Genomic DNA, 128,799 nt, shown 5'->3' on the forward strand with positions numbered 1-128,799 from the left:
AAAGAGGGGAGGATTTCCAGCCCCCCGCTCCCTCCCCTTTTAGTCGCCTACTACGACACGCAGGGAATACGTGGCAAGTATTCTCCTCACTCACTCATTCTTTTTGTATGTCCAAACCATTTCAGCACACCCTCTTCAGTTTTCTTAACCACACTCTTGTTATTGCCACACTTTTACCTTTTATTACGTACGATATTAAACCACCTCACACCACATAATGGTAGCCACCTGTACATGTCTTCTGTACACTCATTTCTTGCCTTCCACCACACACTACTACTTTGATAGCTACCAGTTAATGTCCTCAGTGTACTCAAGATTGACTACCTCACATTGATGGTTGCCTTGTTTCTTCTCGCAAACCTAGAACAGTAGATCTACCATCTCACACTTATGGTTGCCTTGTTTCTTCTCTTAAGATTAGAACATAAAGTAGAGAGTCAGCATGCTACAAAAGAAGGAAGTGGGAACTGAGAACATCTGAAAGCTAAAGGTTGTCACAATAGTTTATGTTTGTTTAAAACGATACTTTATTGTTTTTTATTTCATAGAGTGTTTGTTTGTAGTAAACTACCAACACTGGAGGACTTTCTAGGATCCCTTAGGATGGGATATCATCTACCACTTATGGTTGGCAGTGTGGATGATGGAATATTCTTTCTCTTTCAGACAACATTCTGACCTTGTAAACTTTTGCTGGATTCTCATTGGTCAACACACAAAATACAAATTTAGTATGTCCTCAGCCTTAGTATTTCCTCAAGGGGTCAACTTATAATTTTTCATTTACTTCTGTAAGACATTTACAATGATGGTAGTGGATATAAATATAAAGTATTTTTTGATTGTTTTATTACAAGATGAAAAGCATTTTGATGTAAAGATAATGTAGAGTTACCATTATGATGTATGTTCACATTTGACGAAAATGTTGGTTGGGGCACTGCCTACTTAGTCATATTGCATGTGAGTCTTCCTCTCAGAGTACATGTGGAGCTGAGCAGGTCTGGTGCATGTGGAGCTGATCATGTCAACTACATGTGGAGCTGACTAAGTCAGGTGCATGTGGAGCTGACCATATCAGGTGTATGTTGAGCTGACCAAGTCAGGTGCATAGGAAGGTGACCAGGTCAGTTGCATGAAGATCTGACCAGGTCAGATACATGTGAAATGGACCAGGTCAGATACAAGTGTAGCTCACCTGTCAAACATAACCAGGTCAGATACAAGTGTAGCTCACCAGTCTAACATGACCTGGTCAGATACAAGTGTAGCTCACCTGTCAAACATAACCAGGTCAGATACAAGTGTGGCTTACCTGTCAAACCTAACCAGGTCAGATACAAGTGTAGCTCACCAGTTTAACATGACCTGGTCAGATACAAGTGTAGCTCACCAGTCTAGTACATGTGGAGCTCACGAATTCAGAGTAAAGTGGTCAAGACGCATGGGAGTTGATAGGCACAATACACCTGGTGATGTAATGATTGTCTGTTCTAGTGTTAGTCAACAAGATGTACTCTCTCACTCTGGCCAGAAGTGGATGTTTGGTCCTCCTGGTCAGCATGAGTCAGGTTCTCCTGATTCTGGTCGTTGTCATCGATAAGATCAAACCCACATCCCCATGCCTGGTGCAGGAGGCCGCTCAGCTGGGCGTTGCTCAGTGGACATTTAGAAAAGTTCTTGTCACACGTGGTGGTGTCTCGGGTCCTGCTACCAATGTCTGTGGCGTAGATGAAGGGAGCGTTGTAAGACGTTAGCGTTTCGTTCCCACGGGCAAACATGTCCACCAGTATGTCCTCCTCCAGAGTGCGGGTTCCTTCCTCCATGGTCTGTAGGTGACAGAGCATTTTGAGGATGCAGCCATTAGGGTCGAGCTCACCCACTGCAGACAACAGCAAATTCTCTCCGTCAACAGGAGCGCTGTGGACAGCCCGCCCATAACGCTTCCGTATCCGGAAACGGTAACCACGACCGTGATATCTTCCGTAACCGCGACGCCTGCTAGCACTGAATAGGAAGGCGCCCTTCAGGGCAGCCAAACCCCCAAGGGCCAGAGCACCAGCCAGGAGCAAGGTAGCCTCAACAGCTGCCACCCATGATATCACCAGCAACGCCAATACCACACTGGAACTGCGCATCTGTGGAGGAAATTTTCATTTTAGAAAGTAATAAATGAGGGAGAAAGTCTGTCAGACTGTGCTATTACTCGTACCAGGTCAGTATAACATCCCACTTAGGGTCAGGATGTGTGAATACAATTGTTAATGATGGATTACCTATTGTCATTACCGTGAGTCTCATGAGAAGATATTTTCCTGCAGTGAATTAATTTTACATCCCAGGATCTTTGAAATAAGACACAGGCTATGGCCAGCATTATGACCCACAGCCATACCCTTGATCTTTCTCTTACACATCTTAGGCCACTATGGACTAGCTTTCGCTCACACTAGGTCCCCTGTGAGGTGTCTGCCACCCACCCTGGACCATGCATGAGCTGCCTGACATCTATCTTGGACCCCACACACATTGCATGCCACCCGTCCTGGACCCTCCACGATGTCTACTACCCTGAGCTGTTTCCCACCTTACCCCGCACAAGCTGCTGGCCATCCTGGGCCCTGCATGAGCTGTGTACCTCAGACCCACAGGAACTGTGTGCCACCCTGAGCCCTACATGAGTTTTCTGCCACTCTGCACTCCAAACCTGCTGTCTGCAAGCCAGGACCCTACACAAGATATCTGCCATCCTGTGTCCCACATGATATTGTCCGCCACACTGGGTTGCACACAAGTTGTCTACGGAAGGAAGTATGATGAAACACCTTGTTAGGGGGAAGGGGATGATTGCATGATGGAGAACCTTGTTACATGAATATCTAACATTAACTTATTCTTGTTTAAAGTGGATGAGGAGGAAAGTAGAGGGAAAGTGTTGAGGATAGATGAATAGGAAGATAGAGGTGGCAGGAGCAGAGTTGGGGAAAGGTAGAGGGAGAGTATTAGGGATAAGGGTAGATGGAGAGTATAAGGGTTAGGTATAAGGTAGAAGGAGAATGTTAGGGTAGAGCCTTACCTTGGTGGATGATGATGTAGTTGTGCTGTAGCGACGTACTAACCGCTGAGGTCCGGTACACCTCCTTATATACCCGTCATGTCTGCGTTGTCACACTGAGGTAAGTTGGGGAAGGTTAACCACGCCTGAGTACTGATGGTATCCATCCCTCACGTTGGTGACGTTCCCACCATACTTCACCATCCACCACACACACACAAACACGGACCTTGCACCACATATACCAGTTGCTAGAAGAAGCAATAGATTAATACGAATGTCTGGCAATGTTGTCAAGGTCATGAGGGTAGTAAAGAATGGTAAGCATTGCATCCACCTAGATGGGGAACTACAAAGACTTGGAAGTTTGGCTCATAGACACCAGTTGCACAGAAATCAACCAAAGTAAATATAACGAGATAAGGTAGAACATAGTGAGGAACGGCTTCGATATGATCTGGCTGGAATTACGTTGGAAGAATCTATGTCTGGGAAGGAGAAGGATTTAGGGGTCGACAATGTACATAAACTGTCAGTAGAGTTCTACTTCTGAGAACTATGATGAGACAAATTGTCTGCTGCCAAAAATTAGAAACACTTTTGCGCTGAAGGGTAAAGAAATGCCCAGCAAACTAATGATTCAACGTACTTTGGCAAGACTGGAATACGCTAATCAGGTTTGGTCACGACTCTTACAGAAGCACAATAGAACTGACAGAGAAGAAAGCCAAAGCCGGTATCAGGATTAACAATACTGACTCACAATGAGATACTGAAGACCATAAATTTGAAACAGAGAAGAACAGAAATTAACTTGATCATAATCTTGGAAGTTTCTAAACCAGTTGGATGATATCGACTGGGAAAAGTTCTTCGAAAAAATGCAAAAAAACAACCATAAACCAGAGCAAGAATGTGTTACATAGGACGTAGAGAGATTTTGTAGTGTTATAAAGAGTAGTAGAAGAATTGAGAGGAATAAGTAGTGAATGTTGACCGAACACAAATGGTTGAAATGTTGTACGATATCAGAGAAGGTCTAGAGATGGGACCCGTATGTGTACCACTCCCTTCACATACAATGCGTATTCCACACTAAGAAGGACTCCCTCCCTACGTGCAGAGGGTTCCTTCCCTCCACACATTCCACAACTAAAGAGGACACCCTTCCTCCATACATCCCACCACGAGAGGGTTCCCTCTTTCCTCCATACAGAGACCTCCCTCCCTTCACACAGTCCACCGTGCAGAGACCTCCCTCCCTCCACACAGTCCACCGTACAGAGACCTCCCTCCCTTCACACAGTCCACCGTACAGAGACCTCCCTCCCTCCACACAGTCCACCGTACAGAGACCTCCCTCCCTTCACACAGTCCACCATGCGGGGGCTCCCTTCCTCCCTCCTTCCACAGGATGCGTCTGGCTCGTCTGTACCTTGCAGCCTCACCATTACTCAGCTTATCACATTTGTATCTTCCACTGCCAACCTCACAGTCTTCTGTCCACATTAGCATGTAGCTTTCTTGTTATTGCCTACATCATTGTCTGGATACTTAATGATTGCCAGGAATCGTGGGCATGTAAATACCTGGCAAGTTACCCTCTTTGTCACAGCCACTTATATCGTCGTTGACTTTCCATAGCCTACCTTAACCCCTTACTCGTCCTACTGCTGGATCCATCATTCTCAGTCACCTGCACTCGAATTCGAACCCGGGTCCGGAGGTTCGTTGACAACTACATCAGGGGTTCATCTGCAGGGTTACCGCTCACCGGGTCTTGCTTGATGTGTGAGACTGCCCTCCTCTGCTACCTGTGGTTCATAATGATTATTGATTCTTGGTTCATTTAGGATTCATTTCAACCATTTGTCAAGTTTTGTTTGTCATGTTTCTGTGGTTGATCTATGCATGTCTCATCTCGGCTGACGGTGCTACCGGTTGGCCTGTCACATATCTTTGCCTGATTTGATTTCGATATGAAGAGTGAACAACTTTGTGTCCTCCCTGTTGAGAGGTTTTCAGATCTAACACATTTTCCAGAGAGAGAGAGAGAGAGAGAAGAGAGAGAGAGAGAGAGAGAGAGAGAGAGAGAGAGAGAGAGAGAGAGAGAGAGAGAGAGAGAGAGTATAAGATAAAAACCCTAGGGTAATATTAGCACACCCGCCGTTTTGACACTATAAGAGTGTGTAGGTACCACAGTTCTCTGTACAAGACTCACCACACAAAGATAACTCATGTACGGTGCGCTACATATGTCATGGGTCATTTTTGTCCATTCGTCAATATGAAGCATTTCAGCCATTTATTGACAGTTGGGGCCCTACACACATCAACATGTTGGTCACCGATAATCTTATCAAAGCTTCGGTTACCAAGCGAGGACGAAAGTATCAGATTTATCAACATTTTGCTACGAAATAATACATTCTTATTCCAGCTGTGTGGTCTTGGCTTGGTGTCCTGTTGCTGGAGACGAAGCGTAAAGCGCGTAGGGGTTCATGCTATTGCAAGATAGGGTCAACACTTGCAATCTCGAGGCAGGGTCAACACTGCAGGAACATGAAGAGAACATGACGCCATCCTGGGAGATATCACTCGTTAGAGGTCACTAGTGGTGTGTTATGACACCAGACCAGCTTGAGCGTCACCTGTTATGACACCAGACCAGCTTGAGCGTCACCTGTTATGACACCAGACCAGCTTGAGCGTCACCTGTTGTGACACCAGACCAGCTTGAGCGTCACCTGTTGTGACACCAGACCAGCTTGAGCGTCACCTGTTATGACACCAGACCAGCTTGAGCGTCACCTGTTGTGACACCTGACCAGCTTGAGCGTCACCTGTTGTGACACAAGTGATCAGTACTCACAGCATTGTACCTGTGTGACCCACCACAAGGTACACACCGCCCAGGTGCCAGGTGCTGGAGTTATATAACCTCAGGTTATGATCTAACACATAACAAGGCAGGTGTAATTATACTTTCCTGGTAAACATAAATGATGGTTGATCCATGTGAGTGTGGTGGTGGTGGGCATCGGGCCACGACCACACTGGTGAATAGGATGACATGCACTACGAGTCTGTATGGGACCTGTCCGGCTGGCTGGTAACACTGCACTGCCACCCAGTCCCCAAGGCTCACCACCGGCCCCAAGGACAAGGACGACCACCCTCTCCAGGGACAAGGACGACCACCCTCTCCAGGGATAAGGACGACCACCCTCTCCAGGGATAAGGACGACCACCCTCTCCAGGGATAAGGACGACCACCCTCTCCAGGGATAAGGACGACCACCCTCTCCAGGGATAAGGACGACCACCCTCTCCAGGGACAAGGACGACCACCCTCTCCAGGGATAAGGACGACCACCCTCTCCAGGGACAAGGACGACCACCCTCTCCAGGGATAAGGACGACCACCCTCTCCAGGGATAAGGACACCAGCGTCCACAGGGATAAGGACACCAGTGTCCACAGGGGCAAGGACACCAGTGTCCACAGGGGCAAGGACACCAGTGTCCACAGGGGCAAGAACACCAGTGTCCACAGGGGCAAGGACACCAGTGTCCACAGGGGCAAGGACACCAGTGTCCACAGGGGCAAGGACACCAGTGTCCACAGGGGCAAGAACACCAGTGTCCACAGGGGCAAGGACACCAGTGTCCACAGGGGCAAGGACACCAGTGTCCACAGGGGCAAGGACACCAGTGTCCACAGGGGCAAGGACACCAGTGTCCACGAAGGAAAGGGGGACATCAAAAATGTCCCACGTCTTGAGCTACAAGGACAACCTTCTCTTCGGCCGGCTTCTGCCAATGCAAATGTAGGCATTGGGGCAAAGATGTTATACGTGTGAGATGAAGAGTGTAGAGTAAATGATGACACAACAAAATACACGAGAAGGTTAGAGAACACAAGAATACAAATTATAAGACGACGTGGGCAGGTGTTTACAAGGCTGTATATCAAAGGTTGGTAATGAAGGTCAGAAAGTTGTTAGTATGCAGGATGGCCATCCATCACTACAACCTGGTTGTAGATGATGACCTTCTGTATCTTCCCAAGACAACGTGAGCAGTGTCTGTATGTGAAGTTTTGTGATTATATATGTTATGCGGAGTGAGATTCTTTCTTTATTACACACCTTCGTGTGTGTGTGTGTGTGTGTGATTACTTATTTGTTCAGTTCTGGGAGGGAGTTTTATACTCGTAGAATTCCTTATCGTGAACATTCTCTACTTCAACTTAAATTCATGTATGTTGTCTGTATGAATCATAACCTTATTCATTATGTTCCATTCATCTATCAGTTTTATATGATAAGAGTAATTCTTTACGTTCTTTTTAAGTCTTTTTTTTTTTTTTGCATATTTTTATGCTATGTCCTGTGGTTGCTCTATTTCTACATCTTTCACTCCATATCAGCCAACTGTTTTAAACTTTTGAAGTTTGTGATCAGGTCACCTTTCATTCTTCTTTTTTCCACGGGAAGGGGTGGGGAGGCAAATTTGAAGGCCCTTCCCTTTCCATGTGCCTCTGCTTTCTTAATTCTGATACCATCTGTGTTGCCCTTCTCTAGACCTTCTCTATTAGCACTTTGTGCTTCTTTAGGTGAAGTGACCACACTTGTGAAGCAATTCTGAAAGAGACAAGCTAATTTATAAACCACTTAAATTGCTGACATTATCAGAATTTAAAAGAAAACTGGTGAACAATGAAAGATAAAGAAATGGAATGAACGAATATATGAATAAGGTAGGAGACAGGCTCTGAACCTTCCCAAAGCAAAATAGAAGCCTGTTACTACCTTCTTTAATTATATATTGAATCAGGGCATGTGAAGCGTCTGGGGTAAACCATGGAAAGTTGTGTGGGGCCTGGATGTGGAAAGGGAGCTGTGGTTTCGGGCATTATTGCATGACAGCTAGAAACTGAGTGTGAACGAATGGGGCCTTTGTTGTCTTTTCCTAGCGCTACCTCGCACACATGAGGGGGGAGGGGGATGGTGTTCCATGTGTGGCGAGGTGGCGATGGAAATGAATAAAGGCAGACAGTGTGAATTGTGTGCATGGGTATATATGTATGTGTCTGTGTGTGTATATATATGTGTACATTGAGATGTATAGGTATGTATATTTGCGTGTGTGGACGTGTATGTATATACATGTGTATGGGGGTGGGTTGGGCCATTTCTTTCGTCTGTTTCCTTGCGCTACCTCGCAAACGCGGGAGACAGCGACAAAGCAAAATATATATATATATATATATATATATATATATATATATATATATATATATATATATATATATATATATATATATATATATATATATAAAACTCTAGTCATTATCAGTCTAAAGAGCTTTTAATGCATTTCATCATTTTCAGACAAACAAAAATGTTATTCTTTTCAAGCTCACATTTGTAATGCCCAGCTGTGTAAGTTCAAGCCCTGGCATACATCCTATGTGGCGAGATGCTGTAGCCAGTGGTATCATTGATATATTTCAACAATGAGACTAAAAATCACACTAAATCATAACTGTTAAGGGAAGTTAGGAGAGGTTTTCATTGGTTCTTTTGATTTCCGTAAGTGTTCGCCTACTTTTACATTACCTAAACCACATCCTCCCTGATCTTCATAGCCCTCCCCATTAACTCTTTTGTTGATATTGCAGTCATAGAAGACGGTAAAGATAAATAATTTTATCAACTGCAGATATATTTCTCTTCTCAATACAGTAAAACAACACTGCAAAATATTACAGCGCACTTAATACTCCACATCGTAAATCCCTCACCTTTAAATTTAATTATTGCAAAAAAAGGAGGAGGGTCCACAGGATCCAGGGAACAAAGCTTTGTGATTGGAATTTAAAATAAGATTCAAGTATTTGCTTAAGTATTGCGTTTATTACGACAAATCATTCATGTATTTGCTTAAGTATTGCGTTTATTACTACAAATCATTCATGTATTTGCTTAAGTATTGCGTTTATTACTACATATCACTTCCATCTGATATCAGAACGTCAACATAGTAAATATGAAGTTCAAGGCCACCTGATGCGTAACTTATTCAAGTGGAAGAAGAAGCATGCTTAAGCTCCATCGTCTTGCTGCATCACATGATTGCTCAGTGCCTATGTCATCAACGCATAATGTTAAACAACCTACTACGTGTTAGGGAATATAATGACGGTTATATCTTTCCCATCATACAATTGTTATTGCTGTTATAATCTTAACTATACCATAGTAAATATAGAAAATATTCATGCTGAGATTCCCATTGGTATATTTCTTCATTTCAACGTAAACAAAGGATCAGCTGAATATTTACTATTCGCGGATTAAAGTCCTTCTGTTTGTAAACAAACAGTACACGCCATCATGGGAAATCTTGGCAAAATAATAGTCACGTTGCTCGGCGTCGCCCATTATTCTCCAAAACTTGTCATTTAGATTTTAGAAAGGCAAATTTTGGTGGTTACACACTGAAACACTAATCATTTTTCAATCGTTAAGAGAACTGAATATAAAAAGTATATCAAGGTGAGATGATAGGCTGAAAATATTAACATAAACGGATTTTAAGAATTTTTCATAAATTTTCAAATTATGACAATTCATTACAAAAGTTGGTAAATTGTACTAATCCGAGAAAAGTCTCTGTGATGGAAAAATTACATAAACTTAGACGAAATTTGTGAACTTATCTAAAATCCATTGATTAATAACTCCATGATATTCACTATGTTGTCAAGCCTAACCATCTCTAAACAAACGTACTTGATGACGTGTATCACTCATACTTCAACTTTATACAGATCTTGTCATTTTGTAAGTCAATTTCTGTAAACTGTTTACAATAGGCCAAAAACTATAATATGTTTATCAAGTTTGGTCACAGCATCTGAAGAAGCACAAAGAGTCAATAGAGAAGGTTCAGAGGAGGTCAACAAAGATTGTACCAGAATTAAGAAAATTGAGTTACTGGGAAATGCTGGAGGGTATAGATATCACCGTCTTGGAGGAGTGAAGTGTGTGTGGTACAGTAACAGTAGATGTATAGATATTAAGATCTCATGTAAGTATGATCCACCTGGAGGATGCGATCCTCAGCTGTGTCATTGTCGTGAAGCAAGAAACAAAGACGTGAACGAACACTTTTCAGATATGAAAATAGATAGCAGATACAAGAATACTTAAAGGAAAAAGTAAAGCATATACAGACGAAGGAAAAAATAAAGGACAAGTATGTGCAGTAGTGAAACATAATGAAGGATAGAAGGAAAATTTTACTAACGAACAGGAAGACTGGCAGAGGAAGACACATGAATTAACTACAAACCTGAAACTTCTCAGTTCCTAAGAGGATTTTGTGTGTGTGTGTGTGTGTGTGTATGTGTGTGTGTGTGTGTGTGTGTGTGTGTGTGTGTGTGTCCTGCTGGACCGTGTTAGTGTACTGTACTCCTTCCATATGACAACGATAAGTCTGTCTATAACAGGAAACATTTTGTTTTCTATTTCATGATGAATTGCCTTTCGGTATGACGGTACTGTACCCTAGTACAGAAGGTGCTGGTATGATGGTACTGTACCCTAGTACAGAAGGTGCTGGTATGATGGTACTGTACCACAGTACAGATGGTGCTGGTATGATGGTACTGTACCACAGTACTTGATGCTACACAGACGCTGGACACCGTCATTCGATCAGGAAGTCTGGCAGCGTGAAGTGTTCCAGCCGGGCCTTCTGAACAGGTAGGTAGGCCTAGGTACACATTTAGTAGCGTCACGAGAATGTGTTCTTCATAGGGAGTTGAAGTCGTCAGTTGTTGTTTACAAGTATAAGTACAACAGTTGTACACTGGCGAGACGAAACCATACCTTAAGACGCGCATTCATGAACACCTTGTGCCGTCAGTATAAACGAACTGCCCAATTATCAAACTACCCATGAGAGTAATACGGAACCACCTTCGCGACAGTTACCAACCAATGTGGGCTGCGTCTTGCTGGCCAGTAGGTACTGAGACAGTGATGTGATAATACAGGAGTCTCTCCTATCCTACAACAACTAATTCTCTGTAAGTAACACTTTGGTAACGACAGTTACTGTGTTTACGATTACGTTTGTGACAGGGTGTATGTGCTGGGGTGAGGGGGTGTATGTGCTGGGGTGAGGGGGTGTATGTGCTGCGGTCAGGAGGTGTATGTGCTGGGGTGAGGGGGTGTATGTGCTGGGGTGAGGGGGTGTATGTGCTGGGGTGAGGGGGTGTATGTGCTGGGGGTGAGGGCGTGTGAGTGGATGGTATGGTTGGATCACGTCCAGTTTTCTGAGGAATGTTTTATGTATAACGTAGTACAGTCGTGGTTGGGACCACTGACTGCAGGTGGAGCACCTGATGATGATGATAATGATGATGATGATGATGATAATGATGATGATAATGATAATGATGATAATGATGATGATAATGATAATGATGATAATGATGATAATGATGATAATGATAATGATGATAATGATGGTGATAATGATAATGATGATAATGATGATGATAATAATAATGATGATAATGATGATAATGATAATGATGATGATGATAGAGTAATGTTTTTCCGTGGTGGTCATATGTCAGTAGGCAGAAGGGGTTCAGGGTCACCTGCCTTGTTGGGAGGTGATAACCGAGCCACTATCCTCCACCAGTTGGTCACACATACGTATGTGTGAACTTATAAAGTATATGGGTACGACCTATGTTTCCAGCACAGCGGCCAGAGACACCTGAAGGCTGCACTACACGCCGGAGCAGGGAAAGTTTTTCTCCTTTGAGTGAGGAAGAGTGCCACTGTGTGAGGCCCCTCGATAACTGAAGGCAGAATGATTAAGGTTATCCTACATCCTTCACAGCTGGACACACCCAGGCAGACTCCTCCCGCTTGAGACTCAACCCAGAGTAACGTGTTACTTTTGGTGAGATTGTCATCGGCTGTACAGTCTCGCCAGAGAACTTCTCACTCCAAAGGGGTCCATCAAACATTTCCCTGCACCTGGATGTAGCGCAGCCTTACGGTAACAAGAGCTCCTGGAAAATGGTTCACGGAGTAGATCCGGAACCTTGTCATGATCCTTGGTTCCACTCCGGTGCACTCGGCTTGCTTCATAAGTGCTGCGACAGTGTCATAAAGGGGTCTTCCAGGGTAGGAAGATAAGGTAAAGTAAAGCATTAATTCATTTATATCATGATTTATGTCTATAAGAATAAATATGGATGCATGTTTACAAACGGAAGACGAACGGAAAAGATTGGAGTGGGTGGGAAAATTGAATTTTGGATGACGGAGCAAGATGGATCGAGTTACAGGTTGATGTTTACGCTAACATGAAATGGAAGTGGCCAGATTAAGTCGGCAGCTGTCATGATATTTACATGAGACGCATTTATTACGTGGAGCACGGCCAGGTGTGCTGCAGGAGGATGCCAAGCTAGGGAGTGATGGTGGAGCAGGGCCAGGTGTGCTGCAGGAGGCTGCCAAGCTAGGGAGTGATGGTGGAGCAGGGCCAGGTGTGCTGCAGGAGGATGCCAAGCTAGGGAGTGATGGTGGAGCACGGCCAGGTGTGCTGCAGGAGGATGCCAAGCTAGGGAGTGATGTTGGGGCAGGGCCAGGTGTGCTGCAGGAGGCTGCTAAGTTCCTCCTGTCCCAGGGTACAACTGGAGAACACCTTGTCGCAAGCCGCCGTCGCCACCTGTTCTTGAGTCTTGCTAACATCAGCAGCAGTGTTGTCGAAGGTGGCGTGGTAGAAGGAGAGCGTGTCCGGGTTGTTGGAGAATAGCTGCAGGAGGACATTTTCCTCCAGAGTGCGAGCATGTGCCTGCTTGTTGTTCAGGTGACACAAGAGCTTGAGGACACAGCCATCAGTGTCCAGGCGGGAGGCAGCTGACACCAGCAACTTCTCCAGCTCCACCACCTCCTCACCCCACGTCTCCTGGGTGGTGGAGCGCTTGTGGTACCTCTGGGCAGGAGGGTCATACGTGGGTTCTGGTGGGTCATGGTAGTACTCTGGTGGGTACTCGTATAACTCTTTTTTCTCATTACCTTTTTTGATCAGTGCTACCGACAGTGCCACCTGCAACATAACACTGATATAAATCTTATGTTCCTACGATAAGGAGACTATGTGTAGTCCCACGGTAAGGAGACTATGTGTTGTCCTACGATAAGGAGACTATGTGTAGTCCTACGTTAAGGAGACTATGTGTTGTCCTACGATAAGGAGACTATGTGTAGTCCTACGATAAGGAGACTATGTGTAGTCCCACGGTAAGGAGACTATGTGTTGTCCTACGATAAGGAGACTATGTGTTGTCCTACGATAAGGAGACTATGTGTAGTCCCACGGTAAGGAGACTATGTGTTGTCCTACGATAAGGAGACTATGTGTTGTCCTACGATAAGGAGACTATGTGTTGTTCTACGATAAGGAGACTATGTGTAGTCCCACGGTAAGGAGATTATGTGATGGGACAGATAGTTGGTGGCTGAGGTACAAACTGGAGGTTGGTTAGGTATTTTTGTTTATCTAGATGGCCACCATACCAGTGGCTAAAAGTCAAGGCCAGGTTAGGTGTCTGGCAGAGGAGTGAAGATAAACAAACAATAAGAAGAGATTCATGTCTGCTCCAACATGTGGTTCTACATCCGACACATGAAGGTGGAAAGGTTATAAGCAAACAGAAAGGCGAAGAGAAAAGAAAGAACCTTCCACAATTTTGCTGTGCAAGGAAAATGGGAGATGTCATAATGGCCAATCCTCGTCTGACTTGTCGCCACAAACCTGTATTCCAGAATCCTGGACACATGTGGACACTACATCAGAGATGTGCCCTAAATGATACCCATTAAAGAGAGATAGGCAAGTATTATCACAGCGTCAGCGAGGTAGCGCAAGGAAACATGGCCCAACCCACCCACATACACATGCATAGACATAACGCCCATGCACGCAAGTATACGTACATATACATTTCAACGGATACATGCATATGCATACACAGACATATACATACATACACATGTACATATTCATACTTGCTGCCTTCATCCATTTTCGTCGCCACCCCGCCACATATGAATTAGCATTCCCCCCAGCGAGGTAGCGCCGGGAAAAGATAAAAAAAAGGCCACATTCGTTCACCCTCAGTCGACTCTGGCTGTCATTTGTAATGCACCGAATCCACAGCTCCCTTTCCACATCCAGGCCCCACAGAACTTTCCATGGTTTACCCCAGACGCTTCACATGCCCTAGTTCAATCCAATGACAGCACGTCGACCACGGTGTACCACATCGTTCCAATTCACTCTTTTCCTTGCATGTCTTTCACCCTCCTGCATGTTCAGGCCCCGAACGCTCAAAATCTTTTTCAATCCATCTTTCCACCTCCAATTTGGTCTCTCGCTTCTCCTTGTTCCCTCCACCTCTGACACATATATCCTACTCGCACACAAACGTTACACTCTTGATCCACCTGAACCGACCTTGACGATCCACCACAAGCCGGAAATGATGCCTCCTGGGACACCGCTTCCAGGCCCCACCAAGAAGCCTTCGCTTGCAGCCAGGACACCCAGGACCACACAGACGATGACTGCCAGACGCATCTGTGAAAGATGGATTGAAACAGTTCAAGTAACAGACCTCCAGCCCCAGAGATGCCATTACCACATGCAGTCTCCATCTCCTGATCCACTACAGACCCTGGGTGGGAAGTTGTTACCCTGATCATATCACCACCACAGATCTCTTATCGTTGACGCCCACCAATATTAAGGTCTTCTTCTGAGAGGACTACCTAACCCCAGGCCTCAGTCCGCTTCGTAGAGGGACGCGCCCCAGCCTGGCAGACTGGGTCCTGCCCTGCAGCAATACCACCAGGTCGGCGGAGATCAATGTAATGTTATGATGGCGATACAGGCCAACGGGGTGCTCCTCCTACCAGACCTACCCACCTTGCCACTAACACAGTAGCCCTGACCAGATCTGCCTACTAACACAGTAGCCCTGACCAGACCTGCCTACCAACACAGTAGCCCTGACCAGATCTGCCTACTAACACAGTAGCCCTGACCAGATCTGCCTACTAACACAGTAGCCCTGACCAGATCTGCCTACTAACACAGTAGCCCTGACCAGATCTGCCCACTTACACAGTAGCCCTGACCACATCTGCCTACTTACACAGTAGCCCTGACCAGATCTGCCTACTAACACAGTAGCCCTGACCAGATCTGCCCACTTACACAGTAGCCCTGACCACATCTGCCTACTAACACGAATTCAGTGTTTATGATCTGAAAATCAGAATCAGTGGGAGGAGAGAAGGCTGGCTTACCGCTGGTGGTGGTGGCTGTTGTGGTGTGGTGTGGTGTGGTGTGGTGAGGCAGGGTTGTGGTAGAAACAACTGTGTCGCCCCGTATATATGCCTGCCACTGACCCACATGCGATGATGGAGAAAGCTGTGCTATAGTTGCTCTGCATGATGAAGCTCCTCCCGTGCCACAGGCCAGGGTGGGTGCCGGGCCAAGGTGGGTGCCGGACCAGGGTGGGTGCTGGACCAGGGTGGGTGCTGGACCAGGGTGGGTGCCGGACCAGGGTGGGTGCTGGACCAGGGTGGGTGCTGGACCAGGGTGGGTGCCGGACCAGGGTGGAGGTCACCAGGGGAGTGCCCTAGGGTTGGGTTATCTCACCGTTGCACATCTTGATCTGAGTGGAAAACTTACTAGAAGTTATGGCGTCTTACCTGGATGTTTTGCCGAAGATGTACACGTCATGAGATGAAAGGAACTCGAACAGGATCACATCAATCCACAATGGGAACTCGACAGACTTCAAAGTTGCTACATAGTTGGTGAAATTCAACCCGAGGACTCGTAAAGTAATGAGGAAAGGACAGGGTTAAAACTGACATCAGTATGATTGTCATCCAGCAAGAAATAAGTTTCAGGATTTTGAGCATAAGAAGAACTTGAAAGTTGACGTCGGCTATATTCTGTTGTCAGAGTCCCACACTGGGAGAATAGCAAAGACGACAAGCTGTGTGCTGGTTGGCAGATATCGGAATATCCTTCAGTATATGGATAAGAAGTAATTTCGCAAACTGATCGTATCCTCCATGGAGCCAGAACTAGAATATGTTTCTAAATATTGGTCAACGCGCACCTAAAGAGGCAGAAGGAGCAAATTCAGAAGGTCCAGTGAAGGCCAACAATGATAGTACCAGAATTGCAAGGACAGGATAAGAGACTTAAAATTACCCATCATGGAAGACAAAAGATTGAAGAGTTTTAAAACCAAATTGATGATGGAAACATTGAACAGTTCTACGAAAGATACAAGGATGGAAAAAATAGGTCTAATTTGAAATGAAGCAAAGAAAAATACGTAATGTAGCACAGTTATATGATATGAGAATGTTCATGAGATTGGGCCACATGGGTGTAAGATTCCCTCCTCTTACATTACAAATAGCAAGTTACACAAACATACAACACAAGGTAGAAACATACAAAGGTTTCGGTCTACAGAATGGGTTGTGTAATGCTTTATTGGTCATTTTTAACCTATAATGAGACGTAAGGGATAGCGAGCAGGGCCAGGTGTGCTGCAGGAGGATGCCAAGCTAGGGAGTGATGGTGGAGCAGGGCCAGGTGTGCTGCAGGAGGATGCCAAGCTAGGGAGTGATGGTGGAGCACGGCCAGGTGTGCTGCAGGAGGATGCCAAGCTAGGGAGTGATGGTGGAGCAGGGCCAGGTGTGCTGCAGGAGGATGCCAAGCTAGGGAGTGATGGTGGGGCAGGGCCAGGTGTGCTGCAGGAGGATGCCAAGCTAGGGAGTGATGTTGGGGCAGGGCCAGGTGTGCTGCAGGAGGCTGCTAAGTTCCTCCTGTCCCAGGGTACAACTGGAGAACACCTTGTCGCAAGCCGCCGTCGCCACCTGTTCTTGAGTCTTGCTAACATCAGCAGCAGTGTTGTCGAAGGTGGCGTGGTAGAAGGAGAGCGTGTCCGGGTTGTTGGAGAATAGCTGCAGGAGGACATTTTCCTCCAGAGTGCGAGCATGTGCCTGCTTGTTGTTCAGGTGACACAAGAGCTTGAGGACACAGCCATCAGTGTCCAGGCGGGAGGCAGCTGACACCAGCAACTTCTCCAGCTCCACCACCTCCTCACCCCACGTCTCCTGGGTGGTGGAGCGCTTGTGGTACCTCTGGGCAGGAGGTCGGTAGCTGGGGCTGGGGTCAGAGGGCGGTGGTGGCGGCTGAGGTTGATGGGCGTGGGTAGAGGACCTGTGTGACACGTAAGAGGACTCAGGCGGTGGGTAATGTGACCCTGGTTCTTCGTCAGCTGGCGGAGGTTCGTGGTAAGGCGGCGCATATGATACGTGATACTCGTCTTTATATTCCTGTTCGTATTTCTTCTCTTTCTTATAATTCTTCTCCAGAGCCATGATGATGAGTGCAGCCTGCCAAGTTGACACGCAACTATTAAACTAGACCAGTACAAGACACGAGAAATGATGATACTGTTAATAATTGTATTCATGTTTCTTGTTTCAGTAAAATTTCTTTTCATGCAGAACTTGAGAGGATCTTTAGACGATTGTTGAGGTGGTTTTATAAACTTGTATATGTGATCAGTTATAATGTTTAGTGTCAACGTGAGAGGACACAGTCTGCTGTGTCTGCTCGACTTACATGAAAGGCAGCGAATCCAGCGGTAGCTAAAAGTGCCCTGGTGGTACCTGCCACCAGTGGCTGCTGTATGACGGCCTCCACAGTGTTGGCAACATCACCATTCAACACAAGGGCGTCGCAGGTGTTCAACAGACCCACCGCCACACTCACAGTCACCACCTCCGCCAGCATCTGTAACAGGCAAGGCACAGGACTGACATGTCGTGCATCATGACACCTCCCTGACACAGACGTCACGTTACACCAGGCATGCGCAGAGGCTCATGACGAGAGTATGGGGTCATGACGGGATAAAGGTCGATATGGCCTGCGTATGAGCCACCTGCGTATGAGCCACCTGCGTATCACTCAATTGCGTATGAGCCACCTGCGTACGTATCAATATTTACAACAGATCGTAAACATTTGAAATGGACGGTATCTCAGGAGTGGAGAGATTAGGGGCGCGATGCACTGTGACCTATATGGGTTCCTGGAGCGGGTTGTTACACACACACACACACACACACACACACACACACATGGCATTTTACCAAAGTAGTGGAAACAGACATATGTCCTGCCGTTCTACAAGCCAAACCTCCCAGACGAGTGTGGTGTGTATGGTTGTGGAGGAGATGATCAGTAAGCAGATGGACAACTTCCTACAGAGAAGAATTTACCTGAGCGAGAGATACCACAGGTTAAGGTAGAGCAGGTCATATGTAACAAACCATCTACAATTCTACGAGAGAATGAACCGTGTCTTAGACAAAAAATAAAAGAATGGCTGGACTAGCAGAAAGCATTTCCTACTCCCACATGATCATGAGGCTGGCTTAGAAACTAAAACCTCGAGCAACAATAAAGTGGAGACTCCTACGAATGATGGAAGATTATCTTGGAGGAAGAGAACAAATGACACACGTCGGAGAGGAGGAATCTTCTCCACATAGTTTGAGACCACAGTGGAGTACCGCAAGATTCTGTTCTGGAACCGATACTCCTCTATATTGATGTGAAGGACTTGCCTAAGTTTATAGATGATGCAAAAGTGAGGTAGTACCAATGGTGGGTGTGGAGGACAGGGTCAGGTAGTACCAATGGTGGGTGTGGAGGACAGGGTCAGGTAGTACCAATGGTGGGTGTGGAGGACAGGGTCAGGTAGTACCAATGGTGGGTGTGAAGGACAGGGTCAGGTAGTACCAATGGTGGGTGTGGAGGACAGGGTCAGGTAGTACCAGTGGTGTGTGTGGAGGACAGGGTCAGGTAGTACTAATGGTGGGTGTGGAGGACAGGGTCAGGTAGTACCAGTGGTGGGTGTGGAGGACAGGGTCAGGTAGTACCAATGGTGGGTGTGGAGGACAGGGTCAGGTTGTACCAGGCAAGACGTCTTACGTTAAAGGTACGAGCCAAGATGAACGTAACAACAATAACAAAACTTTCCTCGGTGACTGAAGAAAACATGATGACATATAGAACAGTGTTGCTATAGTGGTCGTACACATGCATATGTTATTATAGAATATATATCACTCTACTGCAGTAGTGGATGTATATACATTGATATAATATTACAAGCTGTGTGAGGGTGTATGACAGAAGTGTATTTACATTAATATAACATTACAAGCTGTATGAGGGAATATGACAGTAGTGTACATACATTAATATAACATTACAAGCTGTATGAGGGAGTATGACAGTAGTGTACATACATTAATATAACATTACAAGCTGTATGAGGGTGTATGACAGTAATGTGTACACATTAATATATTATTACAAGTTGTATGAGGGAGTATGACAGTACTGTACATACATTAATATAACATTACAAGTTGTATGAGGGAGTATGACAGTAGTGTACATACATTAATATAACATTACAAGTTGTATGAGGGAGTATGACAGTAGTGTACATACATTAATACAAAAGTGAGTTCATTAAATACTGTTAAGGTGATCTTACTGTGTAGGAGAAGCGTGGCGGTGGTGGAGGAGGTATGTGTGAGCCAAGTCTGCCCAGCTATATATATGTGACCAGGTGACCCACAATGGTGGCGGGGAAAGCTGGGTGACCAGGACCAGGCGGAATGTGTACGTGAAGCAGCCGACCCAGTCATGTATCCTGCCCGCCACACCACTCATGACGGCTGGGGATCCTGCCAGGATAACTCCACATTGCCTTAACCTTCCTGACGAGACGAGAGAGCCGTCATCATAAGCTCCATGTCCGCCATCTCCTGCAGGGTTATTACCCTCGGATCATGGTATCGGGGTCATGAGGGATCCCAGGCCGTGTTGTCGGGGTCACCAGGGTCGTCAGGGTGCGTGAGTCTTGGTGTCAAACACAGAAGAAGAAAACTTGAAGCGAGGTTGTCCAGCAGAGGTTGGCACTGTCCATCATTGCTTGGTAGCAGCCATGGCCACGGGGTCACCTTGCCCCGTCCTTGTATATGGGACATCTAACGTATGCAGGAGGGTTCGACCAGGCTCTCTCTCTCTCTCTCTCTCTCTCTCTCTCTCTCTCTCTCTCTCTCTCTCTCTCTCTCTCTCTCTCTCTCTCTCTCTCCCCTCCTCCACCCAGGGCCTGAACTGACTGACAAGGACACGACTGTTGGCTCTTCAGCCGGGACGACGAAGACGCTAACCTCAGGTGAAGTGTGGCAGAAAACTTTCCAGATCATAGTGATGATGATGATGATGATGATGATGATGATGATGAAGATGATGATGACAGTGATGAAGATGATGTGAGATATGACAATAATCTCAAGCAATATATACGCCCAGATTTTCCCCAACATTTACACCAGACGACCTGACAGGTGATGGTCATACACCACACAGGTCTGGGAGGATGACCACACGACCTGACAGGTGATGGTCATACACTACACAGGTCTGGGAGGATGACCAGACGACCTGACAGGTGATGGTCATACACCACAGGTCTGGGGTCCCACATCCACGTCTTATGGGCACATTATCTCTCATTCTCTCATGTTCCTCTCCTGTAGTGACTACCCTGTCCACCTGGCCAGCCACCTACAGTGTTCACCCTGTACACCTGGCCAGCCACCTACAGTGTTCACCCTGTACACCTGGCCAGCCACCTACAGTGTTCACCCTGTACACCTGGCCAGCCACCTACAGTGTTCACCCTGTACACCTGGCCAGCCACCTACAGTGTTCACCCTGTACACCTGGCCAGCCACCTACAGTGTTCACCCTGTACACCTGGCCAGCCACCTACAGTGTTCACCCTGTACACCTGGCCAGCCACCTACAGTGTTCACCCTGTACACCTGGCCAGCCACCTACAGTGTTCACCCTGTACACCTGGCCAGCCACCTACAGTGTTCACCCTGTACACCTGGCCAGCCACCTACAGTGTTCACCCTGTACACCTGGCCAGCCACCTACAGTGTTCACCCTGTACACCTGGCCAGCCACCTAGTGTTCACTCTGTATATCATTACTTTGTCCTTGTTTTCCCTTATGTTCTTTCTGATGAATTCCCTCCTGGTTTTCACATAACTTTATGTTATCCCTCATTCTATCTCATGTTTTCTCTCAGGCTCTACCTCATGTCGTCTCCCAGGCTTTCCTCATGTTCTTCCTCATGTTCTACCTTACTTCGTTCTTATGTTTTCTCAGATATTCCTTCAATGTTCCTCCTGATGTTCTCCTGATGTTCATGTTCACGTTCTCCCAATGCACTTCCTCGTGTTCTCCTCATGTTTGTTCTCATATTGCTCCTATAATTTCTTATTGTTCTTTATATTCTTCTCGTGTGTTTCCTCATTTTTTCCCATCCTCCTCAACTCTATGTTTCCCTCTTATTCTTTATTTTCTCCTCAAGTTCTTCTTGTCTATAATTTCTTCTTCATGTTCTCGTGTTCTTCTTCCTGTTCTTACCATATTTACTCTTTATGTTTTTCTTCATTTTTCCTCAAAGTTTCTTCATTTTCTCATGTTCTGTTCGTTATATTCCTTATCGTCTATACATTTTCTTTCCTTATGTTCTCGTGTTCTTCCTCCTGTTCTTCCCCTGATCTTCACAAAGTTATCCCTCATGGATCGTGATCACCTTATGTTCTTTTCATGTTTACCCATTCTTCTTCCTCATGTTATTCAGTGTTCTTCCTCTTGATATATACATGTGCTAATGTTCTTGTGTTCTCACTCAAGTTCTCCTGTTCTTTCAGACTTTTCCAATATTATCACAATCTCCCCATGTTCTACCACATATTCTCTCATGTTCTTCCTCGTGTATTCCCCATATCTATCCTCATGTTTTCCCATATTCTATCATTAATTCCTTAAATTCTTCATCAGTTCTTCCTCATATTCTCTTTGTGTTTTCCTCACTTTCTTCCTTATATTCTCTTTGTGTTTTCCTCATGTTCTTCCCATATTCTCTTTGTGTTTTCTTAATGTTCTTCCCATATTCTATATCTTCCTCATGTTCTTCCCATATTCTACATTTTCCTCATGTTCTTCCCATATTCTCTTAGTGTTTTCTTCATGTTCTTCCCATATTCTATATTTTCCTCATGTTCTTCCTATATTCTCTTCGTGTTTTCTTCATGCTCTTCATGCTCTTCCCATATTCTATATTTTCCTCATGTTCTTTCCATATTCTTTCTCATGTTTTCCGCATGATCTTCCCATGTTCTCACGTCATGCCCATGGTGAGGCTGGCACAGGGCAACAGTGCTGTTGACAGTGTACAGCTACTACGTGCTTCACAAATGATGTACAATGTGTACTCAGTGTGTATAGCTACTACGTGGTTCACACTGATGTACAGTATGTACTCAGTGTGTACAGCTACTACGTGGTTCACACGTGATGTACAGTATGTACTCAGTGTGTGTGTGTATGCGTCTGTAGCCATGGTTGTCCATGCCTCTGTTTTATGTAAGCTTGTGTGTGTGTGTGTGTGTGTGTGTGTGTGTGTGTGTGTGTGTCTGAATGAGAATGTGCTCCTCCAAGCATGTGTGTAAATGTGTGTATGTGTGTACCCGCATGTGTCTGTGTGTACGTGTATGTGTCTGTGTGTACGTGTTGTACTTTTGTTAGTGTTGGAAAGATTCACAATCAAGTGCATGATCAAGTATATTCCTATGAGTCCCCGGGGAAATGAAGCAAGACAAGTTCCCAAGTGCACTTTCGTGTAATAATCACATCATCAGGGGAGACACAAGAGAGAAATATAACAGTCAGTCAGTCTGGCACCCGACCTCCATTCAGGGAGTCACTTCTTTACCAAATGGCGTCCTAGCTACGTCTCTTCGTTGTATATCAACTGACTGTTATATTTCTCTCTTGTGTCTCCCCTGATAATGTGATTATGACACGAAAGTGCACCTGGGAACTTATTTTGTTTCATTTCCCCATAGACTCATAGGAATATTGTCATATACATATATGACTAGATAAGAGATAGACAGAATAGATACACGTATGAATAAATAAATTTTTATACACAGATAGACATAGACATACAGACAGAAAGTAAGAATACAAATTATAGAACGAAATGACTGATGCTTTGTTGATTATACTTTATGATGAGATGCAGGTCATGCGCCTGGAGTACATGACATCAACAGCTCTCTTGATATATTCATATGAGACGCATGAGTAAGCTACACTCCCAAGCTAGGGAGTGATGGTGGGGCAGGGCCAGGTGTGCTGCAGGAGGATGCCAAGCTAGGGAGTGATGGTGGGGCAGGGCCAGGTGTGCTGCAGGAGGATGCCAAGCTAGGGAGTGATGGTGGAGCAGGGCCAGGTGTGCTGCAGGAGGATGCCAAGCTAGGGAGTGATGGTGGGGCAGGGCCAGGTGTGCTGCAGGAGGATGCCAAGCTAGGGAGTGATGGTGGAGCAGGGCCAGGTGTGCTGCAGGAGGATGCCAAGCTAGGGAGTGATGGTGGGGCAGGGCCAGGTGTGCTGCAGGAGGATGCCAAGCTAGGGAGTGATGGTGGGGCAGGGCCAGGTGTGCTGCAGGAGGCTGCTAAGTTCCTCCTGTCCCAGGGTACAACTGGAGAACACCTTGTCGCAAGCCGCCGTCGCCACCTGTTCTTGAGTCTTGCTAACATCAGCAGCAGTGTTGTCGAAGGTGGCGTGGTAGAAGGAGAGCGTGTCCGGGTTGTTGGAGAATAGCTGCAGGAGGACATTTTCCTCCAGAGTGCGAGCATGTGCCTGCTTGTTGTTCAGGTGACACAAGAGCTTGAGGACACAGCCATCAGTGTCCAGGCGGGAGGCAGCTGACACCAGCAACTTCTCCAGCTCCACCACCTCCTCACCCCACGTCTCCTGGGTGGTGGAACGCTTGTGGTACCTCTGGGCAAAGGGTCGGTAGCTGGGGCTGGGGTCAGAGGGCGGTGGTGGAAATGCTCGCCGGGCGTGGGCGAAGGACCTGTAGGACACGTAAGAAGACTCAGGTTCTACGTTGGTCGCCTCGGGCTCGTAGTAATAATCTGGCTCAGGTTCCTTCTTATATCCTTTATACTTGAAACCGAAATCTTCATCCTTGAGGTACTTGACGATGAAGGCAGCCTAGAAGACAACAGAGAAGGTTGAGGTTGATATATAGACTGGCATGAGTGACGATAACTGAACAGGAAACCTTTGGCCTCTGGAGAATGTAATAATACATCATGAACGCTGTAAGTTCAGTGTTGTCACACGGATGGTTTGGTCACTTCGAACCTCCTGTTCTTGTGACTGTATCATGGAAGTGAGAGAGCGTGTGGACTCACCTGGAGGCTGAGCAGGGCGGCCACTGGCAGGGCCCCGAGGGGCCCGGGTATCACCAGGGGTATGTTAGCCCCGGGCACGAAACCCAGTGGTTGGCAGACGGTCAGAAGCCCCAGCACCACACCCGCAATCACCCAGACCCGCATCTGTAGGAGGAAAGGTTCACAGGTCAGAGGGTAGTATGAGGGCCCAGCACCAGCTGGGGATCATAAGGTGTTGTATGAGGGCCCAGCACCAGCTGAGGATCAGCAGGTGTAGTATGAGGGCCCAGCACCAGCTGGGGATCATTTCTCAATCTTGATTAAGACTGTAATTTCTCAGTTGTCCGCACTCCGTGTGTACAATGTAAACATGTGGTTACCTTCGCTGGATCCATTTCTAAACTCTGCCAAAGTAAACACCCCAGCTCTTTACCATGGTACAGTAAACACCCGCCAAACGCCATTAACTCAGTACAAACTGTTTTCGTTCATAACACCAGCTGGAACCTTGGCACCAGCTCCCAAGCATGGCACTTCCGGGCGACCACCTGGCTCTGCCCTCACCACATCTCCGCCACGGTTGTTGACACCACACCAACTGCCTCACATGGTTCATCTGCAAGACCCCACCACCACTCCGTCCACAGCACCAGCACCCACACCTCCGTCATGAGTAGTGTGTGTGTGTGTGTGGGAGGCGGTGCACCTGGACCGCTCCGTCCACCTGTCTCTTGTTACCAGGAAGTAAGAACTAGACCTGTGTGATCCCCTGCCCTACATACCACACACCCAGGTACGCCGGTGCTGTCCACCTTCACCCAGGCACCCGCGTCTCCCCACATCGTCACCACAAGGAACCATCGTTAGCCACGGAGACACCAACAGTTTTGCCATCAAGATGAACTTGTTATTGCCTTCCAGAAAGAGATATTCAACCTGAACACGATGATGATGATGATGTCCATCATTAACAGTGCCTTGCCCTGCTGACCTTATTGACCTCTATGACCTCCTGGTCACCAGCCTCGTCATATAACCTCAGTGTTGTCAGGACGAGTCCAAACCTAACCATAAACATTGTCATCTGTTGGAAATCTTTAGCTTAGGTTGGATTCCACCATGACAGCTTTACATCCCAGAGTTATCTGAGACGTCATGGGCAACCCAAGGCTGCGCTGCTCCCAGTAGGAGGGAGAGGTTTACATGAATTAATGATGACATGTATTATTGCAGTACATTAACGGAATATGGTATGTGGCCTTTGTTGTGGGTGATGATACATAACACAAGAACCATACATGTGCCGCCAACCTCCGCCCCTGCCTCTCTTGTTATGTATAGTACGACCACGACCACGACCCCTGCCACGACCACGACCCCTGCCACGACCACGACCACGACCCTTGCCACGACCACGACCACGACCCCTGCCACGACCACGACCACTGTCACGACCACGACCACGACCCCTGCCACGACCACGACCACGACCCTTGCCACGACCACGACCACGACCACGACCCCTGCCACGACCACGACCACTGCCACGACCACGACCACAACCCGCACCCACCGTCCCACGACCCACAGGGAGCGCCTCACGCCACAAGATAAATTTGATTATTTTTTTGATTGTTTAAGTTGTTTTGATCGTGTAAGTTATAACTTGTTCCGCAAATTATCGTATAATTTCTTCATGTAAATTATGATATAATTTGGTCATGTCAGTTGAAAAATGATAAGACTTGTGTGTGTGTGTGTGTGTGTGTGTGTGTGTGTGTGTGTGTGTGTCTTGACCTACGACAGGTAATGTCTTACCGAGACTTGATGTCCAGAACGTTGTTGTCAGGCAGGTGGGGAGGACAAGTGTTGTCACCAGCCAGGTGGTGAGGACAGCGTTGTCAGGCAGGTGGGGAGGACAAGTGTTGTCACCAGCCAGGTGGTGAGGACAGCGTTGTCAGCCAGGTGGTGAGGACAGTGTTGTCAGCCAGGTGGGGACGACAGTGTTGTCACCAGCCAGGTGGGGAGGACAAGTGTTGTCAGCGGCCAGGTTGGGAGGACAGTGTTGTCAGCAGCCAGGTGGGGAGGACAAGTGTTGTCAGCGGCCAGTTGGGAGGACAGTGTTGTCAGCAGCCAGGTGGGGAGGACAAGTGTTGTCAGCACCAGGTGGGGAGGACAAGTGTTGTCAGCAGCCAGGTGAGGGAGGACAGTGTTGTCAGCAGCCAGGTGAGGGAGGACAGTGTTGTCAGCACCAGGTGAGGGAGGACAGTGTTGTCAGCAGCCAGGTTCAGGGAGGTAGTGGAGGAGGGTGGGCTGCTGGTGCTGGGGTATATATAGGTGCAGTATAAGCCTGCTTCATCCCCGCCGGCAGAGAAAGCTGGACCATCATTATGTACACAACACCAGCTTCCCAACCCTCACACCTCACCCCTCACCCCTACCCTCACCCCTACCCTCACACCTCACCCCTCACCCCTACCCTCACACCTCACCCCTCACCCAACCCTCATCCTTCACCCTTCCTCACCTAACTCAACCCTCAACCTTTACTCCAACCAGTGAAGGAAGCCGGAAGGTCTATACTCCCATGCACACTTGTGTCCTTTCCTGCATGACCAACTATCCTCGTTCTGTTGCTCCGTCCTCTTCTCTAACTGCCCAATTAGAACATATAGAGAGGTGGGGGGGGGGATGCAAGCCACCCCTGTGAAAGCTGTGGAGGCGAGGGTCTATTGAGGTGACCTGGGAGCTGCCCAGGTGTCCACATGGCTCATCCTGACGCTGTGCTACATCATAGTGGTCACCACCTCACGTGCACGCCATCCTCCACACACCCCCAACTCTCCTGATGGAGACGTCATCAGTTAATGTGGCCACTACGAAGAGGGACATGAAGGTTGAAGGGGTAGTGGGGGAGCGACGTGTAGTGGGCCAGTAGGTGTGGTCATGCATGGCACCCCTGCCTTACTAGTAGCAACATTTGACTCACGAAGACGGAGAGCAACAACCTAGTAAGACTTGTGTTATTATAAGAACTTACAACCACATTCATCATGATGTCCACTTCCTACGTCCATGGTTACACCAAGCTCCTCCCTCCTCCTCATCCTTCCTCATCCTTCCTCATCCTTCCTACCCCACACATCCACGTCCGTCATCCATGAGAGACAGGACAGCGGTCACGCCTGCACAACCCTGCTTCTCTGTCCTCCACAGACGTTCTAAGGACAAAATAGAAAGTTGTCTGGCCAAAATAGAACGTTCTAAGGACGGATTAAATTTGGTGAAGATAAGATGGAGTGTCGTCCGTGTAGAAAGGAGTGCCATACGTACAGGTTGGTGTCAGATGGACAGAACAAGGCAAAATTCATGAGCAAGAGCAATGGTAAGATTTTGGCGACTCTGTTGCAATCTGGAGGATGGGATGATGAATGAGGAGGGCGGCGACTGTGTGGTTTTGGCGTTAACACAGTTGGCCATCTGGAGGTGCATGGATGACGCGTGATCCTTCATAAGTTTAGTTGGTTTTCATAAGATGTGGACAGACAACTGTGTGAGGCCAGTGGTGCATAGCCTCAGATCTGGTCATCCGTTTCTGTGGAACAACAAGCAATAAGAAGATTTTGAAACTAGATTATCTAATTCCACCAAAGCCTCCTTTTGAGAGTTCCAAATTTTGTGGAACCTTTTATCTTAGTGACAGATGCTTCTAGTAAAGGCCTTAGAGCTGTCCTCATGCAAAGTGTTCTAGTAATTTATTACCCACAACATAAGGGGCAGAACCGGTCTAAGGTTTACATTGATTATACAATCACCGAGGTAGAGGTCCTACCGCTCGTTTGGCCACCTAGATAATTTAGAGATATGATGTATGGATGTGCACATCGTGTTCTAAATGATCATGCTCTCGTCCTAGAATTATTTAGAGAAAACATGGAAGGAAGTGAACATACAGTCTCACCCCAGCAATGAGCACTGCATGATAACCCAACACAGAGTCAGACGCTGTGCCCAGGATGTGGAATCCTACCATTACCTGGTCATGATAACTTTGATGAACGTCAGTTTCATGAGTCAGTTTTCATGACCGACATCAGCCACCCAGTACACTAGACAATTGTACTTGTGAAGAACTTCAGTGTGCGAGATAAGGTATTGTACAGGAGCACAACTCAGAGAACAGGTGGAACACAACGTATAGATGGAAGTCTTGCAGTAAATGTTTCTTCAAGATATTGTTCCCTATGTATTGTAGACAGTACCTGACACTCCACAAACCGTTTTCATCTAGAAGAAAAACCTAAACAAACTAGAATACAGTGCTTGTGTCTTGGGATGGCTAAAGATAGGTTTCAGCACCTCTGACAATATTGGTGTATGATGTGTTGTTATGATCATGAGAGAAGTTAGTCTCCGGAAGGTTCTGTGTAGATTGACAAACACTGGAAACATACATCTCTGAGGTGAGAGAGAACAACATTTTCGGTTTTATGAGTTGGTTTAAATTGATAATAGATCAGTGGTCACTGTGGCGAAAAGCTTTTCAGAAGGCCATGATGTGTATACACACTGCTCGTAAGCTGTCTTCCAGCACAGCACATCTCGGTTATAACTATGTAAGCCTATGATGTCCAGAAATATTCATAACGTCAAATATATCATTAACTCAGCTCTGACCGTGTCGGCAGGAGATCCTCATTCCTGCATGTGATAGAAAACATTTTTGTACGTTTCCCGGCTACTGCAGTCGCTGGACATCTAGGTCATGCCAAGCAGTGCTTGCTGAAGGCCTGAGGTCATGACAGTATGTAAGAATCTATCTTGTTCATGACAGTATGTAAGAATCTATCTTGTTCATGACAGTATGTAAGAATCTATCTTGTTCATGACAGTATGTAAGAATCTATCTTGTTCATGACAGTATGTAAGAATCTATCTTGTTCATGACAGTATGTAAGGATCTATCTTGTTCATGACAGTATGTAAGAATCTATCTTGTTCACGACAGTATATAAGAATCTATCTTGTTCATGACAGTATGTAAGGATCTATCTTGTTCATGACAGTATATAAGAATCTATCTTGTTCATGACAGTATATAAGAAACTATCTTGTTCATGACAGTAGACAAGAATCTGTTCATTAAGGTCTAGTCCAGCAGTTTGTTCATTGTTACACCAAGTATATGTAGGCCACATCATACCATATGTGAGTAGTACCACACTGCTTCTGTTTACAAGTACACTCTCGTTACATAACTTCTGGCTTCAAAGAAGTCAACTTCTCTGCTACAGGAAGTAGTGCAGCCTTGAGCTGCAGAAGCCTTTAGAAAACTCCTGAAGACCACGATATTATTCATAATCATTCAACTTTTGACAGATGTTTTTTATATTAATCTGTTGTGGCAGCCATCCTGCCTAGGTTGCTGAGCTATGGTCTTGTACTCTTATTGTCTTAACTTCTATGTTGGTGTTGATGTCTTTACCATACAGCAGTGGCGAGGGACAGAGCCAGCTACATACACGTCAGTCATGTTGCTCGGCTTAATCTGGCGAAGTGTGAGGGAACGTCCACACAGTGACGTGATAGCTGGCTCATCCCTCACTGGGGAGTGGTGGAGGTAGAGGAAGGACGAGTGCTTGTGAAGGTTGCTTGTGTCAGATAATTGTTCGAGACTGATGTATTCAGGTTATCAAGAGAAGAAAGATATCCACGCCATTCTCACTGCTTCCTACACCCACCAGATGGGGAAACACTTGACAACGGTGGCTTTAACATCCTGGTTCCCGACGGCTGGTTGTATGGTCATAACCTTCAGTACAGTGTCATGATGCTCATGGTCCAATCCTCGTAATATGATCAGGTCATTTAGGTGTACAGTAACGTCAGGTTGAGTGATGAACACATAATATTATCTTCTTTTATTTGTTAGTAAACGTAAGGTCATCTACCCCGAACACTGGTGAACACTCTCTCCGGGGGTACAACATGACCACTGACCACTCTCTCCGGGGGTACAACATGACCACTGACCACTCTCTCCGGGGGTACAACCCTGGCCACTGACCACTCTCTCCGGGGGTACAACCCTGGCCACTGACCACTCTCTCCGGGGGTACAACCCTGGCCACTGAACACCTCCCTGCCGGAGTACAAGACCACTACACCAACAACTGTTAAGATTGTTTTGATTTCAGAGATTTGTTACAAACACACACACACACACACACACACACACACACACACACACACACACACACACACACACGGACCGTTGTAGTGTAGCGGTTAGCGTTACGCGTCCACGGTCCGCCCAAGGCCACACCCGCAAAGGTTCGAATCCTGGTTGCGGCAGACGGTCCACAGTTCACCCAGGAATTCATCCTCCCACTAGAGGGATGGTCGATAAGATGGGTCCCTGGCCCAAGGTGGGTGGGTGTGTGCATCCATGGTGCAAGGTAAAGAGACAGGTCAGCACGGGTGTACAATTCTTCCCATAACACGCAGAAGATAACCACACACACACATACATACAGGGAGAGATGACAGCATGTGTGTGTGTTTACACGTGTCATGAATAGATTATGAAATATTCTAGGACCCGAGAGAGAGAGAGAGAGAGAGAGAGAGAGAGAGAGAGAGAGAGAGAGAGAGAGAGAGAGAGAGAATTTGATGACCACATGACATACGACGTTAACGGTTGACCTGATGTTTACATGAGGGACATGCTTAATCTAGGGAGTGATGGTGGAGCAGGGCCAGGTGTGCTGCAGGAGGATGCCAAGCTAGGGAGTGATGGTGGAGCAGGGCCAGGTGTGCTGCAGGAGGATGCCAAGCTAGGGAGTGATGGTGGAGTAGGGCCAGGTGTGCTGCAGGAGGATGCCAAGCTAGGGAGTGATGGTGGGGCAGGGCCAGGTGTGCTGCAGGAGGATGCCAAGCTAGGGAGTGATGGTGGGGCAGGGCCAGGTGTGCTGCAGGAGGATGCCAAGCTAGGGAGTGATGTTGGGGCAGGGCCAGGTGTGCTGCAGGAGGATGCCAAGCTAGGGAGTGATGGTGGGGCAGGGCCAGGTGTGCTGCAGGAGGATGCCAAGCTAGGGAGTGATGTTGGGGCAGGGCCAGGTTTGCTGCAGGAGGCTGCTAAGTTCCTCCTGTCCCAGGGTACAACTGGAGAACACCTTGTCGCAAGCCGAAGTCGCCACCTGTTCTTGAGTCTTGCTAACATCAGCAGCAGTGTTGTCGAAGGTGGCGTGGTAGAAGGAGAGCGTGTCCGGGTTGTTGGAGAATAGCTGCAGGAGGACATTTTCCTCCAGAGTGCGAGCATGTGCCTGCTTGTTGTTCAGGTGACACAAGAGCTTGAGGACACAGCCATCAGTGTCCAGGCGGGAGGCAGCTGACACCAGCAACTTCTCCAGCTCCACCACCTCCTCACCCCACGTCTCCTGGGTGGTGGAACGCTTGTGGTACCTCTGAGCAGGAGGGCCATAGGGGGCCGACGGTGCTGTGTAGTGAGGTTCGTCTGCTATCTTATATCCCTTCTCCTTATAGGCCTCCTCCAGCAGAGTCTTGTAATTCACAGCAAATCCGAGATAGATGGCAACCTGAGGAACAGATGGCTTGTGTTAAGGTTTCTGATTACCAGAGAGACATCTGGTGACGGCAATCAAAGTTGCCACAATGGGTCAAGTTGTGCCTTACCTTGCCTGGGAATCTTGGTGGTATCTAAAATTATCAGTTACTCAGAGATTTATCCACCGTGAAACGTTCATCCAACACGACACATTTCTCCACTATCAGGAGGATTCAACACTTGACAGAAGGTTAGGAATCTCTTGATTCTCGAAGAGTGAAATGTTTAGAGGTTAATGCTATTTGTTTACGTGTCGATGGTAGTTGACCCCGCACCAAATGGAAGACGATTCGGGTCAGCAGCAAACTGGTACTCAGGTCAGAGGTAGATGACCCAGGCCAACAGCAGATGAAATACATTGAGCTCCCTATGTCGCCGTTGGCTTAAGCTTACCTTGATGAGGGTGAGACCAGTGGCCGCCACACCAGCGTTCACCAGACCAATAGCGTTGGGCACCACCGCCAGGGCTGCAGGAAGGAGGCCGAGGGGTAGGGCGTGGCAGACAGCCAGCAGCCCTAATGTTATGGTCAGTGCGAACTTGAGGTGCATCTGCAGGAAGACAAGTACTGAGTGACACTGAGTAAACACTGCCACTGTTCCTACGTGCCACGTACATACAAAGTTCATAATATATTACGAAAAAGATAAACGAGAAGTAAGATGAAATCGTAAGCATCATTACAGAGCTATGGGTGGAAATCTGCACAGAAATCTGGGTAGAGACAAGATTTTCAGCACCAACAGTGAGGTAGGTAACGTGTGCGTGCCAGCAATGTTATTCTGGACTGTTTACTTAAACTCAAAACCGTCACCAGTGGTCCACCTGCGTTACCATACACCACCGTAACACCGGTGTAAGAATACACAAGTTGTCTACCTATGGTACCATACACAACGCTCCACTCAGGTTTTACCAGGTGGTAAAGATCGTCTCTATAATGCAACACATGTGTTATATGATGGTGCCCATAATGCAACACATGTGTTATATGATGGTGCCCATAATGCAACACATATGTTATATGATGGTGCCCATAATGCAACACATATGTTATATGATGGTGCCCATAATGCAACACATGTGTTATATGATGGTGCCCATAATGCAACACATATGTTATATGATGGTGCCCATAATGCAACACATGTGTTATATGATGGTGCCCATAATTATGAACCACCACCGGACAATGTGACATTTTCACCATTATCATCAGACAACACAAGAAGGACGAGGATGATACACACTAGTGACATCCTGCACTACAAGCCACTAGTGACATCCTGCACTACAAGCCACTAGTGACATCCTGCACTACAAGCCACTAGTGACATCCTGCACTACAAGCCACTAGTGACATCCTGCACTACAAGCCACTAGTGACATCCTGCACTACAAGCCACTAGTGACATCCTGCACTACAAGCCACTAGTGACATCCTGCACCACAAGCCACTAGTGACATCCTGCACTACAAGCCACTAGTGACATCCTACACTACAAGCCACTAGTGACATCCTGCACTACAAGCCACTAGTGACATCCTGCACTACAAGCCACTAGTGACATCCTGCACTACAAGCCACTAGTGACATCCTGCACCACAAGCCACTAGTGACATCCTGCACTACAAGCCACTAGTGACATCCTGCACTACAAGCCACTAGTGACATCCTGCACCACAAGCCACTAGTGACATCCTGCACCACAAGCCACTAGTGACATCCTGCACCACAAGCCACTAGTGACATCCTGCACCACAAGCCACTAGTGACATCCTGCACTACAAGCCACTAGTGACATCCTGCACTACAAGCCACAGAGCAAGGGCTACCAGGCGCCGTGTGACTGGCCTACTTACCTTACCCGTCATGATCAGGGAGGATGGTTGACTGACTGGCCTGCCTTGCAAAATATACACATCATTACTTTTCATATGATTGGCTCACCTTTTTTTTTTTTTTTTTAAAAAAAAGTGTGCGTCTGTGTGTGTGTGTGTGTCTGTGTGTCTGTGTGTGAGGTAGGAAGGGCAGTGAGTGACTTTGGATGACCACTCTCCACGGCTGTATATATACCAGAGCCCCTCCTACCCCCCCCCCCCCCCCCCCACACTACCACGCCCCCTTACCCCCCCACGTAGTGATATGGCCACATGACCACTGCATCCTCTGGTGTTGATAACATGGCCTCACACATACTCGTCTGTGCCCGAAGCCTGCCTCAGGTTACTCTATCCACGGCCACAACACTGGCCAGGTGTTGCCTTCCACCAGTAACACCTTCCACGGCCGCAACACTGGCCAGGTGTTGCCTTCCACTAGTAACACCTTCCACGGCCGCAACACTGGCCAGGTTTGACCTCCAGTATGATGTGCTAGTGGGAGCCAACTATTGTTTGTGTTACATAGAACTTAAGGTAAACTTTAACAAGACATCTCTACGTTATTTCAATACATATAGCTATTCTGTCTTTTCCACTTTAAGAGTTATCATCTCCTTTGTATTGATATGAAATCTATTCATTATGTATTCATAGGGTCATGTCCTTAATTGTTGAAACTAATCAATCGCTATTGTGAAGACAAACTTCTGCAGCGACCATACGTCAGCCTTGCTTAGACGAAGTTAGGGATCCGGCCAGTGAAGCCATATTCACTACACCTTCATATTCACTGAGTTGAATCTTCACTACACCTTCATAATTACACCTCATTCTTCACCACACTCTCATCTTCACTACACCCTCACAATTACACCATAATCTTCATCACACCCTCGTAATTTCACCTTAATTCTCACTCTCGTCTTCACTACACCCTCATAATTACACCTCAATCTTCATTACACTCTCACCTTCACTAAACTCATAATCTCACCCAACCCCCGTCTTCACTACACCATCTTCACTACATCTATATTTTCATTACTACTTCATTATCTTCATTGTGCCTTCATCTTCACCTCCTCATAACCTTATGATCTTCATTACCGAAACCTGTCTATCTTCATAATATCCTTATCTGTACTGGAACCCGGGTCACAACCAGCCAGTTGGGGTAGTGGAGACAGTCCCGGGTCACAACTAGCCAGATGGGATAGTGGAGACAGTCCCGGGTCACAACTAGCCAGATGGGATAGTGGAGACAGTCCCGGGTCACAACCAGCCAGCAGGGATAGTGGAGACAGTCCCAGATTGGGACGTGGTCCTCGTCTTATGTAAATTCGACACAGAGAGCAACGTGTCCCCAGGGAACTTTCTCTCATTACAGTTGCTGGTCAGCGGCTGACGCACCAGGCATGAATAAGACCAGAAACTGCATGATCTCACCATCCGGAACTACAGGGATAAGATGGGGCCTCACTAGAGTTGCTGGGGGTGTCTGGGGCTGGCTGGGGCCTTACTAGAGTTGCTGGGGGTGTCTGGGGCTGGCTGGGGCCTTACTAGAGTTGCTGCGGGTGTCTGGGGCTGGCTGGGGCCTTACTAGAGTTGCTACGGGTGTCTGAGGCTGGCTGGGGCCTTACTAGAGTTGCTGCGGGTGTCTGGAGCTGGCTGGGGCCTTACTAGAGTTGCTACAGGTGTCTGGGGCTGGCTGGGGCCTTACTAGAGTTGCTGCGGGTGTCTGGAGCTGGCTGGGGCCTTACTAGAGTTGCTACGGGTGTCTGGGGCTGGCTGGGGCCTTACTAGAGTTGCTACGGGTGTCTGGGGCTGGCTGGGGCCTTACTAGAGTTGCTGCGGGTGTCTGGGGCTGGCTGGGGCCTCACTGGAGTTGCTGCGGGTGTCTGGGGCTGGCTGGGGCCTCACTAGAGTTGCTGTGGGTGTCTGGGGCTGGCTGGGTCCTTACTAGAGTTGCTACGGGTGTCTGAGGCTGGCTGGGGCCTTACTAGAGTTGCTGCGGGTGTCTGGAGCTGGCTGGGGCCTTACTAGAGTTGCTACAGGTGTCTGGGGCTGGCTGGGGCCTTACTAGAGTTGCTACGGGTGTCTGGGGCTGGCTGGGGCCTCACTAGAGTTGCTGCGGGTATCTGGGGCTGGCTGGGTCCTTACTAGAGTTGCTACGGGTGTCTGAGGCTGGCTGGGGCCTTACTAGAGTTGCTGCGGGTGTCTGGAGCTGGCTGGGGCCTTACTAGAGTTGCTACGGGTGTCTGGGGCTGGCTGGGGCCTCACTAGAGTTGCTGCGGGTATCTGGGGCTGGCTGGGTCCTTACTAGAGTTGCTACGGGTGTCTGAGGCTGGCTGGGGCCTTACTAGAGTTGCTGCGGGTGTCTAGGGCTGGCTGGGGCCTTACTAGAGTTGCTACGGGTGTCTGAGGCTGGCTGGGGCCTTACTAGAGTTGCTGCGGGTGTCTGGGGCTGGCTGGGGCCTTACTAGAGTTGCTACGGGTGTCTGGGGCTGGCTGGGGCCTTACTAGAGTTGCTGCGGGTGTCTGGGGCTGGCTGGGGCCTTACTAGAGTTGCTGCGGGTGTCTGGAGCTGGCTGGGGCCTTACTAGAGTTGCTACGGGTGTCTGGGGCTGGCTGGGGCCTTACTAGAGTTGCTACGGGTGTCTGAGGCTGGCTGGGGCCTTACTAGAGTTGCTACGGGTGTCTGGGGCTGGCTGGGGCCTCACTGGAGTTGCTGCGGGTGTCTGGGGCTGGCTGGGGCCTCACTAGAGTTGCTGTGGGTGTCTGGGGCTGGCTGGAGCCTTACTAGAGTTGCTACGGGTGTCTGGGGCTGGCTGGGGCCTCACTAGAGTTGCTACGGGTGTCTGGGGCTGGCTGGGGCCTTACTAGAGTTGCTACGGGTGTCTGGGGCTGGCTGGGGCCTTACTAGAGTTGCTGCGGGTGTCTGGGGCTGGCTGGGGCCTCACTGGAGGTGCTAAGTGAGACAGGGGTAGGCTGGGACATCACTGGAGGCGCTAGGTGAGACATGGGTAGGCTGGGGCCTCACTGGAGGCGCTAGGTGAGACAGGGGTAGGCTGGGACAGCACTGGAGGTGCTAGGTGAGACAGAGGTAGGCTGGGGCCGCATTCGAAGTGCTAGGTGAGACAGGGGTAGGCTGGGGCCGCATTCGAAGGGCTAGGTGAGACAGGGGTAGGCTGGGACAGCACTGGAGGCGCTAGGTGAGACAAGGGTAGGCTGGGACAGCATTGGAGGCGCTAGGTGAGACAGGGGTAGGCTGGGACAACATTGGAGGCGCTAGGTGAGACAGGGGTAGGCTGGGGCCTCACTGGAGGTTCTAAGTGAGACAAGGGTGGGCTGGGGCCGTACATAATCTGCTGCTAGGCAAGGTCGGGGATGGGAGGCTGGCAATGTTGCCCCCAAGACTCGCTGATGATGGAAGTGGACACCATCTATGAAGTGAAACTTCAGGTTTAAGACAAGTTCAGCGTAGAATGTTGATGACAGAATATGATTGGTTGGAGAAAGTGTGAACTACTTCCTGACCACGTGTGGGTCTGCTGTAGTTCTGTCGTTATCCAGGTCCAGACTCAGTTCTACAGCGGTGAGGACCTCACCTATAATCCTTTATCTTTATCATCGTTTTATTTCTTATTCTACAGTGTTACTATTGTCTCCATCCTCATGGCTGATGATAGCGCTGTTCCATTAGTGAAGCAGTGTGTCGCCTCCTCTGGACTCTCCTCTTGCTATATACACCATGTGGACACCATCAAAGAAGTGCTTTGTGTTGCTGTCGTCATGGCTTCATATATTGTTATCATGTCTCCTTTTACTTGACCAACTTCTGCTGTGGGTAAACTGACTGCTTCCCTCCTCCACTACAAGCTCAAAATGTTCCAGAAATGTTCCTGCATTATCATGGAGTAGGAGAGGGCACGTGGTCCCCCACAGGTTGTGGTAGGAGACAGGACACATGGTCCTCCACAGGTTGTGGTAGGAGACAGGACACATGGTCCTCCACAGGTTGTGGTAGGAGACAGGACACATGGTCCTCCACAGGTTGTGGTAGGAGACAGGACACGTGGTCCTCCACAAGTTGTGGTAGGAGACAGGACACGTGGTCCTCTACAGGTTGTGGTAGGAGACAGGACACATGGTCCTCCACAGGTTGTGGTAGGAGACAGGACACGTGGTCCTCCACAGGTTGTGGTAGGAGACAGGACACATGGTCCTCCTGAGTGTTAGTGCTTATGCTGCTGGTAACGAGAGGAGTGAGGAAGAGAGGTGAGTGTTTTAGGCGCTGAATCAGTGCGTGAGCAATCATGATGCAAGGATCAAGTATAAGTGGAGTGAGAACAGGTGATGTGGCAGATGATGGAATGATAACTGCTGATCATGGGGTAACCCGTGAGAATAAAGATGATACCCAACTTGTGGAGTTGAGCTCTGAAAAAGAACTGGTGACTGGGAATACCTGGTATCAACAATAACATAAGTGCATGTAATGTGAGGGAGGGTAGAGTCAACGGGAATTATTGGATTACTCACTCGCTACTAACCTTGCAACCGAAAAACTCTTGGATGTACTAAGAATGGAAGTTGGTGGGATGTCTGATCACTTTTGCTGTGGAAGCAAACGTGAATATATGTAGTGGAGAAGAAGAAATGACACGATGAGTAAAGTGGCGATCTTGGATAAGATTTGTGTGGGGAGATAGCAGGGGAGAGATTGTTTGGGGAGTGGGAACGACTGGAGGAGTGGACGAGGAATGGAAGGTTTATTTTGTGCAAGCAAGCATTGTCTACATGTGGGAGTGAAGTGTTTAGCCTCGGTAAGGTTGGATATGGCCATGTGAGGCAAGGTAGTGAGGGTGGAATGAGGAAACTAAGTTGCTTGTGAAAGAGAAAATGTAAGTGGAAGAGCAAAACCCGCAGGGATGACGCCCGAGTGACTGAGAAATATAAGAGAAAACAACAGAAGGTTAAGAGGAAGGTGAAGGGGCTTGAAAAGAAATGGGCAAAGTAGAGATGAGGTGAGAGAGTATCAGAAAACTTCAGGAAGAATATGATATTGTTTTGGTCGTCAGAGGTGAATGGTATGAGAAGACCAAGAGAATATATGAATGGAAGAATCAGTGAGGTGAGCAGACGAGGAAGTGATGCCAGGAAAACATGAAATGTTGTGAGTATTTTGAAGGACTGATGAACGACAGGCGGTGAATAATGTCGAGTTTGGGAAGTGGAGGCAAGCGGAGCTGGACTGAATAACAATTGATGATGACAGCGGTGTGCAAGATGACGTGTGGCAGAGCAGCTGCAGCAGATGGAACTGTCGCTGAATTTCTGAAGAAATTTTGTTATAGTTGTTGCTTGCGAGTGACAGCACTGGTAATAGATTCGAGTGAAAAACTGCAGAATTTGGCGACTGAGTTTGGGTACGTGTGTGAGAGAAGGAAGTTTAGAGTCAGTGTGAACAGAAGGAAGGCTTTACCAAGGTAGAGGGACAAGTTAGGTGAGGTGTGAGTGTGAATGGATGACATTTGGAAGAAGTGAACTGTTGTATGTACGTGGGCGTGGGTAAGGCACACCACCGCCCGCAACATGTTGAACAGAATGTGATAATAAGACAACTTTGGCGATACTTAATATTTCCAATGTGGGATCAGTCATAAACACACACACACACACACACACACACACACACACACACACACACACATACACACACACACACACACACACACACACACACACACACACACACACACACACACACACCACATCCGTTGCTTGGGTTTTATTTTTGCATTATGAACAAAAACCATGCGGAATTTCTGTAAAAAGACGACGAATGTGAAATTACCTGAGGGTTAGATTGTGAGTTTTGATGTCGCTTCTTGATCCTAAAAACTCCCAGTTGATATAACCATTTTTTTTTTTTTTTTAGTCATACATTTCCCAGTTTACTTATATCTGTGAAAACCATAACATTTAGTGAAGTATTAATAATGTTTACACAATAATGTCTTCATGACTTATGACACGTAAAGTTAGAACTATGATATGGTCCTAGGAAACATTAGTATGGTATGGTCCTAGGAAACATTAGTATGGTATGGTCCTAGGAAACATTAGTATGGTATGGTCCTAGGAAACATTAGTATGGTATGGTCCTAGGAAACATTAGTATGGTATGGTCCTAGGAAACATTAGTATGGTATGGTCCTAGGAAACATTAGTATGGTATGGTCCTAGGAAACATTAGTATGGTATGGTCCTAGGAAACATTAGTATGGTATGGTCCTAGGAAACATTAGTATGGTATGGTCCTAGGAAACATTAGTATGGTATGGTCCTAGGAAACATTAGTATGGTATGGTCCTAGGAAACATTAGTATGGTATGGTCCTAGGAAACATTAGTATGGTATGGTCCTAGGAAACATTAGTATGGTATGGTCCTAGGAAACATTAGTATGGTATGGTCCTAGGAAACACTAGTATGGTATGGTCCTAGGAAACACTAGTATGGTATGGTCCTAGGAAACACTAGTATGGTATGGTCCTAGGAAACACTAGTATGGTATGGTCCTAGGAAACACTAGTATGGTATAGGTCATACATTATGCCAGCTGATCTTTTTTCATTTAATTTATTACAAGAATACTATTACCTAAAATATTTTTCCCACGTCACATGTGGTTAAAGTATGGATGGAGACAACCTAATTTCTGTTTGATCCAACGACAAAAAATCAAAGTAATTTTACAGTTAACAAGCTTAAAAATTTCTGCTTTATGCAATGAATAGATTCATTTTTAGAAGCATTCTGATATATGGACGCTGATCAGCTCGCAAATGAATACTAAGGGAGGTATTCATTCCAAAAAAAAATTTGTAATTTCTATGTGGCGTAAACAGTAAAATTACCACAAATTTTGATGGACCATCTTTGGTGAACGTCTTGTGTTACTCTCTGAAATTCATGTTTGATGGAAGAATATCATTCTTCTCGTTCACAATAAGAAAATTCAAAAGGCCGAAGAAAAATAAAGTAGATATTGTATTTACATACACACACACACACATTCCATTGGAGACATCTTAACAAAAAACAAACAATATGATATGAAAACAACCTCGTGACACTGCATAGCTCGGTGAGAGGGGAATGGATCTGGCGGGATCCGAAGAAAAGACTTCTTAAGCGAAGGTGAATCTGTATGTTTGGAAATGAGATAAGTTCTGTTGTCTGCATGTTAAGTTGGAGATCATCATCAAGTTTTTAACTACAGCAACTTTTGTTTTATACGTTGGAGGCTCCAGTCATGCACAACAGTCCACATCAAGGCCGGGATGATGAAAAAGGGAAAAGAAGAGACAAGGAAAAGTATTTATGAATTTTTACGGTCCCGTGCATGACCCGTTGTGCTGCAGGAGGATGCCAAGCTAGGGAGTGATGGTGGAGCAGGGCCAGGTGTGCTGCAGGAGGATGCCAAGCTAGGGAGTGATGGTGGAGCAGGGCCAGGTGTGCTGCAGGAGGATGCCAAGCTAAGGAGTGATGGTGGAGCAGGGCCAGGTGTGCTGCAGGAGGATGCCAAGCTAGGGAGTGATGGTGGAGCAGGGCCAGGTGTGCTGCAGGAGGATGCCAAGCTAGGGAGTGATGGTGGAGCAGGGCCAGGTGTGCTGCAGGAGGATGCCAAGCTAGGGAGTGATGGTGGAGCAGGGCCAGGTGTGCTGCAGGAGGATGCCAAGCTAGGGAGTGATGGTGGAGCAGGGCCAGGTGTGCTGCAGGAGGATGCCAAGCTAGGGAGTGATGGTGGAGCAGGGCCAGGTGTGCTGCAGGAGGATGCCAAGCTAGGGAGTGATGGTGGGGCAGGGCCAGGTGTGCTGCAGGAGGATGCCAAGCTAGGGAGTGATGGTGGGGCAGGGCCAGGTGTGCTGCAGGAGGATGCCAAGCTAGGGAGTGATGGTGGGGCAGGGCCAGGTGTGCTGCAGAAGGATGCCAAGCTAGGGAGTGATGGTGGGGCAGGGCCAGGTGTGCTGCAGGAGGATGCCAAGCTAGGGAGTGATGGTGGAGCAGGGCCAGGTGTGCTGCAGGAGGATGCCAAGCTAGGGAGTGATGGTGGGGCAGGGCCAGGTGTGCTGCAGGAGGATGCCAAGCTAGGGAGTGATGGTGGGGCAGGGCCAGGTGTGCTGCAGGAGGATGCCAAGCTAGGGAGTGATGGTGGAGCAGGGCCAGGTGTGCTGCAGGAGGATGCCAAGCTAGGGAGTGATGTTGGGGCAGGGCCAGGTGTGCTGCAGGAGGCTGCTAAGTTCCTCCTGTCCCAGGGTACAACTGGAGAACACCTTGTCGCAAGCCGCCGTCGCCACCTGTTCTTGAGTCTTGCTAACATCAGCAGCAGTGTTGTCGAAGGTGGCGTGGTAGAAGGAGAGCGTGTCCGGGTTGTTGGAGAATAGCTGCAGGAGGACATTTTCCTCCAGAGTGCGAGCATGTGCCTGCTTGTTGTTCAGGTGACACAAGAGCTTGAGGACACAGCCATCAGTGTCCAGGCGGGAGGCAGCTGACACCAGCAACTTCTCCAGCTCCACCACCTCCTCACCCCACGTCTCCTGGGTGGTGGAGCGCTTATGGTAACCGTAAGCTGGGGCAGCATGTATGTACGTCGGCTCTTCACTTTTCAATAGTTTTTCCTTCACGAGGAGCGCTACACCCGCCGCGATCTGCAGGTAAACAATATAGGAAATGATAAATTCTTGCCCGAGACTTGAGACTCAGACACAAGGTATCACCTTGGGTGACCAACATATAGTAAAAACTTTGTACAAAAACAAGCTTACTGTTCTTACTAAACTCCGGAAAGTGTTGGCACAGTCATGACTCCTGGCCATAGATCGAGCCTTGATTTCTTATATCATGATTAAGTTTCTCTTGATGGATGGCATCAAAGTTTCTTTAACATACTCGAACAGCGCCAGGTGTTAGTTCAATGGCTTCCGTGATAACGTGTTGGAATGGGTTCACGGTAACATGCAGGTGCATGAGGAGTGGCTCTCGACCACATGATTTTCGTCTTATCTCCCTTATCACGTGTTTAGACTAAGAGTGCTCGACTGATCTTCAAAACCTCTGGCTGCTTTAGAATTTGAAAAAAAGTAGGAGCAGTGTCTCAAATACTAATTCAAAATGGAAACCGTGACCTCACTACAACACCATACGAGCAGCTTTCGACTGCTGAATTTAGCGTTCCCAAAAGTTGGTACAGCTGAGCCGATGCCTTTTATAGTATAATGTTCATGTGATCAGGTTAGTAACAGACTCCCAAGTAAACTCTGGAATTTCAGTATTTGCGAAACTTTCGAAAAATATTTTGTGATATTACGTGTTTCATTTTGAATCAGTTTTAGTGTGGGTCAACCTCAAGTTACTCAGGTCATGACATACAGTGTTACGCTGAGGTTAGGTCAAACCTTCAGGGAACAAAGACAGTAATGCTTCTTTGCTGTTTCTATATTTCCATATCAAACACATTTCTCTGAGCCTCCTTGATCTCTCTCAAAGACGCTCTTATATTCGAGGCAAGTTGTGTCGCCCTGTGTCGCCCTGTGACGACGTACAACATGTTGTTAATGATAGATCTGCCAAGTGTGATACAACACGTTGTTAATGTCAGCATACCAAGATTTACGAGATCATATTGACTTTATCCGTTTAGTAGATGTGTCTACTTTATGACAAGCTCAGATAATGAAACAACTTTGTTACATGTAATGTTATGATTATCTGTCACCTGGGTTGTGGTTACGTCTGTCACCTACCTGGTCACTTACTGATCACAGGACGAGCCTGGTCACCACTGTATGATCACAGTACGAGCCTGGTCACCACTGTATGATCACAGGACGAGCCTGGTCACCACTGTATGATCACAGGACGAGCCTGGTCACCACTGTATGCTAACAGTACGAGCCTGGTCACCACTGTATGCTCACAGGACGAGCCTGGTCACCACTGTATGCTCACAGGACGAGCCTGGTCACCACAGGTGTACAGATGACCACTTACCTTAAGGGTCGTTAGAGTGATGCCAGCCACCACGACGGGTAGTCCAGCTTTCAATATGGGCAGCACTAGGCCTGCTCCCTGGACGACTGGCGGCAGCGTTAGCGCCAGCAGACCCAGCCATCCCGTCAACAACATATACAAACGCATCTGTAACATGGGAACCAAATAGCTAGACAAACACCTGTGGAACACAGGAACGGTAGGTAGATAAACACCTGTAGTACACCAGTATTATAGCTAGACAAACACCTGTGGAGGACTTGAATGGCGGTGGAGAAAGTGTTTTTAAATGTTGGAGCAAAACCTGGAATGAGTACAGACACCACTTTAAACAGGAATCGTGAGAACATTAGCAGACAAATGGATCTCAGAGGGAAGTAGGATGATAGGAGAGATACTAGATGTTACCAGAGAGACCATCAATGTTAGTAAAGTGAACAGAAAAAGTGGAAGATTTATCACAGAGGGAAAGGTCGTGAGAGGGCCCGTTACTGCTCCTGTCTGAGTCCTCCCTCTCATTTGCAGTGGAGTCAAGCGAAAGCCGAAAGATTCATAGCACCCCATGATGTCAGGGAAAGAGGGCCACAGATTTGTTGGTCTGTGTTATGATTATATTTGAAAACAATTATGCAGACAGGAACTTGTATGAAGAAAACAATTATGCAGACAGAAACTTGTATGAAGAAAACAATGATGTAGGCAGAAATTTGTATGAAGAAAACAAGTGAGTTTGTGTAAGTGTCTGGCACCTGTAAGGAAAATATGGCAGGATTAGCCTGGTAGTCCCGTTATTTATTATGGGACAGAAAATGTTACCAGTATTGAATATTTTGACAATACTTAGTGCCACGGGGACACTTTTGGCTAGTTTTTACTGCTGTGTGTGTGTATGCACAACACACACACACACACACACACACACACACACACACACCTTAGCCTAAACCAGATAGCCATTCCATCGACCAACCCTTAGGGGAGGATGAACGGCTGGATGGACCGTGGAACGGCTACCGCGACCAGGATTCGAACCTAAGCGGGTTTGATCCCTGGCGGCCCATGCATGCGTGACAGTCAGTATGTCAGTGTTATCCTATCAATAATGAAACAAATATTTCTCCGTATTGGTTTTTGGGGTTTCTGATCAATTTCAAATGTTGTCTTAGAGAGTGATGTAAAGTTACAAGCTTTGAACACTCGTGATAATGTAAAGATGATTTTAGCAGTTGATAGCTATCTTCGTCATTCATGGGTCATATGTGTCTTATATAGATAATATACAAACATGTAGAAAAGTTATTTGTATCTTAAGATCGTAAGTGATGAATTATATGCATGATAGACAATGAACACATTTTTGTTTACGTAAATCTGTTTATTCACCATTAATTTTGTTTCCCACTAATATTTCGTTTTCTCTATCACCGTAGGATTTCTTTGACAGAAAACATTCATATTTTATGGTAAACAAAAGTTTTCTTTATTTAAGACTAAAACACGTGCTAAAGATGTTTAAGTTAGAATTATCCTACAAGAGTACCTCTATTTCCTTATAAAAAAAAATCAGAAAATTATCTTTGAGCACCTTCTAGTCCGGATGACCTCTCTATTACGTCCTGATGTGAAAAAAGATTACACTGAACCTTGTCTAAAAACACATCACCAACCAACGTTCGCCAGGTTAAGTCACCCTTACCGTGTGAAGCAGCAGGGGAGCCAGAAGTGTGTGCTCCTGCTCCTGACGGGACGTATATATATAGATATATGTACATACGTACGCAAATATATTCTCCCGTCCGCTCACCCGTCCGCTCACTGCTACATTAGAATGTACAGGACAACGTCTGCTGAATTCCAAAATGTTTAGAGAAAGGAATATAATCAGAAGAGCGCCTATGGCAAGCGAAGACCAGTCAAACATATCAAGAAGAATAAGATATCCTGCAACACATTTTGTGGCATTATATCCTCCTTGTTAATGGTTTTCTTCGTTATTAACAGTTTCTTTTCCTTCAATTTTATTTTCATAATCTATATTCTATCTCCAGATATACTATGAAATCTATCACAACCGTAGAGCTTCAGTTATCATCAGTCAGCTGTCCTGTGTGGCAATGTTAATCCACAATCTTCCTGTCTTATCAGAAACTGTGGGACAAGAAGCAAGACAGGAAGACTGATAAATCTACTTGTTAGTTATTGTACAAACTCTTGAGTAACAGACTTTCACATTATTTTCTAAGAAAGACACAGATCACAAGCACTGGTAAAGTGTGTGAAAGAAGAAAGCTGAGAGTAAATGTGAATAAGAGCAAGGATATTAGGTACAGTAGGGTTGAAGGACAAGTCAATTGGGAGGTATGTTTAAATAGAGAAAAACTGGAGGAAGTGAAGTGTTTTAGATATCTGGGAGTGGATTTCGCAGCGGATGGAACCATGGAAGCGGAAGTGAATCATAGGGTGAGGAAGGGGGCTAAAGTTCTGGGAGTGTTGAATAATGTGTGGAAGGCAAGAACATTATCTTGGAGAGCATAATTGAGTATGTTTGAAGCAATAGTGGGTCCAACAATGTTATATGGTTGCGAGGCGTGGGCTATGGATAGAGTTGTGCGCAGGAGGATGGATGTGCTGGAAATGAGATGTTTGAGGACAATGTGTGGTGTGAGGTGGTTTGATCGAGTAAGTAACGTAAGGGTAAGAGAGATGTGTGGAAATAAAAAGAGCGTGGTTGAGAGAGCAGAAGAGGGTGTTTTGAAATGGTTTGGGCACACGGAGAGAATGTGTGAGGAAAGATTGACCAAGAGGATATATGTGTCGGAGGTGGAGGGAACGAGGAGAAGAGGGAGACCAAATTGGAGGTGGAAAGATGGAGTGAAAAAGATTTTGTGTGATCGGGGCCTGAACATGCAGGAGGGTGAAAGGAGGGCAAGGAATAGAGTGAATTGGAGCGATGTGGTATACCGGGGTTGACGTGCTGTCAGTGGATTGAATCAAGGCATGTGAAGCGTCTGGGGTAAACCATGGAAAGCTGTGTAGGTATGTATATTTGCGTGTGTGGACGCGTGTATGTACATGTGTATGGGGGTGGGTTGGGCCATTTCTTTCGTCTGTTTCCTTGCGCTACCTCGCAAACGCGGGAGACAGCGACAAAGAAAAAAAAAAAAAAAAAAAATATATATATATATATATATATATATATATATATATATATATATATATATATATATATATATATATATATATATATCTTTTTTCTTTCAAACTATTTGCCATTTCCCGCGTTAGCGAGGTAGCATTAAGAACAGAGGACTGGGCCTTTGAGGGAATGTCCTCACCTGGCCCCCTTCTCTGTTCCTTCCTTTGGAAAATTAAAAAAAAAAAAAAGAGGGGGGAGGATTTCCAGCCCCACGCTTCCTCCCCTTTTAGTCGCCTTCTACGACACGCAGGGAATACGTGGGAAGTATTCTTTCTCCCCTGCGTGTCGTAGAAGGCGACTAAAAGGGAAGGGAGCGGGGGGCTGGAAATCCTCCCCTCTCGTTTTTTTTTTTTTTTTTTCCCAAAAGAAGGAACAGAGGAGAGGTCCAGGTGAGGATATTCCCTCAAAGGCACAGTCCTCTGTTCTTAACGCTACCTCGCTATCGCGGGAAATAGCGAATAGTATGAAAAAAAAAAAAAAAAAAAAAAAAAAAAAATATATATATATATATATATATATATATATATATATATATATATATATATATATATATATATATATATATATATATATATATGTCTGTGTATGTATACGTTGAAATGTATAGGCATGTATATGTGCGTGTGTGGGCGTTTATGTACATACATGTGCATGTGGGTGGGTTGGGCCATTCTTTCGTCTGTTTCCTTGCACCACAGTGTAAATATGAATTCTATCTGTCCTTTTACAATATTTGTGTTGCTTAAGTCTAACACAGAGATCATTACCAGTCTGCCCAATATAAACATATTGCAACTTTTACAGGGTATTCTGTAAACACAACTAACAGAATTTTCTGGCGAGTTTCTGATTAAGGTATTCTTAATGGTATTGTCATTGCTAAACAAAACTGCTGCCATAACCTAGGACACAAAGTATCCCTGTCAAGTTGTTCATGGGAAAGTTTCACCACAAATGAATGGTTTATGATCCGCGCCAGCTTCGTCATGGGTGTTTGACACGGTGTATGCATAGTTGTAAGGATGGGTGAGGTCCAAAACGTAGACGGGAAAGTGTGATCCTTGTTTGTTTGGGAGTGTGGTTTTTTATGAATACATGTATGCCTGATGGGCTAAAGTGGGATGTCGGTTGTTAAATCCGTGTCCAGTTGCTTCAGTGAGTATTATTGTTTTGTCAATAAATTAGTAGGGGACGGTCGGGTCTGTGAATAGACGTTGTTGCAGTGTGAGGCAGGGGAAAGGTTTTTATCATTTACTTGGGAGTTGGTTATGGCAGGGGTCTCGTGCTGTTACATGGGTCTGAATGGCGAGCATGTTGGGGTTAGACTGTACTGGGAGGCTCTTTTATTTCATTGTGTAGGTGTCGAATGTTTGTGGGCTCTGGGCATCTAGTGATTGATCTGAATACACTGATAGTTTGTGTGGCTTGCAACTTTGTTATATTCACTTTTGAGAGGAGGGAAGACCTCTTCATCTCTGTGCAGTCGTAAAGTTAGTCCAGCACGGTAGTAAGTGCGTAGTAAACTATGGTATTGTCAAGTTCTTTGCCTGGATAATGCTCTGGGTTGCTAGAATACAGAGTTTCTCTCATGCACTGAGACATCCAGACCTTCGCTATCAGTAATGCATGAGAACATTGGTGGCTGATCATTTCATTATGATAATGGTATTAGTTTTGCAAATCCTTGGATGCTGTTAATGTTGCAGTTGTCTCTTTGGTCAGCACAGCCCTTTTGGCTTGATGTACTCACTCCACGGATGGAGAGCAAGAAGGGGTTCGGGTGGAGAAGGTGGCAGAGTTCTCTCCGACTGACGTGTTCTCGGCCCGACACACCGTCACACCTTCTGATTACCCTTGTCATGAGGAGCCAGGCGGTTAACAGCAACTGTGGTCTTCCTTCCCTCCACTAGGATGGTACAAGGATGCTTCGGGTAACGTCACGAACCCTTGTGCTGCGCCTACCAGAGGTTGGAACGGCTATGAAAAGATCATTGAGCCATACGGGCTGGCAGTTCCTCCTCCACACCTACACATCCACTGTCATCAGCAGTAGGCGAGGGTAGCCAGGCGAGGACCTGCAGGACTACTGAGTGGTATGCCGGAGAGGAATATGAACGGGTGTTAGAAAGTATCTAGAACGGGAGAAGCTTGTAGATGGTGAGTTTTCTCTTGCTGCAGCATGATTGAGACGACGGAAGGTGGGTGGTGTGTGGAGGTTAGGGACAGTCCTCTCACGAATGATGTTTTAGAATGTGTTTTGGTGCTGTGAGGAGTTGTGGCATGTGTTGTGGTGTTGTGGAATGTTATGGTGCTGTGTGGGGTTGTGGAATGTGGTGTTACGTGGCAATATATAATGCTGTGCAGGGATTTGTGATGTATCAGTTAGTATAGTGGAGTGACGTGGTGCAGAGTGGTGTAGTGTGATACAGACGGATGCAGAGTGGTGGGGTCAACGACCCACAATAGAATGTTCCACTTGGTATGATGGTCCCGCCGCCATGCGTGTAATAAACATCCTAAACACGTCCTTCAGCCACTGTCTCCATCCGCCCCATCACCAGCCACACACATATGCCTTTGTCTCTTACTTGGATCTTATTTTGAATACAGCATCAGCCTCCACTTTCTCCCACACTCGAATCTTATCTTCAGTGCTTACACACCACTCTCAAGATGTGCGTGATGACCTGCACAAAACATCAGACCGCAAGAGTAGATGACCTGGACGACCCCTGACATCAGCTATTTAAAGCCTAGATGTGTGACAATGTTCCATAAAAATGCGTATTTAATCATTCTGAATTTCTCTGTTTCTTTCTCGTAGGCAGACAATACCTCGCTCACGTACCAAGACTGCAGTACTGGGCGTGCTCTGGTATCAGCTAGGGTGCTATCACAGAAGGTGAAGACACAATATAGATACCAGATAACCACGAAAGATAAGAGGAGTGTAAAACTTCCTTTGCCCTCAACTTACATACGGTGATCACACTGTCCAGGGGGTCAATACAGATATGCCTTGCCGTGCAGAAAGTCGTCTGGGTAAGTTGAAATAGTGGTAGAAAGACCCGTAGGGTTTTTTCTATACTTGCAAGAGAATTGTTAATATTTGAGATCTGTGAAGGTCTGAAGTCTCGCTGGAGAGAATTACATTCTTTTGAATGGTGACTACGAAGAAACGGCCGACTCAATGCGTTAATCACAACCATCTCACAACGCAAGCAGGATTAGAACCCACTCGACTCCCACCCCTCATAGTAACAGTAACCACTAAACTACGGAGAATTGCTCATTCCTATCGTTGTTTAAGCTGAAAGCTTGGACATCAGGACTGGTCATTCTTCCTCGTCGTACTTAACAAACCACAGGGATTCATCTTAACACTCACGCTGTAAGCAATGTCTCCAACGGGATCTGACATGGAAGAGATTCAAGCAAATATTCTACCTGTTGTTTTGTATTTAACTATTATTTCTTATTAGAAGTTCTGAACAATGTGATGATTTGAGTTTAACATCATCTTTCGGTATTTCAGAGAGGTTATATATATCTTTCCAGCTTTGTTCAAAAGTTCGAACGTTTCCAGCCTTTCACAAAACTGTCGTAGTGGTCCATTTTAATTACTGTCTCTGAGACGATTTCAGGGAGACCACAAATAGGACAACATCAGTCCAGCTGGGAGTGAACGCACCAGCCAGTAGCACACAATCAGTGCCAGCTGGGAATGAGTGCACAAACCAGTAGTACATAGCCAGTGTCAGGAAGGAGTGAACGCACCAGGCACTTGGACATGCTCACGACCATTTAGGGAAAGAACGCAGAGAAAGAACGCCAGGAACGAGTGAGCAAACAAGCTGGGAACACACAAACAACTGAGCACACCAAATTGTTCAGCTCAACTAAGAGTACTATTCACTACACGAGGAAATTTTAAATCTATTATCGATATAGTACATTGTCTTAACAATATGCGTTTCGCAATGGTTTTTGAATTATTTTCGACTGAAAATGATACATGAAAATGAAATGAAAAGAGAATTATTGATTGTCATAAGGGATTGCACAGAGACACTTTGGACTATAATTCTTCACAAAACTGTTGTTATTAAAAAAAAAAACAGGTTTACTAATGCATGTGGGGTGTCTGCTGAAAACCTATAGAAAGTATCGTTTATCAAGAATCATTTTATGTATTCTGCTTTGTTGTATGATACATGCGTGATCTCGTAATCTGCAATCTGCATTACATCACATTAAGTGATATGATACAAATAATTACTAAGGACAAAATATGATCAAGATCGTTTTAGTGTCATACAAATGTGACACATTGCCGTGAGGCTGCTGATATATATTCCTTGGTGAGGGTTTTGTATATTGACTCTCCGAGATGCACAAAAAATAATGGGTTCACTTAATTCATGTGTAGATACATACATCCTGAAACAATGATAGCTTAAAGTAACTTGCCATACTAGGTAATTAATCCAATCTCCTTTGATCATCTTGCAGTGATTAGGAAATTACTAATGTTTTAAATTTCAACAAGAGTAAATCTTTCGAGTTGTGTCTGAATTATCTATAAGTAGAGAGAAACTACTTCTCAACATCTGATGGATTTACATTTATGAAAGAACAATAAGAGTTATCAATCTTATTGTTCTTTGATCAATGTAAACCTATCAGAGCTAATGTAACTGATAGAATGCTAACTAAGGCTAGATGAAGAGAAGTTAGTTAGCTGGGAAGGAAATATCATCAGGAAAGACTGGGTTATAAGTAAGGATGAGAGAGAGAGAGAGAGAGAGAGAGAGAGAGAGAGAGAGAGAGAGAGAGAGAGAGAGAGAGAGAGAGAGAGAGAGAGAGAGCTGTAGTAACTAACTATTGGTTAGGAGGAAGAGTGTGTGTGTGAGAGAGGAATGAGAAGTCCTAGCTGATATAGCTAACGTAAAGCTAAAGTAGAGATCATAGCTGATGTAAGCAACACAAGCTAAGGTTTCGTTATGAGAGAGAGAGAGAGAGAGAGAGAGAGAGAGAGAGAGAGAGAGAGAGAGAGAGAGAGAGAGAGAGAGAGAGAGAGAGAGATGAGGCACAGTCAATGTAACTACCTAACTGCTTAGGTTTGCTTAAATGGAGAGTGAGGAGGGTTCACATGGCTGGCACTGCCCGGACCTCAGTAAATAACCAACACATGATATATTCATACAAACTGCCCAATCTTTATGGTCATTATATGGAATATTGTCTTAATTCATATCACTAACAATGCAGACTTGTCATTCCAATAGACACACACACACACAGACTCACACACACAGATATATATATATATATATATATATATATATATATATATATATATATATATATATATATATATATATATATATATATATATATATATATATATAATATATATATATATATATATATATATATATATATATATATATATATATATATATATATATATATATATATATATATATAAGAAATAAGGTTATGTTTATGAATGTAGTTTTCCATGTCAGAAGGACCTAAGTGTAGTGGCCGCCTTGTTGTTGACAAGGATTCTCGCCATCCTGTACTTCTCAGTCGTTTGAACGATTGTTTTTATATTTTGATGCAGCTAAATGCACAGAATAAATGAAGGAATGACTACAGTAAAACTGATCTTAGTGTTGATAATTAGTGATAATATGTGTTTATGGAAATAACGGGTTAAAATCAAAGGACGCTGAGGGGCGAATGACCGAGGAAGAAGACTACGGTGGAACTTATGAGACAAGATTGACCCAGTTGTCTAGCCTAGTTGTCCAAAGATGTAGGAGCCTGTGTCCCACATAAGATGGTCAAACGCAAAAGGACTCTCAGCACCAAAGAAAACACCGAGAACATCAACCATTCCAGGTAAAAGCAGCAAAAAGTTGATCAACTCTGCCCCGCCATCTTTGTTTAAGGTCGAGTTTGAAACTTAATTCTCGAGGCTATTTATTTACTAGTCAAGTATGTTTATTCATTTTGTAGATGGGATTCTGATATGATGGTGATCTTTGAATGATATCATAAGGTCCAGGAGTGGGTTGGTCTTGTATTTCGTTATTATTTAGGGTTATTTCCATAGATGGCTACATACAACATGGCTGACAACTTGTCCTAGAATGAAGACCTGTCATATGGTCTTATTACTCTTTATTATAGGGATAGTTTTGTTTTTCTTATGTATACATTGATAACCAAAGTAGGCAGCGGGGTAAAGGACTTCAAGATTATTTTAAGTTGTTATTAGGTGATATCCTTATATCAAGGACTCCGGTTAACAAAGGTATCAAGTTTTCTGAAATTATTAATATAAAGATCAAATAATACCTTGCAAGAAGGTCAGGAAAGACCCCAGGCAAATTTTGATGAAGGTCAGTATTAAGGACTCCTGTTACCTTGCAGGTAGGTTTGGCCATGGTAGATATTTAGTTAACCCTTTTATTTCATTCCTATTTAACTTCTTCATAAACTATGTTGTATTTAGAAAGGTTTGGCTGGTTATTATGGGGTAAGTTACAACTTTATCCAAGTATCAGAACATAGTTGTGTGTTGTTATGCAAGTGTACTGTGTAGCAAATAGGCTGAGTTGTGAAGTGTGATTCAAAGCAGTTTGGGTTATAATTACCAGGGAAAAATATGATGTGAATTTACATGAAACGCTTGTAAAAACTCAACTGAACCATTCAGAAGCTCACCTACCCTTCTTAGCAGTTGATAATTATCATAATGCTTGATATTTTAGTCAAAATATACCAAATTTCAAGGAACATGCCAGACTGAGTAGCCATTCATGTCATGCCCAACCTCCCAACATGCATGTGATTTGCAACATCATACCAGTTTACTATTGGAATATTTCTATTAAACATCTGTTCTAGAGGAAGGTAGGTATGGCTTTCATAGCTTCTGTTGATTTTTTTACCAACTTCTGTTGTAATTAACTTACATTTTTTGTGATAAACCTAAACCCTACATGGATTACAGAATGAAATCACTTAGTGATGAAGCTAGGTTAGGTTAGGTTGAATGAGCAGTTTACAATCATAGTTGTTACTCTTTTGGAAAGAGGTAATATGACACATTGATATTGATAATTTCAGCTATTCATAGTTGAGTTTATGGTTGCATTGAATATCGAATGATCTCTTGCAAGGCTAGTATATATATATATATATATATATATATATATATATATATATATATATATATATATATATATTTATTTATTTATTTATTTTGCTTTGTCGCTGTCTCCCACATTAACGAGGTAGGGCAAGGAAACAGACGAAAGAATGGCCCAACCCACCCACATACACATGTATATACATACACGTCCACACACGCAAATATACATACCTATACATCTCAATGTACACATATATATATATATACGCACACAGACATATACATATATACACATGTACACAATTCATACTGTCTGCCTTTATTTATTCCCATCGCCACCCCGCCACACATATATATATGTATATTATATTATTTATATATTTTGCTTTGTCGCTGTCTCCCGCGTTAGCGAGGTAGGGCAAGGAAACAGACAAAAGAATGGCCCAACCCACCCACATACACATGTATATACATGTCCACACCCACAAATATACATACCTATACATCTCAACGTATACATATATATACCCACACAGACATATACATATATACCCATGTGCATACCCATGTACAAGTCTGCCTTTATTCATTCCCATCGCCACCCCGCCACACATGGAATAACAACACCCTCCCCCCTCAGGTGTGCGGGGTAGCACTAGGAAAAGACAACAAAGGCCCCAGTCGTTCACACGCAGTCTCTAGCTGTCATGTAATAATGCCAGAAACCACAGCTCCCATTCCACATCCAGGCCCCACAGAACTTTCCATGGTTTACACCAGATGCTTCACATGCCCTGGTTCAATCCATTGACAGCACATCGACCCCGGTATACCACTTCGTTCCAATTCACTCTATTCCTTGCACGCCTTTCACCCTCCTGCATGTTCAGGCCACGATCACTCAAAATCTTTTTCACTCCATCTTTCCACCTCCAATTTGGTCTCCCACTTCTCCTCGTTCCCTCCACCTCTGACACATATATCCTCTTGGTCAATCTTTCCTCACTCATTCTCTCCATGTGACCAAACCATTTCAAAACACCCTCTTCTGCTTTCTGAACCACACTCTTTTTATTACCACACATCTCTCTTACCCTTTTATTACTTACTCGATCAAACCACCTCACACCACATATTGTCCTCAAACATCTCATTTCCAGCACATCCACCCTCCTGCGCACAAATCTATCCATAGCCCATGCCTCGCAACCATACAACATTGTTGGAACCACTATTCCTTCAAACATACCCATTTTTGCTTTCCGAGATAATGTTCTCGACTTCCACACATTCTTCAAGACTCCCAGAAGTGGGAGACCAAATTGGAGGTGGAAAGATGGAGTGAAAAAGATTTTGAGTGATCGGGGCCTGAACATGCAGGAGGGTGAAAGGCGGGCAAGGAATAGAGTGAATTGGATCGATGTGGTATACCGGGTATGTATATTTGCGTGTGTGGACGTGTATGTATATACATGTGCATGGGGGTGGGTTGGGCCATTTCTTTCGTCTGTTTCCTTGCGCTACCTCGCAAACGTGGGAGACAGCGACTAAGCAAAATGAATATATATATATATATATATATATATATATATATATATATATATATATATATATATATATATATATATATATATATTTTTTATTTTTCATACTATTCGCCATTTCCCACGTCAGCAAGGTAGCGTTAAGAACAGAGGACTGAGCCCTTGAGGGAATATCCTCACTTGGCCCCCTCCTCTGTTCCTTCATTAGGAAAACTAAAAACGAGAGGGGAGGATTTCCAGCCCCACGCTCCCTTCCCTTTTAGTCGCCTTCTACGACATGCAGGGAATACGTGGGAAGTATTCTTTCTCCCCTATCCCCAGGGATAATATTTTTATTCTATTTATTTATTTATTTTGCTTTGTCGCTATCTCCCGCGTTTGCGAGGTAGCGCAAGGAAACAGACGAAAGAAAATGGCCCAACCCACCCCTATACACAGTGTATATACATACACGTCCACACATGCAAATATACATACCTATACATCTCAATGTACACATATATATACACACACAGACACATACATATATACCCATGCACACAATTCACACTGTCTGCCTTTATTCATTCCCACCGCCACCTCGCCACACATGGAATACCATCCCCCTCCCCCCTCATGTGTGCGAGGTAGCACTAGGAAAAGACAACAAAGGCCCCATTCGTTCACGCTCAGTCTCTAGCTGTCATGCAATAATGCCCGAAACCACAGCTCCCTTTCCACATCCAGGCCCCACACAACTTTCCATGGTTTACCCCAGACGCTTCACATGCCCTGATTCAATCCACTGACAGCACGTCAACCCCGGTATACCACATCGATCCAATTCACTCTATTCCTTGCCCTCCTTTCACCCTCCTGCATGTTCAGGCCCCGATCACTAAAAATCTTTTTCACTCCATCTTTCCACCTCCAATTTGGTCTCCCACTTCTCCTCGTTCCCTCCACCTCCGACACATATATCCTCTTGGTCAATCTCTCCTCACTCATTCTCTCCATGTGCCCAAACCATTTCAAAACACCTTCTTCTGCTCTCCCAACCACGCTCTTTTTATTTCCACACATCTCTCTTACCCTTACATTACTTACTCGATCAAACCACCTCACACCACACATAGTCCTCAAACATCTCATTTCCAGCACATCCACCCTCCTGCGCACAACTCTATCCATAGCCCATGCCTCGCAGCCATACAACATTGTTGGAACCACTATTCCTTCAAACATACCCATTTTTGCTTTCCGAGATGATGTTCTCGACTTCCACACATTCTTCAAGGCTCCCAGGATTTTCATCCCCTCCCCCACCCTATGATTCACTTCCACTTCCATGGTTCCATCCGCTGCCAGATCCACTCCCAGATATCTAAAACACTTCAATTCCTCCAGTTTTTCTCCATTCAAACTTACCTCCCAATTGACTTGACCCTCAACCCTACTGTACCTAATAACCTTGCTCTTATTCACATTTACTCTTAACTTTCTTCTTTCACACACTTTACCAAACTCAGTCACCAGCTGCTGCAATTTCTCACATGAATCAGCCACCAGCGCTGTATCATCAGCGAACAACAACTGACTCACTTCCCAAGCTCTCTCATCCCCAACAGACTTCATACTTGCCCCTCTTTCCAAAACTCTTGCATTCACCTCCCTAACAACCCCTTCCATAAACAAATTAGACAACCATGGAGACATCACACACCCCTGCCACAATATATATATATATCCCTGGGGATAGGGGTGAAAGAATACTTCCCACGCATTCCTCACGTGTCGTAGAAGGTGACTAGAGGGGACGGGAGCGGGGGGCCAGAAATCCTCCCCTCCTTGTATTTTAACTTTCTAAAAAATGGGAAACAGAAGGAGTCACGCGAGGAGTGCTTATCCTCCTCGTAGACTCAGATTGGGGTGTCTAAATGTGTGTGGATGTAACCAAGATGTGAAAAAAGGAGAGATAGGTAGTATGTTTGAGGAAAGGAACCTGGATGTTTTGGCTCTGAGTGAAATGAAGCTCAAGGGTAAATGGGAAGAGTGGTTTGGGAATGTCTTGGGAGTAAAGTCAGGGGTTAGTGAGAGGACAAGAGCAAGGGAAGGAGTAGCAGTATTCCTGAAACAGGAGTTGTGGGAGTATGTGATAAAATGTAAGAAAGTAAATTCTCGATTGATATGGGTAAAACTGAAAGTTGATGGAAAGAGATGGGTGATTATTGGTGCAGATGCACCTGGGCATGAGAAGAAAGATCATGAGAGGCAAGTGTTTTGGGAGCAGCTGAATGAGTGTGTTAGTGGTTTTGATGCACAAGACCGGGTTATAGTGATGGGTGATTTGAATGCAAAGGTGAGTAATGTGGCAGTTGAGGGAATAATTGGTATACATGGAGTGTTCAGTGTTGTAAATGGAAAAGGTGAAGAGCTTGTAGATTTATGTGCTGAAAAAGGACTGGTGATCAGGAATACCTGGTTTAAAAAGCGAGATATACATAAGTATACGTATGTAAGTAGGAGAGATGGCCAGAGAGCGTTATTGGATTACGTGTTAATTGACAGGCGTGCGAAAGAGAGACTTTTGGATGTTAATGTGCTGAGAGGTGCAACTGGAGGGATGTCTGATCATTAACTTGTGGAGGCTAAGGTGAAGATTTGTATGGGTTTTCAGAAAAGAAAAGTGAATGTTGGGGTGAAGAGGGTGGTGAGAGTAAGTGAGCTTGGGAAGGAGACTTGTGTGAGGAAGTACCAGGAGAGACTGAGTACAGAATGGAAAAAGGTGAGAACAATGGAAGTAAGGGGAGTGGGAGAGGAATGGGATGTATTTAGGGAATCAGTGATGGATTGCGCAAAAGATGCTTGTGGCATGAGAAGCGTGGGAGGTGGGTTGATTAGAAAGGGTAGTGAGTGGTGGGATGAAGAAGTAAGATTATTAGTGAAAGAGAAGAGAGAGGCATTTGGACGATTTTTGCAGGGAAAAAATGCAATTGAGTGGGAGATGTATAAAAGAAAGAGACAGGAGGTCAAGAGAGAGGTGCAAGAGGTGAAAAAGAGGGCAAATGAGAGTTGGGGTGAGAGAGTATCATTAAATTTTAGGGAGAATAAAAAGATGTTCTGGAATGAGGTAAATAAAGTGTGTAAGACAAGGGAGCAAATGGGAACTTCAGTGAAGGGCACTAATGGGGAGGTGATAACAAGTAGTGGTGATGTGAGAAGGAGATGGAGTGAGTATTTTGAAGGTTTGTTGAATGTGTTTGATGATAGAGTGGCAGATATAGGGTGTTTTGGTCGAGGTGGTGTGCAAAGTGAGAGGGTTAGGGAAAATGATTTGGTGAACAGAGAAGAGGTAGTAAAAGCTTTGCGGAAGATGAAAGCCAGCAAGGCAGCAGGTTTGGATGGTATTGCAGTGGAATCTATTAAAAAAGGGGGTGACTGTATTGTTGACTGATTGGTAAGGTTATTTAATGTATGTATGACTCATGGTGAGGTGCCTAAGGATTGGCGGAATGCGTGCATAGTGCCATTGTACAAAGGCAAAGGGGATAAGAGTGAGTGCTCAAATTACAGAGGTATAAGTTTGTTGAGTATTCCTGGTAAATTATATGGGAGGGTATTGATTGAGAGGGTGAAGGCGTGTACAGAGCATCAGATTGGGGAAGAGCAGTGTGGTTTCAGAAGTGTTCGAGGATGTGTGGATCAGGTGTTTGCTTTGAAGAATGTATGTGAGAAATACTTAGAAAAGCAAATGGATTTGTATGTAGCATTTATGGATCTGGAGAAGGCATATGATAGAGTTGATAGAGATGCTCTGTGGAAGGTATTAAGAATATATGGTGTGGGAGGCAAGTTGTTAGAAGCAGTGAAAAGTTTTTATCGAGGATGTAAGGCATGTGTACGTGTAGGAAGAGAGGAAAGTGATTGGTTCTCAGTGAATGTAGGTTTGCGGCAGGGGTGTGTGATGTCTCCATGGTTGTTTAATTTGTTTATGGATGGGGTTGTTAGGGAGGTGAATGTAAGAGTTTTGGAAAGAGGGGCAAGTATGAAGTCTGTTGTGGATGAGAGAGCTTGGGAAGTGAGTCAGTTGTTGTTCGCTGATGATACAGCGCTGGTGGCTGATTCATGTGAGAAACTGCAGAAGCTGGTGACTGAGTTTGGTAAAGTGTGTGAAAGAAGAAAGTTAAGAGTAAATGTGAATAAGAGCAAGGTTATTAGGTACAGTAGGGTTGAGGGTCAAGTTAATTGGGAGGTAAGTTTGAATGGAGAAAAACTGGAGGAAGTAAAGTGTTTTAGATATCTGGGAGTGGATCTGGCAGCGGATGGAACCATGGAAGCGGAAGTGAATCATAGGGTGGGGGAGGGGGTGAAAATCCTAGGAGCCTTGAAGAATGTTTGGAAGTTGAGAACATTATCTCGGAAAGCAAAAATGGGTATGTTTGAAGGAATAGTGGTTCCAACAATGTTGTATGGTTGCGAGGCGTGGGCTATGGGTAGAGTTGTGTGCAGGAGGATGGATGTGCTGGAAATGAGATGTTTGTGGACAATGTGTGGTGTGAGGTGGTTTGATCGAGTAAGTAATGTAAGGGTAAGAGAGATGTGTGGAAATAAAAAGAGTGTGGTTGAGAGAGCAGAAGAGGGTGTTTTGAAATGGTTTGGGCACATGGAGAGAATGAGTGAGGAAAGATTGACCAAAAGGATATATGTGTCGGAGGTGGAGGGAACAAGGAGAAGTGGGAGACCAGATTGGAGGTGGAAAGATGGAGTGAAAAAGATTTTTAGTGATCGGGGCCTGAACATGCAGGAGGGTGAAAGGCGGGCAAGGAATAGAGTGAATTGGATCGATGTGGTATACCGGGGTTGACGTGCTGTCAGTGGATTGAATCAGGGCATGTGAAGCGTCTGGGGTAAACCATGGAAAGCTGTGTAGGTATGTATATTTGCATGTGTGGACGTATGTATATACATGTGTATGGGGGTGGGTTGGGCCATTTCTTTCGTCTGTTTCCTTGCGCTACCTTGCAAACGCGGGAGACAGCGACAAAGCAAAATATATATATATATATATATATATATATATATATATATATATATATATATATATATATATATTATATTATGTTTTTTGGAGATTGAGTGCAGAATGAAAAAAGGGGAGAGCAAATGACATAAGAGGAGTGGGGAGGAATGGGATGGATTTAGGGAAGCAGTGATGGCTTGCACAAAAAATGCCTGTGGCATGAGAAAGATGGGAGGTGGGCAAATTAGGAAGGATAGTGAGTGGTGGGATGAAGACGTAAGATTGTTAGTGAAAGAGAAGAGAGAGGCGTTTGGATGATTTTTGCAGGGAAGTAGTGCAAATGTTTGGGAGATGTATAAAAGAAAGAGGCAGGAGGTCAACAGAGAGGTGCAAGAGGTGAAAAAGAGGGCAAATGAGAGTTGGGGTGAGGTAGTATCATTAAATTGTAGGTAGAATAATAAATGTTTAGGATGGAGGTAAATAAAGTGCATAAGACAAGAGAACAAATGGGAACATCAGTGAAGGGGGCTGATGAGGAGGTTATAACAAGTAGTGGTGAAGCGAGGAGATGGAGTAAGTGTTTTGAAGGTTTGTTGAATGTGTTTGATGATATAGTGGCAGATATATGGTTTTTTGGTCGAGGTGGTGTGCGAAGTGAGAGGGTCACGGAGAATGGCTTGGTAAAGAGAGAAGTAGTAGTGAAAGCTTTGCGGAAAATGAAAGCTGGCAAGGCGGCGGGTTTGAACGGTATTGCAGCGGAATTTATTGTAAAAGCGGGTGACTGTGTTGTTGACTGGTTGGTAAGGATGTTTAATGTATATATGGTTCATGGTGAAGTGCCTGAGGATTGGCAGAGTGCATGCATAGTGCCATTGTACAAAAGCAAAGGGGAGAAAGGTGAGTGTTCAAATTACAGAGGTATACGTTTGTTGAGTATTCCTAGGAAATTAAATGGCAGGGGATTGATTGAGAGGGTAAAGGCATGTACAGAGCATCAGACTGGGGAAGAGCAGTGTGGTTTCAGAATTGATAGAGGATGTGTGGATCAGGTGTTTGCTTGGAAGAATGTATGTGAGAAATACTCAGAAAAACAGAGATTTATATGTAGCATTTATAGGTCTGGCATATAATAGAGTTGATAGAGATGCTCTGTGAAAGGTATTTAGAGTATATGGTGTGTGAGGTGAGTTGCTAGAGGCAGTGAAAATTTTTTTATCAAAGATGTAATGCATGTGTAAGAGTAGGGAGTGATTGGTTCCCAGTGAATGTTGGTTTGCGGCAGGGGTGCGTAATGTCTCCATGGTTGTTTGATTTGTTTATGGATGGGGTTGTTAGGGAGGTGAATGCAAGGGGCAAGTATGCAGTCTGTTGTGGATGAGAGGGCCTGAGAAGTGAGTCAGTTGTTGTTCACTGATGATACAGCACTAGTGGCTGATTCGGGTGAGAAACTGCATAAGTTGTTGAAAGAAGGAAGCTTAGAGTAAATGTGATTAAGAGCAATGTTATTATGTTCAGTAGGGTTGAGGGACAAGTTAATTGGGAGGTGAGTTTGAATGGAGAAAAACTGGAAGAAGTGAAGTGTTTTAGCTATCTGGGAGTGGATTTAGCAGCAGATGGAACCATGGAAGTGTGGTGAGTCACGGTGGGGGAAGGGGCGAAGGTTCTGGGAGTATTGAAGAATGTATGGAAGGCAAAAAACATTATCTTGAGCAGAAATGGGTATGTTTGAAGGAATAGTGGTTCCAACAATGTTATATGGTTGCAAGGCGTGGGCTATAGATAGGGTTGTACGGAGGAGGGTAGATGTGTTGGAATTGAAATCTTCAAGGGCAATATGCGGTGTGAGGTGGTTTGATCGAGTAAGTAATGAAAGGGTAAGAGAGATGTGTGGTAATAAAAAGGGTGTGGTTGAGAGAGCAGGTGTATTGAAGTTGTTTGGTCACATGGAGAGAATGAGTTAGGAAAGATTAACGAAGAGGATATATGTGTCATGTGGAGGGAACGAGAAGCGGGAGACCGAATTGGAGGTGGAAGAATGGAGTGAAAAAGATTTTGAGCGATCGGGGCCTGAACATACAGGAGGGTGAAAGGTGTGCAAGGAATAAAGTGAATTGAAATGATGTGGTATACTGAGGTTGACGTGCTGTCATTGGATTGAACCAGGGCATGTGAAGCATCTAGGGTAAACCTTGGAAAGTTTTGTGGGGCCTGGATGTGAAAAGAGAGCAGTGGTTTCAGTGCATTACACATGACAGCTAGAGCCTGAGTGTGAATGATTGTGGCCTTTTTGTCCTTTCCTAGTGCTACCTCACGCACGCGTGGGGGGAGGGGTGTTCCATTTCATGTGTTGTGGGTTGGTGACAGGAATGGATGAAGGCAGCAAGCATGGATATGTACATGTGTATATATGTGTATGTATACGTTGAAATGTTTAGGTATGTATATGTGCGTGTGTGGACATTTATGTATATTCATGTGTATGTGGGTGGGTTGGGCCATTCTTTTGTGTGTTTCCTTGCACTATTTTGCTACCACGGGAAACAGCAACTAAGTATAATGAAATAATGTAAATAGAATAAAAAAAAGATTTAAGTATTATCATGCTTTTTCACTGTCTCTCGCATTTCAGTATGAATATGTATCTCAGCATTTCATGTTTTTCAAACACAGGATTTCCAATGAACCTGATATAATGTAGAAATTAGGCTTTTTTTCCCCACACACTATCAATGATTAGTGTCCATAATCTTATAGATAGTTTGAATAACCTCAGTTAGGAAAAAGTTGGTGAAAAAATTGGTAGATTTATATATTTTTATCTACTCATTGTTCCACTCATTGTTCCATGTACTGTGATGTGATGAGGCTCTGCTTTGTGAAGCATCAGTATTAAGTCCTCTGGATTTTATATTTTCAGTGATGTAGACCACATAAATGAAGACGTCAAGCGTGTAAAAGTCCATGGGAGTCCTGGGAAACCAGAGGGAGGTACTGGGAATCAGGAAGCCTGTCATATGCAGAAGAGTCCCACAGCCTTTCCTGCATCTCCTGGTCCCATCGCTGCCACAACACTGCATGAAGGTCAGGTCACATTATTGTAGGGATTATTTATCATACTATGCCATCTGTTTCTTGTCATGGACATTACTTTTTTTTTTTTTTTTGTATCATGAGTTGGCTTCAGTGGCCCTTTTTTTGACCCATCTGCACATGAATTATGCTGTTCACTCAGATTTTCTTGGCTAAACACATGTGTAACCATAACACCTCAGCTGATTTGTTAAACTGGTACAGTAGTTGTTTATATATGGCTTGCTTTGAATATTTCTGTTATGTCCTGGGTACAAATTTTATGCAGAACATTATGTTGCTATGTGTCTTTGTGTTTAGACACATTCTTTTTAGCATGATAACCCAAAAACAGTACATAGCAGAAATTTCATATCTATTTCATAGCTTGATAACCCAAAAACAGTATATAATGGAAATTTCATACCTATTTCATGGGTGACTCCAGTGGAGGTGGGGGGCCTTTAAGATATTGGGAAATGTATTTGCATAGATAAAGAATGTTTTTGAAGTGCTGTAACTGAGGAGTGAAGAGTGATAGGAATTTCAGAATGAAAACTAATGTATATTAGGAAACATAAATATTATAGTTTTGATTTTTTTTTCGTCCATAGCTGGGTATTAGGCAGAGATAAACTCAAGAAGCTGCAGACAGAGTGTGGGAGTGTGCAAAAGGAGAATGTTGAGAGTAATTGTGAATGAATTAAGGTAATGATATACAGCAGGGGGATGAGACAGGATGTTTTAAGTGTCATTGAATGGAGAGGAAGTGGAGTGCCTTAAGTACCTTAGAGTGGCTGTAGCAGTGGATGTGACCATGGAGCTGAAGGGAGTCATATGGTGGGAGAGGATGGCTTAGATCATGGATGCATTAAGGAAAGATCAGAGCTGATCTGGTTATTTTTGAAGATATAGTAGTCCTCACAGTGTTGTATGTGTGTGGGGCTTGAACCATAAGTGCAAAAGAACGGAAGAGGATAGATTTGTTGAAAATGAAATACCTCATAACAATATTTATTTTCAGGGGGATTAATTTGGTAAGGAATCACAGTGTAAGAGAAAATGTAAGAAGCCCAATATGATTATTAGATCTGACCAGGGTGTGTTGAAATGGCTCAAACTTGGTGATTACTTTGTAAAGTCTTTGAGAGCCTTTGCTCCCACAACCTGGACTGGATCCAGGCTGTTGGATTTGGTTGTTGATCGACCACGGTGTTGAAAGCTGCAGCCCATAAGCCTTTATCTATATAGCCCCCCTCAGCCAGACAGGTCTGTTACACTCCACAGGTACTTGCCCAATGCACTCAAACTTTTCTCCTGTGGACCTCATACTGTTTCTAATGTTAGCGGGCAAGGCGTTGAAAAGTCTTGGACCTAGATGTTTAAAATCTTCTCTCCTTTTGTGCATGTCGCTCCTTTGGATTACAGAGGTAATATTTTGCCATCTCTCATGCCTGTCGTGCCAGTAGGATGTTAGGAATTATACCTTCTAAGATTTTCCATGTATAGATGATGAGAAACTGCAGAAGCTGGTGACTGAGTTTGGTAAAGTGTGTGGAAGAAGAAAGTTAAGAGTAAATGTGAATAAGAGCAAGGTTATTAGGTACAGTAGGGTTGAGGGTCAAGTCAATTGGGAGGTGAGTTTGAATGGAGAAAAACTGGAGGAAGTGAAGTGTTTTAGATATCTGGGAGTGGATCTGGCAGCGGATGGAACCATGGAAGCGGAAGTGGATCATAGGGTGGGGGAGGGGGCGAAAATTCTGGGAGCCTTGAAGAATGTGTGGAAGTCAAGAACATTATCTCGGAAAGCAAAAATGAGTATGTTTGAAGGAATAGTGGTTCCAACAATGTTGTATGGTTGCGAGGCGTGGGCTATGGATAGAGTTGTGTGCAGGAGGATGGATGTGCTGGAAATGAGATGTTTGAGGACAATGTGTGGTGTGAGGTGGTTTGATCGAGTGAGTAACGTAAGGGTAAGAGAGATGTGTGGAAATAAAAAGAGCATGGTTGAGAGAGCAGAAGAGGGTGTTTTGAAGTGGTTTGGGCACATGGAGAGAATGAGTGAGGAAAGATTGACCAAGAGGATATATGTGTCGGAGGTGGAGGGAACGAGGAGAAGAGGGAGACCAAATTGGAGGTGGAAAGATGGAGTGAAAAAGATTTTGTGTGATCGGGGCCTGAACATGCAGGAGGGTGAAAGGAGGGCAAGGAATAGAGTGAATTGGAGCGATGTGGTATACTGGGGTTGACGTGCTGTCAGTGGATTGAATCAAGGCATGTGAAGCGTCTGGGGTAAACCATGGAAAGCTGTGTAGGTATGTATATTTGCATGTGTGGACGTATGTATATACATGTGTATGGGGGGGAGTTGGGCCATTTCTTTCGTCTGTTTCCTTGCGCTACCTCGCAAACGCGGGAGACAGCGACAAAGTATAATAAAAAAAAAAAATAAGATGATGACATTCCTCTCCTGTCTCCACTCCAGGGAGTATTGCCTCAGAGATTTCAGGCTTTCCTAGTAATCTAGTTCCTTTCCTACATAAATATGTGCTGTGAAAGATGTAGGTTGATGGTACAATGCAGCGTCGTAACCCCATGCTTCAGTGAGGAAGTGCCAGGAAAACAAAAAAAAAAAAAAGGCCACATTTGTTCTTAGACTCTAGCTGTCATGTGTAATGCACGGAAACCACAGCTCCCTAATCCACATCAAGGCCCCACAGGCCTTTCCATTGTTTACCCCAGACACTTCACATTCCCTGGTTCAGTCCATTGACAGCTTCTTGGCCCCAGTATACCACATTGTTCCAATTCACTTTATTCCTTGCACGCTTCTCACCCTCCTCTATGTTCAGGCCTCAATCACTCATACACACACACACACACATACATACATGTACATATCAACATACACATTATTATTATTTTTTTTTTTCTTTGCTTTGTCGCTGTCTCCCGCATTTGCGAGGTAGCGCAAGGAAACAGACAAAAGAAATAGCCCAACCCACCCCCATACACCTGTATATACATACGTCCACACACGCAAAATATACATACCTACACAGCTTTCCATGGTTTACCCCAGACGCTTCACATGCCCCGATTTAATCCACTGACAGCACGTCAACCCCGGTATACCACATCGCTCCAATTCACTCTATTCCTTGCCCTCCTTTCACCCTCCTGCATGTTCAGGCCCCGATCACACAAAATCTTTTTCACTCCATCTTTCCACCTCCAATTTGGTCTCCCTCTTCTCCTCGTTCCCTCCACCTCCGACACATATATCCTCTTGGTCAATTTTTCCTCACTCATGCTCTCCATGTGCCCAAACCATTTCAAAACACCCTCTTCTGCTCTCTCAACCACGCTCTTTTTACTTCCACACATCTCTCTTACCCTTACGTTACTTACTCGATCAAACCACCTCACACCACACATTGTCCTCAAACATCTCATTTCCAGCACATCCATCCTCCTGCGCACAACTCTATCCATAGCCCACGCCTCGCAACCATACAACATTGTTGGAACCACTATTCCTTCAAACATACTCATTTTTGCTTTCCGAGATAATGTTCTTGACTTCCACACATTCTTCAAGGCTCCCAGAATTTTCGCCCCCTCCCCCACCCTATGATCCACTTCTGCTTCCATGGTTCCATCCGCTGCCAGATCCACTCCCAGATATCTAAAACACTTCACTTCCTCCAGTTTTTCTCCATTCAAACTCACCTCCCAATTGACTTGACCCTCAACCCTACTGTACCTAATAACCTTGCTCTTATTCACATTTACTCTTAACTTTCTTCTTTCACACACTTTACCAAACTCAGTCACCAGCTTCTGCAGTTTCTCACATGAATCAGCCACCAGCGCTGTATCATCAGCGAACAACAACTGACTCACTTCCCAAGCTCTCTCATCCCCAACAGACTTCATACTTGCCCCTCTTTCCAAAACTCTTGCATTCACCTCCCTAACAACCCCATCCATAAACAAATTAAACAACCATGGAGACATCACACACCCCTGCCGCAAACCTACATTCACTGAGAACCAATCACTTTCCTCTCTTCCTACACGTACACATGCCTTACATCCTCGATAAAAACTTTTCACTGCTTCTAACAACTTGCCTCCCACACCATATATTCTTAATACCTTCCACAGAGCATCTCTATCAACTCTATCATATTCCTTCTCCAGATCCATAAATGCTACATACAAATCCATTTGCTTTTCTAAGTATTTCTCACATACATTCTTCAAAGCAAACACCTGATCCACACATCCTCTACCACTTCTGAAACCACACTGCTCTTCCCCAATCTGATGCTCTGTACATGCTTTCACCCTCTCAATCAATGCCCTCCCATATAATTTACCAGGAATACTCAACAAACTTATACCTCTGTAATTTGAGCACTCACTCTTATCCCCTTTGCCTTTGTACAATGGCACTATGCACGCATTCCGCCAATCCTCAGGCACCTCACCGTGAGTCATACATACATTAAATAACCATACCAACCAGTCATTATTATTACCAACCAGTTATTATTATTATTATTTCGCTTTGTCGCTGTCTCCCACATTAGCGAGGTAGCACAAGGAAACAGACGAAAGAATGGCCCAACCCACCCACATACACATGTATATACATACACGTCCACACACGCAAATATACATACCTATACATCTCAACATATACATATATATACACACACAGACATAAACATATATACACATGTACATAATTCATGCTGTCTGCCTTTATTCATTCCCATCGCCACCTCGCCACACATGAAATAACAACCCCCTCCCCCCTCATGTGTGCGAGGTAGCACTAGGAAAAGACAACAAAGGCCACATTCGTTCACACTCAGTCTCTAGCTGTCATGTAATAATGCACCGAAACCACAGCTCCCTTTCCATATCCAGGCCCCACAGAACTTTCCATGGTTTACCCCAGACGCTTCACATGCCCTGGTTCAATCCATTGACAGCATGTCGATCCCGGTATACCACATCGTTCCAATTCACTCTATTCCTTGCACGCCTTTCACCTTCCTGCATGTTCAGGCCCCGATCACTCAAAATCTTTTTCACTCCATCTTTCCACCTCCAATTTGGTCTCCCACTTCTCGTTCCCTCCACCTCTGACACATATATCCTCTTTGTCAATCTTTCCTTACTCATTCTCTCCATGTGACCGAACCATTTCAAAACACCCTCTTCTGCTCTCTCAACCACACTATTTTTATTACCACACATCTCTCTTACCCTATTATTTACTCGCTCAAACCACCTCACACCACATATTGTCCTCAAACATCTCATTTCCAGCACATCCACCCTCCTGTGCACAACTCTATCCATAGCCCACGCCTTGCAACCATATAACATTGTTGGAACCACTATTCCTTCAAATGTACCCATTTTTGCTTTCCGAGATAATGTTCTCGACTTCCACACATTCTTCAAGGCTCCCAGAATTTTCACCCCCTCCCCCACCCTATGATTCACTTCCACTTCCATGGTTCCATCCGGTGCCAAATCCACTCCCAGATATCTAAAACACTTCACTTCCTCCAGTTTTTCTCCCTTCAAACTTACCTCCCAACTGACTTGACCCTCAACCCTACTGTACCTAATAACCTTGCTCTTATTCACATTTACTCTCAGCTTTCTTCTTTCACACACTTTACCAAAGTCAGTTACCAGCTTCTGCAGTTACTCACATGAATCAGCCACCAGTGCTGTATCATCAGCGAACAACTGACTCACTTCACAAGCTCTCTCATCCACAACAGACTGCATACTTGCCCCTCTTTCCAAAACTCTTGCATTCACTTCCCTAACAACCCCATCCATAAACAAATTAAACAGCCATGGAGACATCACACACCGCTGCCGCAAACCTACATTCACTGAGAACCAATCACTTTCCTCTCTTCCTACACGCACACATACACATACACAGACATATACATATATACACATGTACATATTCGTACTTGCTTGCCTTCATCCATTTCTGTTGCTACCCCGCCACACTGGAATGCGTTACTACCCCCTGCTGTACATTCTTTCTTTTTTTTTTTCATATGTATTCACCATTGCAGATAAAAGTGCTTTGTGAAAGTTGTCTTAGTGTTTTGTAATATAATTATTCATGTGTATCTTTACAGCTTTAAATCTTGATCTCTTCCTTAGGGACAGTACCATCAAGTTCAGCGGTTCCTGTAAATATCTCGCAATTACTGCCAGATGTGCCTTTATCCACACCACCTGTTGTTTCCCAAACACGACCAATGCTGCAGTTACGTACAAGTGCTCGCGTGCTAAATAAACAACGTCGCGAAGAAACCAAGCCTGAACCTGCTCCAACAGCTTCCTTAATAACTAAAAAGTCAGATGCCCCAGGTCAGTGATTCTAAATGAGTACATTGATTCTTGATGAATTTCATTATCTTATGACATTGATGGTATATTGATTAATGAGCTATTTTGTTGTCTGTAAATTTTGATAAATGTACTAGGACCCCTTTATGATGCATTTGTAGCTTTGATGTTGCATTCCTTATTGAGGCATGGAAATGATGGACTTCTTTGAATGAGTAGGTCCTCTGTAAGACATTACTCTCCTATATCAGTTGTCAGTGATATCCACCCAGTCCTGCACACAGATTGTTGTAGTTTATGAGGAGTTTGCTATATTATTGTATGATAATATTATTTAAAAAGATACTGTCCATTATTGCAGGGTTAGATGGTGAATATCCAGAGGAGGAAGATGCCCTCAGTGGAAATGGTATTGGAAAGAAAAGAAGACGTGCATGGGAATTATGGTCCATGGAAGATAAGAATATCTTCTTTGAATCTATTAATGAATGTGGCAAAGATTTTGAGGCTATTCAGGTAAAGGAAGTTACTTCAATTTTTCTTTCAATATTATCATTTGTTAAACTGTCAGCAAGGCATGTGTGCAAGTAGGAAGAGAGGAGAGTGATTGGTTCCCAGTGAAGGTCGTCAGCGGCAGGGGTGTGTGATGTCCCCATGGTTGTTTAATTTGTTTATGGATGGGGGGTTAGGGAGGTAAATGTAAGAGTTTTGGAGAGAGGGGCAAGTATGTAGTCTGTTTGGATGAGAGAGCTTGGGAAGTGAGTCAACTGTTGTTCACCGATAATACTGCTCTGGTGGCAGATTTGAGTGAGAAACTGCAGCAGTTGGTGACTGAGTTTGGAAAATGTATGAAAGAAGAAAGTTGAGAGTAAATGTGAATAAGAGCAAGGTTATTAGGTTCAGTAGGGTTGAGGGACAAGTTAATTGGGTTGTAAGTTTGAATGGAGAAAAACTGGAGGAAGTGAAGTGTATTGGATATCTGGGAGTGGACTTGGCAGCAAATGGAACCATAGAAGTGGAAGTGTGGACAATATGTGGTTTGATTGAGTAAGTAATGAAAGGGTAAGAGAGATGTTTGGAAATAAAAAGAGTGTGGTTGATAGAGCAGAAGAGGGTGTGTTGAAATGGTTTGGACATATGGAGAGAATGAGGGAGGAAAGATTGACAAAGAGGATATATGTGTCAGAGGTGGAGGGAAGAAGTGGGAGACCAAATTGGAGGTGGAAGGATGGAGTGAAAAAGATTTTGAGCAATCAGGGCCTGAAAATATAGGAGAGTGAGAGGCATGCAAGGAATGGAGTGAATTGAAATGATGTGGTATACCAGGGTTGACATGCTGTCAATAGACTGAACCAGGGCATGTGAAGCATCTGGGGTAAGCAATGGAAAGGTCTGTGGGGCCTGGATGTAGTTAGGGAGCTGTGGTTTTGGTGTATTGTACAAAACAGCTAGAGACTTAGTGTGAACAAATGTGGCCTTTTTTGTCTGTTTTCCTGGTGCTGCCTCGCTGAAGCAGGGGGTAGCACTGCTGTTTCCTGTGGGGCAGGGTAGCACCGGCAATGGATGAAGGCAAGCATGAATATGTACACGTTTATATGTCTTAAGTATTTGTATGTATATGTATGCTTGTATGTATATGTTGATACATATATGTATGTGTTTTGGCATTCATGTATATATGAGTGGATGGGCCATTCTTTGTCTGTTTTCTCGCACTACCTTGCTGATGCGGGAAACGGCAATCAAATATGATAATGAAAAATAATGAAATATCAGGCTCTTGGTGTAGTTTATTGGATTTGTACCAAATGGAGAAGGTCTGTTTGTATATCTTTATCCCTGATGCCTGTTCCCAACTGAAAGTCCTTCAAGGGGGTGGCCACAGCAGTAGTGTCTCCATATCTAGTGAACTTCTTTGCTTCTTTGTAACCTTTAGTGCCTCACCCTTAATAGGCCACTGGCAAAGGGCAACTTTGGCACTGTGTTTGCAGATGCTCATTAATAATGTTCCTACTGAATGCTTCTACTTAATGCATCTGAAAGAGGTTAGATGTAGTATTAATCCATAAATAGCATATGATTTTAATTGATATTCTCCGAAACTGAAATCATTATCAATTGATGTTGCAAACTTTCCCACCTCTCTCTAGCTGACTTGTTATACTATTTGTTGCCTATAGAAGGAAGTAGTAGGCAATGAATTATCATCTGCCCTTCCATAGATAACATCAAAATCTTGTAGTTTTTCTTGATCCTTCGTGCATTCCATTGCTTTACTTTTTTTCTCATGTGCAAAATATCTGACTACACTCTCTTCTTTTTTATTTATGTCTGAGATCATGATTACAAAGAGAATTTGCTGTCAAGGTACCTTGAAAGTTGGAATATGTGAGAGTCATTATGGAGTAAAATGCAGATGTGCGGTAAAAATGGTATGTAGAGTTGTATGATGTAGTTTGGTTAGGAGAAGCTTGCTTGATATAAACAAAGCTTTTTTAATGAGAAATTATTTGATCTGTTCAGTTGCAGAACTAAGTTGAGGATAGTCAACTTCATGATGAAACCTAAATACTTTTGCTTTTAGATTTCATTTACAAGGCCTTTTTGCATTTTATCTCATTTTCTTCCTAACATCCTTTTCCATGTATCACATATTTTTTATATTTATTTTTATTATACTTGATCACCGTTTCCTGCGGCAGCAAGGTAGCCCCAGGAAACAGACAAAGAATGGCCCATCCTCTCATATACACATATATATACATGCACATATACATACATATACATATTTCAACATATACACATGTACATGCTTACACATACACAGACATATACATATATAAGCATGTACATATTCATATTTGCTTGCCTTCGTCCATTCCTGGCACTACTCCACCCCACAGGAATTAGCATTGCTACTCCCTGCTTCTGTGAAGTAAGGCCAGGAAAAACAGACAAAAAAGGCCTCATTCGTTCCCACTCAGTCTCTAGTTGTCATGTGTAATGCACCAAAACCACAGCTCCCTATCCACATCCAGGCCTGACAGACTTTTCCATGGTTTACCCCAGACATTCCAAATGCCCTGGTTCAGTCTGTTGACAGCACATCGATCCCAGTAAACCACATCGTTCCAGTTCACTCTATTCCTTGCATGCCTCTCACCCTTGTGTATGTTCAGGCCCTGATCACTCAAAATCTTTTTCACTCCATCCTTCCACCTCCAGTTTGGTTTCCTGCTTCTCCTTGTTCCCTCCACCTCTGACCCATAAATCCTCTTTTGTCAGTCTTTCCTCACTCATTCTCTTCATATGCCCAAGCCATTTCAACACACCCTCTTCTGCTCTCTCAACCACACTCTTTTTATGTCCACACACCTCTCTTACTCACATTATTTACTCAATCACACCACCTCACACCACATATTATCCTCAGACATTTCATTTCCAACACATCCACCCTCCTCCATACAACCCTTGCAACCACATGATATTGTTGCAACCATATGATATTGTTGTAACTACTATTCCTTCAAACATACCCATTTTTGGTCTCTGAGATACTGTTCTCTCCTTCCACACTTTCTTCAACTCTCCCAGGACCTTCGCCCTCTCCCCCACCTTGTGACTCACTTCCGCTTCCTATGTTCCCTTCGTTGGTAAGTCCACTCCCAGATGTCTAAAACACTTCACTTCCTCCAATTTTTCTCCATTCAAACTTACATCCCAGTTAACCCAACCCTAAACCCTACTATAATTATAGATAGGCCTTTTTGTTTTTCAGAATTATTTAACCACTAAATTACGAAAAAAGGGTGCTCCACGTAGCCAAATTAAGAATAAAGATCAGGTGCGACACTTCTACTACCGGACATGGCATAAGATATCCAAATATATTACTTTCAATGAAGGTTAGTTGTTTAGAAGCTGTGTAACTAGTACTTATTTTTGTTACTGTGCTAAATAAATGCTTATAGACATGTAAAGTTAAGAATGAGAATAGGAGTAGATGAATATTGGTTAGTTGTTTGTTATTCACTGATGAGTGATAATAAGGAAAAAAGATGATTTTGGAATAGATTATTAGGATTTTCTTCTATCTATCTATATATCTGGAACTCCCTGAAGAGGATGGGCTTGGCAATAGTCTCCACAGCTAGTGAACTCCAGTGCTGCTTCTTAGCCTTTATTACCTCACCTTAACAGGCCAGTGGCAGAGGGCAACTCTAGCACAATGTATGCAAAGGCTTCTGCCTAATGTTCCTTGTGACTTCTTAATTCTTCTGCCTCATGATTCTGCCTACTACTTCCACCTAATGTTTCTACTTAATGCTCCTGCCTGAGGGAAATGGTAAACATGCAAGAAAAAAATAAACAGCTTTTTTCAGTCTTTAGACATCTTTGTCATGCTAACAGGCAATGAATTGCTGAAGAACCCATAGGTCTAAGTACTTTACACATTTCACAATATCAAATACAAAATGAAAATGAAAATATTGCCACTTATATCATCAAGATAGCTGACCATCCTACTTGGCTGCTCTTCTGATTAGGCAGCAAAACTGCGTCATTCTTATACAATTATTTGTTTTGAAACAGATGTGGGAAAATATTTACTGATTTTGAATCATGAGGTTAATTCATTAGTGACTCATAGTGTGTTACAGTTTTCTTACATATGTTAAAAAGACAACCCAGAAGCTTTATGGTCATTGATTTATGCTTATCTTACAGGTGTTAAAAAGGCAACCCAGGAACTCTATGGTCTCATTAATTTTGGTGAATTGCGGAAGAAAATTGGTGGTACCTTGGATGAGCGCAAGGCTCAAAAACTACAGGAGCTTATACGGAAAGGTTCCACCAGTGTTAGAGTTAAGGGGAAAAGTGTTCGGGTACGAACTCCCATTTGTCGGGCCTTAAAAAAACTCAATCAGATTGAAGGTAAGTTAGTCAAGGACATAGTGCAGCATGGCACCTTATCTTACACATAATTGCCTTTGGCCACCACTTATGGGACCTTATTGATATCAGCCTGATAGTTTTGTGTTTCTCAGCATGTTTCCTGCTTACATATCTTCAGGAATGAAAAGTGAAGTAATGGAAAGGTAAGAGAGATGTGTGGTAACAAAAAGAGTGTGGTTGAGAGAGCAGAAGAGGGTATGTGTATGTTGATGTTTGTATATGTATATATGAGTGGATGGGCCACTTTTTTTTTTTTCCCAAACTAAAGAAAAGAGAAAGGAGACAAGTAGGAATATTCCTTCTAAGGCTCAGTCCTATGTTTCTTAACTCTACCTCCCTAACGTCGGAAATGGCGAATATGTATGAAAAAGATACATAGAGTGAATTGGAACAATGTGGTGTACTGGGGTCAACATGCTATTAATGGATTGAACCAGGGCATATGAAGCATCTGGGGTAAACTATGGAAAGATCTGTGGAGCTGTGGTTTTAGTGCATTACACATGACAGTTAGAGACTGAGTGTGAACAAATATGGCCTTTTTTGTCTGTTCCTGGCACTACCTCGCAGGGGAGGGAGGGGAAGCTATTTCATGTGTGGCGGGATGACGATGGGAATGGATGAAAGCAGCAAGTATGAATATGTACATGTGTATATATGTATATGTTTGTGTATGTGTATGTATGTGTACGTTGAAATGCATACGCATGTACATGTGCTTTTATGTATATATATGTGTATTTGGGTGGTTGGGCCTTTCTTTGTGTGTTTTCCTTGCTCTACCTCACTGATGCAGAAAACTGCAATCTAGTATTATATGTCATGAGTTTAGTAGAAATGTGTGAAAGAAGAAAGTTGAGAGTAAATGTTATTATTAGCAAGGTTATTGGGTTCCGTAGGATTGAGAGACAAGTCAATTGGGAGGTAAGTTTGAATAGAGAAAAACTGGGGAAGTGAAGTGTTTTAGATATCTGGGAGTGAGTGGCTCCCAGAAAAAGTTGGTCTTTGGCAAGGATTTATGATTTCACCATTTGATTTGTTTAATGATGAGTTGGTTAGGGAGTTAAATGCAAGAGTCATAGAGAGAGGGGCAAGTATGCAGGCAATAGAGCTTGGGAAGTGAAATATTTCTTTGCAGATGATATGGCTCTGGTGCCAGATTTGAGTGAGAAACTGCAGAAGTTGTGACTGAGCTTGGCAGAGTGGATGAAAGAAGAGTGCTAAAAGTAAATATGAGTAAAATCAAGGTTGTTAGGTTTAGCATGACAGAAGGACAGGTTTGTCCAGGTATGAGTTTGAAAGGAGAAAAATTGGAGGAAGTGACTGGGAGTACTGAAGAATGTGTGGAATGAGATATCTTTATCTGGGAAGGCAAAACTGGGTATGTTTGAAGGCATAGTAGTCCTAACAATATTCTATGGATGCAAGGCATGCTCAGGAGGGTGGATGTGTTGGAAATGAAATATTTGAGGACAATATATGGCATGAGGTGATTTAATCAAGTACACAATAAATAGGTTAGAAAGAGGTGTGTTAATAAAAAGAGTATGGTTGAGAGACCTGAATAAAGTGTGTTGAAATTTTCAGGTTTGGACATATTGAGAGAATGTCTGAATTGGAGGGAACAAGGAGAAGGGGGGGACCAAATTGGAGGTGGAAGGATTCAGTAAAAAAGATTTTGAGTGATCAAGGCCTGAACATGCAGGAGAGTGACAGGCGTGCATAGGAGAGAGTGAATTGGAATGATGTGATATACAGGAGTTGATGTGCTATCACCAGGGTATATGTAGCTGCTGGGGTAAACCATTTAAGGTCTGTGAGGCCTGTATGTGTATGCAGAGCTAGCAAGAGAATGGATGTGAGTGAATGTGGCCTTTCTTCATCTGTTCCTGACACTACCTCACTAACACTGGAGACAGCGATCAAATATGATGCAAAGAAAATAGAGAAGTGTTAAGAAATAAAGAGATGATACCATCAAGTGGGTTAGAATAACATCAAATCAGTCGGGAGAACATATTCTAAGCTTTATTTACCTCATTCGTGCATATGGCGTATCGTCTGTTGCAGAAATAATCATTTCCTCTCTCATCAGAGCACCGAGAACATGCAGAAGTGCGAGTCCCAACAAGCATAACTGTAGAGGTGGTACCAGCAAGTGTGCATGCATGGTGTCGGGTCCAGGGTCTTGCACACAATCCTCGTGTTAGGATTACTTCACCACTACAGCGACCTCTAGCAGTACTGATCTCTCATTTACAAGAGAAATGGCGCAACTCTAATTTGAAACTTGTATCCTTTTCGTAATATTTGTAGAAGATGGCTTATCTTTTTCTCATTACATGTAGTTATTTTTATTGACTAAGTAATGTATAGATTTATATTATCAGAGCTTTCTATCATCTTAGATTTTTTTTGAGAAGGGAAATAAACCTAATACAGTGTATATTAATGTATTTAGATATATAATTACTCATATATAATTATATAGTTACTCATCAGTGCTGGTGGCTGATTCATGTGAGAAACTGCAGAAGCTCGTGACTGAATTTGGTAAAGTGTGTGAAGGAAGAAAGTTGAGAGTAAATGTGAATAAGAGCAAGGTTATTAGGCACAGTAGGGTTGAGGGTCAAGTCAATTGGGAGGTAAGTTTGAATGGAGAAAAACTGGAGGAAGTGAAGTATTTTAGATATCTGGGAGTGTATTTGGCAGCGGATGGAACCATGGAAGCGGAAGTGAATCATAGGGTGGGTGAGGGGGCGAAAATTCTGGGAGCCTTGTAGAATGTGTGGAAGTTGAGAACATTATCTCGGAAAGCAAAAATGGGTATGTTTGAAGGAATAGTGGTTCCAACAATGTTGTATGGTTGCGAGGCGTGGGCTATGGATAGAGTTGTGCGCAGGAGGGTGGATGTGCTGGAAATGAGATGTTTGAGGACAATATGTGGTGTGAGGTGGTTTGATCGAGTAAGTAATAATAGGGTAAGAGAGATGTGTGGTAATAAAAAGAGTGTGGTTGAGAGAGCAGAAGAGGGTGTTTTGAAATGGTTTGGTCAAATGGAGAGAATGAGTGAGGAAAGATTGACCAAGAGGATATATGTGTCAGAGGTGGAGGGAACGAGAAGTGGGAGACCAAATTGGATGTGGAAAGATGGAGTGGAAAAGATTCTGAGTGATCTGGGCCTGAACATGCAGGAGGGTGAAAGGCATGCAAGGAATACAGTGAATTGGAGCGATGTGGTATACCGGGGTCGACGTGCTGTCAATGGATTGAACCAGGACATGTGAATGGAAAGTTCTGTGGGGCCTGGATGTGGAAAGGGAGCTGTGGTTTCGGTGCTTTATTACATGACAGCTAGAGACTGAGCGTGAACGAATGGGCCTTTGTTGTCTTCCTAGCGCTACCTTGCGCACATGAGGAGGGAGGGGGTTTTTATTTCATGTGTGGCGGGGTGGCAATGGGAATGAATAAAGGCAGACTATGAATTATGTACATGTGTATATATATATGTATATGTCTGTGTGTGTATATATATGTATACATTGAGATGTATAGGTATGTATATTTGCGTGTGTGGACGTGTATGTATATACATGTGTATGTGGGTGGGGTGGGCCATTCTTTCATCTGTTTCCTTGCGCTACCTCGTTAACGTGGGAGACAGCGACAAAGCAAAATAATTTGATATAAATAAATATATGTATATTGAATAATAAGAGAAATTAAAACAAAACTAGGAAAAAGGTGTGTAGAGATCAAATGTAATAGTAAGGCATGGTGGCTGGTGACAACCTTGCTTGTAGATGATACTTTGTTGTTTGCTGAGAGTGAAGAGGAGTTGGGTAAGGTTGGAAAGGTGTTTTATGATTATATAAGCATGGGTAATTGAAGGTGGATTCAAATAAAGGTAAAGTAATGGTTTTTGAAAGGACACAGAGTGAAAGTATATCAAAGTAATGATTTTTGAAAGGAAATAGAAAGTATAGATACTGCAAAATGTATAGAATCAGTGTGCTAAGTTGTGTTACAGATGTAGGGATGACTGGAAGAGGTGACAGAATTTAGGTATTTGGGAGTTATCTTGGGTAACTTTGGTGAAATGGAAGGAGAGATAAAAGAGAGTATGGGATAGAAGAATCATTATATCTAGCTATCTATATCTCTGACACCTGTTCCAATTGGAACTCCCTCATAGGAGTGACCACAGCAATAGTCACTAAAGCAAGTGAACTCCAGTGCCACCTCTTATTCTTTAGTGCCTCATCCTTAACAGGCCACTGGCAGAGGGCAACTCTTGTCCATTGTTTGCTGAGGCTCCTACCTAATGTTCCTACTGACTGCCTCTGTCTAATGCTCCTACTAACTACTTCTACCTAATGCTCCAGCCTAAGTGTTCCTACGTACTACTTCTGTCTACTGCTCATACCATTTTGCCAAAAGACAGGCTAACGCATAGTGCCCACCACAGGAAAACAAAGGTACAAAGAATGAGCTGCATGAGTTAAGTTGTCAAGTGTTACAAACGACAAGGAGAAATTACATGTTTGTGGACAGAATGCCAGTAGTCCACATGTTGAGGCAGAAAGAAAAGACAGCTGTCTGTGTCAAAGGAGTGCAACTTGACAACCACTGAAGTGCTGGCTCATTAAGCAGATGTCACTAACCCTCTTGATAATCAGGTGGGTAGTACTGGTAATATACCTTCCTGGTTGTTGGCTGCCTACCAACTACTACCTACTACTATCTCCGCTCCTTGGAGTACAAACCTGGTTCCTGCTAGTTCCTGATCAATATCTCAAGGGGCCTGTCAGGTGTTTCAACACACTCTTAAGTAAAGCAGAATATCAAATCTATGACTTGAGCTAAGATGATTCATGCTCTGCCTGTGATCCTATCTCAAAGATTCATGAAATTACATGAAAAGGTAGCATTAGGAAAGAACAACAAAGTCCACATTTGTTCACATTCACTCTCTAGCTGTCATGTGCATTACACATATATATTACACACTCATAGATTTTTTTTTTCATACTATTTGTCATTTCCTGCATTAGTGAGGTAGCGTTAAGAACTGAGGACTGAGCCTTTGAGGGAATATCCTCACTTGGCCCCCTCCTCTGTTCCTTCTTTTAGAAAACTAAAAACAAGAGGGGAGAATTTCCAGCCCCTTGCTCCCTTCCCTTTTAGTCGCCTTCTATGACACGCAGGGAATACGTGGGAAGTATTCTTTCTCCCCTATCCCCATGGATATACACACATGCATATATATAAATGCCCACACATGAACATATACATACCTATACATTTCAACATATACACACATATCCCTGGGGGATGGGGAGAAAGAATACTTCCCATGCATTCCTCACGTGTCGTAGAAGGCGACTAAAGGGGACGGGAGCGGGGGGCCAGAAACCCTCCCCTCCTTATATTTTAACTTACTAAAAGGGGAAACAGAAGAAGGAGTCACGCGAGGAGTGCTCATCCTCCTCGAAGGCTCAGATTGGGGTGTCTAAATGTGTGTGGATGTAACCAAGGTGAGAAAAAAGGAGAGATAGGTAGTATGTTTGAGGAAAGGAACCTGGATATTTTGGCTCTGAGTGAAACGAAGCTAAAGGGTAAAGGGGAAGAGTGGTTTGGGAATGTCTTGGGAGTAAAGTCAGGGGTTAGTGAGAGGACAAGAGCAAGGGAAGGAGTAGCACTACTCCTGAATCAGGAGTGGTGGGAGTATGTGATAGAGTGTAAGAAAGTAAATTCTAGATTGATATGGGTAAAACTGAAAGTTGATGGAGAGAGATGGGTGATTATTGGTGCATATGCACCTGGGCCTGAGAAGAAAGATCATGAGAGGCAAGTGTTTTGGGAGCAGCTGAATGAGTGTGTTAGTGGTTTTGATGCACAAGACTGGGTTATAGTGATGGGTGATTTGAATGCAAAGGTGAGTAATGTGGCAGTTGAGGGAATAATTGGTATACATGGAGTGTTCAGTGTTGTAAATGGAAAAGGTGAAGAGCTTGTAGATTTATGTGCTGAAAAAGGACTGGTGATTGGGAATACCTGGTTTAAAAAGCGAGATATACATAAGTATACGTATGTAAGTAGGAGAGATGGCCAGAGAGCGTTATTGGATTACATGTTAATTGACAGGCGTGCGAAAGAGAGACTTTTGGATGTTAATGTGCTGAGAGGTGCAACTGGAGGGATGTCTGATCATTATCTTATGGAGGCGAAGGTGAAGATTTGTGGGGGTTTTCAGAAAAGAAGAGAGAATGTTGGGATGAAGAGAGTGGTGAGAGTAAGTGAGCTTGGGAAGGAGACTTGTGTGAGGAAGTACCAGGAGAGACTGAGTACAGAATGGAAAAAGGTGAGAACAAAGGAGGTAAGGGGAGTGGGGGAGGAATGGGATGTATTTAGGGAAGCAGTGATGGCTTGCGCAAAAGATGCTTGTGGCATGAGAAGCATGGGAGGTGGGTTGATTAGAAAAGGTAGTGAGTGGTGGAATGAAGAAGTAAGATTATTAGTGAAAGAGAAGAGAGAGGCATTTGAACGATTTTTGCAGGGAAAAAATGCAAATGAGTGGGAGAGGTATAAAAGAAAGAGGCAGGAGGTCAAGAGAAAGGTGCAGGAGGTGAAAAAGAGGGCAAATGAGAGTTGGGGTGAGAGAGTATCATTAAATTTCAGGGAGAATAAAAAGATGTTTTGGAAGGAGGTAAATAAAGTGCGTAAGACAAGGGAGCAAATGGGAACTTCAGTGAAGGGCACTAATGGGGAGGTGATAACAAGTAGTGGTGATGTGAGAAGGAGATGGAGTGAGTATTTTGAAGGTTTGTTGAATGTGTTTGATGATAGAGTGGCAAATATAGGGTGTTTTGGTTGAGGTGGTGTGCAAAGTGAGATGGTTAGGGAAAATGATTTGGTAAATAAAGAAGAGGTAGTAAAAGCTTTACGGAAGATGAAAGCCGGCAAAGCAGCAGGTTTGGATGGTATTGCAGTGGAATTTATTAAAAAAGGGGGTGACTGTATTGTTGACTGATTGGTAAGGTTATTTAATGTATGTATGATTCATGGTGAGGTGCCTGAGGATTGGCGGAATGCTTGCATAGTGCCATTGTACAAAGGCAAAGGGGATAAGAGTGAATTCTCAAATTACAGAGGTATAAGTTTGTTGAGTATTCCTGGTAAATTATATGGGAGGGTATTGATTGAGAGGGTGAAGGCGTGTACAGAGCATCAGATTGGGGAAGAGCAGTGTGGTTTCAGAAGTGGTAGAGGATGTGTGGATCAGGTGTTTGCTTTGAAGAATGTATGTGAGAAATACTTAGAAAAACAAATGGATTTGTATGTAGCATTTATGGATCTGGAGAAGGCATATGATAGAGTTGATAGAGATGCTCTGTGGAAGGTTTTAAGAATATATGGTGTGGGAGGCAAGTTGTTAGAAGCAGTGAAAAGTTTTTATCGAGGATGTAAGGCATGTGTACGTGTAGGAAGAGAGGAAAGTGATTGGTTCTCAGTGAATGTAGGTTTGTGGCAGGGGTGTGTGATGTCTCCATGGTTGTTTAATTTGTTTATGGATGGGGTGGTTAGGGAGGTGAATGCAAGAGTTGTGGAAAGAGGGGCAAGTATGCAGTCGGTTGTGGATGAGAGAGCTTGGGAAGTGAGTCAGTTGTTGTTCGCTGATGATACAGCGCTGGTGGCTGATTCATGTAAGAAACTGCAGAAGCTGGTGACTGAGTTTAGTAAAGTGTGTGAAAGAAGAAAGTTAAGAGTAAATGTGAATAAGAGCAAGGTTATTAGGTACAGTAGGGTTGAGGGTCAAGTCAATTGGGAGGTAAGTTTGAATGGAGAAAAACTGGGGGAAGTAAAGTGTTTTAGATATCTGGGAGTGGATCTGGCAGTGGATGGAACCATGGAAGTGGAAGTGAATCATAGGGTGGGGGAGGGGGCGAAAATTCTGGGAGCCTTGAAGAATGTTTGGAAGTCGAGAACAGTATCTCGGAAAGCAAAAATGGGTATGTTTGAAGGAATAGTGGTTTCAACAATGTTGTATGGTTGCGAGGCGTGGGCTATGGATAGAGTTGTGCGCAGGAGGGTGGATGTGCTGGAAATGAGATGTTTGAGGACAATATGTGATGTGAGGTGGTTTGATCGAGTAAGTAATGTAAGGGTGAGAGAGATGTGTGGAAATAAAAAGAGTGTGGTTGAGAGAGCAGAAGAGGGTGTTTTGAAATGGTTTGGTCACATGGAGAGAATGAGTGAGGAAAGATTGACCAAGAGGATATATGTGTCGGAGGTGGAGGGAACGAGTAGAAGTGGGAGACCAAATTGGAGGTGGAAAGATGGAGTGAAAAAGATTTTGAGTGATCGGGGCCTGAACATGCAGGAGGGTGAAAGGCGTGCAAGGAATAAAGTGAATTTGAACGATGTGGTATACTGGGGTCGACATGCTGTCAATTGATTGAACCAGGGCATGTGAAGCTTCTGGGGTAAACCATGGAAAGTGTGTGGGGCCTGGATGTGGAAAGGGAGCTGTGGTTTCGGTGCGTTATTACATGACAGCTTGAGATTGAGTGTGAACGAATGGGGCCTTTGGTGTCTTTCCTAGCGCTACCTCGCACACATGAGGGGGGAGGGGGTTGTTATTCCATGTGTGGCGAGGTGGCGGTGGGAACAAATAAAGGCAGACAGTATGAATTATGTACATGTGTATATATGTATATTTCTGTGTGTGTATATATATGTGTACATTGAGATATATAGGTATGTATATTTGCGTGTGTGGACGTGTATGTATATGCATGTGTATGTGGGTGGGTTGGGCCATTCTTTCATCTGTTTCCTTGCGCTACCTCGTTAACGTGGGAGACAGCGACAAAGCAAAATAATTTGATATAAATAAATATATGTATATTGAATAATAAGAGAAATTAAAACAAAACTAGGAAAAAGGTGTGTAGAGATCAAATGTAATAGTAAGGCATGGTGGCTGGTGACAACCTTGCTTGTAGATGATACTTTGTTGTTTGCTGAGAGTGAAGAGGAGTTGGGTAAGGTTGGAAAGGTGTTTTATGATTATATAAGCATGGGTAATTGAAGGTGGATTCAAATAAAGGTAAAGTAATGGTTTTTGAAAGGACACAGAGTGAAAGTATATCAAAGTAATGATTTTTGAAAGGAAATAGAAAGTATAGATACTGCAAAATGTATAGAATCAGTGTGCTAAGTTGTGTTACAGATGTAGGGATGACTGGAAGAGGTGACAGAATTTAGGTATTTGGGAGTTATCTTGGGTAACTTTGGTGAAATGGAAGGAGAGATAAAAGAGAGTATGGGATAGAAGAATCATTATATCTAGCTATCTATATCTCTGACACCTGTTCCAATTGGAACTCCCTCATAGGAGTGACCACAGCAATAGTCACTAAAGCAAGTGAACTCCAGTGCCACCTCTTATTCTTTAGTGCCTCATCCTTAACAGGCCACTGGCAGAGGGCAACTCTTGTCCATTGTTTGCTGAGGCTCCTACCTAATGTTCCTACTGACTGCCTCTGTCTAATGCTCCTACTAACTACTTCTACCTAATGCTCCAGCCTAAGTGTTCCTACGTACTACTTCTGTCTACTGCTCATACCATTTTGCCAAAAGACAGGCTAACGCATAGTGCCCACCACAGGAAAACAAAGGTACAAAGAATGAGCTGCATGAGTTAAGTTGTCAAGTGTTACAAATGACAAGGAGAAATTACATGTTTGTGGACAGAATGCCAGTAGTCCACATGTTGAGGCAGAAAGAAAAGACAGCTGTCTGTGTCAAAGGAGTGCAACTTGACAACCACTGAAGTGCTGGCTCATTAAGCAGATGTCACTAACCCTCTTGATAATCAGGTGGGTAGTACTGGTAATATACCTTCCTGGTTGTTGGCTGCCTACCAACTACTACCTACTACTATCTCCGCTCCTTGGAGTACAAACCTGGTTCCTGCTAGTTCCTGATCAATATCTCAAGGGGCCTGTCAGGTGTTTCAACACACTCTTAAGTAAAGCAGAATATCAAATCTATGACTTGAGCTAAGATGATTCATGCTCTGCCTGTGATCCTATCTCAAAGATTCATGAAATTACATGAAAAGGTAGCATTAGGAAAGAACAACAAAGTCCACATTTGTTCACATTCACTCTCTAGCTGTCATGTGCATTACACATATATATTACACACTCATAGATTTTTTTTTTCATACTATTTGTCATTTCCTGCATTAGTGAGGTAGCGTTAAGAACTGAGGACTGAGCCTTTGAGGGAATATCCTCACTTGGCCCCCTCCTCTGTTCCTTCTTTTAGAAAACTAAAAACAAGAGGGGAGAATTTCCAGCCCCTTGCTCCCTTCCCTTTTAGTCGCCTTCTATGACACGCAGGGAATACGTGGGAAGTATTCTTTCTCCCCTATCCCCATGGATATACACACATGCATATATATAAATGCCCACACATGAACATATACATACCTATACATTTCAACATATACACACATATCCCTGGGGGATGGGGAGAAAGAATACTTCCCATGCATTCCTCACGTGTCGTAGAAGGCGACTAAAGGGGACGGGAGCGGGGGGCCAGAAACCCTCCCCTCCTTGTATTTTAACTTACTAAAAGGGGAAACAGAAGAAGGAGTCACGCGAGGAGTGCTCATCCTCCTCGAAGGCTCAGATTGGGGTGTCTAAATGTGTGTGGATGTAACCAAGGTGAGAAAAAAGGAGAGATAGGTAGTATGTTTGAGGAAAGGAACCTGGATATTTTGGCTCTGAGTGAAACGAAGCTAAAGGGTAAAGGGGAAGAGTGGTTTGGGAATGTCTTGGGAGTAAAGTCAGGGGTTAGTGAGAGGACAAGAGCAAGGGAAGGAGTAGCACTACTCCTGAATCAGGAGTGGTGGGAGTATGTGATAGAGTGTAAGAAAGTAAATTCTAGATTGATATGGGTAAAACTGAAAGTTGATGGAGAGAGATGGGTGATTATTGGTGCATATGCACCTGGGCCTGAGAAGAAAGATCATGAGAGGCAAGTGTTTTGGGAGCAGCTGAATGAGTGTGTTAGTGGTTTTGATGCACAAGACCGGGTTATAGTGATGGGTGATTTGAATGCAAAGGTGAGTAATGTGGCAGTTGAGGGAATAATTGGTATACATGGAGTGTTCAGTGTTGTAAATGGAAAAGGTGAAGAGCTTGTAGATTTATGTGCTGAAAAAGGACTGGTGATTGGGAATACCTGGTTTAAAAAGCGAGATATACATAAGTATACGTATGTAAGTAGGAGAGATGGCCAGAGAGCGTTATTGGATTACGTGTTAATTGACAGGCGTGCGAAAGAGAGACTTTTGGATGTTAATGTGCTGAGAGGTGCAACTGGAGGGATGTCCGATCATTATCTTATGGAGGCGAAGGTGAAGATTTGTGGGGGTTTTCAGAAAAGAAGAGAGAATTTTGGGATGAAGAGAGTGGTGAGAGTAAGTGAGCTTGGGAAGGAGACTTGTGTGAGGAAGTACCAGGAGAGACTGAGTACAGAATGGAAAAAGGTGAGAACAAAGGAGGTAAGGGGAGTGGGGGAGGAATGGGATGTATTTAGGGAAGCAGTGATGGCTTGCGCAAAAGATGCTTGTGGCATGAGAAGCATGGGAGGTGGGTTGATTAGAAAAGGTAGTGAGTGGTGGAATGAAGAAGTAAGATTATTAGTGAAAGAGAAGAGAGAGGCATTTGAACGATTTTTGCAGGGAAAAAATGCAAATGAGTGGGAGAGGTATAAAAGAAAGAGGCAGGAGGTCAAGAGAAAGGTGCAGGAGGTGAAAAAGAGGGCAAATGAGAGTTGGGGTGAGAGAGTATCATTAAATTTCAGGGAGAATAAAAAGATGTTTTGGAAGGAGGTAAATAAAGTGCGTAAGACAAGGGAGCAAATGGGAACTTCAGTGAAGGGGCTAATGGGGAGGTGATAACAAGTAGTGGTGATGTGAGAAGGAGATGGAGTGAGTATTTTGAAGGTTTGTTGAATGTGTTTGATGATAGAGTGGCAAATATAGGGTGTTTTGGTTGAGGTGGTGTGCAAAGTGAGATGGTTAGGGAAAATGATTTGGTAAATAAAGAAGAGGTAGTAAAAGCTTTACGGAAGATGAAAGCCGGCAAAGCAGCAGGTTTGGATGGTATTGCAGTGGAATTTATTAAAAAAGGGGGTGACTGTATTGTTGACTGATTGGTAAGGTTATTTAATGTATGTATGATTCATGGTGAGGTGCCTGAGGATTGGCGGAATGCTTGCATAGTGCCATTGTACAAAGGCAAAGGGGATAAGAGTGAATTCTCAAATTACAGAGGTATAAGTTTGTTGAGTATTCCTGGTAAATTATATGGGAGGGTATTGATTGAGAGGGTGAAGGCGTGTACAGAGCATCAGATTGGGGAAGAGCAGTGTGGTTTCAGAAGTGGTAGAGGATGTGTGGATCAGGTGTTTGCTTTGAAGAATGTATGTGAGAAATACTTAGAAAAACAAATGGATTTGTATGTAGCATTTATGGATCTGGAGAAGGCATATGATAGAGTTGATAGAGATGCTCTGTGGAAGGTTTTAAGAATATATGGTGTGGGAGGCAAGTTGTTAGAAGCAGTGAAAAGTTTTTATCGAGGATGTAAGGCATGTGTACGTGTAGGAAGAGAGGAAAGTGATTGGTTCTCAGTGAATGTAGGTTTGTGGCAGGGGTGTGTGATGTCTCCATGGTTGTTTAATTTGTTTATGGATGGGGTGGTTAGGGAGGTGAATGCAAGAGTTGTGGAAAGAGGGGCAAGTATGCAGTCGGTTGTGGATGAGAGAGCTTGGGAAGTGAGTCAGTTGTTGTTCGCTGATGATACAGCGCTGGTGGCTGATTCATGTAAGAAACTGCAGAAGCTGGTGACTGAGTTTAGTAAAGTGTGTGAAAGAAGAAAGTTAAGAGTAAATGTGAATAAGAGCAAGGTTATTAGGTACAGTAGGGTTGAGGGTCAAGTCAATTGGGAGGTAAGTTTGAATGGAGAAAAACTGGGGGAAGTAAAGTGTTTTAGATATCTGGGAGTGGATCTGGCAGTGGATGGAACCATGGAAGTGGAAGTGAATCATAGGGTGGGGGAGGGGGCGAAAATTCTGGGAGCCTTGAAGAATGTTTGGAAGTCGAGAACAGTATCTCGGAAAGCAAAAATGGGTATGTTTGAAGGAATAGTGGTTTCCAACAATGTTGTATGGTTGCAAGGCGTGGGCTATGGATAGAGTTGTGCGCAGGAGGGTGGATGTGCTGGAAATGAGATGTTTGAGGACAATATGTGATGTGAGGTGGTTTGATCGAGTAAGTAATGTAAGGGTGAGAGAGATGTGTGGAAATAAAAAGAGTGTGGTTGAGAGAGCAGAAGAGGGTGTTTTGAAATGGTTTGGTCACATGGAGAGAATGAGTGGGGAAAGATTGACCAAGAGGATATATGTGTCGGAGGTGGAGGGAACGAGTAGAAGTGGGAGACCAAATTGGAGGTGGAAAGATGGAATGAAAAAGATTTTGAGTGATCGGGGCCTGAACATGCAGGAGGGTGAAAGGCGTGCAAGGAATAAAGTGAATTGGAACGATGTGGTATACTGGGGTCGACATGCTGTCAATTGATTGAACCAGGGCATGTGAAGCTTCTGGGGTAAACCATGGAAAGTGTGTGGGGCCTGGATGTGGAAAGGGAGCTGTGGTTTCGGTGCGTTATTACATGACAGCTTGAGATTGAGTGTGAACGAATGGGGCCTTTGGTGTCTTTCCTAGCGCTACCTCGCACACATGAGGGGGGAGGGGGTTGTTATTCCATGTGTGGCAAGGTGGTGGTGGGAACAAGTAAAGGCAGACAGTATGAATTATGTACATGTGTATATATGTATATTTCTGTGTGTGTATATATATGTGTACATTGAGATGTATAGGTATGTATATTTGCGTGTGTGGACGTGTATGTATATGCATGTGTATGTGGGTGGGTTGGGCCATTCTTTCGTCTGTTTCCTTGCGCTACCTCTCTAACGCGGGAGACAGCGACAAAGCAAAATAAATAAATAAATACATATATACTCATGTACATATTCATACTTGCTGCCTTCATCTATTCCTGTTACCACCCCACCAGACATGAAAGAGCGTGCACACACACACACACACACCGCAAGGTAACAGTAGGAAAAGACAACAAAGGCCACATATGTTATTATGCTTAATTGCCATCTCCTGCATCAGTGAGGTAGCACAAGGAAACAGACAAGGAATAGCCCAACCCACTCTGTCATATTCTTTGAATTTCCTTGACTGTTATTCAGCGTGACACTCTTTTCTCAAGATTAACCTTTCCACTGGAAATGCAGAGAGTGACAGAGCCCATACTTCGACTGATGCCAGCTAGAGGATGTTCAATCAAGTCTGTGAATGTCCAGGTAACAACCAAGGTTGCAGTTTGGCAATCACTGCATGTGTATCCTTTTCCTGAATCCATGTTGTGTCGGTTAGGTACCTTCTCTTTGCAAGCAGTCATACATTTGCTTTATTATTATCTTCCCCACAGTTTATAGACTATAGTTGTGAGGAAGAGTGGTCTGTAATTCAGCACAATTTACCAATCACCTTCAACCTTTGGTGTTTTTGAGAGGGAAGTGTTTTTCATGTACATCAAAAAACAGTTTCCCTCTTGAAATGAAAGGTTATCTTATTAAGAAAACAACAGAGAAACATGTGATACAAGTTCCAACTTGCCCATTGAGAAATCAACTTCTGGCAAGAGATTTTTGATGAAACTTTGACTGCTACATTTCCCATATTTTCTAGTGTTTACAACTAGTCTCATACGGGTGGTGATACCATCTCATTTATATTGTTCTGATATAAAGCACTTATATTCTGATAATCGCAATACAAGTATTTTTGATAGTTTTTCAGAATTTTTTCAGATATTATTACTAAATGGGTATGTTTGAAGGAATGGTGGTTCCAACAATGTTGTGTGGTTGCGAGGCGTGGGCTATGGATAGAGTTGTGCGCAGGAGGATGGATGTGCTGGAAATGAGATGTTTGAGGACAATGTGTGGTGTGAGGTGGTTTGATCGAGTGAGTAACGTAAGGGTAAGAGAGATGTGTGGAAATAAAAAGAGCGTGGTTGAGAGAGCAGAAGAGGGTGTTTTGAAGTGGTTTGGGCACATGGAGAGGATGAGTGAGGAAAGATTGACCAAGAGGATATATGTGTCGGAGGTGGAGGGAGCAAGGAGAAGAGGGAGACCAAATTGGAGGTGGAAAGATGGAGTGAAAAAGATTTTGTGTGATCGGGGCCTGAACATGCAGGAGGGTGAAAGGAGGGCAAGGAATAGAGTGAATTGGAGCGATGTGGTATACCGGGGTTGACGTGCTGTCAGTGGATTGAATCAGGGCATGTGAAGCGTCTGGGGTAAACCATGGAAAGCTGTGTAGGTATGTATATTTGCGTGTGTGGACGTATGTATATACATGTATGTGGGGGTGGGTTGGGCCATTTCTTTCGTCTGTTTCCTTGCGCTACCTCGCAAACGCGGGAGACAGCGACAAAGTATAAAAAAAAAAAAAAAAAAAAAAAATTATTTCTAAATATTATATAGATGGATATAATTAGATAGATATTCAAAATTTCAAAATCTTTCCAAGGTTTATTTGATAGCAACATAATGGTTCAGGTGTATGGAAGGGATGAGGGAAGAAGAGTAGTGAAGAGGATCTGTGTCAGAAGTGGAGGCAGTAAGGAGAAAAGAGACTTTAAGGGATATGGAAGGATAGAGTGAGAGTATTTTGAGGTATCGTGGGCTGAACATTTGGGATGATGGGGGGGGGGGGTGCAGGGTGTAGAGTGAATGGGATTGATTTGGTATCCAGAAAGGTGGGGGAAGTGCTCTCTCTGGACATTTGAAGTGGTCAGGGGAGTCCAAGGAATAGGTTGCCAGACTTGACTTATGATGGCAGTTCTGACTTGCTAGAAGAAATACATTATATAATTTTTTTCCCATGGCACTATGCATGCATTCCACCAATCCTCAGGCATTTCACCATGATCCATACATACAGAGAATATCCTTACCAACCAATCAACAACACAGTCACCCCTTTTTTAATATGTTCCACTGCAATACCATCCAAACCCGACGCCTTGCCGGCTTTCATCTGCTGTTTACCAAATCATTCTCCCTGACCCTCTCACTGTACACATCACCCCAAACAAAACCCCTATGTCTGCCACTCTTATCATCAAACACATTCAACAAACCTTCAAAATACTCACTCCATCTCCTTCTCACCTCATCACTACTTGTTATTGCCTCCCCATTTGCCCCCTTCACCAGTGTTCTCATTTGTTCTCTTGTCTTGCATACTTTATTTAGCTCCTTCCTAAACATACTTTATTTACCTCCTTCCTAAACATCTTTTTATTGTCCCAAAAATTTATTGGTACTCTTACACCTCTACTCTCATTTGCCCTCTTTTTCACCTCTTGCACCTTTCTCTTGACCTGCCTCTTTCTTTTATACATCTCCCAGTCATTTGCACTACTTCCCTGCAAAGATTGTCCAAACACCTCTCTCTTTTCTTTCACTAACAATCTTACTTCTTCATCCCACCACTCACTATCCTTTTTAATCTGCCCACCTCCCACCTTTCTCATGCCTCATGCATCTTTTATGCAAGCCATCAAACCTTCCCTAAATACATCCCATTCCTTCCCCACTCCCTTGCGTCATTTGCTCTCACCTTTTGCCATTCTGCACTCAGTCTCTTGTGGTACTTCCTCACAAGTCTCCTTTCCAAGCTCACTTACCCTCACCACTCTCCTCTCCCCGACCTTCTCTCTTCTTTGCTGAAATCCTCTTCAAATCTTCACCTTCACCTTCACAAGATAGTGATCAAACATCCCTCCAGCTGCCACTCTCAGCACATTAACATCTAAAAGTCTCTCTTTTACATGTCTATCAATTAACACATAATCCAATAACACCCTCTGGCCATCTCTCCTACTCACATACGTATACTTATGTATATCTCTTTAAACCAGGTATTCCCAATCACCAATCCGTTTTCAGCACTCAAATCCACTAGCTCTTCACCATTTCCATTTACAACACTTAACACCCCATGTACACCAATTATACCCTCAACTGCCACATTACTCACCTTTGCATTCAAATCACCCATAACTATAAACTGGTCTCATGCATCAAAGCTGATAACACGTTCACTCTTTCTTCTCATGACCAAGTGCATAGGCACCAATAATCACCCATCTCTCTACATCCTTTTTCTGTTTTACCCATATCAGTCTAGGGTTTACTTTCTTACACTCTGTCACACACTCCCACAACTATTGCTTCAGGAGGAGTGCTACTCCCTCCCCCTCCCCTAGACTTAACTCCCAGGACATTCCCAAACACTCTTTCCCTTTACCCTTGAGCTTCGTTTCACTCGGAGCGAAAACATCCAGGTTCCCTTTCTATCTCTCCTTTTTTCTCATCTTGGTTACATCCACACACATTTAGACACCCCAATCTGAGCCTTCAAGGAGGATGAGCACACCCCACATGACTCCCTCTTCTCTTTCCTTTTTTAGATATGTAAATACAAGGAGGGGGGGGTTAGAATGATATATTGTGAGATGATTTGACTGAATAAGTAATAAAAGGGTTAGAGAAAGGTGTGGTTACAAAATGACTGTGGTTGAAAGAATTGAATGGGGTGTACTGAAATGGTTTGAACATATGGAAAGAACGAGTAAGGCAAGGTTAACATAGAGGATGTATGTGTCAGAAGTAGAGGGAACAAGATGAAGACCAAATTAGAGATAAAAGGATGGAGTGAAGAAGACTTTGAGTGATTGGAAACTGAATATGCAGGAGGATGAAAGGTGTGCATGGGATAGAGTGAATTGGAATGATGTGGTATAATGGGTTGACATGATGCCAACAGACTGAACCAAGTCATGTGAAGCAGCCACGGAAAATCTGTATTTGAGTAAATGCTGTGCATTATATTGTTGAAATCTTTTCATGTTTTGAAAGCATTCATTAGGTCTCCTTAAAGACTTCACTTTTATAGAAAGAGTAGTTTTTAGTTCACTTAATATTTTAATGACATATGACATATTTTGTGAGAGAATTAAACCTTTAATATGGTAATCACTTTTAGCTGCAAAATGTACCACAGTATATATTTAATATTCATTGTCCATTTTTCAGCCAGAAGTAGTCATGAAGAGCTCATGCGTATCTCTATCAAGTCATGAAGCAAGACTAAGACGTCGGGGAGAGAAGTTAGGAAGAGGTAGCAAACCAAAGGAAAATAAACAACCACATGAAAAAGAAGTAGAGGACAGAGAAGATGCTGCAAGAGATATGGAAAGAATTGGAGGTGATTTAGTGGAATTAGGAGGTGATGATGAAAGGAATGACAAAAGTATAGGAGACAGTGAAGGAAAATGTCAGGATATAGAAGGCATTGGAGGTGATATGGAAGACTTTGGTGAAGTTTCTCAGGAAGAGCATGAGGATTGCAGTGATGGAGAAGTTGGTTGCCTTAACTCACCTGATGGTGAGTCAGATGAGGTGGTTAGATTTTTGCTTGTTAAAAATAAAGATACGACTAATATCACCCAAGATGTTCATGTGAAGGAAGAACCCCAAGATGCAGATGCAGTGGGATGTTCAACAAGAGAAAGTTTAGACCCTGATGTAAAAGTGAAGGAGGAGTCTGAAGGTGAATCAAATGATACCTTGAGACAGTTACTGGCATTGGAGACAGTTGCTAATGCAGTCATAGCAGATGACGATGCTGAGGTTGTTTGTACTGGAGAGAGCACAAGATTGACTGCCCATGTTGGAGATACACAGAGAGTGTTTACTTCTGCTAACCAGGTATATTGATCTTTTTCTTTCTTTTAAACTATTCGCCATTTCCCACATTAGCGAGGTAGCATTAAGAACAGAGGACTGGGCCTTTGTCATAATTAATTAGTCTTCCCATTCAGGGTGAAAGACTGGTTAGTTTACTTATATGCCTTGAATTGACATACAGTAAGTTAACCAAAACATTCATTTTTTTTTTTTTTTTTTTTTTTTTTTTTTGCTGTCTCCCGCGTTTGCGAGGTAGCGCAAGGAAACAGACGAAAGAAATGGCCCAACCCACCCCCATACACATGTATATACATACGTCCACACACGCAAATATACATACCTACACAGCTTTCCATGGTTTACCCCAGACGCTTCACATGCCTTGATTCAATCCACTGACAGCACGTCAACCCCGGTATACCACATCGCTCTAATTCACTCTATTCCTTGCCCTCCTTTCACCCTCCTGCATGTTCAGGCCCTGATCACACAAAATCTTTTTCACTCCATCTTTCCACCTCCAATTTGGTCTCCCTCTTCTCCTCGTTCCCTCCACCTCCGACACATATATCCTCTTGGTCAATCTTTCCTCACTCATTCTCTCCATGTGACCAAACCATTTCAAAACACCCTCTTCTGCTCTCTCAACCACGCTCTTTTTATTTCCACACATCTCTCTTACCCTTACGTTACTTACTCGATCAAACCACCTCACACCACACATTGTCCTCAAACATCTCATTTCCAGCACATCCATCCTCCTGCGCACAACTCTATCCATAGTCCACGCCTCGCAACCATACAACATTGTTGGAACCACTATTCCTTCAAACATACCCATTTTTGCTTTCCGAGATAATGTTCTCGACTTCCACACATTCTTCAAGGCTCCCAGAATTTTCGCCCCCTCCCCCACCCTATGATCTACTTCTGCTTCCATGTTTCCATCCGCTGCCAGATCCACTCCCAGATATCTAAAACACTTCACTTCCTCCAGTTTTTCTCCATTCAAACTCACCTCCCAATATAAAAGCAAGATTTATATTACTTTCTTATATTCCTCTCTTGTCCCAGGGGATAGGGGAGAAATTATACTTTATAATTGTTCCCTGCTTGTTGTACAGCATGATTTAAATGGGCAGCAGCCTTGGGGTTGGGCAAAAATGATACTTCCCTCGTATTCGCTGCATTTTGTAAAAGACAAAGGGTACCTGTGATGATGAGATTTGGCCATGGTAGCAGGGCTAGCATAGAGCTGGGGCTAGAAACCCTCCCCTGCTTGTATTTATGACTTGTAAAAGTTCAGAGGTTTGTGGGGCCTGGTTGTGGATAGGAAGCTGTGGTTTTGGTGCATTACACATGACAGCTAGAGAATGGATGTGAGTAAATGCAGCCTTTTCTTCTTTTGTTCCTGGCATTACCTCTCTAATGCAGGGGATGGCAGTAAGTATGAAAAAAGAAAGTTGGAACAAAGAAGCCAAGCAAGGAGTGTTCATCCTCCTCCAGGCTCATGTATGTGTATATGCAGATACACCACTGATTTTCCGGCAGCTGTTGGTTCGGCACCTCTTTTAGTCTGGACAAATTTGTGTGAGGGAACTTGAAATTACTGCGGCCACCAGACTAGTTTACTGGGCGTCCACAGGAGGCATTGTGTGTAGGGCGTGCTTATTTACATTCTTTACACGGCACTTGTTGGTGGTGATAACGCAATTCTGTGAGATTCTTAGCTTATTTTGCTTAAATTTTACCCTAGCTACAATTTCTAAGACATGTGAGAGTGTCAGTCATGGTGTCAAACGTAAACACCAGTCCATATCGATCAAGGATAAAGTAGAACTGTTGAAAAATATGGACCATGGTGTTTCGGTGCGTAAGCTGTGTGACATCTACACTATTGGTTCATCAACAGTTTATGATATAACGAAGCGAAGGGAGAAAATGTTGAAATTCTATGCAGACAGCGATTCCAAGAAGCAAATGACAATTAGAAAAACTATGAAAGATGGTAAGAGTATTGAGCACGATCAAGTGATGATGGAATGATTTCAACATCGTCGGAGTGATGGAGTGGACTTGTCAGTTAGCATGATAATGGACTAGGCTAAGTTGTTCCATAAAGAACTTAGATTACAACATAAGTGTGACTGTAGTGAAGGATGGATTCAAAAATTCAAGAAGCGTCATGGAATTTCCATGAATAAAGTGTGCGGAGAAAGGCGGTTTGCAAACCACAAAGGAGCTGTCGAGTATGTGACGAATTTGCAAGACTCGTAGCCGATGAACACCTCAGTCCTGAGCAGGTGTATAATGTATTTCATTTATTTATCTAATTTACATCTGATATTTGTGTATTTTAAATTTCTAGCAGTCCATGGTATACTTTAGACACATGGGAGGTGTATGAGTAGTGGATTAGAGGTGTGTTGATGAATTATTATTGCATGACCGCGGTTTGTCCGGCAAAATGGTTAATTCGGCAAGGGTTTGGAACCAAGAGTGCTGGAAAATCAGTGGTGTACCTGTATATGTATAATAAAAATGTATATATTTTTTCTTTTTTTTAAATATTTATTTTTATCTATATACTTAGTTGCTTTCTCCCGTGTTTGCAAGGTAGCTTAAGGAAACAGATGAAAGAATGGCCCAACCCACCCACATACAGATGTATAAACGCCCACACACACACACACATATGTTGAAATGTATACATTTCAACGTATACATACATATACATACACAGACGTTTACATATATACACATGTACATATTCATACTTGCTGCCTTCATCCATTCCCATCGCCACCCTGCCACACATGAAATGGCACCCCCCTCCCCTCACACGCTTGCGAGGTAGCTCTAGGAAAAGACAACAAAGGCCACATTCGTTCACACTCTCTTGCTGTCATGTAATGCACCGAAACCACAGCTCCCTTTCCACATCCAGGCCCCACAAACATTCCATGGTTTATCCCAGATGCTTCACATGCCTTGGTTCAATCCATTAACAGCACGTCCACCCTGGTATAACACATCGTTCCAATTCACTCTATTCCTTGCACGCCTTTCACCCTCCTGTATGTTCAGGCCCTAATCGCTCAAAATCTTTTTCATTCCATCCTTCCATCTCCACTTTGGTCTCCTGCTTCTCCTTCTTCCCTCCACCTCTGCCACATATATCATCTTTTTCAATCTTACCTCACTCATTCTCTCCATTTGTCCAAACCATTTCAACTCACCCTCTTCTGCTCTCTCAACCAAACTCTTTTTATTACCACACTTCTCTCTTATATTACTTACTTGATCAAACCACTTCACACCACATATTGTCCTCAAACATTTCATTTCCAACACATCCACCCTCCTCCACACCACTCTATCTATAGCTATGCTTCGCAACGATATAACATTGTTGAAACCACTATTACTTCAAACTTACCCACTTTTGCTCTCAGAGATGACATTCTCACCTTCCACACTTTCTTCAATGCTCCCAGAACCTTTGTCTCCTCCCTCACCCTGTGACTCGCTTCTGCTTCCATGGTTCCATCTGCTGCCAATTCCACTCCCAGATATCTAAAACATTTCACTTCCTCCACTTGTGTGTGTGAAATCGAACCTTCTATAAGAGATTTCATTTAAGGAACATGAAAATATATTCATTTAATTAATGTAGTTTGTAAAATAGTCATTTAGAAAATATTGAAAAAATCCATCATACATAGAAAAAAAAGCCGATGCATTTTTCTGCTGCCATCTATGTTTACGTATTGTTTCACTTGTCTAGAGCCCACCATAATTTGCATCACTTCAGTCTTGATCATTGTCTCTTTAGCTGTCTTTCATGTGTATATACAGAACATTTTAAACCCATCATGTCTAAAAATAGCCTGCAATTGCAAGGATAGGTAAGTTCTTAAGGTGCCTGTGAAAGTGGTAAATATAGACTTAAGGATGCATGTGTCATGCAAGGTTAGGCAGGCAAGTGTCTGGCGCATTATGTGTCTGGTCCTTAGATTATCTTTCCTCTACTGTTAAATCAGTATTTCATAACACTAAGATAAAAAGAAGCAGTCAGTTCACCAAATCCTAAATTCAATGAATTTTTCCCATACAAGGAATAAACTATTGTAGACAATGGAGAGCAGCTTGCACAGTCAGAATGTGGCAATGGTGATCAACAGCATCAGCAGCAATGTAATCATAAACAAACTTGCGACTGTTGAATAGATTTAGTTTCAAATAGTATTCATAACAATTCCTTCATTTTATGTGTAAAAGGCCTAAATAACATCTGCAGGGCCATTGTGGTTAGCAAAGTAAGCCATTCAATACCACTTATTAGAGTAAGAATTGACACTGAGGAATACATCTCCATATGAACTATGTTATAACAACCCATTTTCAGGGATTTTCACTTAACAGGCATTCATCAAGAACACATCTCGTTCATTATAAGAGATCTCTGTCTTTATAGATTTTGCATAGAAAAGATAGATGCTGGACTGATGGCTAAGAAAGTGTTTTTAATGTGAAAGGAAGTTACTAAGAAAGGATTGTGAGGGCAAGATAAAGAATGAGTTAATATGTGATGTTAAAATCTAGGAGGGTGAAAGAATACATGGAATGTTGCAAGAATTGGGATACATGAAGGATGCAGTATGCTCCATACTGCTGCAGTTTAGGAGATTTGCAGCAGATTGAAAAATTAAAAAGAATCTGCTCATTGTGAAAGTTTAGATGAAAATTTCCAAAGTCTTAAGCAACTTTGAACTGACTATGGCAGATGTGTAGATAATGCTTTTGTGATAGGCATTGCCAGTTCATGAAATTGGTGTCTGACAGATTAGTACTTCTGAAGAGGAAAGGGGATCAGCAACAACTCCTGAACCAGAAGAAGAGGATAGAAATCCCAATGCTGAGACAGAAGAGGACACAGAACTGGATGTCGAGGCAAGGCTGCAGAAAATGCGTGATGGTTGGACCCTCAGCTCTGTTGGAGGGATTACTATAGGGGAATTATTCTTAATGGTAAGTCTCATAATGTTTAACTCTTGGAGGTTTACTCTAATTATTGATCATGTGGATGGGCATGATGTTAGTGTCATTTGACACATCAGCATAATGTATGAAAAATTAAAATGTACTTTACTTAGTATTGAAACCTATCATTACTTTTTTGCACAAAGTACATGTTGAGGATATATGTGTATGAACTGAACTGAAAGGCTCTATGCCCTTGATCTACCCCATTTAAGTAAGAATGAAGTTAAAGAATGTTAGATTTTTTGTTGATTAAGTTGTACATTTATTACCAGTACTACCACATGGGTATCAGGAGGATTAGTGAAAGGTTGTCAAGTTGTACTCCTCTGACTCGGGTAACTGTTGTTTCTTTTTGCTTAACCCACACTTGGACTGCTGGCATTCTGTCTCTCTAGCTATCTGTCTATGTCTCTAATACCCATTCCCTTTGGGAACTCCTTCATGAGGATCGTCACAGGAAAAGTCTCCTGCCTAATGTTCCTACTGATTACTACCGAATGTTTCTGTATAATGTTCCTCCTATTACTTCTGTCTGTTGCTCCTACTCTTTTCCCAAAAGGCAGAGGTAGAGTTACAAAGAATGAGTTCTGTAAGTGAAGAAATTTGATCGTGGGTGATGCTTGAAATTTTACATTTGCTATCTTAAAAGTTATATATTTATTTATTTATTATACTTTGTCACTGTCTCCCGCGTTAGCGAAGTAGCGCAAGAAAATGGACGAAAGAATGGCCCAACCCACCCACATACGCATGTATATACATACACGTCTACACACGCACATATACATACCTATACATTTCAACATATACATATATAAGCATACAAAGACATATACATATATACACTTGTACATAATTCATACTTGCTGCTTTTATTCATTCCCATTGTCACCCTGCTACACATGAAATGACAACCCCCACCCCATTCCCGTCCCCTTTAGTCACCTTCTGCGACACATGAGGAATGCATAGGAAGTATTCTTTCTCCCCTATCCCCAGAGACATACATGTATATATACATGTGCATATTCATACATGCTGCCTTCATCCATTCCTGCCACTACCCTGCCACTCAAAATGACACCCCCCTCCCCCCACATGCATGCAAGTTAGTGCCAGGAAAAGACAACAAAGGCCACATTCATTCACACTCATTCTCCAGCTGTCATGTATAATGAACCAAAACCACAGCTCCCTTTCCACATCTAAGCCCCACAAAACTTTCCATGTTTTTCCAAAGATGCTTCACATCCCCTGGTTCAATCCATTGACAGCACATCAACCCCGGTATACCACATCGTTCCAGTTCACTCTACTCCATGCACGCCTTTCACCCTCCTGCATGTTCAGGCCCTGATCACTCAAAATCTTTTTCACTCCATCCTTCCACCTCCAATATGGTCTCCCACTTCTCGTTCCCTCCACCCCTGACACATATATCCTTTTTGTCAATCTTTCCTAACTCATTCTCTCCATGTGACCAAATCATTTCAATACACCCTCTTCTGCTATCGCAACCACACTCTTTTTGTTACCATACATCTCTCTTACCCTTTCATTACTTACTCGATCAAACCACTTCACACCACATATTGTTGTCAAACATCCCATTTCCAACACATCCACCGTCCTCTGCACAACCCTATCTAAAGCCCATGCCTCGCACCCATATAACATTGGAACCACTATTCCTTCAAACATACCTAACATACCCAATGTTCTCTCTTTCCACACATTTTTCAACACTCCCAGAACTTTTGCTCCCTCCCCCACCCTGTGACTCGCTTCCACTTCCATGGTTCCATCCACTGCCAAATCCACTCCCAGATGTCTAAAACACTTCACTTCCTCCAGTTTTTCTCCATTCAAACTTACCTTCCAGTTGACTTGTCCCTCAACCCTCCTGTACATAATAACCTTGCTTTTATTCACATTTACTCTCATCATTCTTCTTTCACACACTTTACCAAACTCAGTCGCCAGCTTCTGCAGTTTCTTACCCAAATCAGCCACCAGCACTGTATCATCAGCAAAAGTTTTATTAGTCTGTTAATCAAAGCCTCTTGGATGAAATGAAAAAAATCAAAGGAATGGCCAAGATTAACAATACCAAGCATAAAACTTTGAAAAACAAACAATATTCACACACCAAAGACTCCAGGAAACACAACTGAAGATTCAGAAAACTAATCAAAGGGGATCGATTTTAAGATAATGGTCATAAAAGGATAAAAGAAAGTGATATCATGCTAAATTTGAGTTCTGACTTTAAATGATTAATTAGAGAAGATGTCTGTTAGTACATATTCATCTTTCTTATATGCTGTTGACATCTAGTTGATGGTATGCAGTGATGTGAGACAGATGAATGTGTACTAAGAGACATTGTCTCCAGAAACATCAACTACACAACGCAACAAAGTCAAGCTATTCGTCTACTACAGAAACAAAAGATGAGCAAAAAACAAAACATTTTAAGAATCGAACATAGTTCATGAATTCAGATGTCAACAAGGAGACTGGAAGCTCCTTACTAACAAGACCTATGTGGGAAGCACAACCTTTACACTATCCATAAGACTTACTGTAAACCCACAAGAAGGCTCCATCAAATCTCGTGTCACTAAGAAGCATAACACTTCCCTCACATGAGGGATGATTGATAAAGCAGCAAGGACACTACACTGTGAACAAGACGCAAGACTCCTACACATTGCCAGATTGCTACTTATCAAGGAACAACAACCAAAACATGGGCCAAAATTGACTACTGCAGCTACACGTCCCAGCATTGCATTACAACCAATGAGTGTGCAGCATACATGCACGTCTGCCAACTGGTATTACCCAGCCTTGTCAGCTACCCACAGTTATTCCCAGCTGCTCTACAAACATGTCCTTATGCGCTTGAAGATGATATGATGGATTCAAATTGAAGTGTTGAGACAGTCCTTGGGTGTATCATACACAGCTTCCCTACCCTTATAAAAAGAGATGTTGGACAACTTGAAAAATATAGAAAGAATCTGATGAAAAAGAGTTATCTTGTAATGTTACTGTAATGTTTTTATTAGAAGACTTGCAACTAACATAAACAGATATATGATAGACAACTTGAAAAATTCAAAAAGAATTTTATAAAAGATACAAGTACTCTTGAAATTGCTGTTTCCTGTGGGGCGGGGTAATGCCAGAGATGGATGAAGGCAAGCAAGTATGAATATATACATATGTATATATATGTATCTATATGAGTATATGTATTTATATGTGCTTGTATGGGCATTTATGTATGTATATGTGTATGTGAGTGGATGGGCCATTATTTGTCTATTTCCTGGGGCTACCTCGCTGACTCAGGAAATGGCAATCAAGTATGATGATATTATGTATTATACTTGATCTCTGTTTCACACACACACACACACACACACACACACACGTTTAACATACCCTGGTTCAGTCCATTGACAGCATGTAGACCCTGGTATACCTCATCATTCCAATTCAGTATATTCCATGCATGCCTTTCACCCATCTTTATGTTCAGGCCCCAGTCACTCAAAATCTTTTTCACTCCATCTATCTATGTTGCTAAACTGGGAAAGGTACAGTTAGGTTTAAAAAAGAAATTGCTTGATATTGTGTTAATATCTCCCTTTCTTTTTTCAGTTTGGTCAGAACAAGAAATTATGCCTTGAATATGAATTTGAAGGTCAGGTGTGTAAATTTAAAGAAGACACCCAAGAATCATGCTCCATCCTCAACATCAGTTCTACTGAAACAAGTTCTGTTGTGAGTCCTTCAAGGAGACCCAGTATATCTGGAATTTCTGATCCTGTAATGATAGACACACCCACTGAAACTAGTCCATCTGACATACCTGGTTCAGGGATGGCAATCACTCTGGCTTCTGAGAAAGAAAAACTGCTTCAAAGTAAAAAGAAAGAAAACATGAGGCTGGCAGAAACAGACACAGAAGACAGAGAGGATGAAAGACAGTTTGATAAAGATATGGTAGAAGAAAAACGAGTAGCAGTAGAGAACCTTTCAGGGATGTTGGCTCAGTTACTAGCAATGGCTAGAGTGATCTTAACTAAGTCCTCAACTGAAACATGCCCTTGTGGTCACATTTGCGCCCGAACAGGAGGTGGAGTGCGCAGTCCAGCCAGTGGGCGTTGCCAAGGAACACAAGGCATTGGGAGAAGTCCAGGCAATACACGAAGTCCTCGCACAGTAAAAGCAGCAACTGTAGGCAGCCTAAGTCTTGGTGTTAATAGCCCAGGACCTCAGAATGCAAGCTGTGCTGGGCTGAGTATTTTACATTCAAAGGCTCTTAGAGAACGTTGTAAACCAGCCTCTGCCAAACGATTGATCCCTGAAATTCCGGATTCACCTTTTTCAGTGGTAAGATGGATTTTTAATTGTTTTTTATCATATCATTGTAGATGCTCATCCTTTAAGGGAGATATCAGGCATTCCCAGCATATATATATATATATAATATTCTTCTTCTCAGTTTCCAGCATTTATGATAAATTGTCCTTTGAATAGATTATCAATTTTTTTTTTTTTTTTTTACCTACCAAGTATTCTTTTGATTTAAAAGACATTTTATCACTCATGATGTTATGCTTATGTAAGAATATTTTTTATTAGATTAAAGTTTGTTTTGAACCTTCTTTTCCATTATCAGAACAATGGTGCAAACTGAATCTTTTTCTTATATTTCATTTTGGGAGATATCAGGCATTCCCAGCATATATATATATATATATATCATATTCTTGCTTCTCAGTTTCCAGCATTTATGATAAATTGTCCCTTGAATAGATTATCAATTTTTTTTTTTACCTACCAAGTATTCTTTTGGTTTAAAAGACATTTTATCACTCATGATGTTACGCTTATGTAAGAATATTTTTTATTAGATTAAAGTTTGTTTTGTACCTTCTTTTCCATTATCAGAACAATGGTGCAAACTGAATCTTTTTCGTATATTTCATTTTGGTTGCTATCTGTTGTCACACTTTCAGGTGTTGAAAAAAATGCAATCAAGCACCTCTTTTTATCATGTGGATGTGCTCCACAGCACTTATGAAACTGCCACCCACCCCTCTGTAAGGCAGGAGACATTGCAGTATTAGAAAGTGTTCAGAAATCTTTCATGGTCCTAATTGACATTGTATTGAAAGGAACTGCATTACTGGGAATGGCTGAAATCCCTGAAGCTGTACTCTTTGGAGCACAGATAGGAGAGGTACATCATCATGTACATGTGGAAAATCTTAGAGGGGATGGTCCCCAATCCATGCTTGAAAATAATTCTAACTGGCATGACAGGCATGGAAAACTTTAAAATGCAACTGTACCTCTAAAATCAAAAGGCAAGATATATACAGAAAGAAAGAACACCATTAGTATTTAGGGCCCCAAGTCTCTTTAACAAATTGCATGCAAATATTGGAGGAATAATTATAAAGTGAACCAGACCAACCAGTCTGTGGCAGTTTTGTGCGCCTGCAGTCCACATCTTCCAAGATATTGGTTGACCAACACCCCAGCCCAGGCTGTAGGGGTAAAGGGCCCCAAAGACTATTCAAGTAACTGCAGGAAGTCTGACAAATTTCTTCGTTCTTTTTCTTACCCAGTTTTCTCATTACCCAAGATGTCTTATTTTGCCTATTCTATGTTTGTCACAGTAAGAAAAGATGTCAGAAGTATCCTAGCCTGAGTTGGATAGTTAGTACAGCTGGACACCAAAGAAACTGTTGAGTAGTATAAATAAGTGGAAAGTGCACTGGTGAGAAGGGTATTGAATGATGGGATGAGGAAGTTATGTTGCTAGTAAAGGGATGAGAGAGGTGTAGGGGCATTATTTTCCAGAGAGAAGTGCAGGTGATTGGGAGACATACAGGAGAAAGTGGCAGGTGTTCGAGAGGGAGGTGCAGGGGCCGAAAAAGGGTATGGTTGATCAAGTATCAGCAAGTTTAGGGAAGGATGTGAATAGTGTAAGAAAAACAAAGAGAACAAGTAGGAACATTGATGAAGGGGGCAAATGGGTAACGTTTTGAATGTATTTAATGAAAAGCTGACAGAAGTGGAATGTTTTGGGCAGAGTTATGGTTTGGTGAAAATAAAAGTGAGGTAAGCCTCACATAAAGATGAAGAATGGCAAGGATTGAAGTAGAATTTCTTAAGGAAGGTGTTATTGTGTTGTTGATGGGTTATTTAGGATTTTCATAGTATGTACAGCTCATGGCCTGAAGATTGGCAGAATTCTTGTATAAAGTGGACAAAAGTGTATGTTTAGATTACAGAGGTGTTTGTTTGTTAAGTGTGCCTGTAAGTTTGGATCAGGTCAGAGGCAAGATTTTAAGGTGATTATTATTTTAAGAAGAATGAAAACAAAGATAAGAGGAAAGAGGCAAAAGAGATATGTTTTCCCCTTGTGGAAGGAGAAATAATAGTAGTTTGTTTTTATGTCCTGTCACTTTACATAGTGTATGCAGGACATTATGTCACCATCCTGAGGTGTGTGTGTGTGTGTGTGTGTTTGGACACATTCTCATTGATATGATAGCTCAAGAGCGCTATATGATAGCAACTTCATGCATATGCCATAGGTACCCTGTGGAGACGATGGCATATTCTTTTGGGGTATTTCATTGCTCGAATTTACATATGAGGAAAACCTTATTTTTGCAAGTGCATTGCCTGATATTGTAAGTGCTGATTGATTATAGGAAGTTCACATTCATAGCCAATGCATTAGTTAAAGACATATATCATGGGATAAATGTTTTGCATGTCCCCTAACATTTAACTTGCAGTGGGATATCAGGCAACATACGTGCCACCTGTTAATGTGTACTTCTCTCCATATATGAAGATTTTTATGGATATTCACACAGCTCCTGTTTATATATCCCTTTTTGTAACAGGTGGATGGTAGGACAAGTGAAGCGAGTAACATTAACAGAAGTGACGGTGTGGAGGTGTCATTTCTTAAAACTATGTCCTCCACTACCATTGCCACCACCACTGTTTCCACCACTCAGCGTACTTGTCAGCTTCCTGCAGCAGCTGTTGGCACAGGACCTACAACAACATCAGTTGCAGAATTGAGAGTAGTTGTTGGAAATGGAGGAGATGGAGGAGAGTTCAAAGTTCCTGTTGGTCCTGCACCACGTCAAGCCCATGTCCAACAAGCTAGCTTTAATGCACAGCTTAGTGTAAGTATCTGTTTTTTTAGGTTTAACCAACCAACTGGGTTTTAAGTTGGTTACTCCTCTTCTCCTAAGGACATTTTCTTCACTAATTTCTTTTGATGAACTACAAACAAAATAAACTGGCTGTTATGCTGATTTAAAAGGCACAAAGTGAAATGGGTAGCAGATCACCATCTGGGAACTGGGTGCCTCTGCTTTTTTGTCAACTTCTGGGGCTTGAGTTTGGGAAACCAGTTGAATGAATTGATTTCAACAGAATGTGCATGTGATCTTGAACAGACATATACACCGGAGGCCATATGCAATTTTTGTGGGAATTGGCTTTGTAAAAAGATAATTTTGGCTTCCAAAGAACAGGGTTGCACACTTCTCAGAAGGGTAACCTTTGCTGAGCTGTTTGGCTGGGATTGGAGACCCTACATCTGTAAAACTGGTTCCCTTTAAGGTACATAGGTCTCTACTCGTGGTCCACTTCATGTGATTTGAGTGTAAGTTAGAAAGAAAATAGAAGTGGGAGTACCATCTTAGAAGATAGGTGACCACACTTTCTGATATGATACTTAACCTCATCCATTTATTCTTAGGCCTTCCTTGTTAGTCCCAGATTGTTATGGATGTTGTTTTTCTACAGTTTTAATATTTTCAGTGTCTGTGTCTATAGAGATTGCCCTAACTTTTCCAGTGATGTTCAGCGTAAAACTAGGTGTCTTATGAGGACTGGAAGAATAAACAATTTGAAATATTATGAAAAAGTATAATGAGCCATCTGAACAGCCACACCCCTTTAAAACCAGTGCATCTTAAACATTTAGACCCAGGCACAAAGCTAAGGCATTTAAATCTTTTTGCACCACTGCCATTCAAACCATGTATGTACTCAGCAACTCTAGCAAATTATTCTTCCTCTTGTAACTCTGCTGTGATTTGAGATTGAGTCTTCATCAAAAGATGTTTTTAATATCACTCTTCAAGGTCTCCTCATTCAAAGAAAATAGATGGCTTTCATTACTGAGACCCACAAAAATTTTTAACTCACACAGTAGATGAGCAGGGTTTGGATATTCTACCAGGACATGGTATCTTTCCAATATGGTGATCTTTAAGCAACTGAAAGGCTTAAGGATTTTACTGTGGGCTATTTAGAGTTTTAGGTGACACATGGCAGTTATATATGCCATGAGAAAGCACTGGCCTGTGCAAATATGAGCAGGGAAAAGTAGGAATGTACACCTGTCCTCTATTCAATGACATTTTTCACTTAGGGCATTATAGAATTCAAGTACTATTTTGTTTATCATTCTGTAAACCATCATAGTTATGACAGTATTAAAAATAAGTCATATCTATAATGTTTAGATCTCTTATTCCTTTAATGGTAAAATTATTTTTGGTATCTTTAGATATCTTTTTCAAAACACTTTGAAAATTATATCTCATCCATTGTCAGTCATCTTGTAAACAAATCCATGCTTCTGCCAATGTCTACTCTCACCATGGTTTGTTTGCACTCTCCTTTCTTTCATACTTGTTTGCTGATTTGACTATATAGAGTTAGTGCCAGGAACAGATGAAAAAAAGCCTTACACTCACATCTGTTATTTACTTGTAATGCACCAAAACTAAAGGCCTTTGTCCACAACCAAGCCCTCTCAGATTTTTCTGTTTCTCTGCTGTTTCATATGCCCTGATTCAGCCCATTGATAGCACATTGCTGGCTGTGCATCACACCACTCCAGTTTCCTCTGTTCTTTGAATGCCTTTCACCCTCCTGCATGTTTAGGCCTTTCACACTCCATCCTTTAATTTCCAATTTGGTTTTCCATTTCTTGTCCCCTCTACTTCTGATACCTCTTATCCTCTCTCAGCCTCTCCCCATTCATTCTCTCTACGTCCAGACCATTTCAGCACAGTTTCACTATCCCTCACGGGGGGTGGTCATGGCAATAGAATCTCCATAATTAGTGAACTCCAGTGCCACTTCCTTACCATTAGTGCCTTACCCTTAACAGGCCACTGGCAGAGGGCAACTCTAGTGCAGTGTTTGCAGAGGCTCCTACCTTGTGTTTCTGCTGACTACTTTTACCTATTGCTCCTGTGTAAATGTTCTTACTTACTGCTTCTATCTACTACTACTACAATTTTGCCAAAAGGCAGGGCTAGCACATAGTGCTCACCTCAGACAAAATCTAACATTGCAAAGAATGAGCTTTTTGAGTTTTAAGTGTTTTTAAGTGTTATCTGTGACAGATATTGTATGTTTGTGGACAACATGCCAATTAGTCCATGGTGGTTGAGACAGAATGAAAAGACAGCTGATTGGGTCAGAGTGCAGCTTGACAACCACTAAAGTGCTGCCATCAATAACCCTCCTGATACCAATGCAGGTAGTACTGGTAATATACCTCCTTGGTTGTTGGCTGCCTACCAGCTTCTACCCACCAGCACCCCATATTATTGTCCTCAGACATTTGGTTTCGAACACATTCACCATCTCCCATACATTGTCATATGTTCGCTGCCTTTTACCCTAACACACTTGGAACTGGCCCCCTAGCTTTCCTCCCACACAATGTATGTGGAATACTTTTCACAAAGTATATATATCAACCCTGTCATATGCTTTTTCCAGATTCATTAATGCCACTTACAAATCCTACTGTTTCGCCAAATATTTCTCATATGCATTTTTCAAAGCAAACACCTAATCCACTCATCTCTTACCTATCCAAAAACCACATTGTTCATCCTCAGTCTGATACTCTGTGTATGCCACCACTCTCTCAGCCACCACTTTTCCATACACCTCACCAAAGTTATGTATGTAAGATGTAAGAAAGGAAGCCTTCCTCAGGGATGTTTTGTTGAAAACCAAGAACAGGAACCAATGGTCCTGTGTGGCTCTTAGGATTCCTTCACGAAGATAGTTGGATTCCAATATGACTCTTACTCTCCCATTGAATGTACTTATATTTGCTATGAAATTATTTTTTGTGTGGAGGTTTTCCTGTAAACCCTTCTTCCTCATGTGGGTAAGGAGAGAAGTGAAGCTTTTAAAGGTTGAAAAATGTTTTCTGTCTGAGACAGTGTCCCATAAGCAATTTGCAGGGTTTTTTTTTACTTTGCCTTCCTCACCTTTTTTTTGAGAAACTATTTCTCTGTACTACCTGTGACACTGTTTTGAGTTGATATCATGATCTATGGATTGCAAGGTCCAAGAGACTGGAAGCAGCGGGTCATTCACTTCAGCTCATTGGTGGTTGCTGATTGACTGAGGACAGTTCATAAGATGATGCCTCAGAGAGAAAATTTTTTTCAACCTTCAAAACCAACATTTTTTTTTATTAAGGATTAAAGGGACACTGTTTACTTTTTCTATTGATATCCTTTTTATTACCTTTTTTGTCCATTTAGAAAGCTGTTGATAGAACTAAATCTTGCTGAAAAGTTTACTGCAGATATTCTTTCTCATTGAAGTAACTGTGTTTAATACTCACTTTATTTCATCATAGCAGTATCTATATTTCAGAGAGCTGAGATATAAAATCTTTGTTTTGAATTTCAAACTCTTGCATTCGCCTCCCTAACAACCCCCGTCCATAAACAAATTAAACAACCAAGGAGAGATCATGCACCCCTACGTGAATGCAAGAGTTTTGGAGAGGGTCAAGTATGCAGTCTGTTGTGGATGAGGGGGCTTGGGAAGTGAGTTAGTTGTTGTTCACTGATAATACAGCGCTGGTGGCTGATTCTCGTGAGAAACTGCAGAAGCTAGTGACTGAATTTGGTAAAGTGTGTGAAAGAAGAAAGCTGAGAGTAAATGTGAATAAGAGCAAGGTTATTAGGTACAGTAGGGTTGAGGGTCAAGTCAATTGGGAGGTAAGTTTGAATGGAGAAAAACTGGAGGAAGTGAAGTGTTTTAGATATCTGAGAGTGGATTTGGCAGCGGATGGAACCGTGGAAGCGGAAGTGAATGATAGGGTGGGGAGGGGGCGAAAATTCTGGGAGCCTTGAAGAATGTGTGGAAGTCGAGAACATTATCTCGGAAAGCAAAATGGGTACGTTTGAAGGAATAGTGGTTCCAACATTGTTATATGGTTGCGAGGCGTGGGCTATGGATAGAGTTGTGCGGAGGAGGGTGGATGTGCTGGAAATGAGATGTTTGAGGACAATATGTGGTGTGAGGTGGTTTGATCGAGTAAGTAATGATAGGGTAAAAGAGATGTGTGGTAACAAAAAGAGTGTGGTTGAGAGAGCAGAAGAGGGTGTTTTGAAATGGTTTGGTCACATGGAGAGAATGAGTGAGGAAAGATTAACCAAGAGGATATATGTGTCAGAGGTGGAGGGAATGAGGAGAAGTGGGAGACCAAATTGGAGGTGGAAAGATGGAGTGAAAAGATTTTGAGTGATCTGGGCCTGAACATGCAGGAGGGTGAAAGGCATGCAAGGAATAGAGTGAATTGGAACGATGTGGTATATCGGGGTCGTGCTGTCAATGGATTGAACCAGGGCATGGGAAGCATCTGGGGTAAACCATGGAAAGTTCTGTAGGGCCTGGATGTGGAAAGGGAGCTGTGGTTTTGGTGCATTATCACATGACAGCTAGAGACTGAGTGTGAACGAATGTGGCCTTTGTTGTCTTTCCTTGCGCTACCTCGCACACATGAGGGGGGAGGGGGTTGTTATTCCATGTGTGGCAAGGTGGCGATGGGAATGAATAAAGGCAGACAATATGAATTATGTACATGTGTATATATGTATATGTCTGTGTGTGTATATATATGTATACATTGAGATGTGTAGGTATGTATGTTTGCGTGTGTGGACATGTATGTATATACATGTGTATGTGGGTGGGTTGGGCCATTCTTTCGTCTGTTTCCTTGCGCTACCTCGCTAACGCGGGAGACAGCGACAAAGCAAATACATTGAAATGTATAGTTATGTATATGTGTGTGTTTATGTGTATGTTTATAATTCTTTCATCAGTTTCCTTGCACTACCTCACTAATGCGGGAGACAGCGACAAAGTATAATAAGAAAAAAATTATTTGAATTTCAAGGAAGCTGAAAATGGTTCACAATACCTTTACTAAACATTTTGTCTTTCAAGTAGTTATTATGGATTGTTTGTTATATTAGAAGAGTAGTGCATATATTCATAACTTTTTACAGAGCATCTCTATCACCCCTATTATATGCTTTCTCCAGCATGGTTATAGCAGGGACATATCAGGATGAACAGTAAAACAAGCACAAAGACATTGTTTTCTAAAATTTATATTTTTCCTTGCAGAAACTCTTACCTCGTTACAACAACAGACCAGGAAGAAGAGTGGTGAGAAAGAATGTGGTAGTCCAACGCCAGTTACCATTGCTGCCGAAGACTGTGATACACCCACCAAGCGTAGTCACCATGAAGGTACTTCAGCATCCATCTCAAGACAAAGTAAGTTGAATATGTAGTGAAAACTACTATTGTTGTGGAGAAACATAAAGAAAAATTTCATTTTTATGCAAACATAAGTGAAGAACACTTATTTGCCAGAAAATATTTAAAAGAATTAGTGTGTGGCCAACTTCTTCACAACGTTAGCCAGGATTTTTTATGGCATTTCTCATGTGCTCCCACATTTTATCAGATGATGCTTATAGAGCTGATTTGACCATCCATAAACATATTAAACTGCCATGGTGACATCATACACCAATACCTCAGACCCATTTTCACCTGGAACCACTCACCCTTCTCATTACCTACTTGCACACATACATTTATCTCTTGATAAAAACTCCTTGCTGCCTATATTCATAACTCTTTCTACAGAGCATCTTTATCACCCCTATCATATGCTTTCTCCAGATTCATAAATCCCTCGTACAGTTCCTTGCGTTTCCTTTATGATTTCTCACATACATGCTTCAGAGGAAACACCTGATCCACACATTCTCTACCACTCCTGAGACCACATTGTTCCTTCCCAGTCTGATGTTTTGCTTTACTGCATACCTGCAATGAGTGAATGAAGTATCCAGCTATCTGTATGTGGGAGTGTGTCAAGGGTATATGATGTCACTGTGGTTGTTTGATGAATGTGGATTGTGTGAACTGAGAATGAGGAAGGGTGATTACAATGTTATGCTTTATCATGATGAAAGAGATTGGAAGTTGCCTTAGTTTTGGTATGTAGATCATACGGTGCTCTTAGCTGAATCAGAGGAAGAGTTGGAGTTGGTGGTGGACCATTTCAGTGATGTATGGAGGTAGAGGATGGTGAAAGTGATTGCAAGCACGAATTTTCCTTTTTCAGTTTTTTGTTTGTACTTGATTGCCATTTCCCGCGTTTAGCAAGGTATCACCAGGAACAGATAAAGAAAGGTCGCTCATTTCCTATATTTGTGAGGTAGAACCAGGAACAGACAAAGAAATCACTTCATTCGCTCACATCCACTCTATGATTGGAAATAAATGTAAGTAGTTATTTTGTCCCCTATGTAGTGTGACTGGCACTCGAGATCATTTTGTCTGTCTGTATCATTGTCGGTCCACCTGCTCATCTGTTGTCAGAGGTCATGCCTTGACATACTGTGGATGTGTTTGACTTGGTCCATTTCAGATTAAATGTATCTAACAATATATACAATTGTTTCCCTGCATCTTTGGAACTGAGTGTCATAACCTATAACTCTGGTATGGAATTTGCCTGGTTTATGTTCTTTATGGAGCTGCTTAAATGCAGCAAACTGTATACTTATACAGCTGTTTGCCAATGTCAAAAGAATTGATTAGCATAAGAACCATAACTTATCCTTGTGAATAGGGTAGAAAGAATACTGTCCACATATCTCCTGCATGTAGTGGAAAGTAACTAAGATGGCCAAGACCAAAATTCTCTCTTTTACACATCTATCAATTAATACGTAATCTAATAAAGCCCATTGACCATTTCTCCTACTTGAGTATCTCTCTCCTCTTAAACCAGGTATTCCTAATCACCAGTTTTTTTTTTAGTTCACAACTTTTCAAGCTCTTCACTGTTTCGATTCATAACACTGAATATCCCATGTTCACCTGCAACATTCCTTACCTTCACATTTAAATCACCCATCACGAATCCCTGGGCTCTTGCCCCAAAACTGTCAGCACACTCTCTGAGCTGTTCCCAAAACACTTGCCTCTCATGATCTTTCTTCTCATAGCCAGGTGTGTAAGCACCAAGAATTAATCACCCATCTCTCCCCGTCTGCTTTCAGTTTTACTCTCATCAATCTAGAAGTGTATATTTCATACTTGGTTGCTATTTCCTGAGTTAGCAAGGTAGTTTCATGAATAGACAAAAAAGTGCCACATCTGCACACTTACATATATCCATCTATGTAACTATATCTCTAATGCCTGTTCCCCATCTGGAACTCTCTCAAGGGGGGTGGCCTCGGCAATACAGTCTCCATAACAAGTGAACTCCGGTGCCTCTTCTTAGCCATGAATGCCTCACCCTTGATAGGCCACTGGCAGAGGGAAACTCTAGCATGTTTGCAGAGGCTCCTACCTAATGTTCTTACTGACTACTTATACTGATGTACTGTTGATTTTAAGTAATGCTAGGTTCTTGCTAAAAATACCTAATCTTGCTGATTTTGGAGAAATTTGTATTTATTTTGAAAACATTATTTTGGACAAGTTAAAGTTATTTTCATAAGTAATTTCAGTAGTGTAGAAAACCTTTACCAGTTATATAAGTGCAAAAAATGAAATCACTACTGCTGTCTGAGAAGGTTTGATTTAAGAACATAATCTGTTTCAGATAAAGAGTTTGGATGGTGGAGGTGCCAGTGGTTTCATTCCCATCACCATTGCCCCTTCAGCTCACAGTGTAGCTGGAACAGCAAGTGTCTTTAGTTCTGCAAGGCCAATGGCATCTTCTTCCACATGTTCTACATCATCTCACCCAGTTAGGAATCAAGTCATCCATCCAATCCAGTCTGCAGTTAACCAAAGTGTAGTTCCATCACCAGTTCAGTTGTCAGTACTACCACATCACCTTCAGCAAGCATCACCTTTACATGCAGGAACTAATGCTATTTCAGTTAATATATCAGGTCAACCACTACTTACTGTGGAGATGCCTGCTACAGTTCCTACACCACCTCTCATTACAGATTCCCCCAACAAATTTTCAACAGATCTTTCAGAAATTTCCAGTAATGTAAAAGTATCAGGAACTGACCATAGTATCACCACCACTACAGTGGATAACGTGAAAAGTACCAACCCAGTGAATGGATTGTTAAGCACTGTTGTTTCACAGGTTTTGAATGAATTACCAGATTTGAGCACACCACCCGGAACACCACAGCCAGGCCTCACATGCAAAACTCCAAATGATGATAGGAGTGAAAATTTTGCAAAAAATCTGGAAAGAGTTACTTCAACTTCTGTAGCTACACCTGACTCATGTCCACAAGTACCATCTCCATCACTTTTTAATTCACCCCTTTCACTAGATTCCTTACCTAGTCTCAGTAGTGGAATCATGCCAAATAATTCCCTAGTCACCACTTTATCTTCAGTTCCTGCTACACTTCCACCATGTACAACTCCATCTTTATCACCTTCTCCATGTATCACATCACTCTCATCCATCTCAACACTCCTCACCACTGTTAGTACGTGTCATTTAGAGCTTTCTCCCCCAGCATCTCAAACTAATTCATTTACATCCCTCCTCAACACACCATCTCCCCATCCTTCAAGTAATATTCCTTCCACACCTGTCCATACTGTATCTTCATCTGCACCTTCTATTTCTGCTCTACTCTCTTCTACTCCAACTGACTTAAGCAAGAACTTCTCTGCTCTTCTTGCCTCAAGTAGCCATGAATCATCCATTAGTATAAGTGCACCTGCTGTCCCAGAGCTCCACATTCCAGAAGGAAGTGTCAACCTACCCCTTCTGGATATTTCTCTTGGAGGTACAGTTACTTTAGCTGATCAAACATCTGGCCTTCTCCATTCTGATCCTGATGTAGCATTAGAAAATGAACATCATCCAGTTTCACACATCACCACTAGTGCTTCATCTGTTGCGCCATTATCTGCAAACACTTCTGTGATTGACATGAACCCTGTGCAAGAGACCAGCAGTGACAAACTTCTGGACATAACTCTGGGAATTTCCAACTCCAATTCAAGTTTTTCCAGTAAGTAATATGAGTTTGAGTAAATTTAACATTTGTATTTTTGTGGTATGTAGTTATGCCTTAAAAACTTAGATGGAATTTATGATGTTCCCTTTAATTTCATAAAACACCTTAGTGTAACTCTTTTGTTTGGTTTGTTTGATAAGATTTATATGAATTCTTAGTAAACTCTGTATTTATATTCTTTCAGGCTTACTGGCTGCTGCTACCCAACCCCGTTGTCTAGATTCATCCCTAATAGGAACCTCATCCATGGTTGAAGGTTGTGGCATTCATGGACATAATAATGACATAGAAGTGAATGGTGTGGGTGCAGAAAACATGTCTGGAGTAGGAATAACTGGTTTCCCAGCATTGTCCACCACACCTCCTTCCCCACCTTCTTCCCCATCACGCCTTCTGCAACAATCAGATAACCAGTGGCTTAACAGTGAAGTGAATGATTTTTCCCTTTCCAGTTTTCTTGGTCATTTTGAGTCACCTTTGAAAAATTCAAACTCACGTGGTTCTTCACAGGCTGCACCTTCAGGCTCCTTTGTGCCTAGCCTTAGTTCAGTTTACAATGAAAACAGTGTAGACTTCACTGCAACATTTGCAGAGATGAAAGCACAAGTGTCAGGGGTCTTTAAACAGTAATATTTTTTACTAAGGTGTTTTGTAAGGATAAGTCTTTTATTTAACATTTTATGTCTATAGATTTTGTATGTGTGTGATTCCTTTTTGTGTAGATAAGGTCAGATTGGGGTGGGGGGGTTAAGCATGTGGGGCCCTATCTTTTCACATCTCATTACTTTTGTTTAACTTCTTTACATTTTCTTCATTCTTTACAAATTTCCTGACCTCTTGTGATCTGTAGGTAATAAAATCTTTCTTTGAAAATTGTATGAATACTGCTAGTGTGTTTTCAGTACTGCCAGTGTGAGGGTATTCCAGAAACTTGAAGATTACATTTGAGTCTTCTTGGCCTTAATTCATTCTGTATGGGTAATTCCATGGCTGCCATCCTCTCCCTGTAGTTCATTTCCTTTACATTTGTGACCTTCTTTGTTGCCTACCATTGGAACTTTGTCGTGTGATATATCTTTTTTTTTTTTTCTTCAAGCAAGATGATCATGTTGTTGATACTTTCTCAAGATTGGAGGGGGGGGAGGATGCTGTTTCCTGAGTGGCGGGGTGGCGATGGGAATGGAAGAAGGCAGCAAGTGTGAGTATGCACATGTGTATATATGTCTGTGTATGTATATGTTGAAATGTATATGTATATGTATATATATATATATATATATATAGCGCAAGGAAACAGACGAAAGAAATGGCCCAACCCCCCCATACACATGTATACACATACGTCCACACACGCAAATATACATACCTACACAGCTTTCCATGGTTTACCCCAGACGCTTCACATGCCTTGATTCAATCCACTGACAGCACGTCAACCCCGGTATACCACATCGCTCCAATTCACTCTATTCCTTGCCCTCCTTTCACCCTCCTGCATGTTCAGGCCCCGATCACACAAAATCTTTTTCACTCCATCTTTCCACCTCCAATTTGGTCTCCCTCTTCTCCTCGTTCCCTCCACCTCCGACACATATATCCTCTTGGTCAATCTTTCCTCACTCATTCTCTCCATGTGCCCAAACCATTTCAAAACACCCTCTTATGCTCTCTCAACCACGCTCTTTTTATTTCCACACATCTCTCTTACCCTTACGTTACTTACTCGATCAAACCACCTCACACCACACATTGTCCTCAAACATCTCATTTCCAGCACATCCATCCTCCTGCGCACAACTCTATCCATAGCCCACGCCTCGCAACCATACAACATTGTTGGAACCACTATTCCTTCAAACATACCCATTTTTGCTTTCCGAGATAATGTTCTCGACTTCCACACATTCTTCAAGGCTCCCAGAATTTTCGCCCCCTCCCCCACCCTATGATCCACTTCCGCTTCCATGGTTCCATCCGCTGCCAGATCCACTCCCAGATATCTAAAACACTTCACTTCCTCCAGTTTTTCTCCATTCAAACTTACCTCCCAATTGACTTGATCCTCAACCCTACTGTACCTAATAACCTTGCTCTTATTCACATTTACTCTTAACTTTCTTCTTTCACACACTTTACCAAACTCAGTCACCAGCGTCTACAGTTTCTCACATGAATCAGCCACCAGCGCTGTATCATCAGCGAACAACAACTGACTCACTTCCCATGCTCTCTGACCACAACAGACTTCATACTTGCCCCTCTTTCCAAAACTCTTGCATTCACCTCCCTAACAACCCCATCCATAAACAAATTAAACAACCATGGAGACATCACACACCCCTGCCGCAAACCTACATTCACTGAGAACCAATCACTTTCCTCTCTTCCTACGCTTACACATGCCTTACATTCTCGATAAAAACTTTTCACTGCTTCTAACAACTTGCCTCCCACACCATATATTATTAATACCTTCCACAGAGCATCTCTATCCACTCTATCATATGCCTTCTCCAGATCCATAAATGCTACATACAAATCCATTTGCTTTTCTAAGTATTTCTCACATACATTCTTCAAAGCAAACACCTGATCCACACATCCTCTACCACTTCTGAAACCACACTGCTCTTCCCCAATCTGATGCTCTGTACATGCCTTCACCCTCTCAGTCAATACCCTCCCATATAATTTACCAGGAATACTCAACAAACTTATACCTCTGTAATTTGAGCACTCACTCTTATCCCCTTTGCCTTTGTACAATGGCACTATGCACGCATTCCGCCAATCCTCAGGCACTTCACCATGAGTCATACATACATTAAATAACCTTACCAACCAGTCAATAATACAGTCACCCCCTTTTTTAATAAATTCCACTGCAATACCATTCAAACCTGCTGCCTTGCCGGCTTTCATCTTCCGCAAAGCTTTTACTACCTCTTCTCTGTTTACCAAATCATTTTCCTTAACCCTCTCACTTTGCACACCTCCTCGACCAAAACACCCTATATCTGCCACTCTATCATCAAACACATTCAACAAACCTTCAAAATACTCACTCCATCTCCTTCTCACATCACCACTACTTGTTACCACCTCCCTATTTGTGCCCTTCACTGAAGTTCCCATTTGCTCCCTTGTCTTACGCACTTTATTTACCTCCTTCCAGAATATATATGGATAGAGTTGTGCGCAGGAGGATGGATGTGCTGGAAATGAGATGTTTGAGGACAATGTGTGGTGTGAGGTGGTTTGATCGAGTAAGTAACGTAAGGGTAAGAGAGATGTGTGGAAATAAAAAGAGCGTGGTTGAGAGAGCAGAAGAGGGTGTTTTGAAATGGTTTGGGCACATGGAGAGAATGAGTGAGGAAAGATTGACCAAGAGGATATATGTGTCGGAGGTGGAGGGAACGAGGAGAAGAGGGAGACCAAATTGGAGGTGGAAAGATGGAGTGAAAAGGATTTTGTGTGATCGGGGCCTGAACATGCAGGAGGGTGAAAGGAGGGCAAGGAATAGAGTGAATTGGAGCGATGTGGTATACAGGGGTTGACGTGCTGTCAGTGGATTGAATCAAGGCATGTGAAGCGTCCGGGGTAAACCATGGAAAGCTGTGTAGGTATGTATATTTGCGTGTGTGGACGTGTGTATGTACATGTGTATGGGGGGGTTGGGCCATTTCTTTCGTCTGTTTCCTTGCGCTACCTCGCAACCGCGGGAGACAGCGACGAGGTATAAAAAAAAAAAAAAAATATATATATATATATATATATATATATATATATATATATATATATATATATATATATACACATATATTATCCCTGGGGATAGGGGATTAAGAATACTTCCCACGTATTCCCTGCGTGTCGTAGAAGGCGACTAAAAGGGGAGGGAGCAGGGGGCTGGAAATCCTCCCCTCTCTTTTTTTTTTTTCCAAAAGAAGGAACAGAGAATTGGGCCAGGTGAGGGTATTCCCTCAAAGGCCCAGTCCTCTGTTCTTAACGCTACCTCGCTAATGCGGGAAATGGCGAATAGTTTGAAAGAAAGAAAAAGAAAAGATATATATATATATATATATATATATATATATATATATATATATATATATATATATATATATATTTTTTTTTTTTTTTCATACTATTCGCCATTTCCCGCGTTAGCGAGGTAGCGTTAAGAACAGAGAACTGGGCCTTTGAGGGAATATCCTCACCTGGCCCCCTTCTCTGTTCCTTCTTTTGGAAAATTAAAAATAGACAATGAGAGGGGAGGATTTCCAGCCCCCCGCTCTCTCTCCTTTTAGTCACCTTCTATGACACGCAGGGAATACGTGGGAAGTATTCTTTCTCCCCTATCCCCAGGGATAATATATATATATATATATATATATATATATATATATATATATATATATATATTTTTGCCGGTCTCCCACATTTGCGAGGTAGCGCAAGGAAACAGACGAAAGAAATGGCCCAACCCACCCCCATACACATGTATATACATACGTCCACACACGCAAATATACATACCTACACAGCTTTCCATGGTTTACCCCAGACGCTTCACATGCCCAGATTCAATCCACTGACAGCACGTCAACCCCGGTATACCACATCGATCCAATTTACTCTATTCCTTACCCTCCTTTCACCCTCCTGCATGTTCAGGCCCCAATCACACAAAATCTTTTTCACTCCATCTTTCCACCTCCAATTTGGTCTCCCACTTCTCCTCGTTCCCTCCACCTCCGACACATATATCCTCTTGGTCAATCTTTCCTCACTCATTCTCTCCATGTGCCCAAACCATTTCAAAACACCCTCTTCTGCTCTCTCAGCCACGCTCTTTTTATTTCCACACATCTCTCTTACCCTTATGTTACTTACTCGATCAAACCACCTCACACCACACATTGTCCTCAAACATCTCATTTCCAGCACATCCATCCTCCTGCGCACAACTCTATCCATAGCCCACGCCTCGCAACCATACAACACTGTTGGAACCACTATTCCTTCAAACATACCCATTTTTGCTTTCCGAGATAATGTTCTCGACTTCCACACATTCTTCAAGGCTCCCAGGATTTTCGCCCCCTTCCCCCACCCTATGATCCACTTCCGCTTCCATGGTTCCATCCGCTGCCAGATCCACTCCCAGATATCTAAAACACTTTACTTCCTCCAGTTTTTCTCCATTCAAACTTACCTCCCAATTGACTTGACCCTCAACCCTACTGTACCTAATAACCTTGCTCTTATTCACATTTACTCTTAACTTTCTTCTTTCACACACTTTACCAAACTCAGTCACCAGCTTCTGCAGTTTCTCACATGAATCAGCCACCAGCGCTGTATCATCAGCGAACAACAACTGACTCACTTCCCAAGCTCTCTCATTCCCAACAGACTTCATACTTGCCCCTCTTTCCAAAACTCTTGCATTTACCTCCCTAACAACCCCATCCATAATCAAATTAAACAACCATGGAGACATCACACACCCCTGCCACAAACCTACATTCACTGAGAACCAATCACTTTCCTCTCTTCCTACACGTACACATGCCTTACATCCTCGATAAAAACTTTCACTGCTTCTAACAACTTGCCTCCCACTCCATATATTCTTAATACCCTCCACAGAGCATCTCTATCATTATGTGGTGTGAGATGGGTTAATCACACAAGGTATGACTGTAAGATAGAGATGTGGTAGGTGACCAGAGTGTGCTGTTGTGGTTTGGACATGTAAATAGGATGAATGAAGAGAGACTAAGAGCATCTGTTTGTCAGATGTGGAAGGAAATCGGGGGAGGGAGAGACCAAGAAGGCAACATAATAAGTATTGAATGGATGAGGTTTTGAATTACAGGAGCATGAACATTCAGGAGGATGAGAAGCATGCACAGAATAGAACAAATTGGAGTGTTGTGGTATACAGGGGGCAGTGTTCTGTGAGTGAGCTGACACATAAAGTAGTAAGGGGAGACCATTGAATAGTCTTTAGGACTTGAGTGTGTATGGGAGTCTGTCTTTTTGGGTGCCTTACATGACAGTTTAAGAGTGGGCATGACCAAGTGAAGCCATTGCTCATCTGTTCCCAATGCCACCTTGCTGTGGCAAGGAATGGAGACAAATATGAAAAAAGGTTAACAATTATCTGTTAAAATTATATAGTCATGAAGAACAAGTAGCAGATGAAAGTTTTGTGGAAAATGATAATATAGTTTTGAAGTTTAGTCTGGAAAATACATAATATTGTAGCTGGAGGAGAGGTAAACCTTGAAAGAGATGGACAGATGCAGAGAGAATTGATTAAAGCTAGAGATATTTTGGATGATGCTAGAGGGATGATTTTGAATCAAATATGGAAGTGTCTCATTTAATGAATCAGCTTGGTTAGGATTATGAAAATGTATGAAGTGTTACATTGGTATGGAGATTCATGTAACACTCTTACAAACTGGGCATGAGCTGAGGATGTAGCTGAATAATTTGTAAAGTTGTTTGTCACTGATTCCTCCCGTGGAAATAGGAATGGAGTTAATGATATTATTTACACATTAGTTCAAGTTTTGCTTGCTAAAGGTGAATATCTTACTCTCCTTTAAGTACTTCAGGCAATTTATGAATACTTGCATTTAAAAAGAAAAAAAAAAGCTTTGGTCACCATGAAGTTTTCATCTGTAACAGTGTATAATTTTTAAGTTTTTGCCCCATTTACAGAGTTCTTCCCAATTTTGTCTTTATTGTTTTTGTCCCTAGTGTGCAATTTACATTGGTAATATATTTTCAAGCTTGAGTCTTTTACCTTAGCACTCCAGACATTCCTAAGGCTTTTCATGTGAGTACAACCTCCATTAACTTCCCCCTTGTTGCATGCTATCATCACACAAAATTTAGTTGAGATTGGCCTTGTTAACTTTAAAATTGGGACTTGCTTATTCATTTGGTAGACAACCAAGCTGAAGTTTCTAGTCTCTCACAGTGAAAAATAGTTTTGATCTGGAGAAAAGGTACTTTCTCTCTGAAGACATATATCTTGGCCATTCTTCTAAGCTGCTCCTTTCCCGATAGCACTTGTTTTAACACTCAATTGATCTGCGTGGTTATAACCAAATCAGTAGTACAACTGCTTGCCTGCATGTTCGGGAACAGTTGTTTACTATTGATTGAATTTTAACTGGTTTAGCATCTAGGTAAATCGTTTTTCAATCAGAAAAGAAATTGAGACCATGCTGCGTACTACAAGAAGGTTTTTTCCTAGAATGTTTTCTTATCACATAAGAATTTTGTAAGCAAGAATTTGCAGGAAAATTAAAAATCTATAATGCACTGACTGTATGTGCTGAGACCAAATTGATTTCCAGCTTGAGATGATTTTTTATTACTTTTGTATAAGATACGTTTACTGAATATAGTGACACTTTACGTGGAAACGTTCTTGGATAATCATCACCACCTTGTATTATTTTTCATACATGTATTTTCTGCATTCTTTGTCATCTGTAGAACTACAGTAATAGCTTCCATCCCCATATCATAATGTTAAAGATTGTGTTTATATCTCATCCACCAAGGTTTTGTCAAGGGGAAACTTTTCTCCATCCATTAAGAATGGGAAACAGAAGAAGGAGTCACGCGGGGAGTGCTCATCCTCCTCGAAGGCTCAGATTGGGGTGCCTAAATGTGTGTGGATGTAACCAAGATGTGAAAAAAGGAGAGATAGGTAGTATGTTTGAGGAAAGGAACCTGGATGTTTTGGCTCTCAGTGAAACGAAGCTCAAGGGTAAAGGGGAAGAGTGGTTTGGGAATGTCTTGGGAGTAAAGTCAGGGGTTAGTGAGAGGACAAGAGCAAGGGAAGGAGTAGCAGTACTCCTGAAACAGGAGTTGTGGAAGTATGTGATAGAATGTAAGAAAGTAAATTCTCGATTAATATGGGTAAAACTGAAAGTTGATGGAGAGAGATGGGTGATTATTGGTGCATATGCACCTGGGCATGAGAAGAAAGATCATGAGAGGCAAGTGTTTTGGGAGCAGCTGAATGAGTGTGTTAGTGGTTTTGATGCATGAGACCGGGTTATAGTGTTGGGTGATTTGAATGCAAAGGTGAGTAATGTGGCAGTTGAGGGAATAATTGGTATACATGGGGTGTTCAGTGTTGTAAATGGAAATGGTGAAGAGCTTGTAGATTTATGTGCTGAAAAAGGACTGATGATTGGGAATACCTGGTTTAAAAAGCGAGATATACATAAGTATACTTATGTAAGTAGGAGAGATGGCCAGAGAGCGTTATTGGATTACGTGTTAATTGACAGGCGCGTGAAAGAGAGACTTTTGGATGTTAATGTGCTGAGAGGTGCAACTGGAGGGATGTCTGATCATTATCTTGTGGAGGCTAAGGTGAAGATTTGTATGGGTTTTCAGAAAAGAAAAGTGAATGTTGGGGTGAAGAGGGTGGTGAGAGTAAGTGAGCTTGGGAAGGAGACTTGTGTGAGGAAGTACCAGGAGAGACTGAGTACAGAATGGAAAAAGGTGAGAACAATGGAAGTAAGGGGAGTGGGGGAGGAATGGGATGTATTTAGGGAATCAGCGATGGATTGCGCAAAAGATGCTTGTGGCATGAGAAGAGTGGGAGGTGGGTTGATTAGAAAGGGTAGTGAGTGGTGGAATGAAGAAGTAAGAGTATTAGTGAAAGAGAAGAGAGAGGCATTTGGACGATTTTTGCAGGGAAAAAATGAAATTGAGTGGGAGACGTATAAAAGAAAGAGACAGGAGGTCAAGAGAAAGGTGCAAGAGGTGAAAAAAAAGGGCAAATGAGAGTTGGGGTGAGAGAGTATCATTAAATTTTAGGGAGAATAAAAAGATGTTCTGGAAGGAGGTAAATAAAGTGCGTAAGACAAGGGAGCAAATGGGAACTTCAGTGAAGGGCGCAAATGGGGAGGTGATAACAAGTAGTGGTGATGTGAGAGGAGATGGAGTGAGTATTTTGAAGGTTTGTTGAATGTGTTTGATGATAGAGTGGCAGATATAGGGTGTTTTGATCGAGGTGGTGTGCAAAGTGCGAGGGTTAGGGAAAATGAGTTGGTAAACAGAGAAGAGGTAGTAAAAGCTTTGCGGAAGATGAAAGCCGGCAAGGCAGCAGGTTTGGATGGTATTGCAGTGGAGTTTATTAAAAAAGGGGGTGACTGTATTGTTGACTGGTTGGTAAGGTTATTTAATGTATGTGTGACTCATGGTGAAGTGCCTGAGGATTGGCGGAATGCGTGCATAGTGCCATTGTACAAAGGCAAAGGGGATAAGAGTGAGTGCTCAAATTACAGAGGTATAAGTTTGTTGAGTATTCCTGGCAAATTATATGGGAGGGTATTGATTGAGAGGGTGAAGGCATGTACAGAGCATCAGATTGGGGAAGAGCAGTGTGGTTTCAGAAGTGGTAGAGGATGTGTGGATCAGGTGTTTGCTTTGAAGAATGTATGTGAGAAATACTTAGAAAAGCAAATGGATTTGTGTGTAGCATTTATGGATCTGGAGAAGGCATATGATAGAGTTGATAGAGATGCTCTGTGGAAGGTATTAAGAATATATGGTTTGGGAGGCAAGTTGTTAGAAGCAGTGAAAAGTTTTTATCGAGGATGTAAGGCATGTGTATGTGTAGGAAGAGAGGAAAGTGATTGGTTCTCAGTGAATGTAGGTTTGCGGCAGGGGTGTGTGATGTCTCCATGGTTGTTTAATTTGTTTATGGATGGGGTTGGTAGGGAGGTGAATGCAAGAGTTTTGGAAAGAGGGGCAAGTATGAAGTCTGTTGGGGATGAGAGAGCTTGGGAAGTGAGTCAGTTGTTGTTCGCTGATGATACAGCGCTGGTGGCTGATTCATGTGAGAAACTGCAGAAGCTGGTGACTGAGTTTGGTAAAGTGTGTGAAAGAAGAAAGTTAAGAGTAAATGTGAATAAGAGCAAGGTTATTAGGTACAGTAGGGTTGAGGGTCAATTTAATTGGGAGGTGAGTTTGAATGGAGAAAAACTGGAGGAAGTGAAGTGTTTTAGATATCTGGGAGTGGATCTGGCAGCGGATGGAACCATGGAAGCGGAAGTGTATCATAGGGTGGGGGAGGGGGCGAAAATTCTGGGAGCCTTGAAGAATGTGTGGAAGTCGAGAACATTATCTCGGAAAGCAAAAATGGGTATGTTTGAAGGAATAGTGGTTCCAACAATGTTGTATGGTTGCGAGGCGTGGACTATGGATAGAGTTGTGCGCAGGAGGATGGATGTGCTGGAAATGAGATATTTGAGATCAATGTGTGGTGTGAGGTGGTTTGATCGAGTAAGTAACGTAAGGGTAAGAGAGATGTGTGGAAATAAAAAGAGTGTGGTTGAGAGAGCAGAAGAGGGTGTTTTGAAATGGTTTGGTCACATGGAGAGAATGAGTGAGGAAAGATTGACCAAGAGGATATATGTGTCGGAGGTGGAGGGAACGAGGAGAAGAGGGAGACCAAATTGGAGGTGGAAAGATGGAGTGAAAAAGATTTTGTGTGATCGGGGCCTGAACATGCAGGAGGGTGAAAGGAGGGCAAAGAATAGAGTGAATTGGAGCGATGTGGTATACCGGGGTTGACGTGCTGTCAGTGGGTTGAATCAAGGCATGTGTATGGGGGTGGGTTGGGCCATTTCTTTCGTCTGTTTCCTTGCGCTACCTCGCAAACGCGGGAGACAGCGACAAAGCAAAGAAAAAAAAAATTAAGAATGTACAGATTGTTTTTTAAATGGTATGCTATTGCTCGTGGTATTTTTTATGTAAGCTTTTTGCATTTTTTTTCTAACAATTTGAAGCAGTCCAACTAAAAACTTTTATAAAAGTATGCAACAGATTCAAAAGTTTTATTCTGGGTTTTAGAAGCAACGTAAATTATATATAGTACCAGAGGAATGTTTGGCACCATTAAAACTTGTAGTTGGTAGTGTGGGTTTACATACTTTCAGTGAGATTTACGGAGCTGTTGTAATATTTGAGAAGTCACTCATTATTCTGCAGTACTTTCATGTCCCTTATGATATAGACTCCCAAAATAGACCCTAGTTAATTTGAAAGAAAATTTCAGATTATTGATATATTCTAGTGAGTGTAATTTTTAATCTTTATTTCATATAATAGGAAACATATATTTTTGAAAAAATATGAGGTAATAGGGAATTTATGAACTTAACATGAGGTACATGCATAATTAGAGTGTGTGGTCATAGAATTATCAAGAAGGTTCTGATTTTCCCATGAAGAAGTAGCACTACTTATTATTTATTTATTTATTTATATAAATTATACTTGATAGCCTTTTCCCACATTAGCGAGGTAGTGCCAGGAAACGGATGAAGAATGATCCATCTACTTGTATACATATAAATAAACACATACATATTCATAGCATATACAAAGACATATACACATGTGCATAATCATACTTGTTTGCCTTCATCCATTCCTGGTGCTACCTCGCCCTACGGAAACAACATCGCCACCCCCTGCATCAGTGAGGTAGTGCCAGTAAAATAGACAACTAAGGCCTCATTCGTTCACACTCGGTCTCCAGCTGTCATGTGTAATGAACTGAAACCCCAGCCCCACAGAACCTTCCATGGATTACCCCAGACAGTTCACGTGCTCTGGTTCAGTCCATTGACCCCAGTATTCTACATCATTCCAATTCACTCTATTCCTTGCACGCCTCTCACCCTCCTGTATGTTTAGGCCCCAATAGCTGAAAATCCTTTTCACTCCATCCCTCCACTTCCAATTTGGTCTCCTGCTTCTCCTTATTCCCCTCACCTCTGACACATATATCCTCTCGGTCAACCTTTCCTCACTCATTCTCATCATATGTCCAGACCATTTCAACATACCCTCTTCTGCTCTCTCAACCTCACTCTTTTTATTACCGCTCATCTAACTTACCTTTTCATTACTTAATCAAACCACCATACCACATTGTCCTCACATATTTCATTTCTAACACATCCACCCTCCTCCATACAACCCTATCTATAAGCCCATGTCTCGCAGCCATATAATATTGTTAGAACTATTGTTCCTTCAAATATCCCCATTTTTGCTCTCCAAGATAACATTCTCTCTCCACACATTCTTCATAGCTTCCAGAACATTCTCTCTCCACACATTCTTCATAGCTCCCAGAACCTTTGTCCCCTTCCTCACCCTATGACTCACCTCCACTTCCATGGTTCCATTCACTGCTAAATCCACTCCCAGATATCTAAAACACTTCACTTCCTCCAATTTTTCTCCATTCGAACTTACATCCCAACTAACTTGTCCCTCAACCCTTCTGAACCTAATAACTTTGCTCTTATTCACATTTACTCTCAACTTTCTCCTTTCACACATACTTTACAAACTCAGTCACCAACTTCTGTAGTTTCCACTCAAATCAGCCACCAGTTGCTTGCAATATGGTCTCATGTTGCCTATCAGCAACGATTGTTTTCATTTCTTGCTTTTTATACATTTTATACATTTGTATTGCATGACAGTCCCATTTATCTCTATGTATAGTTTTCTTTTTTCAGTTTAACTTAATTCCTTTTGGAATTTGCTTCCCACAAATTCACAATAAAGATTGGAATAGCTTTGCAATGTAGAAAATAACAGTTTATGCATCAGTCTATCACATTTTAGCCTTTTTATCAGCTTTTTCTTGTTTTTCATCCAACTCCGTTCTTTATGTATTGTTAGGAAGCATTCTGTATAAAAAAAAAGTGATGAAGTAGTTTAACTGTACTTTAAAGTACTTTAAGAAGTACAAAACTGATTTAATTACTTGCATGAAACAAGTACAAATGTTTTATTTGGAGCGTTATGCAAAGTATGCAAATTGCCAGTATAGCAGAAATATGTTTGGTGCATTTCCA

At 43.1% G+C, this 128,799-nt stretch overlaps 6 protein-coding genes across 9 annotated transcripts; 1 reads left to right on the forward strand and 5 right to left on the reverse strand.

Moving 5' to 3' along the window:
- Positions 1 to 506: 506 nt before the first annotated feature.
- LOC139761050 (uncharacterized) lies at positions 507 to 3,216 on the reverse strand. Its single transcript, XM_071684821.1, has 2 exons — positions 3,080 to 3,216; positions 507 to 2,141 (listed from the first exon to the last, which is right to left on the reverse strand). The coding sequence occupies exon 2, from the start codon at positions 2,139 to 2,141 to the stop codon at positions 1,503 to 1,505; it is 639 nt and encodes a 212-aa protein (XP_071540922.1). The 5' UTR covers positions 3,080 to 3,216; the 3' UTR covers positions 507 to 1,502.
- Positions 3,217 to 12,691: 9,475 nt separating this feature from the next.
- LOC139761051 (uncharacterized) lies at positions 12,692 to 19,854 on the reverse strand. Of its 3 annotated transcripts, none has more exons than XM_071684825.1 (3): positions 19,772 to 19,812; positions 14,614 to 14,736; positions 12,692 to 13,203 (listed from the first exon to the last, which is right to left on the reverse strand). In XM_071684825.1, exons 2-3 carry the CDS (start codon positions 14,734 to 14,736, stop codon positions 12,715 to 12,717), a joined length of 612 nt encoding a protein of 203 aa, XP_071540926.1. In that variant the 5' UTR covers positions 19,772 to 19,812; the 3' UTR covers positions 12,692 to 12,714. The 3 variants fall into 3 exon arrangements, with proteins under 3 accessions (XP_071540926.1, XP_071540925.1, XP_071540923.1); XM_071684824.1 differs by lacking the exon at positions 19,772 to 19,812 and adding an exon at positions 15,468 to 15,729; XM_071684822.1 differs by lacking the exons at positions 12,692 to 13,203; positions 14,614 to 14,736 and adding exons at positions 16,856 to 17,588; positions 17,821 to 17,991 and having other exon boundaries at positions 19,772 to 19,854.
- A 3,423-nt stretch (positions 19,855 to 23,277) lies between these two features.
- LOC139761280 (uncharacterized) lies at positions 23,278 to 26,523 on the reverse strand. Its single transcript, XM_071685315.1, has 3 exons — positions 26,370 to 26,523; positions 24,573 to 24,716; positions 23,278 to 24,369 (listed from the first exon to the last, which is right to left on the reverse strand). Exons 2-3 carry the CDS (start codon positions 24,714 to 24,716, stop codon positions 23,779 to 23,781), a joined length of 735 nt encoding a protein of 244 aa, XP_071541416.1. The 5' UTR covers positions 26,370 to 26,523; the 3' UTR covers positions 23,278 to 23,778.
- A 3,934-nt stretch (positions 26,524 to 30,457) lies between these two features.
- Positions 30,458 to 34,214, reverse strand: LOC139761281 (uncharacterized). 2 transcript variants are annotated; one of them, XM_071685317.1, is made up of 3 exons: positions 34,128 to 34,214; positions 32,572 to 32,727; positions 30,458 to 32,149 (listed from the first exon to the last, which is right to left on the reverse strand). In XM_071685317.1, exons 2-3 carry the CDS (start codon positions 32,725 to 32,727, stop codon positions 31,643 to 31,645), a joined length of 663 nt encoding a protein of 220 aa, XP_071541418.1. In that variant the 5' UTR covers positions 34,128 to 34,214; the 3' UTR covers positions 30,458 to 31,642. The 2 variants fall into 2 exon arrangements, with proteins under 2 accessions (XP_071541418.1, XP_071541417.1); XM_071685316.1 differs by having other exon boundaries at positions 34,040 to 34,162.
- Positions 34,215 to 42,260: 8,046 nt separating this feature from the next.
- On the reverse strand, positions 42,261 to 45,840 carry LOC139761282 (uncharacterized). Its single transcript, XM_071685318.1, has 3 exons — positions 45,815 to 45,840; positions 44,119 to 44,265; positions 42,261 to 42,776 (listed from the first exon to the last, which is right to left on the reverse strand). The coding sequence occupies exons 2-3, from the start codon at positions 44,263 to 44,265 to the stop codon at positions 42,318 to 42,320; spliced, it is 606 nt and encodes a 201-aa protein (XP_071541419.1). The 5' UTR covers positions 45,815 to 45,840; the 3' UTR covers positions 42,261 to 42,317.
- Positions 45,841 to 52,860: 7,020 nt separating this feature from the next.
- On the forward strand, positions 52,861 to 117,334 carry crm (cramped chromatin regulator). The gene is made up of 15 exons (XM_071684826.1): positions 52,861 to 53,224; positions 63,943 to 64,106; positions 70,311 to 70,520; positions 70,861 to 71,015; positions 74,281 to 74,407; positions 75,231 to 75,437; positions 77,554 to 77,750; positions 89,811 to 89,924; positions 93,732 to 94,406; positions 99,231 to 99,416; positions 103,104 to 103,838; positions 106,376 to 106,666; positions 111,957 to 112,109; positions 114,466 to 115,861; positions 116,052 to 117,334. Exons 1-15 carry the CDS (start codon positions 53,163 to 53,165, stop codon positions 116,495 to 116,497), a joined length of 5,118 nt encoding a protein of 1,705 aa, XP_071540927.1. The 5' UTR covers positions 52,861 to 53,162; the 3' UTR covers positions 116,498 to 117,334.
- The last annotated feature ends 11,465 nt before the right edge of the window (positions 117,335 to 128,799 follow it).

This window comes from Panulirus ornatus, chromosome 39, assembly GCF_036320965.1.
Source record: "Panulirus ornatus isolate Po-2019 chromosome 39, ASM3632096v1, whole genome shotgun sequence".
Classification (NCBI taxonomy): Eukaryota; Metazoa; Arthropoda; class Malacostraca; order Decapoda; family Palinuridae; genus Panulirus; species Panulirus ornatus.

What these genes read in the sequence shown, in the direction of transcription:
- LOC139761282 (XM_071685318.1), bottom strand. Translation starts at nt 44,265, where the DNA reads ATGCGTTTGTATATGTTGTTGACGGGATGGCTGGGTCTGCTGGCGCTA. An exon ending in TCACTCTAACGACCCTTAAG is followed by an intron (nt 42,777 to 44,118) that starts GTAAGTGGTCAT and finishes GTTTACCTGCAG; the next exon opens with ATCGCGGCGGGTGTAGCGCT.
- LOC139761051 (XM_071684822.1), bottom strand. Translation starts at nt 17,991, where the DNA reads ATGCTGGCGGAGGTGGTGACTGTGAGTGTGGCGGTGGGTCTGTTGAAC. An exon ending in CTGGATTCGCTGCCTTTCAT is followed by an intron (nt 17,589 to 17,820) that starts GTAAGTCGAGCA and finishes TCAACTTGGCAG; the next exon opens with GCTGCACTCATCATCATGGC.
- LOC139761281 (XM_071685316.1), bottom strand. Translation starts at nt 34,114, where the DNA reads ATGAAAAGTAATGATGTGTATATTTTGCAAGGCAGGCCAGTCAGTCAA. An exon ending in CCCTGATCATGACGGGTAAG is followed by an intron (nt 32,728 to 34,039) that starts GTAAGTAGGCCA and finishes GTCTTCCTGCAG; the next exon opens with ATGCACCTCAAGTTCGCACT. An exon ending in CTGGTCTCACCCTCATCAAG is followed by an intron (nt 32,150 to 32,571) that starts GTAAGCTTAAGC and finishes TCTGTTCCTCAG; the next exon opens with GTTGCCATCTATCTCGGATT.
- crm (XM_071684826.1), top strand. Translation starts at nt 53,163, where the DNA reads ATGGTCAAACGCAAAAGGACTCTCAGCACCAAAGAAAACACCGAGAAC. An exon ending in AAGATTTTGAGGCTATTCAG is followed by an intron (nt 71,016 to 74,280) that starts GTAAAGGAAGTT and finishes TTTGTTTTTCAG; the next exon opens with AATTATTTAACCACTAAATT. An exon ending in CTCCAATTCAAGTTTTTCCA is followed by an intron (nt 115,862 to 116,051) that starts GTAAGTAATATG and finishes ATATTCTTTCAG; the next exon opens with GCTTACTGGCTGCTGCTACC.
- LOC139761050 (XM_071684821.1), bottom strand. Translation starts at nt 2,141, where the DNA reads ATGCGCAGTTCCAGTGTGGTATTGGCGTTGCTGGTGATATCATGGGTG.
- LOC139761280 (XM_071685315.1), bottom strand. Translation starts at nt 24,716, where the DNA reads ATGCGGGTCTGGGTGATTGCGGGTGTGGTGCTGGGGCTTCTGACCGTC. An exon ending in CCGCCCTGCTCAGCCTCCAG is followed by an intron (nt 24,370 to 24,572) that starts GTGAGTCCACAC and finishes GTTGTCTTCTAG; the next exon opens with GCTGCCTTCATCGTCAAGTA.